Here is a 113,919-nt window from a genome sequence, read left to right on the forward strand (position 1 = left end):
CAATTGTTATCCATCCCCAACAGATAAGTGAGAATAAACTAATCAACTATAGTAAAGGAAATACAGACCTGTTAGTTAACCACTGTGATATGACAGATAAAAGTGGTTTGGGATTAAGACTGTAGTGAATTCTGCATGTATTTAATACTGACTTTTAAATTTATAGAAGACTTCTATTTGCAATTCTGAAGACTTACAATTGTGGGAATGCATGAAGGAAAATGTATCTAGAATATCATCCTCTAATCTGCTAAGCAGAGGATAAAAAGTATTTAATCTTCCCAAAGTCTCCTAAAGCATTTTGTTAAGTACAATCTGCTTGGTTCTAGATACATCTAAAGGTGTATATCTGGCTAGCTCCATGTACATTTGACAGACCTGAGAATATTCTAGGACTAATTATAGAAAAATAATGTAATGTTCCTTTCTACAGAAAAAAAATACAGGTATTATTAGAAAAGCCCACGGCGTTTGCTGGTTTTAAACTCAGTATGTAAACACAATAGCTGAATCAAATGTTTCTGCAGCCCGGCTAATGGCTACGAAGTAGGTTGTTTCTGTGCACCTGCAGGCTTAGCTCCTTGTTCTGCGTGCCAGCTGGGGACACTCCGCTGAACGAGAAGGTGATCCTGACAGAGCACCAGAGGGTTTCAGAGCTCAGCTTTGCTCGCTTTCTATTTCCTTCCTCTTCAAAACATGAGATTGCCCTTGCTACCCTCCAGCACCTCCCTCCTGCTGTGCCTGGACTACTCTGGCTTGCTGTGCCCCCGCTGGCCACTATGACTGGGAACACGGAGTGCCCTGGATGGTGGGGTTTTTGGACAATGAAGAGAATTTTCAAAGGAAAAATGGCAAGGGGTAAAACCAGCCTCCTGGGTCTCACATTTGTTGGTGTCCATGGAGATTATACCTGTGGAGAAAGAAGAGCAGAGAAGAAAAGAGCAGAGAAGAGAAGATAAGAGAAGAGAAGAGAAGAGAAGAGAAGAGAAGAGAAGAGAAGAGAAGAGAAGAGAAGAGAAGAGAAGAGAAGGGAAGGGAAGGGAAGGGAAGGGAAGAAGGGAAGGGAAGAGAAGAGAAGAGGGGAAGGGAAGAGAAGAGAAGAGGGGAAGGGAAGGGAAGAGAAGAAGGGAAGGGAAGAGAAGAGAAGAGGGGAAGGGAAGAGAAGAGAAGAGGGGAAGGGAAGGGAAGAGAAGAGGGGAAGGGAAGAGAAGAGGGGAAGGGAAGAGAAGAGGGGAAGAGAAGAAGGGAAGAGAAGAGAAGAGAAGAGGGGAAGAGAAGAGAAGAGGGGAAGAGAAGAGAAGAGGGGAAGAGAAGAGAAGAGGGGAAGAGAAGAGGGGAAGAGAAGAGAAGGCGGAAGAGAAGGGAAGAGAAGAGGGGAAGGGAAGAGAAGAGGGGAAGGGAAGAGAAGAGAAGAAGAGAAGCTGAGCAGAGAAGAAAGCCTCACTGTCTCTTTTGAGTCCCTGTATCTTCTTGAAGCCCATGGAGCAAGTAGTACCCACCTGCAGCTATGGCTCTCATAGTGTTTGAATAGTGTCTTAGTATGAGAGCTGGTTCCCAAATGGTGATGCCACTTACAGGGATCAGTTTGAGGATCAGCCAATATCAATGGTGTGCCTAATAGGTTTTTTGCTTCTTTCTCAGTATCCACAAGGTGTGATTGAACATCAAAAAATAATTTCAGAGTGTACAAACTATGAGATTATAACTGTTCAGTAGTTAAGAGACTGAAGAGTCAATTCCCAGACATAAACCAAACCACAAAATGGGGAGCTGGAGGAAGTCTAGAGGATGCTTTCTGTGTGTAGGAAGAGAAGATTCTACATCCTTGTTGGCTGAGGTACACTTTGTTATATTCCTTTTTCCCCCTACTGGAGAGAGAGAACAGGATGATTTTGATTCCTTTCAGGATCAGAAAGAAGGCAAAGCTTTAGAGAACTGGTTTTGGCATGAGTCTATGCTTTGCATGGTTCAATACTTCATATTTTGGTAGGAGATTAGCTCCCTTTAATTTTTTACAGTGATAAATTTGCCACCTTGATTCTTTAGAAGCCGTTCTTCTGATTGTGGCTGATGATTCTATATATCCAGGTGAAGTATGGGGTTTTTTATTTTTCTGAGAAATCAAGAAAATTGGGGTAATAGAGCCCATAAGCACTTTGACCCCTCTTTCTTATTTTATCCACTGTGTGTGATTAAGGTGTTTGTGTTAATCCCAGCATTGATGATCTAGAGTAGGGGTATCAAACTCATTTTCACCAGGGGCCACATCAGCCACACAGTTGCCTTCAAAGGGCTGAATGTAATTTTAGGACTGTATAAATGTAACTACTCCTACTAATATAAATGAAGCAATAAACCCCAAATCCTTGCTCTAGGGGATTTGGGGTTTATTACTCAATGTATACAAGTGACCTTCTCTTTCATTTCCCAGCCATGTTTTCTCTCTTCTCCATTTATTTCTTATCTAATTTTTTATTTCACTTTTTGACTTTTTCTTAATAGAAAGTTTAACCATATCTGTATTTACTTCCCTTCCTGCGCATTTCCCAGTAATTGGTTCTTCCATCTACTTTTCTGCTTTCTTTGTTTTCACCCCTGCATTTTTATACTGCTAATCTTCCAGTTTTCCTATATTTTCACATTTGTCACTTTCTCTCCTAATTTGTTCTACATTCATTTATGATCTCTTCTTTCCATTTTTTGCTGTATTTTTCTCACCTTTTTAATCTTCTTTCTGTGATTCCTGGTTTTGTTTGTGACCTTTTTATTTGTTTTCATATGTTTCAACCCAGCCATCTATTGTGTTCTTACTTCTCTGTCATTCCATAACTCTAGTTTATTTCAATGGGCATTGAGCCTTAAGTCTCCTGACAGGCCGACTGATCATTTTGCAAGGACCTCAGTAAAGGGTGGAGACCGCAAATATCTCTTTATGTACAGGCATGAGGGATATATGCACTATTGTGTGCCCAAATACACAGTTAATCTGTATGTCTGATGTGGTCAGAATATTGTTCAGCAGCATGAAAGTCGACAGATCCCTAGTTTTAACAGAACTTTTTTTTTCCTTGTTGGGTTTATTTTTCAGTTCCAGTATATAAATAAATACGTATATTGGAATAGTTTCAGAATTATCCAATTACAGAACCAGATATATAGTCAGAGTTAAATAAAAATAGCCAATTGTTCTTATTATCTAGAATACTTGTACAAAAACTTACTTGGAACTACTATTACTTTTTTATATGCAGAGTTGGGTTTTATTTTTTTAATAGAAATTTTGATTCTACACTGCTTGTTTTCTGATACTCTTGCTGAACTCAGGGGACTTTTCTGCATTAGGTCTGATGAATTGCACTATTTATAGTTACCAATATAATCCTGATTGATGCCAGAGGAATGCGAAGTGATTTTAAGATAATTAAGGTTATGAGGAAAGAATGTCTGTGATTGTTCTTAAGTATCATGCTTTTGCCTATTTGGACTAGAAGACCATTATAATCCTAGAGTTCAGAAATTATTGCAGTTTCTGTAACTAGCATAAGAACCACACAAGTGCCTATTACAAAGGTGAAATCACCGACTAAGCTGCTTATTTTCTTTTTCTTTACATAATTTTCAATATTGTGTATTTGAATGTTACAACATAGCATAAAGAAAAGCATTTATAATAAACAATGTTAATAATAAATAAATAAATACATGTTGTATCTTTCTTACTTGGTGATTTTACCATGTTTATTTTCTGCTTTCTTTTAGTATTTTCCTATGCAGAAGAATAAATGGTAATTAAAATGTGCAGGATGAAAAGATGGAGCAGCCAGTGCTTGTACCACCCGGACCAGACAGCTTCCAATACTTCACTAGAGAGTCTCTTGCAGCTATTGAACAACGCATTGCTGCAGAAAAAGCTAAGAATTCTAAGCAAGATCGTAAAGATGATGATGAAAATGGGCCAAAGCCAAACAGTGATTTGGAGGCAGGAAAAACACTTCCATTTATATATGGTGACATACCTCCTGGAATGGTGTCTGAGCCCTTGGAAGACATGGACCCATACTACATCAATAAAAAAGTAAGTCTAATATCAATTCTGTTCATATACAAGCACTTGGAGTGCTTGATCATGTTGATTTCACTGCCATGTGATGAGTTATATAGTCTATTACTTCAATCTGTTAATTGGCAACCATGTAGGAAAACGTAATTCTAATAATATGGAAACACTTGAGCATTGCTAAGAGGACTAGGTATACAACAAAAGCAAAAAATGTTTGATGCCAGTGATACATATACATTCTACCTGTGAGAAAGTTGATAAATGAATGTTTAATATCTTCTAGTTATAAAATGTTGATTTAGCTAATGTTTGTTTTTAGAACACATTCACTCTCTCGTGTTCTTTGTACAATGGTCCCCCTGTTTTAAAAAAGGAGGAATTTTGCAGTAACATTATTTTTAACATTAAATTAATTAAATTGACAATAAATGTAACATTAGCCTGATTGTATAATATGATTGTACAATGGATGTAGCAGGGTATAAATAACTAGTGTGAAAATTTAGGCTTCTATTCACTGTTCTCCAAATCATTAGCAAAGTGCCTACTGTCCTTTATGGTACAGGACAGAATCCATCATCCTTAATATTTACTACCCTTTCTTCCTTTTAATTTACATCAAAATTTATTCCTTTGATATAATTGAATTTATATCAAAGGAATATTTCTATCAAAGCAGAAACAGTCTTTGATTATAAGCAATATGTAATATCTATACAAATATGTGTATACATAATGGATTACATACTTTGCAAACTTTAAAAAAGTAAAGATATATTGAAACTGAGTACACCAACACACCACACTTTCTCTAAGGTTCTTCAGATTTAACATTGACAGCATGAACCAATGCATAGCACATTTTGTTCTCAAAAATCTCCTTTGGTGGCAAATTCTTCAGAAATTTATGGAATCAATAGAGGAATACCTTGATAAGCAGAAAATATCATAAAGAGACTGTAAAACTTATTTTAAGTTTTCTAGTGGAACTGGCATCAAACTGTTCTGGGAATATTTTCAGGATGATTCTGTTGCACAGCCCATATAGAGCAGAAAAGGTTCACCGTTTATAGTGATAGCTAGCTTTGGTGATACTTTAATTATTACATACTGTGATTATGAAAACTGTAAATATTGAGACAGGAGTTATTTTGATTTTCACGAAGTGCTGTGTTCTAAGTGTCTGTTAGCTTGCCTATAACTCATGCGATTTGTGAGTCTGATTTTGATGAGAAAATACTATGTGAAAGAACAATATTTTTATCTTTATTATTTGATGCCTCTGAAAGAGCCTTTATCTGACATTCACAATGTATGAAGATTTTCTTCAAATCATAGTTCTACTTTCACAAAGATAAAAGATACACTTCTATAAAAGCAGGCCTCATAGAGTTCTGTACTAATTGTGTCTGTTTATCATACAAAATCACATGTAGTTATATCCCTGCCTGCCCACAGCTTATCCTGGACCTTTGTAGTCAAATCAGTCGATCTTGTGTGTTACAGTGAAAACATGTACACACTAGGAATGACCTACAGATATAGTTCTGAAACCCTTAGAAATGGAAGACCCTTCGGTCCCTTCACAGATGGAGCTGAAAATTCACTACATCAGCCAGGTCTAATGATAGAGTTGCAAGAAATGGGGTGAAACCAGCTGAACGTATTCAACCAAGCTTCTGTACTATTTGAAAGGAATAGTATTTTATTTGCACACTAAATAACTATTCTGGGCAAGTCACCTACCCGCTGGATTTCTCTTTGTGCTGAAGTCCACCCGTCCTCTCTGTGAATGTGCTTTCATCTTCTACAGGACAGGAATAGTAACAGCCCTGTCAGTCAAAGACAAGACAAAAAATTCTCATCCACTACAATTCTCTCAATTTTTTCTTCCTTCAATAGGAGGAAAATAGACTTTCATAACAGAAATCCAACATCTATTTTAATTTTACATCAGTAATTTTACTTTAAAATATCTAATTCCTAGATTTTCTTATCTAGCTGTATGCGAATTCTGGTGAGACTTTCGTGTTGTTTCACTTGTCTTTTGAGAGTTTTGGTAGCAGTTCATGCTCCCGCAAGTCTCAGAAGGAAAAATAGTTTCAGAAAAGCCTGAAGCAGAAGTGAACATCTCCAGGAAAACATGAGGAACTCTTAATGCTCAATGTATTTACCTCTGCACCATTTAACATTTCAGCTTTCTCTTTATCCCTCTCAAAATTCTGCCCTGTAAAGCCAAGAAGTCAGTCAGCACACCGTATTCCAAGGGATTAATAACAGCCTGACCACTGCTGCACGCTGGTTAGAGATTTTGTATCTCTGGTTGGTGGAGCAGCTATCTGAAATTATATGGATCTAATGAAAAACACTAGAATGAAGGAAGATACTTATTTGTAAGAAAGGGTTAGGACAAGTGTATGGATTAGCAGATGCCACTGTTGCTTCAGACCTCTATTAAGATCTCTGCATAAACTATACCTGATTTATTGACAGAAACTATGTCAGTTTGGCTTCCAAACTTTCAAACAGGGGATAGAAATGGTTACATACAACACTGATCAAATGATACTAAGAAACATGGTCACAGTGTTTATTCAGGAAACCTGTACAAGAATTTGAGGAATATCTTTTTTATTCCAAATTTGGGTCATGAGTGAAATCATCCATCATTTGTGTCAGATGCAAGTATTGCATCCCACTTGATGAGGTGTATTTTCCCTATTTCTGTAGCCATATTAAACAAGTTCACTGTATTTTTGCATCCATTGAATGTTGTAAAACAGTCTAGATGATGTTTCATTTCATCTTTGGGACTTTTTTGCTAAGCAAAGGGTTTATGTGTGCCATGATTTGATACAGAATAAGACAGGAATAAATAAATAAAATGTGTTGAACTGATGTGAGAGCTTTAATTTGTGGATAAGATAGCCCTGAGATGGAAAGTTAAAAATGGGCAAACCTGTTAAAAGAAATAAAAACAGAGAGATATGCTAGTTTTATGGTTTTGTAAGTGTGATTCCATGCAAAACCTACAACCAAAGTGGACAGAATCATGCCCAATATTAATCTGAAGTTGAAAGGAAAAGGAAAAAAATTGACAACTGCTGTTTGATGACAGAACATTATAGCAAATTTATACACCTGATAGTATAATTGATTTACACAGTATCATAGCCAGCAACTGTACCCTTGGAACATTATTACTTTATTATAATATAATGCAATACAATACAATACAATACCTGTTCTTATATTCTTATGATTTTATTATAATTAAATGCTGCTCACTGTGGCGATCAATAATGCCGATCTTTAGAACTGTGAAGTTTAGTATCCTACGTGGTTGCAATGCTCTTTTTAATCCAAAATTGAGTAAAAATGAACTTGGACTTAACTCATTTTTTTGCATTCCACTTCTGTGTAAGTGCAAATCTGTGTGTTCCCAGTATAATAGTCACTGCCTGTTCATGTTCAAACTACCATCACAAAGGATCAAGGAGGTTCACATCACTGTCCGTAGACAAAGGATCAGCTGGAACCCCCTAAGATCCTGACCTGCAGGTGTGCATCAAAATCTGGTCCACTTGGTTTCATACTTTAAGGGTTGGCTGTTTTCTCTTGAACCTAGGCTTCTACATTAAAGAGGAGGGAAAGAATAAGTGGAACTAAATGGGTCTTACTTCATTTTTCTCCTGCTAAAATATAGATATAACATTGTTGATTGCCACTCCATGCCCTGCTTCTTTCCAGAAGGATGTTGAATGATGTCTGTCAGAAAAGGTAATATCAGTCCCCAGTCTGAACAAACCACTAGCTCCTGGGGTTCCCAGATTTATTTTGGGTTGCAGAAATGAAAAGTATTTTGTAAAACTGCTTTACTTAATTTAGTTACATCAGAAAAGGTGAATGCACTAGTGATTTTAGATATCTTTGATAGGTGGAAGTGAAAGAAATGAAAAATTCTAGCAAAGCAAAAAATTAAGGTCTTGCTAGAAAACATGGTTTCAAAAGATAACCACGAAAATAAGAAATGCCAACTTTCAATATGCCGTTGTCACGGATGAGTGGTTAGGGTTCTCCTTTGGAGTCTGTACCAAACCGCTGCTGGTTTGGCTGGGTGGGGGTCAAGTGCATCCACCACAGACATGAGTCTGTTCTAGCTGCCCCTGGGGCTTTTCCTGAGAAGCTACAAACCCAGCTCAGCAATAAGTCACCTCTTGTCTTTCAGAAGGCCCTATGAGGTTTTAGATGGTGTTTGTTTAACTGTATGAAGTGGAAATGCAATGGAGTACCAGTCAGCCTGCTGAATGTAGCCTTCCAGAAACTACAGTTAAAGCTCACTGGGAGGAAGGAGAGGAGAAATAAGGTTTTGGGAACTCTTTGTCCCAAGAGTTTCTTGGAAACTGTGTCTTTGTTTGGTGTGGACTCTACTTCCCTCTTAGCTGCATCTTCTCAAAATACTACTCCTTCTTTGCCCTGTTAAGAATGCAGGTCCTGGGTTTATATCAAATATGGCAGAAGTTACAGAACTGGAATCCAGGTTACAGATGCAATAGCAGCAAATCAGGGACTTCTCTTTAGCGATTTCTTTGAATTTATATTCACACTGGAATACTTCGAGTGTGAGCAAGTTTTCTGCCTTTATAAAATGATTAAAGCACTTTATAAAACCTAAGCCCTGAAAAATATACATAATCCTTCAAATACACTAATCTTACAATTTGTTTAGAATTTATTTAGCGTTTCTCAGTGTATGTCTACTTTATCCTGACAGCTTTGGGTACAATACTTCATGTTCATCCACACTGCCTACACATTGGCTTGCATCAGGGCTGAGACTGGAGTGAGATATAGCAGGCTTACCAGGGAGGGTAGCTTGCACGGGGAATGGATATCAGCTGTTATCTGTATTTTGTGATGAAAATTCTTCTTCAGAGATAAGATACAATTTTAGTGCATGTTTAAGTCTAGAAGTCAGAGGACCAATAAAATCATTCTGAAGGCTCCAGTCACAAACACGCTCTGAGTGAAAAATTAAAACTGAGGTAGGGAATTTATGTCTTGTTGGTTCTGCTTATACAGGACAGCAGAAAGTAGAACAGAGAAAATAGCAGCAGCCTCCAACTGAAACTGGAGCGGTGCCAGCATGCTGTTATTTTCCATAAGGCATGTTAGAAAAGAGGTGTATGTTTAATATGCTTGTGTTCAAAGATTCTTAAAACAATGTAGGTTGAGTAAAAGTAGGTGGTGTAGTCTTAGAAACAGAGTTAGTAGGGAGTGTGATTTTTAATGTGTTTTGTCAACTACCTCATAGCTACAGAAGCCCAGAGGGTGAGCCGGAGGCTTCTGTGCTGTGAGTCCTGGGGGCTGTGAGGGGAAACTCACCTTCCCCCTTCATCTACTTGGTTGCTTCAGTATTTCGAATGAAAGCTTCATTTAAGGTCAGGTCATTTGTAGTTATGTTTTGAATGTTGCTGTTATTTGTAATCCATAACTGGAAGTGTAATTTGGAAACATTAGCTCAGGCTTTATCCCACTGTCTTCAATTTCATATGTAGTTTCTCCATTTCTGTGCAGAAGCAGCGGCATGAAATACATACCTTATACCATTCCTTGAGTCCGTACTCAAGACAATATAAAGTCTCACTACTAATGTGCCTTATTGTTAGGGGGTTTGGTCTGTGTAGGAAGGTGTGCCATGTAGAGCTATGACAGGGAGACAGCTCAGGGAAGAAGCCAGCAAGTGGGTTGGGACTGGGACAGCTTTTCCTCAGGGCTTAATTCCTGCTCCTCCTCTGCCTTCAGTGCTCGGTACCTGTCACAGAGTGGTGGAAACCTTCATCTCCATATCTCTCTCCACCTCCTGAGTCCTGCTAGGTTTGTATCACTTCCTCATGGTCCATATGTAGTAAGCTTCCCAAATCTAAGCAGACTGAAGAATCATCCTTCTTGAACCTCCTTGGCATATTTTCTCCGTCTGCCAGCCTTCCCAGAAATAGCCTTGTAGTCCACTTGCTTACGTTCTTGAAGCAATGCTTGATGTCATGGACACCAGAAGAGACCAACATACCCTTTCTCACACTTCTGCTGGCATTCTGGTTCACAGTCCACTTCATCCGGAACGTAATGAAAAACAAGAAGGCTTTATCATAGCTTATTTATAAAGTATATAACTCTGATAAAACAAACAAACAAAAAGCAATTTTGAACATTTCTCTGGGCAGATTCTTTAGTACCTTTAATTCAGTTTGAATTTAGGCTATAATCCTTGCATCACCTCTTCCACTGCATGCAGCTTTCTTCTGAGTTAGTGAGCTTTCCTTCTGCAGTGTTTTTCATTCTTTTCTGATTGGTCTTGCATTCGAAGAACACCTTAACGCCACAAAGAAACGTGACAGTCCACATGTCCTGTGCTCTACTGTTAATGCTGTTGCAGCCAGGATGGCCTATAGTAGAAGAAAAGAAATGTTTTTAGGGTTTGTAGGGTTTACTCTTATACCATTTATTTGAGAAAAATAGACAAGCTTTCAGCCCACAGTCTTCTACAATTGTCTGAAGTATGGCTTGCTTGCCTTTGAGTTTCTCTAAATTTGATAGGCTCTTTAGCTGTTCAAATTTAAATTTAACATGTATGTCCTGGGAAAGTTTCACAGCTGCAAAGCACAATTGTCCACGGAGGTAATGTAGGACATATCTCTTGCTCTCGTCTGGTTAGGTGTATTCAGATGCCCACAGTCCTCAGAGATCTACCTCATCATGGCCATATATTACTGCTATTTCCCTCTTTCCTTAGCACAAAGACCAAGAAACAGACTAGAATAAAAAATATTTTAAAATGGGTAGTCTATTAAATCAGTTTCTAGACGGATTTATCTTACAAACACTAATTACATCCACAGGTAAGGTTTCCCTGCTTATGGTATTCAAACAGGAATTAAAATTATAGTTAATAATTTCTACACCTTTTGTTTACAAGAAACACATGTAAATGTATCATATTACTATACTGAGGTTGTTAAATGAAGTAGTAGTATAAAAACATGAATAAATTGAATATTCTATATCTAAAATTATATTTTCATGTAAGGTACATCAGGTAAGTACTGGAAATAATTTTATTTTTAAAATGAGTCATGTTTTTTATGTATTAGCTATTAAAAAAGTTACCTTTTTATGACTGGACACTAGGAACAGTTTAAAAATTAGCATCTATTAATACAGCGAATACGTACTTATAAAGTATAAAATGTCTTGTGTTTGTCTTTTTCAGACCTTTATAGTATTAAATAAAGGGAAGGCAATCTTCCGATTCAGTGCCACCTCTGCCCTGTACGTTTTAACTCCCTTCAATCCTCTTAGGAAAATAGCTATTAAAATTTTGGTACATTCATATCCTTTTTCAATGGTGGTTCAAAATGTTACACATTGAAATTAAGAAAACTCGTAACTCTATTTCATTATAGGTAAAGGTTTTCATAAGCTGTTAATTTAATTTTTATTTTACAGGGGAAGACTTATGGTAAGGCTTTATAAATACTAGAAAATACGTATATATCATATAAATGCATTTTTAGCTATTCTGTTGAATTTCAATACTTTTGTTGTACAAAACTGCAGATGGATTTAAGAATCCATCTTGATCAATTTTTCACAAGTTTTTTCAGATTTCTTTTAGCATTGAAATTTATTGCGTCCCTTATTATTATTATTTGCTCTGTGAAGTCTATTCATTAAATAATTACTGTGTTTGTGGTTTTTGTTTTTGTTTTTAATGCAGTTTGTGCTCACAAATTCCAGAAGAGCTCTCAGTTTTGCGATCTATTAGGTGTATATGCAACTGCTCAGGAATAGCCGGCTTGGGGGTGTACTTATATTGTCATTTAGGCCATCCTCAAGACCCACTTTATAGTCTGTTGCAGCAGCATGCCTGGGAGCCTGGGTCATGCATGCTGAATAGCACATTCCCAAACCTGCCCAGCAGCACCATAAGCCTCTGCCAAATTTAATACGTTGCCAGAAAGCGTAGGCAGGAGTCCTGCAAGTGGTTTGCAAAGCATCCGTATGTGCAGATGGTGGAAAGACTGGAGGAACAAAACCGATGGGATTATACGAAAGGTAAAGTTTTAGACTGGCATGTGGGATTGGTGCCTGATGTTCATGACCGGTTGATGGGAATTTCTAGCGGGTGAGGTTTTGGAGCACTTTTCTTGCAGACCCCAAGGACTGGGAAGAGTGGCCATCAAATGAAAACTTCAGTGTGATAGTAAGACTTTTAAACATTGAACAGTTAGTCAAAGGCAGAAGCCTTATTATTAGAGACTGCTGTCAGAATCTGCTGTCAGAGGGGGAGGAAGGTGTCTGGGGAGGAGTCAGGGAGCAATGGGGGACAGTAGCTAAGGGGCCTGATGGAGACCTACAGACACAGTGGTGGTGATGGTGAGAGAATGTGGCCAAACATTGTCAGATCGAAGGATCTAATGAGTGCTCACCATTCAAGTTGTAAACTCTTAATTTACAATACCTTCCAACCCTGCATCTGTCCTAGTTGTGAGTAATGTTTTTTACTGGTGTACTGATTACAGAGTTTGGTTTTGCTTTTAAGTTCCTCCTCCTAATTGTGTTCAAAGAGAATCCAGCTGGTCTTGATGGCAGTCAGAACAAAAGCAACTCTAATAAACGATATGCAACTCCAATATTCTTTCTTCTATCTATTAACCGATTGTGTGATCGCGCAATTTAGCTCCATTATAGGAGGAGGTTTCCTTTCACTAGGTGGACTAATTTATTTTCCAGCCAGCCAACTATGGGATGGAATATTTTTATCTTAGATATAGATGTAGGATGTTTTAGTTTTTCATCTTAAACATAAAAATAGATGTATAGTATTTGGTTTGTTTTGATTTTTCTTTTTTAATTCTATATAGTACAAACACTGTGAATATGTATGTGTTTAACTAAGAACCATGTAATATGTTCCAAAATGCACTTTAGATTTCAGCTGCTTGTACAAGATTAGCCACTTATAAGGAAAAAGGGGTAATTATTATTTTTAATAATCTTTTGACTTTTGCTGATAAGCTCTGCTGCCCTCACATTTTGAGGTGTGTGTTTGGCCTGTTGGCCTTTGTGACAGAACTGTGCCTTTCCCTTTCAGTGTGAAAGATGTGTGTTGAACACAGTGAAATCGGCACGTTCGTTGGAAAACCTTCATCTGCATGTCCTCCAAATCCTCCGAACCTCTGCACAGGGTGCTGTGGTCATATGTGCCCAGACCCGTGGTCAGATGTTGCTCCTCCTGCAAAGAAACGGTGTGTGTCTCTTCCCAGTGCTCAGAGACCTTCCCTGCAATTGTTCTTCCTCACTGCCAGTACCTGTCGTAATACCAGATACAGGAACTGGTAACAGCATGAATTTCTCTCTCATGCTCTGCTGACTCACTTCCTGGTGTCCTGCCTTTTTTTTTTTTCCCCTTTTGCCTGCTCGACTCAAGTTGAGGTAGAGTGTGGAACTGAGGGGGCAACACAAGAGTGATAGGAGTTGGGCAGACTTTGGCAAATAATAGGAAAGGATAAAGAGGTAAGAATAGGTGGGGGGCTGAGCACACCAAAGAAGGGAGGTGGCAGTGGCTGGAGCTGCAGAGTGCAAGGAGTGTTACAAAGGAACAGGGAGATGCTCTAGGGAAAATGTGGTACCTCCTAAGTACCCCATGGTAGCCTTTGGAAGCTGAAATTACAGTGTTACTTACTGTGGCCTGACTGCCAACAGGTATCTGTGAAACCAATTGGCGTAGTTTTGTTTTTTCCAATCTTCATCTTCCACCAAGTCCACACAGGCGATAAAATACTCTGGATTAGCTTGAGGCTGTATAGTGCCTCCAACCCTTCTGCTTGCCTATGTGGGAAGAGCATGAAAAAGACAGTAGCTCATACCTTTCCATGAAGAAGTCACCACACACCAGAATTGTTTACGTATGTGTATAGTTGAATTATTATAGAACATAAAATGTGAGAGAAGAAGGAAGAGAGGCACAGATATTGAATGTGCCAGTTATGTTTGAAATTCCTATAAGGGAAAGCATGGCCAGAGTTCAGATTTCAAAGTATGTGAGCCCTCATTGAGCACCTGCTCCCTTTGAGAATAAACAGCACTTTGGCGATGCAGCCCACAGAGGTGGCAAGTTATGTACAGAGTGAGCAATGTGCAAGGGTCTACCTGTGACCTTTGTTGTGGATGATACCTAGCTGTAAACACGTCATGCACTGCATACAGGTAAAATCTCAGCTCTCCTAAGAGGACTTTCCACTTCTTTGACTGTTCTATGAGGCCACTGAAGCTGCAGGTTTTGGTGTTTCAACTTCCAAAATGCATTCTCTTTCTTTAAGGAAATTTTCAAACTATATTAGTCAGACTCTTTAGAGCTGTCTGTGGACCATGAGGACAAGCATTGTAAGGCATTCTAATCCTTCATTCTAAGCCATCGAACCATGATTTTTACTGTACAGGGCTTGTATGACAAGGTGATCTTCAAAACAAATTCAGTCGCTTAATGAAAGATATCATAATGTTCACTGCTTGGTCAGGCATTTAGACAAAGGTCACCCACCTATCTATGGGAATGCAACAGCTAAATCCTTCCCTGTGATTTAAATGTTTAGTTGAAAATATATGCTCCTTTAAATCATTCAGCAGCTGTAAATTATGATCTTAACATTTGCACCAAGTTTCTGAAAAGTTTATGGTATGTTGCTTCTCTTATTTCTCCTTCACCTAGAGTGAAGGATTGTTTTTTGGGGGAGTGGGTTTTGCCCATGGCATAAAAATATATCCAAAGCAACAAAATCCTAGCTACTTGATTAAAAAAAAAAAGAAAAAAGAAAAAAAAGAAAGAAGAAAAAAGGTCCTGGGCTTTTATATCCAAGTTTATCTGTAAATGGCTTTCTTGTGTTTAAGGTAGCTTCTTTGCCAGTTATGTTGATGCACCTGTTTTTAATTAATGCATCATTTAGAGAGATGACTAGAGGAAAAAGTAAGAGTTGTATTAACTATTTGGCATACAGGTGTAGCGGTTCTTAATTTTTGCTGCCATCATGTGGCCATTTTAAGTCAGATTTTGGTCTAGTTTGGTTACTTCAATATTTCCAAATTTTGAATAATTGATTTTACTTTATTGCCACAAAAGAGAATCACGCTGTTTGTAGAGCCAGAGATCTCATAAACCAAGAACGCCACACTTAGTGTATCAAAGCCCCAGTGGCCTGTCCCACAAGCCCCTTTGAGCTGTTAGCCTGGGTTTCACAGTCCCAGAATACCTAATTGTTCTTTGCTGGAACTCTAAATAAAAATTCACTTTCATTCTAATCTTCACCAGTTTTCCATGCTTTTCAAGGTACTATTGATCCATTTAAAAATGATAGCATTGGTAGAACAAGGGATGCTCCTTTTGCTGCTAACGTGTTTTGAGAGAGCCCCAAAATGATATTGGAAAATTATTCACCCTAATCTCTGAGCTTCCTATGGATTTTTGTTTCACTGACTGAAGTACGTACTGCTAACCTAGCGATAGGGAAACATGGAATACGGTCACTTCAGCGATTAAAATCAGTATTCTGTGTTGTGTTCTGTTTTCGACAGACTGGCTGTGCTGGGTGCTGGGGTGGTATGTGCTTTATCTACAGCTCTGACTCATGGTGAATAGGATAAACTTTTTTTAAACTTGCATATGCCAGCTGTTGAGTTTAGTACCAGAACTGCAGAAGTGAAAGACTAACGCTTATTCAGTTGCGTCAGGTATTTAAGTAAAACAGTGTTCTTCTGCAAGTTATTTTGGTTTTGGCTGTTCCTCAGCTCATGTTACCTCCCAGATGTGTGAGAGCCTCTTCCTTCACTTTGCGGTTCCAGCTGAAAACAAAACATGAGGACATCAATACATCAACACCAGAACGTCAGCAAATCAAGACTAATTTTAAAATTTAATGTGCTAAAGTGAAAACTAGTAGGTTAAGCAAAATATATGTACAATGTTTACCAAAGTCTAAAAGATTTATATAAGCAGCAATATTTTTCTGTACTTAAGATATATGGCTGACGTGATATTCTATGAATTATTATTGGGTTTTCCTTAACTGTATCTACATTATTCAGCATGCTTATCATGTGCACTATTTTGACCAACTGTGTATTTATGACCATGAGTAACCCTCCGGACTGGACAAAGAATGTAGAGTAAGTTGCATATGTTATTTGAAGATATCTTGGAGTGTTCCTCTAGGAGTCAGCATGCCAGTAACTACAGTCATGTGTGCTGGCAGTTGTCATGAGCCACTACTACTATTTCCTCTCTAAACTATGTAGAAATGTTGAATAATGATTTAAATCTCCTTCTAGTAGAATGATTGGGTAGAAAAAATTGGAAGTTGTTTACAGATAGTATTCTACTGAGGTTCCACTAGTGTTCTCTCATTTTAATGTTTTTTACCTCCTCCCAATGTTTTTACCCCTCCTTTACACTACTGCATTAATGGCAGAACTATGGTCATCTATTTGTACACGTCAGTTAAGGACAGCACGTAAGCAAAAGTATTCCTTGAGAATGCAGTGCATGCTTGCATTCTTCCCTTTTTAGAGTTAATACTAGATGGTTTAGATTTTAGTGATTCAGACAGTATCCAGTAACTTATGCTCATGGCTTACTTGGTTAAAAGTAATGGATCTAGTGTCACATACTTTTAAATTGAGTGTCACCAATGAATTTTAATAGATTTCATTTATTAGATGGATTTATTTATTTTGATTTATGTACAATATCGGGGCTGCTGTACTTCAACAGCATGTCACAATTAATGCATGCAAATACACAAGTGTATAGGATAAGTATAATGCTTATTTACTGCATTTCTTTTCCTGTTTTGAAATAAAAAACTCTTTCATTTGATCATCAGATTTCTATCACAATACCAATGTAAAATGTTGCTACTTATTTTGATTAAATTTTTCCAGGTATACGTTCACTGGAATTTACACGTTTGAGTCACTCATTAAAATCATTGCAAGGGGCTTTTGCTTAGAAGATTTTACTTTTCTTCGAGATCCATGGAACTGGCTTGATTTCACTGTCATTACCTTTGCGTAAGTTTTTGTTTTACGTTTTTTCTTGGAAAGTGAAGGGTAAAAAGGGCATGAAATTAGTATCAATACATACCAATTTCATTTAATGGAAATTATTGTATGGATTTACTTTTATCTAAAACAATTTTCACATTCTAATATGCATATTTTGATGTAAACATAAATACTGCAGAAGCCATTAGTACAGCTAGTATTAGAAAGGCTAATTTCATGTCCTGCATTTTTTCTCTGAGCAGAAAAGGAGCATCCCTTTGACTTCTTTCTCCAAACTTACCGATCTAGTCTAGATAAATTTTAGGCTTTCAAAGTTAAATCACTACGATTCACTTCAGAAACATTTAATTTAACTGAAGGCTCTGAAAGCATATAAATGCAAGGCAAACTGCAGTGAAAGGTAAACCTCTGACTGTTGCTATTTAATTTCTCGCTAAAAACGCCAAAGCGGTCTTGATGAAAGACCCAAGTAAGTAGCATAAACTTTGCCTAAATTCTGAATAACTGTGATTTAATCCTACAGGTATGTAACAGAATTTGTAAACCTAGGCAATGTTTCAGCTCTTCGAACTTTCAGAGTATTGAGAGCTTTGAAAACTATTTCTGTAATTCCAGGTAAGAAGTAGTTGGTGTAAGGTGTTAGGCCCCTTGTACCTCCCAACTGTTCCTTTTTATCCTGTCATTGTGTTTGTGTGTGAACTCCCCTATTACAGATATGTGACAGAGTTTGTGGACCTGGGCAATGTCTCAGCGTTGAGAACATTCAGAGTTCTCCGAGCTTTGAAAACAATATCAGTCATTCCAGGTGAGAGCTAGGTTAAACACTGAGGCTGACTTTAATTCACTGAAATGGAATTCATATTTTTTAAACAGAAATCTTATTTCTTTCCACAAAAAAGCAGGAATCGGAAGATATTAGAATTCACTGAAATCTCTGATTCATTGCTTTTTAACATGAGCTCTTTCTTTTTGAAATCAGCCTTTGCGTTTAACAGATTCTTGCATGAGACATTGCAGTACACAGTGTGTGTGGTTCGCATCGTATGATGTCAAGCTTTCTTCTCCACATTCAATGAATATCAGTAACCCCAAAGTTTCCTTACCCATGTGTATCTTACCTACATGATGTTGTGTGGTATTTGTTGTGAATATTTGTGTCTAAAAAATAGAACTGTTTGAAATGTTGATTTAGTAAGAAGATGAAAGAATAAGATAATAAAGTGTAGCATGGGCGTTGCATGGGGGATTTATTATCTTAACATTCTACGTTTTTCCAAACCGTCTCCAGTTTTATAGCATTAATTTTTAATCCTATTTGTTGTTGAACAGGCTTTTTACTACTGTCTTCTAAATCTAGTATGTTATAAAACTGATAGTAGCAAAGGTTTGGGGCAAGAGGTATTGACAAATAAAAAGAAAGAAGACTTTTATGTGAGATTCATGTACAGCATGAATTTGAAAAAGTCACTTGTTTTAGCATTGAAACAAGTGTTTTGAAATATATGCAACTCATTCCATTCACAGTTTCAAATGAACATAAATTCAGCTATTTAATCATTTTCACAAGTGAAAAATCTCTTCACAAAAATGTTATTTCACAGACATTACAATCATTTATTTGGGCTTCTGCATGAAATCTAGAACTTTACTGGGAGACACTGTCATTTTTATGCTTTTAAAAAGTTTTGAACATTGGAATAAAAAATTATTTGCATTTGCAGGCTTGAAGACTATTGTGGGAGCCCTAATTCAGTCTGTGAAGAAGCTCTCGGACGTTATGATCCTGACTGTGTTTTGTCTGAGTGTATTTGCACTAATAGGGCTGCAGCTCTTCATGGGCAACTTGAGGAATAAATGCCTGCAGTGGCCTCCAGAAAATTTTACTCTGGAAACAAATATTACTTCCCAGCTGAACAGCACCATAGGTGAAAATGGTACATTGGTTAATTCAACAGTGACTCCATTTGACTGGAAGGGGTACATTGAAGATGAAAGTAAGTATTGTCAGCATAATTCTTACTGAAGTGATTTGTGGCTGACCCATTTCCTAGAAATAAGGAGGAGAACGAATGATACATGTAGTTAAGATGGAGCACAAGTGTTTTCTCTCTCTCATAGATTACTCCAAAGGCCGGCATGGAACAGAGAGCAAGCAACATAATCTCTCTACTTGACACAGCTCTTTTTGTCACCTCCCTGTGCCAAATCCACATCTCCTTTGAAACAGAAAGAGGTCCAAAGGAGTTCTTAATATTGCTTAATAATCTTAGGCATTTTCCATTCCCATACTCCAAAGCAAGATCAGCAACAGATTGCAATGTCATTTCTGACAGATGTCAGAGACTTCTGACATTCAGTGAGGACTCCAGTGATGGAGTCCTTGGTATTTGCATTGTCTATCCGTTCTTGTGCTCCACTATCCTTATTATTAGAAATTATTTTTAAGGTCTAACAAAATTTCCTGTTGCAATTTAAGCTCATTGTTCTTATCAACTTCACAACAGGCATCAAAACTAAATTATTCCCTATCATAAATCACTGATCTCTGAGGTATTTAGAGCCTATTCTTATGTTGCCATGCCCTGCTCTTTCCTCTTTCAGTCTTCTTTTCGTACACCAAGCAACCCAGATAGTTAACATTTTTCTCCTACAATTTATTTTCTAGATCTTGATTTCTCATCTGGATCCCTTCTTGTTCGTAAACATCCTTCTTGAAGTGCAGAACCCACTTCTAGGCATTTCTCCTCCACAGGAGGCACACTAAGTAGAGAAGGATTATGTGGTGGCATAGTAACTTCTACTTCTGTTTTATATATCCTAGGCTAGGACTTGCTACTTTTTACAACTATAACATTGTTAAATCCTGTTCAGATTGTGGTCTATCTGCCTCCTGAATCTCTTACAGACTTTTACCTCGTTGAGTTCCCTCTTGGTATTTGCACAGTTTATTGTTCCAGCCTGAACAGCACCTTATTTTTTCAGACCATCTCTCCAGCTGTACTGGATATTTTAAATTGTAATTGTTTCCTCAAACTCACCACCACCCTTATCAGATCAGTATCATCTGCAAATTTGGTAAGCGTTCTTCTGTCATCTAGATTAGTTAAAACCTTGAACAGGAGCAATCTCAGACAAAGATTGCTCAGAAGCATCTTTCCATTTTGATAATTTCCCAAAGTATGATTTTCCAACCAGTTTTGCTGAGACAGAGCAGTCTGGCAAACTGAAAATAGATAAAGAAATGCATTCCAGTACAGTTAAATGTGAGGTTACAAAGCTAAGCTCCCCGTCTTAAAAATCAATGCTGCATAATTCATGTTGAGACAAGTTCACACACATAGACTGATAGACTGTAGCTGATGGCATACATCATCTCTAACAGGGAAAGTAACTTTTGGAGAAAAATGAGAACTAAAGGGGAGAGAGAGAAATTAAAGGGAAGGGAAAAGGGAAAACTGACCACAGTACCAGCTGCAAAGAAAAGTGATGGTGTCTCCGGGTGAGTCTTCTCCCCTGGGTATCCTTTCCAGTGCAGCAGCGATCACTCCATACTACTTTTCCCATAGCAACCACGTATTTTTCATTAGCATCTCCTCAAACTCCCCGCAGGTTGTCCCTGCCTACAGTGCTATTCGCACTAATTGGAATGCACTTTGATCAGGGTGGGTGCTGCATGGGCTGGTTGGTTTTTAAGCTTGTGCCTGTGTGTTATTAGGTCACCTAATATAAACGAAAAACTACAAGCAAGGATTAGGAAAAAGGGGAAGGAAGAGGGGTCAATCTCACACCAGAGACAATTGCTTCCCATGCGCATCTGCTGCAACAATCATGTGTTTGCAGGTATAATGTCATGAGAATAACAGCAATGTGAAAAACAGCAAGACAACAAAGGAAAAATGGTGCCACAGAGGCTCTGGAAAACACTGTGACAGCAGTTTACGTGAAAGGTTGCAGAGCTGCAACTGAGAGGCAGGATATATAAATGCAATTGGAAAGCCCTTAGCAATAGAGAGGCTGAGGCTTAGGCACCTAAGGCACTGTGGAGCAGCCAGGACTCTGACAAATTAATGCTAAAACACTGCAGCCAAAAAGCTAAATAGTATCCCGTTCACATAAATAAATTATTGAGCAGGAAGGCAATGTTACCCCTGTATTTAGCACTGGTGCAGCTGCTACTGGAATACTATATAAAGTTCAATTTAGATAGAATGTTGAAAAACTGGAGGATGTTCAGAAAAGAGCAGAATGATTAAAGGGTTGGAAAACATGCTTTATACCAAGATAGACCAGGAGCTCAACCTACTTAGCATATCAAAGAGAAGGTTTAAGGGGTGATTTGATCACAGTCGAGAAAAACCTCACAGGGAAAAGAAATTTCATCATAGACATATCTTTGATCTAGCAGGCAAAGATATAACAGGTTCAATAGCTGCAAGTAAAAGCCGGACAGTTTTCAAATAAAAGACAGCTTCTAACTGTGATCACATAGCTGATCAATGACTGTGATGGATTTCCATTCTAATTTCTTAAATCAAGATGTGATCTTTTTGAGAAACACACTGGAACATGTGAATTCATGGAGATCCCATGCCACAGAGTATAACCAAGTCAAGCAAAGTCTCATAATGAAGGACCTAGACTTCAAGGTCAAGCTTAATTTTCTGGCTTTTTAACAAATAATCTATAAACTTAGGCTCTGATTTCATTTGATTTAAAGAAGACCTGAAGCCACTTGAAAAACAAAGCTGAATTGAATTAGTTACAGAAAAATACTTTATTGAAAGGCTACTTGACCCTTTGGTATATTTACACAGGATTTCATATGTATTATGAAATTTGTAATGAAATTATGAGTCTTATTATGAAGTTAATAAGCTTGTCCTTGCTTACCAGCAGTTTCAAAGAGAAAAATTATCTTCTCACAGCTTCCTGCTCTCTTCTGCCAGGTGGGCAGACAGGATGCAGAAATGGTTCTTAAACCAGCTATGCCATAGGGCAATTAAAAGAGACTTACCTGGAGCTCAGAGCAGTGCAATGGCACTGTCTTTTTCAGGAATTATAAAAGTTTTTGTGCCGATAGTTGTGTATACTATGAAAAAAAAGGCTTATAAGACCTAGCTTTGCCACAGAGCTCATTTTTGAAATACCATTTAGAGAAATCTTACATAAGCACTCCTGGCATTAATGAGTCAAGCACTCGTGGTTTTTGTTTTGTTTTGTTTTGTTTTCCTAGCACAGCAAATCTGATAAAATTCATGCTAGGTAAGTTAAACTTTATTTTGGCAAGCTTGCCATAAGCCATTTTTTCTGGGAAATAACATCTTGCAATCTATTCTGTGAAACAATTATCCTCAGTCATTACCCTAGGTGTACCCAAACAACTGTAAATTCTTTTGGAGTAAATTGCTCACCTACCAGGGTTTATTTCCCATTCTCTAATCAAATGAAGGGGAGCCAAACATTCGAGGTACTGAGGGACTTTTCACATTACTTTAATAAAATACAATTCAGAGTTTTGCATCTAGTTAGGGACACATGCTTATACTCCTCAGTTGGCATTGTTATAAAAATTTTCCTTTCATGATAATATTTTGAGCATTTGTCACAGTTGTATCAGGAAACCCAAAGAAAGCCTGGGTGGCTATTATTTCCTGTGGAGCTGGCTGGTACAGCGTGCTTATAGGGCACATCTTGTCTGAACCACAGAACTTGGACGCAGACCCTATTTTAGCAGTTCAGCTCAGCTGATGCAGTACTGATCATGACTGACTGCTGCATGGAAACTGTATCAAGTCAGGTTTGCATTCTTCCCAACCAGCTGCTATGTTCCAGCATGTTTTAATCATGATTAGCTGACATAATGCAGAATAAGATTTGCTTCATAGGGGTCAGCTGCAGTCAGCATCATGTCAGCTACCTTTACTACTTATAGCTGTGTTTCAGCAGAGTGCAGTTCTGCAATGCACACCAGCCCAGAATGACAGCAGCCACATGTAGTGTTGTGCACTTTGCAGAGTACGGAATATTGTACCCTGTAAGATGCAGGTGTTAGCATTAGACACTGAAACTGAGTCCTTCACAGAGTGTCAGAACAAGGTCTACATACAGCTTAACACCTAACTCTACTGAATGGTGAATTTCACTCACAGGGTGGAGAGACGCAGCTGGCTGGGGTACCTTGTCCCTCCTGCAGCAAAGCAATGAGCTGAGCCAGTACCTTGTGATGCCTCCTCAGACTGGGAATTCATCAGCTTCTGTAGTAGCCCTGCTTGGGCAGCACAGCCAGCACAGCTACAGCCACGTTTAAACAGAGCTTCACTGGTAGCATTTCAAATGAGATTATTTTAAGGGGAATCTAACAAGTCAGTACAATGGAAAATAAATCCAATGTGGAGTTTAAGTCTTCTCAGGAAAGCTAAAAAGTACCACCAGCCCAAAGCTGCTGTGCTTCAGAAGAATTGGAAGCTGAGGAGGTGCTTAGGGGAGTACCATCATGTTCCTGCCCTGTCCTTACAGACATCCTGAGGCAACGCTTTTGATCTCCATCAGAAATGGGATACTGGCCTACATGGTCTGACCCTGTGTAAATTGCATCCTTAAGCCTGTGACTAAATGGGAGATTGTTACTGCAGGAGGAAGTTCCTCCTGTAATAATTCTCCCAAAATCAAGAATTTAGCAAGTGTAGTCAACTGCTTTGAGGGGAAAAAGGAAAGCACTTAAGGATATGGTCAAAGTGACTCTGAATAAGCACAACGTTTTACATATCATCTCTTTATTTTTCTGAGAACAGACAGCTAAATGTCTTTGTTGTTTAAACCATCTAAAATGTCCTTTAAATACAGGATTACTATACAGATTATGCGATGGTTGTCTATGAGGTGATTTGGTGGAATTTACCCAATTTCTCTTTGCTAAGATGATCAATAATTTCATCGTATACTCCTAAAATCCTACTTACGCAAGTCCATGACTGTTGCAGTAATTCTGTCTTGAGTTAAATTTAGATGTACACCAGGGCCTTCGTATCAGTCAGCAGGCTACTTGCAGCGTGCACGCACTTGTAACAGTCAGAGCCATTGGCAGCTGGGTAACTTTTTGCAGAGGTCACATATTAGATAACTGCCACAAGTGTTTGTAAGTGACAAACTGGAGCCCTTGGCAATACTAATAAATTATCAGTATATTTTTTCAGGTACAATTTAATTATTATAATAAGTAACTGTACAATATAATTTCACAAAGTTCAGTGATCAGATTGAAGGGAGAATTGTACATTTTATCTACATCCAGCAGCATTTGACAGGATTTTAAGTGTATTTTGGCATTTCAACAATAAGTGCAGTGAGTGATAGCACTTGCTGCAATTCATATTGTCATTCACTCTAAAGTTAAGTTCCTGCTGAAAAAAATAATCCTGCTTGTTTAAAATTGCATTTGAAATCACCTAGAGCTGTAAGAAAATTTTCATATTCCAAATTTTATAATTAAAAAAAAATTCTTTCTTAAACAGGTCATTTTTATTTTCTGGAAGGGCAAAACGATGCTCTGCTTTGTGGAAATAGTTCTGATGCCGGGTAAGACCCAATTTCACCATATTATTGCACCATGTACAAATGAGATCCATGTTCTTTAGCTGTGCAGTTGAAGGGGGGCTATATTTTGAGTGACCACTTTCTTTCACGTAAAAAATACTAGGATTTTACATTGGACTGAGAATTTGGGTTCCTGGTCAGTGCTCAGTGGATTGGTTAGACGAGCTTAGTCTTTGCACGAATGAATCAGTAATTTGGTATTGGTGTAGCTCCTGCCTGGATGAGGAGTAACAGATGTAACGGCTGGAAAGTGTGTAATTTTGCAGTTCCACCTGCACATATGAGTACTAACAGGTTGAGAGAACAGAAAACACTGACATTGACATTATTGTTACAAAATTAATATATTTGGAATATTATGTTTCAGAAGCTTAGATTAAACTTTTAACCCTAATTTTTATGTGCCTTTGCTACTTAATTTTTCTAGCATCCTTTAAAGTAATTTTCTATTAAAAATCACAACTACTATTATTTCTACTCTGATTAACTAAAGAAAAATCCACTTTTTAATCCTAATCTTCTCCTGGACATTTGAGGTGATAATTTCAAAATAACTATGTAAGGTAACATCCAGTTTGTCTTTCTAGGCAGTGCCCAGAAGGATATACATGCGTGAAAGCTGGTAGAAACCCCAATTATGGCTACACAAGTTTTGACACTTTCAGCTGGGCTTTCCTGTCACTATTTCGCTTGATGACTCAAGACTTCTGGGAAAATCTTTATCAATTGGTGAGAATTTTAAATGAAAAATAAACTAAATATTTTTGTACCAGTAATGCAAGAGGCCTAAAATCAATTTTCTTATGTTATCTTAATTTTAACAATATGAAAACCAAAACTTTTGTTCACCTATTCTTGCTTATATATGTATTCTTATTTCCAGACGCTACGTGCTGCTGGGAAGACATACATGATATTTTTTGTTCTCGTAATTTTTCTTGGTTCTTTCTACCTGATCAACTTGATTCTGGCTGTGGTCGCCATGGCGTATGAAGAACAGAATCAAGCAACTATGGAAGAAGCAGAACAGAAAGAGGCAGAATTTCAACAGATGCTGGAACAACTGAAGAAGCAACAAGAAGCAGCTCAGGTATAATTTATGGTGTAGTAATGCTGAAGTGTATGGATGTAATTTTACCAAAGATTTTTACCCTCTGCTTTCTAAATTTGGAATTATAAAACTACCCTGTTGGGCTTTCAACAGAGCTAGCTCAGAGGTTTTTCTGTTCTGCACTAAAGACGTTGTCCTGTGAACAATCCAGCCATAATCAAGGAGGAATATTCAAAACTAGGTATACATTATTCATTATGTTTTTCCTACCCTACTGTCTGTTAGACTTCTGCATTTAAAAATTAGTCATGAAATATAGAAGAATACTATGACCAACACAGATTTTGAGTCAATCGAGTGACAGAAATCAGAAAAAATCTAGAGAGAGGATATCCTGTGGAAATCAAAAGTGTTAAGATCCAGGGCATTTGGACTAGAAATTCTGTATAAGTAAATTTATAAAAAACGTGATGTCATGGTTTGCTTGGTGACACAAATTCATTCTGTAATATGGCAGGCAGCAGCAGCAGCAGCAGCAGCAGCAACAGCATCCGCAGAATCCAGGGAGCCCAGTGCTGCGGGAGAAGCAGGAGGGCTCTCAGAAAGTTCCTCAGAGGCATCAAAATTGAGCTCAAAGAGTGCAAAAGAGAGGAGAAATAGAAGGAAAAAAAGAAAACAAAAAGAGCAGTCTGGAGGAGAGGAAAAAGATGAAGATGAATTTCACAAGTCTGAATCAGAAGACAGCATCAGAAGGAAAGGTTTCCGATTATCTATTGAAGGCAATAGACTGACGTATGAAAAGAAGTATTCTTCTCCACATCAGGTATTGTATATAGTTATTTTTAGTAGAAGCTTACATTTAAAGCATTATAGGCTGTTACAAAACTACTTTAGTCTTCCTGGTACTGTAATATGACCCTGCTGCCTAAAGAAAGGAAACACTGAGATTTTCATTAAACTTTATTATTGTTGCTAGTGCTTGAGAGAAAGTGCTGTAGCTGTGAGATTGTCTTGTAAAAAAACACAGAGAATTAAATGTAACCTCATATCTCTATTCTTGTAACAGGATTGTTTAAAATCATCTAAAAATATTCTCTGATTCCATGGCGGGGATGTCGAGTGATTACATATTGTGTAGACTTATTAAAATGCTATAGTATTTTTCTGTTATGATAGACTTATATTTTCCTCCTGCTTCAATGTTTGGAGGCTGGTTCAATATATGCAGGATACTGCCTACATGAAGGAATGTGCATGTGTAGACTCCCTTTTTTGAAGTGTTGTGCAACTACTCCACTCAGCAACTCTAACTGACATCAGGAGAAGGAGTGCTTAGAATTGGTTTTGTCTTAAGAATCCCTGAATAGCATTTCTATCTGCAAAATATAAATATAATGAAATACAACAATTTCACAGAAGCATTTCGTTTCTGGGAAAAATATTTACTCTCGTATAAGAAAAAAAAACCCTCTGCTATCCTAATAACAGTGCAAAATTTGAAGGTTTCAGCTAATAATCACAAATTTTGTTTGCCTGCAGTCTTTGCTGAGCATTCGTGGCTCCCTGTTTTCTCCGAGGCGCAACAGCAGAACAAGTCTTTTCAGCTTCAGAGGCAGAGCAAAGGATGTTGGATCGGAAAATGACTTTGCTGATGACGAGCACAGCACTTTTGAAGACAATGATAGCAGAAGAGATTCTCTTTTTGTGCCACGCAGGCACAGTGAACGGCGCAACAGTAACATTAGTCAGGCCAGTAGGTCATCCAGGATGCTGGCAGTGTTTCCAGTGAATGGGAAGATGCACAGCACTGTGGATTGCAATGGGGTGGTTTCCCTGGTTGGTGGACCATCTGTTCCTACATCGCCTGTTGGACAGCTTCTGCCAGAGGTGATAATAGATAAACCAGCTACTGATGACAATGTAAGAAAGTTTTAAATAGCTTAGGCATCGTGGCCTTTTCTTAGTGCACCAGCCAGTGTTTTCTACAGAATGGAACCCTTGGCAATGCTTCCTGGTTGGTCAAGCTGTGAATGCTTCTGCATCTTGTAAAATCTTTAATAAATAAAACAGCTAAGATAGTTTTGCAGCCTAAGCATTTGCTTACAAATATTCTCAGAACTAAAAATGCAATTTCCAGTCTCCAAGTAATAAAATATTAACTCACACATTTATAAAAGCACGATGCTTTACTATATTCCTGTACTCTACTTTACTTTTGCTGATCTAAAAGTCCATGTGGCTATTGTCTGCAAAATCATAGTTACTATACAATTGAAAATAGTATACAAAAGTATTAACATATAACTGCAATCAATATGATGCTTCTATTACCACTTTATCAACTTTAGTGTTATCAGTTAACTTTGATAACATTCTTCCTTATCAGCCCTGTTAAAAATGTAAGGAAGTTCTCAATTCTTTACTATCATTTATTTCTCATTCCTATGTATTTTCCATCTGTTGCTAGTGGTGTTCTGTAGTGTAGATAACAAATAGTTATTGGATGATCACATTTCAATACATCCAAAAATACAGATGTCTGTGTGAACAGACCATATTGCTGCCATTCTTTCACCATACACAATGTAAGAGAAGATGTCTGAAAAAAATTTCTTGCTTAGTTTTAAGTTTTCTGCTCACATTACTAAAAAAATACTAGCATGAGGAAGCATGAGGAAGTCAGACTTTTCTTACTTTCTGCAGTTTGCCTAGGGGAAAAGACTATTATATCACAAACTGCAGAATACTCTGTCAGTAGGAGCAAGGAAAAAACTTACAGTTTGCAAAAATTTTATACAATATTTTGAAATCAATCCTTTTACCTTTGTTTAAATCTTTTCTTATAGCTTGAAGAAAATGCAAAAGCTAAGTAAATAAATTCTCAGTCTTAACAGGAGGAAACTATTGCCTCATATACTTTAAAAATTATTTAAAATATACTAAAAAGTAATAAAAGTCTGACATGATAAAAATTGAAGTGCATGAAGCACGTATCCAAGCTAAGACATTAATAACAGGATTCTATATAGTCTTTGCTTATCTTATTATTCCAACGTGTTCTCACCCACCATTGTTTTCTGTATAGGGCACCACTACAGAAACAGAAATGAGGAAGAGAATATCAGGTTCTTTACACGTCTCTATGGACTTACTTGAAGATCCAGCTTTGAGGGAAAGAGCCATGAGTATTGCCAGCATCCTCACAAACACCGTGGAAGGTGGGTGCTCCACATCACTTAGTATTTATTACATTTTTTTTGCAATGGACTTCAGTAAGTTTTGAAGCTTAAGAACCGATTTAAAATACATTTATTAACAGATAGCATTCCACAAACTGACACATATTTATCAGTAAACTCAAAGCTTTATTCATTAAGGTTATTACACAAGTAAGCATTAAAGTTATTACATAAGTAACCATTTCTATCTCATTGTTTTGCCACTGTCTACCTCATGTGGTCATCAGGACTAGAGAGTTATGTTTGATGGTCATAACTGAGTGGATGCTTATACATATTAATTAATAATATATTATTGGACACTAAAAGGCCACATATATGCAACCATTGTTAAAATATATGCATATTTTTAGCAGTTACATTTATTCAGTTACTCTTCAAAGAAGTGCTATTCTAGGTGATAAAAACCTGTTTTTTCTTGAACTAGGAATGAAAGTTATATTAAAAAATTTTAGGTAAACACCACAAATTTCAAAATAAAAATTTTTACATAAGAGAACAGTAAGTGGGAGAAGCAGGCTGAAGTGTAGTCAAGGAATAATGAAATATATATTACAAATCAATGCATAAATTGATATTGATCAGAATAGTAATTACAATACAAAGAAGTTGTGCTTGATAGATAAGCTTTGAACAAAATAAATTCATTTGATTGATAGCAATTTTAAAAGACTTTATTGAAAAGCCCTATAAAAAGGTATAATGGGCATGTTTATAGAGGTTAGTCTCTACCAGTTTAGATTGACAGCTTGGCTGTTACAATTAATACAAGATTGAGGAATGTTAGAGCAATCACATAGTTACCTGTATGAATTTGCTTTACCCACAGAACTTGAAGAATCAAGACAGAAATGCCCACCATGTTGGTATAAATTTGCAAATATTTTCTTGATCTGGGACTGCAGTCCACATTGGTTAAAAGTCAAACATATCGTCAACTTAGTGGTAATGGACCCATTTGTTGACCTGGCTATTACAATTTGCATTGTTTTAAATACACTGTTTATGGCTATGGAACATTATCCGATGACCGATGAATTCAATAACGTACTTTCGGTTGGAAATCTGGTAAGTCTGTTGGCTTTTTATGTTCATGATTTGGAAGGAAGTACGTCTGAAATAACTGAAAGAAGGAGTTTTAATAGCTTATTTTTTTCTTCTTTCTTTTTTCATCTCTTTAGAAAGTAGATTTATTGGATGTTTATTGGCCTCCAGATATGACTCTATCTGAATATTTTTGGAAATTTCACTGTCTACTCTGGCTTATGTAACTTAGGATACTGTAAAATCAAGATATTGCAGTGTTCTGCTAAGCCAAATAAAAATTTTAAAAAATGGCACCAACACTACATTAAGTAGAGTCCATCTAAAACAGAAGTTGATTTGTCTAACTACTAAACGAAGAAATGCATTACTATGAAAAAGACACTATGCAAATAAACATAGTGTCACTTTTTCAATCAGTACAAAACAAATCTTTAAATTTGAATGTGGTTTTAATTGCTCCGTTTCCTGAGCGCAGGTTTAGAAGAGCTAAAAAAGCCTTTTAAAAGTATTTCTAGAATTTTCTTCTGTAAAAGACTTTCTATGTGGATATGTGGATTGTTTTCTTTATGTGCTTTATGTAAAACTACGAAAACTATCCTGCGGTACTTTTTCCTCTTATAGTTTTCATAATTTTTATCATCAGATAAATAGTAAGATATCTTTTTCTAGTGATGTCAACTATATTTTCTCCCTTCTACTTCAAAAAGATAAATTATTAAAGAATTCAGGAGTTAATTTTTTGTAGCTCTGATACTTTTGAACTGACAGGTTTGATCACATAGATGTATCTGCAGCTGCAGTCCTACTTTCTCTCTTATTTTAAGAATTTTTTTCTTACGAGATTTTTAATAATCCTTGTTTTGTAATGAGGAACAGAATATCTCAGATCATGTAGATAACTACAGGATTCAGAAGGGAGAATTAATAGATAAATGCTGGTTTTAAGATACTTCAAATAAGGGATACTCTGAATCTGAGTTTCCTAGTAAAATGTAAAATCTTGTAGCATTACACAGATTTGTTTTCCAACCAAGAAAATGCCATATAAATCTTGGTGTACATCTGACTACAAAGGGAGTGTGAAAGAATCTGGCTATAAGCACCATGATCTTCCAGACTTTGGCTCCCTGACATAACCACTTCTGCAGTCTGGAGGCTGTCAGGGTTATCTGCTCCGCTAGTTCCACTTTAAAGCTCCTTGAGAACCTCACTGTCCTGATCATTAGGAACCTAAGTCAGCATTTCAAACTGTATTCATTCATTTCTACCTCTTACTCAGTGGTTCTAGTCCTGTAGCTTAAAAAATAGTAACCTTTGCCTCTCTGGTGTTCATATCTGGAATGTATTTAAAGACTGTAATAAAATCTATTTTGAGCTTTTTTGTTCCTAGGCAGAGCAAGTCAGACTCTTCTTGTCCATCTCCTGATTATCCCAGTTAGATTATTCTCTTCAGCTGTCCCATTTTATGTCCAGCTTGCTTGAAAATGGGTTATCCAAACCCAAAAAATAGCATTTCAGACCAGGGCTCAGGCAGCCTTTAACGGAGGCTTTAGTACATTCCTATCCTACAGGAAATTCTTCTAAGACTTCTCTCAAAGCTGCATGGGGTCACTACCTTGGTGACTCCTAAATATTAGTCCTACTTCATTCAGCAGAGCAGCCCATGATGAGAAAGCATTACCAGCAATATCATGTTTAAAATATATTCTTAAATGCTCATTTATTCTTGATGTTTAAATGATTGAGCCAAATACCTTCACTGAACTTACTGGCAACAGCCAGGGCGAAGTTCCTCAGCTTCAGCAGATAGTTGTATCTCAGTTGATCCCCATCTGGTATAAATAATTGTACTTCTGTTCAACTGAAGGGAATTACGGCAAGTTATACCAGCAAAGAATCTGCCTCTCTGGAGTCTTAGATTAGGGCTCATTCATGCTGCTGTTATATTGTACTTAGTATACCAAGAAATTACCATGTTATACCATGTAATTTCTTGGAAAGCATTCCATTTTATGTTGTAAAAATCAAATTTGGGATATTGTTTGTACAGTACATGAAAAAGTCGATATCCTGATAGAGTTGAAACTGGATTATAAATGTTATAAAACAGAAGTTTATGTAATTTGTTTAGTATAAAATTTAATGAATTGAAAAAATTACTTGGTTTGTATGGCACTTGTTAAGGGAAGCTAGGCATAATAAATCACTACAGTACACTGAAGACTTTTAAATATCACTTTTGAAAAAGACATTGCAGATATGTAGCTTGAATTAAAAACTTAGACAACAGCTAAATCTGTAACATTATATTTCACAATGGAATTTCACAACTGCATTTTGAATTCAGGTCTTCACTGGAATCTTCACAGCAGAAATGTTTCTCAAGGTCATTGCAATGGATCCTTACTATTATTTCCAGGAAGGCTGGAATATTTTTGATGGTTTTATTGTAACCCTTAGCTTGGTTGAGCTTGGTCTTGCAGATGTGGAAGGGCTCTCAGTTCTTCGATCATTCAGACTGGTAAATATACATTATTTGTACGGAGTTTTAATGGGGCTTCATTAATTTCTTTTTTTTGGCCTTAAAAATTTGCTTGATTTTTGCCATGATACTGATCCTATGTCACTTTCAAACCCTTATTACTTGTGGTATATTACTGTCTTCAATGGAAATTGATCGAGATCCAGACAAATAGATACCAATGGTTGTCCTGGGCCTATTTCCAATGTGTTTATTCTATATACCCACTTTAAACACTGGGAACACCCTGTTACGCAGAAACAAATCAACTCCCTAGATGTACTGAGCTCTGTCTGATTAGCATCACAGGAATAGATCCACTCTACAAATACCAGTAGAAAAGTGGTCCAGATGATTCTAACAGATGAACCCTAGATTTTGAATTCCGTCTAATATGGCCAGTAGCTTCTTTGGCCTTCAGTAAGAACTCTGCTTTGAGAATCTCAAGCTCTAACTTCACAAAATGTTGTTGAGTGAACCTTCCTTCTTCATGCTTTAGATAAGAGGATGCCCTCTGAACAGTCACAGGGCATATTTTGCAGTGATATCCTCCCACAAATTTACTTTAAAATATCTTCTGTGTCTTTCTTGCTGGATATCCTAACAATATTCTTCTTTTATTCCAGCTACGAGTTTTCAAATTGGCAAAATCTTGGCCAACACTAAATATGCTCATAAAAATTATTGGTAACTCAGTGGGAGCTCTGGGAAATCTGACCCTGGTGCTGGCCATCATTGTGTTTATTTTCGCTGTGGTGGGGATGCAGCTGTTTGGGAAAAACTACAAGGAATGTGTCTGCAAAATCGCAAGTGACTGTGTGCTTCCACGTTGGCACATGCAAGATTTTTTTCACTCTTTTTTGATCGTATTTCGAGTGTTATGTGGAGAGTGGATAGAAACCATGTGGGACTGCATGGAGGTTGCTGGCCAAGCCATGTGCCTTACTGTCTTCATGATGGTCATGGTGATTGGAAACCTAGTGGTATGTAATCAAAGCATTAGCAAAAAGTTATTTGGCAATAGAGTGGGCTCAATCCTGAAGTTAGCTAAGTGCTCTGGCCCTGCTTCAGTGAAGCACTTAAGCAGGTGGATTCAAGCGATGCTTGAAGTTAAGCTTAAGAGGTTTTTTGGATTGAAAACAAAGTGTTCTGCAATATCAAAATCCTAAGAATGTTAGAGTGAGCACTTAGTCACATTCTTAATTTGTATTCTTGCTCTTTGTAAATATTTTGTGCTTGAAATAATTTTAGTTTATGGGCTCTTTATAAACCATTTGCTGTGGATTTTTTTATTATTTATCCCATATGATTGGTCACCTAAATAATCTAATATCTGCTGTGTGATGGGATAAATAAAACTTTTTAATGATGCTTAATAGCAAATCTGCTATCTCTGGCTTTAGATTATTAGATTTTGCACCTAGATATTTATATACTATGGGGATTTAAAAACACATTTACAGATATTATTCAGTTGTAGGAATATTTTTGAATAGTGAACAGGACCTAAGCAAAATGAAAAAAGCTCAGGTTTTTATGGAGAAGTTAAAACTTTTGAGAGTGCTTTTCTTTGCTTATGGTGAATTATTGTGATTTCAGTCTTTGATATCACTAATATGACAATTTTAAATAAACTAAATGTTGTTTGTTGGGATAAAGTCCAGAACGTCCTTTTTTTCTCTTTCTGCAGGTACTGAACCTATTTTTGGCCTTGCTCTTGAGCTCATTTAGTGCGGACAACCTTGCCGTGACAGATGATGACAATGAAATGAATAATCTCCAAATTGCTGTAGCAAGAATGCAGAAAGGCATAGATTATGTAAAAAGAAAAGCACGTGAATTTATCCAAAAAGCTTTTGTTAAAAAACAAAAAGCTTTAGATGAAATCAAACCACTTGAAGATTTGAACAACAAAAATAGCTGTATTTCTAACCATACTACGGTGGAACTAAGCAAGGACCATGACTATATTAGAGATGCAAATGGAACAACCAGTGGCATAGGCACAGGCAGCAGTGTGGAAAAATACATAATTGATGAAAGTGATTACATGTCATTCATAAACAACCCAAGCCTCACTGTGACAGTGCCCATTGCATTGGGTGAATCCGACTTTGAAAATCTAAACACAGAGGAATTTAGTAGTGAATCAGACCTGGAAGAAAGCAAAGAGGTATTTAGATATTTTGTGCGTTTGCCTCTGATCTATTGACTGTTTTTCTTTTTTTTCAGCATAAGCCAGTGTATTCAGTTCTTGATCATTTGTTATTTTGATGCTTCTTTGTACACGGGCATAAATGAGTCTATAAAGAAGGGGTTTATTCTTCATTAACAGAAGTGTAAGAAAGGGTTTGATATTACAGTCTCCAAGAGGAGACAAGAGGCCAGGCAATGGGAGACCAAACTAATCCATAAGAACTGTTTATGATCCATATGGTAATTGCAACAACTGGTAGAGCAGGGCAGTGCCTTAGCACTGAAACTTTTGTTTGCCTCCTGTTGCAAAGTTCCCATGAGGAGTGTCATACATCTTCTCTCTGCCACTCAAAAAATCTCCCTCTATGGGATTTTTTTGTGAGCAGTTATAAATCAGAAAACATAGAGATAGTTTATGTATTTCCTTTGGACACTGGAATTCTTTTAGATTTTAAAATTGTCAGCTCTTCTAGACCTAGATTCCCATAAAAAGAAGTTTTAACCATAGATTCTTCCATATACTTCTAATTCACGTAGCTGTTGAAACTGAAAAATAATATCAACAGACTAAAATATCTCATGTTGCTAAGGGAATGCCAAAGCAGGATGTAGATATAAAGCCTTGTTGAGAACTGTATTTATAAAAAACATATTAAGGCTATAACTGTTCCTTTACATGACTTTTTGTCTGTGACTATTATAACAAAATATTTAAATTTATTTGATAACGTGATTTGCAAAACAGCTACACCCTCAGTGACTTAGTTTCTTGACATTTTAATCAAATAAAAAAATTGTATTTCCAGACACTTAACAAAACTAATTTTCTGACTTGGGGGACGAGGGAGCGAGCTGGGTCTCTTTAGTTTGGAGAAGAGGAGACTGAGGGGTGACCTCATTAATGTTTATAAATATATAAAGGGTGAGTGTCACGAGGATGGAGCCAGGCTCTTCTTGGTGACAGCCAAGGGTAAGACAAGGGGTAATGGGTGCAAACTGGAACACAAGAGGTTCCACTTAAATATGAGAAGAAACTTCTTCTCAGCAAGGGTGACAGAACACTGAAACAGGCTGCCCAGGGAGGTTGTGGAGTCTCCTTCTCTGGAGACATTCAAAACCCGCCTGGACACCTTCCTGTGTAACCTCATCTGGGTGTTCCTGCTCCGGAGGGGGAATGGCCTAGATGATCTTTTGAGGTCCCTTCCAATCCCTAACATTCTGTGATTCTGTGACCTCAGCCTTAAACTAGCTAGTCTCCATTCTGGTAGCAATCCAGTTTCTTTGTGGGACAGATCATCATTTTCTCCCTGCTGTTCTATTACTAGCAGTAGTTCTATTACTAGCAGTACTTCAGACACCTGATTTTAGGCCAGCTGAATTCTGTGCTGCAGTCACTGCAGTGTGCGTAAGCCCTCTAGTGTTCCCAAGAAAAACCCAGTGTTAAGCTAAGTGCAATCTTTGGATCCTCTCCCAGGAAAGGAAACCTGTACAAAACAGCCTCTCCCCATGGCAACCTGTTTCAGAGACAGTGTTGTTCCCATTTCCAATTAATATCTGAATCATTAATATTTCTTTTCCTGTTAAATATTAGCCAAAATTCTTAGAAGTTGGCTTTGACTCAAGCCTCTGAACCACTGCAACGATAGGGGTTACAGAAATGTATTGGAGCACATAAAGAACTTGCCTCAGCAAGAATTTCTGAATAGAACAACATTTCCAGACAATCCTTGTGGACCCTTCCAATCTGGTATTCTATGATTCATATGATTTCACCAAAGATCCATTGGAGAAAAACAATGGTCATCTACTCTCCCCACAACTACCTTAAATGCTGGCCAGTCCCATCATAGGGCAGACAGACCAATGGAGTGACACAGGCTGGTTTATGACTGATCAGTGGGGAACGGATTCAACTTAGGAAGCTGTCTGTAGATGTGCTGCTACTGCAGGACCAGGGTTACCTTTTATCCCATCGAGAAAGTACTATGGCATTTCTGACCTCCTCCAGAAGCTTCTGGAAGAGCAGGTCTGTTATCTTGTTTTCCATGAAGATCCATCCAGCATTGCTATTTTGGGTTTGAGTCCAAGTCCTTATTTTATATTGACTGTTAGTATACTGGGATTGTAGAAAAGAAATGATAAACACCAGAACAGCAGAGCCTTTGAATTAGCTGAGCTTTTGATGAGAGGCCACTTAGGAAAGGCCGTGTGGGTTCTCTACATCGCAGGCCAGAGTGCACTAACAGGCGAGATCCAGCTGGCTTCAGACCATCCTGAGCTTTTCAGCACCATTCCTGGAGTTTTACAGTGCTGGATCCCTTCTTGCTGATTGGGTCAGCTCTAAAAGTTCCCCCTCCTCCCGGCGGTGTTCAGGGGGAGGTTGGTTCGTTAGTTGGTTTGCTTTCCTTTGTTTTTCTGCTGAGTACTCTTTTCTCCCTTAGCAAAGTAACAAATTAATCATCTTAATATCATAAAGTAGACTGTTAATTTCAAAGATCTTAATTTTAGTGTGCAAAAAGTAGCTGACAGTAATATTACAGAAAATCTGCTTCTTAGAAGAAAATACAGAAATAAAATTACAGGGGTTTTTTTCCCAAAATGAAAAAGCTGTGGAAAAGTTTTGAAAAGTATTTTCAAAATTATTTTGAAAAATGGTAAATTGTTCTGCAAAGGATGATTTGTGAAAATTTGATTACTACAAGTATACAATATTTTTGTAAAAATATGAGAGGCAACTCTGTAATGTAATTTGGAAAATAACCTCTATATATTGGTTCTTGTGACAAATAATGACAGAACCTGAAACCGGATACGTCAACTCATTTTTCTAATAAAGTTGAAACATTGTTCTTCCAATCTATCTATATTCACCACAAGATGAAATTAACTAAAACCAGGCTACTTAAAATACTACAGATTTTATTAAGTGCCATGCAACTCAATGTCAATGAGTTCCGGAATTGTTACTGAAAAACGGACTTGCTACTGTTTCAGTGAGAGTTTTGTTGTTAGGGTTTGGGGATTTTTTTGTCCTCAATATCAAAAAGCCTGCTGCAACCTAGCATTGATGAGCATGTATTGAATTTATTCCATTTTCTTTACCCCTACATCCTTAAATATGTTTCCTTCACAACTTTTACCCAATCTTTAGCTACATTGCCAACCAGCCGGATTGTAGCCAGGTGCCAGCTACATGTTACAAGACTTAGAGAATTTTAGGATAGGATTAGCTTAAGTGTATTCAGTTTTTTAAAATTTAGTTTCTACCTTCCACTGCTTTCTCTTTATGCTCATCGTGTTGATGAGCATGAATCAAATTGAAAAGTTTATTAGGCCATACAACACAATCTGATGTTTTATGGGCCATCTTTAAACTACCTCGGCCTCGTTGTACACAGCATCTGCTTCAGTCTGAGCTGGACATTCAGCACTTTTCATCTGGACTTGCTGACCTGTAAAGTACAGCCTTGTCTGCTGACCAATGCTTTTTTCCCCTTATTCCTCTGAGCTCACACCTCGTCTATTTAGGCTCTTGCCTGCTTTTCAGTGTTCGCTATGGATTCCTGCATATATATTTGAGCTTCATTGTTTCTACGAAGGTCAAGAGATCATTGCCTCTTACGGCTAGTTGTGGTCATAAAACTTTGCAGCCTTAACATCACCATTCATACTTTTCAGTTTAAAGCTTAATACACCTTCTGGTTAGTAGATCCATACAGTGTAGAAGGAAACCCAATGATTGCACCTATTTCACATATGTTTATCAGCAATTTAGTTACGTTGAATACTCAAACATTTAAAAGCATGGCAGAAGTATTTCCTTATTCTGAAAACAACTGATATTTGCCTTAAAAATATTTACTGTGTATTTGTGGTGCTTTTTTTTTTCCTTTACAGAAGTTAAATATGTCTAGTTCATCTGAAGGTAGCACAGTTGATATCGGACTTCCTGCAGAAGAGCAACCAGAAGCTGAACCTGAAGAAGCCCAGGAGCCAGAGGCCTGCTTCACAGAAGGTGTTTGGAACTAAAATACTGATAATACTTATTCATGAAATGCAGATTAATTATCTATTTAAACTAAGAATATTTATTTATTGAATTACTCTTTTGTTAATGTTTAAACTACAATTATTAGTGATAGTACTTTTAGACCATAATTTACCATACAGATACTGATATCACAATTACACTATGTATGAGATAAGCAATTAATCAAACATTTTATTGGAAAGTTATAGTTATTTTTAAAATAAGAAAAATATATTACTGCAAGTTTTACTTTAGTACAAAATACTGTACTCCCTTAATTTAGTTACAGTCTCCTAAATAATAAAATACCACACTACTTTTATACCACTCTTCATAGATATCTATCAAAGTGCTTTATAAAGTGTGCATTACTGAAATAGCTGTTGAGTCATACATAAAAACTGCACCTGGATGGGTTTGTGCAAAATGCTAAACGAATCTTCCACAAATTGGCAAAAAGAGAAGAAAGAGCCTTTGTGTGCCACCTGGGGCAAGAACAGTCTCACCTGTTGGACTCATTTGTCTTTCATGCTTCCTCCTATTGCCCCTTTTACAGAAGTCAATAAAACAAGAATCTGGTCATAAACTTTATTTGCAAAAGTATTTCCATGTGAGAAACTTTATGGATGCGTGCATGTAAAGGAATTGGGAAAGGAATAGGTTTAAAACAGTAATATAAGGATACAAATGTAATTTTTGGTATCTGTAAGCAAAAATTAGATTTAGAGTTTGGAAAATAAATGCTGCACGGTGCTGGGATTGGATTATTTCTGGATCTGATAATAGACATTTATTTAGAAATTTACACTGAACTAGTAAGAAGTAGAACTGTAACAGACTTGGATTTGGCAAGGAAAATACCATTATTGGTTACTAGTATTTTTCTACCTAAGTGAAAGAAGAAATATAATCAAGTTAGCGGCTAAATCGTAAAAGCTTAAACAAATTAAGGCCACAAGTTAGCCAGTACTGAAAAGCTCAGAACTCAGACACGAGGCTTAGAATTTTTTCATACAATAAACACAACATTGTCTGAATTTAGTATCCCCCCCAAAAAAGAAAGTAAAATTTAATAATACTTGTCCATATATTAGTACATAAACCTACTATATATTTGATGAGTTTGTATGGTTTTACTCATACTTTTTATTTTGTAATTTTGATTCATGTTCCACGGACTTCTAATTTTTTGTGTGCACTGTATTGAGCAGTTAGTTCTTGATAAATGAGAAATACTTTCTTTTCACTTGTTTGTTTGATTGTAAATTCCGGTTGCCTCAGTGTTAAATTTTTTTTGTGTTGGAGAAAAAGAAGGTCATGTAGGTGAAAATCTATTGGGTTTTTACTAAATATCACTGCTTCTGGAAAGGTAGCATTGTATCACTAACAGAATGCATATCCAAAATTAATACAATTCAACAAAATCTCTTTCTTCCTCTCCACCTTTCCCCCCAATACATACCCTTTTTTTAAAGGCTGTGTACGAAGGTTCAAGTGCTGTCAAGTAAGCATAGAAGAAGGGAGAGGAAAGCAGTGGTGGAACCTTAGAAAAACCTGCTTCAGGATTGTCGAACACAACTGGTTTGAGACTTTCATTGTCTTTATGATTCTCCTCAGTAGTGGAGCTCTGGTAAGTAAAAGATGAACGGTGACACAATGTTGTCAGAAAACAACTTAGAAGTTTGGTCTTCAAACAGTTTTAATTTAGTTTTCTCCACCAGAAAGAACACACAGTTCAAATGGCAGGACTACATTTTAGTCAGGCCTTTGAAAGGGTGGTAGAAAAAGTCTCTTCTCAACAATATGTTGAAAAAACAGCAGACAAGTGGATTGGAGAGAGCTTAACTCCTTTGCTTAAAGTGAATGATACTCGTGAAGCAGGGAAAGGGACAACATGCGAAGAAGAGGACATATTTGATTTTGTTATTTGAGTTTGCTCTCTGGTTTTACTGGTATTTACCGATCCAACTCAGGGAAAACAACTGTCACTGATGAAAAAAAAAGAGTGCGGAAGTGTTGTGGCTCTCAATACCTTGCAGGAGCCTGAGATGATTTACAAAGTCTTATAAAGGTTAAGTGCTAGAACAACAAGAAAGATAAAGACTGTGTAATTATTCGCTTCTAAGAATGTATTATTTATGCTTCTAATTCAGCTTCTACTGACTCATACTCACATAGACTAAGGGGATATCTTTAAAAACATGAATTTGCTTCAAGGTTAACAAGTATGTGAGGGCAGAATAAAAAGAAGCCAGCCATAATATGAACCTATAACAATAAATTACACTCAGATCACATAGAGTATATCTAGCATATACCTTGGGTAGTCGCAATTACCCTTTGGTAAATTACTTAAGTTCCTACATCATAAAATTGTCTTGCTAAATTGTATCATAAACTCTTTATACCACTCCCAACATTTTAAAATACTATTACTGGTTAGTAGTTTATTAGTATACCTGTCATTAGTTTCAGTTAAATCTTTAAGAATCATTCTGCTTTTGTTTGGCCTAATAATATCAACACAACCATCAAATAAGCAACTTTTACTCAACATCATGTGACATGTTCCCTGTGATTAAAACCTCTCAAAATAGCAAAAGACTCACATCTATTTAGTTTTGGTTTGTGCTACCAAGTGGAGGAAGCCTTCAGTGACAAGAATTTAAATGAGAGAAAAGTACTGGCAAGTGATCTGATAAAGGTGAATTTCCATCATTATGTTTAGGGGAAGTCTGAGATGAGATGCCACAGTGTTAGCATCTTGCACTTATGTGTGATCCACAGAACATTTATTTTGTGAAAATGCTTTAGAGACCAGGGATTAGCCCAGTCCTTTGGAGATGTGGGGTCCCGCTCTGCCTTCAGCTTCCTTTGTGGTAGTGAAAAGGTCTCTGGACCTGCTAGCGCTCTATCCCAATGCTCACCCCAAAGCCATGCTCCAGGCAAGTCTCACCATCACTACAGCCAGGAAATCAGGCAGGTGCAGGCAGGAACAAGCAGGCAGAGGCAGGTGCAGGCAGGCTGCCTGCAAATCCCCACTGTAGGGCCATTCTGGCAGAGAGCAGACACGGTCCTAGCTGCCCAGAGCCCCGCTGGCTTAGCCACTAGTGTCTTCCCAACCGTGAGAAGGAAATGGTGTGTGGCTCTTCCCACTTTTGTGCAACAGTTGTTAGTGCGTACAGAAGTGTCAGGTACCATCGTGTCTCATCTAACTGTCCAAAATTACTGATACACAGATGTTAATTCAATGATTGATAGACAAACACTAATCATTTGAACTGATAGATGTGAAGGAATTCAAAAGTAGACTGCATAAAAATGAATGTTGGTATCAATGAATATCCAAGTCTTTGCAAGCTAGCAGATCATTCCTGTTCTTTCAATTTAAAAAAATCAGTTGTTCTCTGCAAGAAATAATAGCATAATTAAAATTGAAAAGCAATTAAATGAAAAATGTCTTGGAGGACAGCAATAATTTCTGAAAAGCAGAATCTATATGTTTTTTCAAATGTCTAAAAATGAAAACACACAAAAAATGTAAATAAGATTGCAAGGATCTCAGAAAATTTATGTATCTTGTAAAAGCTGGATAATAAAGCAGGTATTTGATTTAGAGAAATAAACATTCTTTTAAGGAAGAAAGAACTTGGTTTATGATTTGTTACTTAAAATTTTCGAAAAGCAACAGGACCTAAAAACATAAGATCAATTGTATTGTCATTGTCCTGCAAACTTTACAGCTATGGCTCTGGATTTTGAAAATGGATCTACCTACATACAAGCCAAATGATCTCAGTAGAATTCAGTTCAGGCCCACCTCTCTGCAGAATCAGTGTTCTTTGTGAGTACCCAAAATTATCTGAGAAGAATAATTCGCCATCAGCAATAAATAAATTTTTAAAAAAATCTCTGACCGTTGACCAAACTGTAATATCTGCTTCTCCTTCCCATGAGCTGGAAAATACACTTTCGTAGGAGAAAACCGGGTATATACTGAGTTAGCAGAAAAGGAGACATCAGATAGATATGACACTCTTATGCTTTTCTGTGAAGAAAGATTGTTTCCTTTTTTTGTTGTATTTGTTTGGTTTTTGGTTACAACATGAAGTATGTGCAGTAACAGTTACAAAAAGGAACAACAAATATTTTCGTATGTGTTTACACATAGGCTTTTGAAGACATATATATTGAACAGCGCAAAACTATCAAGACCATGCTGGAATATGCTGACAAAGTTTTCACCTACATCTTTATTCTGGAAATGCTGCTGAAGTGGGTGGCCTATGGCTATCAAACATACTTTACTAATGCCTGGTGCTGGCTGGACTTCCTGATTGTTGATGTATGTAGTATCTTTCCTACTTTATCTGTTTTGGTTTTTTGTTGTTGTTCTTGTTTTGTTTTTCCAATTTCTTGCTCTAGTTTACTTTTCAGTTTAAAAAGTAAGGTAGATGGAAAAATACCATATTTCTCTGTCTTTCACTTTACACTCACAACACTGCCTGCCTATACCACAGAGTTAAGAAAGACTGGAAGTTCTCCTGCTAACAACAGAAGCTCACATGGTATCCCCACAAACAGTTAAAGGGTTTCTCCCAGCACTGTTGTTGAAAGAGGTAGTGTTGTCCTTTGTTCTGCTCCTGCGAGCTCATTCTCACCTTCAGATCTGCCTTCCCCTTGCTGTGATTTATGTTGCATCCAGCATTTAGATGAGTCCACCAGACATCAGACACTCATCTCAATTAAAACGCATCTGGCAAGAAAATGAACATCACAAAAGTCCACAACTTTCAGCATATGTCTGAATTAGGGTTCTACAAGGAATGCAAGATGTATCAGTAGCATTTGTGGTGTGGCTTACTTAGTATTAAAAGTCCAATGGATATTACTGAACTTGCAATCTTCACAACTGTGTTTGAAATCAGGCTCAATAATCTTCTCCTCAAGGGTGATCTAATAGTTATAACTTTGCTGTGCTGTGAAATGGAGGAGGCCATTTCTTGATGTATTAATGCAATTACAGGGAATTTTTAAAAGTAGTGTTCTAAGAAGGCCCCCTTGAGAAAACCTCCAATGTGCAGAAACACATACTGTTTCTGCAGTCTATGAAGTTCTGTGTGTGCAAGTAAAATACTATGTTTACGTAGTTACAAAACCACAACAGTTGCTACTTTTTTAAGATAGAAATTTCTGATAAAACTTATCTCAAAAACAAATATTAAACAAGCTCAACTTTAGAATTAAGATGCATTTTGTCTTGGTTTCAGTGATTTAGAAGCAGACATTGAATACGTAAAAGGTAAACTTTGTAAGTAGTTATTGACCCAAAGAATTGCTAAAAATCCAACAGTTTCTGAATGTGTTCCCAACATACAAGGGCTAATCAAAGCAGTTCATTTTCTCTACGTTTGTTTTGTGACTGGTGCCTTCATCCTTTTTGATTGGTGTACCTTATGGATGAAATATATCTAGGTTTCAGCTTCACCTATACAGCTACAGATAACCACGTTCAAACAGAGTACTCATACAAAGACAGTACCCTCTCCTTGGAAAACACTTTAATTCTTCAATATCTAAATTCTTCTCAAAATGGGTACCTAAGTGACATCTTTAACAAAGAAGTTTGAACAAGCATGCAAGCAGAAGCACCGGTTCCTTTTCTAAACTCACTTTCACTAAAATTTGACCTTATTTAAATCATAATATCCTGAACACCCGTCTTCCGAATGTGAAAATTTGAATACTTCTTTGTGTGAAGGTTTAACACACATTCAAGTGTCTGAACAAGCTCATGATTAAATCCTGGATTTACAAACCTGGCTATTTTCTTTAGGTTGTCTTTAGATTATGGCAGCTTGAAAGTTTTCAGTATTATGATGAATGTACTGGAGAAAGAAATTCAGGTTTCAGAAGGACCTCGTTTTGTGGGTTGCTAGAGCTTGGGATTGACAAGTACAGAATAACTGTGAACTTTCAAAAGCTCAAGATTTCACACATAATGCCTGTTTTTAAATGTGGTTCATAAAGAGCACTGTCCTAGAGTTATCTTTACCTGATGCATTGTTCTTTATAATGAAAGAGTACATGAGATCATTGTGCTATTTTTGGCTGAGTAACTATGGGAGGCATTAGAACAGGGTAATGAAGGAGCATCTAGGGGAAATGGGAAGAAAACAGAGGGTATTCTTTTGGACAGGAGCCAAAGCAAAAGTAGAGAACATGTTTTTTTTCTCCCTGAGGTAATGTAAGGACATAGAATACATAAATGCCTGTGGATATGAGACTTCATTACACCTGCTGCCTATGGAACTGTTCTTAGAAGGTCTTCAAGAAATGGCATAATCCAGGTTAATGTCCGCCTGTAGAGCACATAAATTCAGCAGTCAGGCAACAGGATTAGTCAGTGAAACTGAATACAGAAAAATAAATCCTTTCCACCAATTTCCAGAGGAGCACTGTTGCTCTATGACCCATATGTTAATTCAAAAGAGGCTTCGAGGGTTCAATGATTTCCCTTTCAGTTGCAGGCAATCAAATGGGCATTATCAGGTATAACTACTGATCCCAGCAGCATTGTATAACAAAGAAAAAGTGACAGCAATACCTAAATTTGTAAAATGGGGAGATTAATTTAATTTGCTTTTTCTGGTTTTAAATTCCCTCAAATCACTAGCAAAATATGAAATTCGAAAGTATTAATGTTTCCAGATATTGTTACCTTATAAAATTTTTGTTTATTCACCTGTCCTACTCTTCTTTCATATTACTTTTTTTTTTTTTATTTAAAAGACTTCCTTTTCCAGAAGAAAGTGGTCCAAAATTAGATTCTTCTAAAGAAGTTTATATCTCACATCTATGGTATGTAAAGTAGTATGTACGATATAATAATTTTTACTTTCCTGTTTTCATATAGGTCTCTTTGGTTAGCTTAACAGCAAATGCATTGGGTTACTCTGAACTTGGTGCCATTAAGTCCCTTAGGACACTAAGAGCTTTGAGACCTCTAAGAGCTTTGTCACGATTTGAAGGCATGAGGGTAAGACAACATGAAAGAATCTGAAACTATGCATGCATAGAAAGAATCCGTGCATGCAGAATAAGGAATGACAAGTCCATGCAGAAAGGCTGCACTATCTTTTTATCTACTGCATATCTTTTACTAACAGATAAGCAAAAAGCTTCATCAATTCACCTAAATCCATATGCAGTATTGCATAGAACTTACATTCATTAAGGTTACTTTACTTTCTAGCCAATCTCAGGAGTTTTCCATACAAGGCTTTGAAATTACCAACTATGAAGTCTTTCAGCAGACAATAATGAATAAAATGTAATAAGATTTTATTAATTGTTTACTGATAAGCCTATCACATTATTTATACAGAAATCTAATTTAGCATTGGTTAATAAATATATATTTTACCAGTTGAAATCCTTCATTTTTCTTCATATTTGATGAACCATCTTTGGTCTAACCCCACTGAATTTTACTAGATGGTACTAGAGATATATTCATACCTGCTAGTGGTTTATGTCTATTTCTGAGTTTGGCTGACTTTAAAACCAAATGAAGTTATCTGATGTCTCTATGAATTTTTTTTTGTAAGGTAAATGCTTTTCTTATTTCAACAAATCTCCATTCAATACAATATATATATATGGTTATTTCTTACTTATTCAGTAACACAGAGGCCCTGCTTACTATTCATCTCACTTAATAAAGCATTTTAACTTATTTTTTTCATTTGTTTATACCTTCTGTTCCTTAAAGCCACTGAATACAAACTAACTCTATATGCATGTCATTGAGATGTGTTTTAAGAGAATGCTTTTTGCTACTTCATGAAAACAAAAGAGGAAACAATGAATTTCAAGGCAATTATAAACCAGTGGAATAGCCTGGAATATACTGTCTGAACAACCTTAAGGTACAAATCTAAGCTTAATCAAATCAAATTGAGGCTTAGAATTCTGTTCCTTAAATTGTATTCATCAGGCTACACATTTCTACTTCAGAATGCATCAGAAAAAAAAATTGCTAACCAATGATTACTAGATTAATGAATTTCAGTTTCATATAGCAAATCGGCTTTTAGCAGTCTTCTCATGATTTGAAATTTATTAATCGATATTCAGCAGGGTATGAGCTGGTCAAGTACTACAGAATGTATGAATTTTCATTTCAGTTTGGAATTACTATTTGATTTAGCCATTTTCTCTTTGTCTTTCTTTGTACTTACTGTTCATGAACATTCAGATACATGTGGTTTTATACAGATAAATGTTGGGAAATTGCTGTCAGATTTACTTTTTTAATAATGTTCTGGTCAGCTGCAGGAGGACTGGGAGACCAGTACAGAAGTTAAACAGGGATAAGAAATGCAGCTCTTTAGATGATGTTGGAAAAAACAGATCACTTCGAGAAAGATAACATCAAAATCGGTTGCCAAATGTTTTATTCCATTTTTCTGTATTCTTACATAATTGCCTTAGTAAATTTTCCACTTAAAAGATTTAGGATATTCATGCTCAAAGAAAAGTACCTGTTATTTGAAATCTACTTACTGCTTTCCCTTATTTCTCACTGAATAACTATGAAACTATGCTAGAAGCCAAATCATATGATAGATTTTCAGATACTCAACATGAATAATTCACGAGCACCTTACTGTACAGGAATCACAGACAAGTCTAGAAAAGCAAAAAAAAAAAGTTTCAGCTCTGTCCTCCAATGTTAATGATGATCAATGAAGTACCTAACTCCAGTCGCTTAGCAAATTTGACTGGCCAACTGTATAGGCCCTCTCCTTGCTATTAGTTACATGTATTTCTGAAAATGGATTTTCCAAAGCACTTGGCAAGTACTCACAACAGCTCATTGACAGATAGTAGCATTACTTTATGAATGACTCACGAACAGTAAAAAGGTTCAAATACCAAATAATTGACCAGCTCAGCTCACAATAAAACTCCAGGCAAATTACAGTCTTCTCAGAAACTGAGTTCATTTCATAAAAGTCCTTTAAAACAGATTATTTTATCTGCCAGCAGAATGTAAAAATAAATCGACCCTTTTTGCTTTCTTATATTGCCTATACCTACACGGTGCTATGACAAAACAAGCTGAGTTTTTATTCAGCATGTATTTATAATATTCATGTTTGCTCCCATGTACAAAACTGTGCAGTTTTTGTCTTGAAAATATAAGAGATCTTATGTATTCCACAAAAGTCCCTGGATGTAAAAAGCTCTGCATCATTTTGTAAAACTATCTGCTAAGTTCTCAGCTACTTTAAAGTGTTCTTTTTCTTAAATAAGTTTACCATTCTGGTGAATTAGAAGAATACAGCATTTTACGTAGTCAATAAATACAAATAACTACTTTGTTAACCCTAAATATGAAACATACTTCACTTTTTAAGTTATATTCTTATAAGTCTGCAGTTATACTCTGTAGTTACAACTTAATTTTATAATTATACTGGTTCATAAATGGGATAAATTCTATTTCCAAAGTGAATATAAGATATATGAATCACTTGCACCAAAGTAGGGTACAAGTGGTTCGTAGCTTGTGCTTGCCTTGAGCAAAAAGTGAATTTTGCCATATAGAAGGCATTTAAAATATCTGCTAGTATATTGAATTCTGAGAAATTATAGTACTTTCTAAAGTGAATCTCAAACCCAACTCCACACAGATGCTGGAAGGCAAAGTAAAGGATTGCTTTAATTCAATTTAAACTTCTGTCTTAGGGTTTATATTCTCATCTCAATTAGTATATGTACTGAGCAGAAATATCTGCAAACTGAGATTTGAATATACCCATTGCTTTTTGTTTAGCTTTTTAGTACTTGCAATATAATGCTTTTGCACTAGTTCTGAATTGGTATGCTACTTGTAAATGTAGAATACTGAGTATACATTGCTTTGCTGAGATAGAGAATTAAGTGACAATAAAGCATGCATTTGTGTCTAATTTCACAAAATAAAGCATGTCATGCCGTGCTTGATTTATTTATTAGAGAAATAGTAGAAGGCAGCAAACAATCTGAAATCCACTTGCACTTTCAGTTTTGCATGCCTTATGCATATTTCTGGCTGATGGCTTTAAACATTTACTGTATTTCAAATTTCCAGTCCAATTTCATAACTTCTAAAATTAAATTAGAGTATTTGATGTCCTAAATATCCTCTAAAATTCAACCAAGAAAGCGATAATGAGGCATTTTCAGAGTACTCCAAACTTCATTAGTAGGAAAGAGACATTTCTCATATGATTGAGTTATAAAATATTACATCAAGTGTCTGTCATTACAGATTCACAACTAATAACAGGCTATATATTTCTATTTCATATAGGATAACCTTTCTTCAGCTTGGATGGGGTGGACCACTGGTTCCTCCCCTTATCTGTATTATGGGTACAGTATTTCCCCCTTTTCTACCCTTACTGATTGCAGTGTGACTGACCACTACATTGTGTATTTAGGGTTAGAAGCAGAGACAATCTTGTTTGAGAATCCCCCTAGGAGCAAACACTATTCACCCTACACACCATTCTTAACTGCTTTAAATATTTGGAAATCCTTTGAAATTTCTGATGTTAGAGAAATAACATGAAAAGTTTTGATAAAATCAGTATTGTTATTTAGTGCTGAGTTCTTGCTGGAGAAAGGTACCTCAGCTATTTTTAGATTTTCAGATGCTTTTTTAACCAAGATAAAAAATGGCTTTCTTTAAAGATTTGAATCTGGGTTTTGTATTGTTTTGGAAAGATCTGTGCTTTACTCTGTTACTCAATTTATAGCTACATACATTCAAAAATATCTCATAGAAAGTTTTGAACATTACTTGTAATACATTAAGCACACACCAAAACACTATGATCTGAATAGTCACATCTATAGATATTTATATAATTGCAGTTTAAATTTTTGCGTAATTTTTAACCCCCTATATTTTACGTTAAGTAAATCACTCCAGGTGTATATAAATAACGTGAGACACCATATAACATATCCTTTATTTAATCTGAATTCAGTCATCTTTGGCCTGTGTTTGAAACTATTTTTTTGTAATTTTTATAAAATGCCAGTAACAGTATTATTTTTGTAATATCTTTCCTGGAGTTTAGGAATATCCTCAGGAGACGCATCAGTGATATAAAAATTTGCATTCTCTATCAGATATTTTTATCTTGAAAAAAATCCTTACTTTTAGGACTAAAATTTAATGACATTTGGATGAGGAACATAATATAGTTTATATTTTCATGCAAAATGCTAAAGAACACATAAAGGTCGATAAGATTTCTTTCATGCAACAGAAAGAGCAAACCAGGTGTGGTGGGTTTTTTGGTTTTTGTTTTTTACTGCATCCGGTGAAATTCAAAGATATTGTTCCTACAGGAAATACTCACTCTGTTTTTATACTCATGTGTATTTACAATATTTACCAGGTCTTCTCCAACAAATGCAGCCCTATGATTTATCACTTAGCAGATAATTATTGTATTTCATCATACAGTATGTTAAATTATGTTTTTTCTTCTGTGTTGTTGTATACTTGATTTCTGGTGAGAAACAGAACCAAAACTGCCTTGGGAACTCCAGTATTTGGTTAAGTCCAACAGCGTAGCTTGCTTTGAATAGACTGTTACGTGAATAAGAAATGCTTTTGTTGGTACTTTAAACAAGTTATATTTTCTTATAAGAGCTAGGACAGATCTGTAGAATCGTTGAGGTTAGAAGTGACCTCCTGAGATCATCTAGTTGAACCTCCCTGCTAACAGTTCTAGCTTTCCAAGATATAAACTCATCACCCAATAGCATGAAATTTTTCCAGCACAAAGTGTTGTAAAAATAGTTTGTGCGATAAGTGTTTGAGGAAGTATTTTCTTTGAAGATAAAATTATGTAGCAGAAACATTCTTCAGTCAGCTGCACTTGTACAGTAACGATTAAGGAAGAAAAAGTAGAAAAGACCGCAGTTGTTAGGGAGTGACTTTCTTTTCCTTTGAGATATTTCATCTCTTGCTTCCACTTCATTTGTTCATAACTGTTAATATTAAGCTATACCTCCTTGTCAGGTCTCTGATTCTTTCCATCTGCCTATCTTCTCTTTGCAGACTCTCAGTAAAGTCCAAATTTTTCTTTACAATTGCTGCTTTAAATGGTAGTTTTCTAATAATCTTCATCCTATATTCTCAATACAGTCTTCATTTTACTCAAAAATCGAAAACCTTGTCATAAATCTTTTCTTAAATACTCATTTTTTTTCAATTGTTTCACACGCAAGGTGCTTCTCATGCCAGTTCTAACACTGACAAATTGCTTTTATTTCTTTCATGAAACGACCCTTTATACTTTTTTCTTGATTTAAATAATATTCTTTTCTCATTATCATAATTTGCATACTTTCTATTTGCTACTTTGTAGTGATCCTGAATTAAGGGTAAGCATTAGTTTGCTAGACTAAGATTTCGGTTTTATTTTTTCCTTTGCTTCTAACTTTTCTAAATGTTTTTCTAAATGTTATGTAATTCTAGGCTTACATATTCATAGATCATGTAGTGAAGAATAAATTATATGTGGGTATATGGCATTAAGGCAAACTATGTATTTTGTTAGAGATTGTTTACACTTTACTTAGGGATAGCACATTACTGATCATTATCTCAGTGCTGTCTGTCACAGAATGCTTTCATGATGAAAATGAACTCAAATAGTTATCATAAGCTGGACATCTTCCAACTGAATTATTTTAAAGATTTAACAGTTTTAGTCTGAATTATTTAAATGTTTAAGCTCACCTTCACCCTTGTTAATCTTTGCACAAACCTGGATAGTAGCAAGTTTCATCACTGCACTGGTGGATGATCTCATAACTGATGAAAATTCTATTTGCTGAGATTTTTTTTCTGTTGATTTTGTTTGTTGATTAAGACTTTATCACCACTGATTACTCTGCAGGTCCACGCATTTCCTCTTTTTACCTGACAAACCAAATGAGAAAATTGAAGGAATTGCACGTTTCTTAAGGTACTTATCTTCTAGCAATCTAGTCTCGTGTTTTACATCACGCCGCATATCTACAAGGTTCCAGATGATCTTTATGTATACCGTTTTAGTAGTGAAATGCCAGAAACTGCCATCTCATAAACTTGAAGCCACCTATGATCCCCAAAGTGTAAAAAGCTTACTGAGAGAGAGTCTGCGAGACTTTCCCCATTCTTCATAGATATAATTATGAGATTAATTTCATCCCTGGGGACGGAGGAGCTGTTCAAGTATTTTTTGGGAAATGTACTTTAAAGAATTCTTGGGAACCTTTTGCTCTATACTTCCTACCCTTGCATTTCACATTACCTTTCAAAAGGGTTTGTCAGTAAGACAATTGACATTTTCAATTTGGTTTTGCTGTGCAATTAGCAAAATCCAGGGGTTTGAGGGGGTGGAGTTGGTTTGTTTATTTCTTTTTGATGTAGGGGTCTTCCTCTCACATGGACATAAAGAGCAGAATGGGTGCACATCTCTCTTAAATTTAGTTTGCATAATGATTTTTTTTGATTGCGTGTCACTTTATGAGCATCTGTCTATTTTTTTATGCACCAGTCTTTGGAAAACACTGTTATTTGCATATGGAGAAGTTCCTATTATATATTTCTGAGTGGTCTGATAGGAACATGTGCCCATGCTTCATGATGGGTAAACTATAAAACATATAGTATACATGTGACAGAGGATCCAGTGATAGTGGAAAAGCTACCAGGTAAAAGTACATGAAGGGGAGCCATACACTGAATTCCAGATGCTGGACAGCTGATCTCACTGTGCTGGTGCTTGGTCAGTGGAGGTCCACTGGTATGTTTATGCTGCCATAATAGAAGTAAATCTGCTGATGCACTGGCTCTCTTGTGGATGTTAACTCATGAATGCAAAGAGCCAGGGATTATAATTCACAAGGCAGAGGTTTATTCCCATGATTTCTTGCCGTCGACTATTAGATAGTGCTAATCTTTTTTATTCTGGTATGGGCTTTCCTCACAGTCTCTCTCAGATGCTCTTTTGATGCCATGACTGGGAAAGTTACTGTATTCCTTATGTCTTTTCCTCCCTTGCCTCAACTCTTCCACAGTTTAAGAGAGAATACACCTGTCTTTTAGCTGACACCCACCACCTGGTCAAATCAGTGTGCTTTCAGCATCTTCTAGCTTTCCTTGTGTGATGTCCTCAAAGTTCTTCACTATGAGAACATGCTAAACTCAGTTCAGGTATGTTACCTGAGCCTCCATTCCTGTCCATTCATGGATTCTACCTCTGTGGTTTACCAAGAATCTAAACCAATGGCCACTTGCTCACTCCTTCATCTTTCAGTGCAAATTCATTTTGTATACATCTGGACTTGGGCCAGTTGAGCAGGGGAGATTCATAATCTTATGGCAGATGTTCTTACCTCATACTTGTTCAAGACAAGGCAATACTTACTCTCAAATCCTGACCAAGGCAGTGTCAGTGTTTCATTTGAGTCAGGAATGAATTTTCCTGTTTTGGTCTAATGCGGGCTATGCTACATAAGCTATTGTCAAACTCCATCTGCATGCTGCTGTCTTTGAACTACTGGCTCTTTAGTCTTTGTACTGATAAGAGGGAGATGGATGGCTTCTTGTAACGAGCATGATCTGAAGTCTACAACTGTGTGACTATTCTGATAGTCACTTAAAGAGAAATAAACCATTCCTTTTTTTGGACATTTGGTCCGCTCCTTGGAGTTCCTGAAGACTTTCTCAGGCTTTTCCAGTTAACAAGGAACTGAGTACAGAAGGAGCATGTCTTATGCTTGTTAGGGCCATAGATCATGCGTAGAAGACAAGGTTTGATTTCATCCATAAAGGTCCCAGTGAAGTTAAAACTGTTTGGCTTTTCTGTGCTTGTGAACCTTACCTGAGAATGCACATGCAGAAAAAAATATGAAGTAACAGTTGAATAACCTCTATAGCCTTTGATGGACTCCTTCAAAGGACTCTGATGTGAGGTCTAGCATATCAAATCTTTGGGAAACTTCTCCTGTTTAAGCCTAAAATTAGTAAGCTGACAACTGCCAAGGTGGAGTCAAATAAAGTACTTTGCCATTTTAAGTAGCAGGAATGTTCCTGACATAAATCTCCCTTTCCATCCCAAAGCTGGTAACTTCCTCCTCATTTGCACCAGGGACAGAGTTTGGAACTTCTTCATGGAAGCTGCAAAAGTTATGGAAAAATTGGCTAAGTACTACTGAAGGTTGTTTCTGTTTTGTTTACAGATTTTAGGAGGCCCTGATATATCCATTAGTGAGGTCCAGTGTAGGAATTCCTGGAAAGCCTGTGGCTGCTGAGGTGCCAGGATCTATTGAAACTATTTTGCTGTGGGAAATATAACAAATTTATATCTCACTATGTATTTCAGATGTGTCCCACAGCAAGGCTGAATCTAGTAAAGCTTCCTTATATTCTACTCATATAGCAGTGATAAGCTGGTATTTTGCACAATCCTCATTCTATACATATGCACAGCTCTGGTAGCAAAAGATGATTTATTTTTATTTTCAGTTCCATTTTGCTGTCTTCTTTGGACGGCTGTCCAAAAAAAGATTCAAACAGCAACAACCAAAAACAACTGGACTATGAATTTGTATCGATATAATGTCATATCAGCCAGAAGATAAGACAGACAATTAGCATTGCAGTAATTCTTTTATCTTATGTGTATATATATATATATATATATATATGATGTTGGAAGATAAATATTATGAAACTGTCAACATTAAAAAATTGTGTATATATATGAAATACTGCTTTCTGCCAGAGGAAACATGGTTTCCCACAAAGAATTTTTTTTTCCTCCTGAATTAATATCAACTGAGATGTAAAACAGTCTAGAGCCCATTTGTCTTTGTGGGTGTCAGGTGTTTCTTCTCACTTGCACTTATTGCTATTCCACCTACCTGAAACTATAGGAAGGTGAAAAAGCAGAATCAGCTTGAGCTTTTGCAGCTTGCTCACCGGAGTCCACCTGACCAACAACATCCCAGCCTTGAAGAAACGCATAGGTAATTTAAACAAACAACTCTGCAAACATTTTTCCAATTTATTGGCATTATATTCTGTATCAAGGAATCACAGAATATAGACCCAAAAGAGCAGCTCTTTTTAAAATAAAAAATATATTTAGGATCACATACATCTGATCTACATTTGAAGAACAAGCAAAAATAAGAGCTGTAGTTGCCAATATTCTTTTCACTCACTACAGACTCTTTTCATCAAGAGGAGATAGCCCATTTTTATTTGCTACGTTTTTAACTCATTAAGAAATGCTAATTGATCTCTTTTCTGCATTCAGTTCACTTTTCAATTGGTTCTCACTTTTTTGTGTCCATTTGCTGTAACTTATGTGAGTAGGTGTTGTGTATGTATGTATCGGTGCCATCTTGGATATATATTATGTAAGATAATGTCCTGGTTATCGGCATATACCTTCCAAAACAAATACCAAAAAAATAAATGGAAAAAAGCATTCTATCCATCAATAAAGCAACTGCCTTCAAACTGTATATGTTGAAGAAATTAAAGACTTTGTCCTCAGGTGGACTGTCAGTCAGCTGAGCATCTGACCAGCACGTAGAAATGCAGTTTTACATTATAAGTATGGTAGGTCAAAGGCTTAACACTGGTGGGAAAAAACCAATATGAAAAATCAAACAAAAACAAAATGCAAGCAGAAAACAACTTCTAAAAGTTTTAATTTTCTTTTCTTCTTTTCTTAAAAAACCTTCCAGGGGGACTGGATAGCTCAAGGGGTTGGTAATAGGATACAGAGCCTTTCATCTCTAGGTCACCAGTTCGCATCCAGGCCAGGTCAGTAGTGACCAAAAATTGTTACCTTTTGATGGGTTTTCAGGGACCTACATGAAATAAGTTGTTGGAACCGTTGTTGGAACAGTTACTGGAACCTGTTCACTTCTTATTCAAGAGGACGTGGCTGATCTTTTGGCAGTCTCAGTAGTGAGACTGCATTACCTGTTCATCTAAAGATGTGAGATGCACTGATGGCATTTTGTAGAAATCTTTCTTTCTACAACTATTATCAATTCATCATTGTTGTAACAATTACTGTAACTGTTAGTATTCTGCTGCCTGTTCTGGATCTGTGCTGTGGTCCAATGGATCTCAGAATTGCTAAAAAGGTAACTGCTACAGGCACTCAATTCATACAAAACCATTCTTCATGTGAGCACAAGTAACCTTAATTTATTTAAGTTGCAGGCCTAAATCCCCATCTTTCTTTCCTGACATCTTTATTTTCAGGCTTTTCAACAAGATTAAACAGAGGCGTTCAATCAGTATAACACATTTTTATGGGTGAAGAAAAAAAAAAAAAAGACAAGATAAAAGACAAGCACTAGCTGGCCTAGAATTTCAAAGCAGCAATAGCATAATACAATTTCATAGATCAGGTCGGACTTGGAATAAGTTCCAGAATCATTGCATTCCTAATTATGTTGTTCTCAGTTTCATCAATTTAAGTAGTAACAGTTTTCTTTTCCCCATAGGATAGTAAAAAACCATTTCCCTCACTCCTTTGAAAATGGTTTCTGATGTTCAGAATATTACTGGGACCTTGTTAGCCTTTTAAACATTTTTTTTTTAATGGCTACCTTATGCATACATTACCTTCACGTTTTCTATAGTATAAATCTCAAGAAGCTGCCAAGAAAAGCTGAATTTTTAAAAAATCATGGTTTAATAAAAGATAGGGAGAATTTTCAGTTACAGAAAGGTCTCATTTGTACTCTCTGTCGATGCAGGAGGCCCTCTAAATGAGAAGAAAACATGCCCTGAAATAACATTTCTACCTAAGATCTCTAAACAGGTCCTAATTCCTGGCCATAACATTTGGGAGGAGAAGGGTGCTGAGACAATTCTCGGGTTCCAAAGGCCTTCAAGAGGCTGTGAAATACAGGTAGTAAGATTGAGCTTGCTCAGAATTATGTTGGTAGTGGGGAAGATACTTCTGTGTTGCAGAAAGAAGGAAACAAAGATGGACTAAGATGCCTTAATACACCCCAAGTATCCATGCCAATCCTTTCCTGTCTTACTGCAGCTGCTGGATTACTTGGAATCAGAGCCCTACTATATATTTTCTTTTACCTTCCTACAAGGTCCTAAAAGTTTCACAGAGAAAAAAAGGAAAATTTAAAATATAACTTTTAAATGAGACCTGGTATTGGATACTTAAGGAGAAATGATTGCTAAGCTATTAGCCAAACAAATATCACAAAAGCTTTGATAGCTCTGACAGACACATGATTAATTACTGTATATATCAGAAAAATACATTTTTTATCTACGTAAGTAATTATTGACGTCTTGCCTGCAAGTGGATGAGAAGGCAACTGGACAAAAGTAATTCAAAATGCAAAATCAAACCCCTTAAATATGTCCTTGATATATGTCCTTCTTTAGATAAATGAAGGGTATTACTGACTTAAATGCAATACATGAAACAATAAGACTGGAGCTTGAAATAAATTATGTTGATTCAAGTAGGCACATATTGCAAAATTGTCTTGCTTTTCTATACAAAGAAATTAATCTTTGTTATAATCTTGCATGGAACAATAAGGCAATAAAGATATGTATTTAATTCCTGCATAATCCTTTTAATGTAGAGCTTAGTTTCTAGATTCATGGCATTTATGTTTTCAGCTTAAATTTCAAAGCTATGTTGAACAAATCTATAGGTTGCCATTTTTCTTTAAACATTTTAAACCATAATTTGATACATTTTTAGAATTTTATTATGTCTGTATTTTTATTTAACACATTTGTCTTTTTTTATATAGAACATATCAGTGTCAGGCTTCATCTTTCTACCACCAGGTCTTCTCTCGTTTTTCTTTTAATTATTTTAATCTTCTCACTTTTTTTCCGTTATTACATGTTCTAATGTTGAACATTTAAATGAACAGTGCAATGCTACAGTTATTAATGTACTGCTTTAACACTTACGGTATTAGTTTCTGAACGAGCTTTTGTTAAGCATTGGTAAAACAGTATACAAGCCTTTATTGCTGTAAATATTCTTACACTCTTTTCTTTTTTCCCCTGTATTTGTGTACTAGGTGGTTGTGAATGCCCTTTTAGGAGCAATTCCATCCATCATGAACGTGCTTCTCGTTTGTCTTATATTCTGGCTAATTTTCAGCATCATGGGAGTAAATCTGTTTGCTGGGAAGTTCTACTACTGTGTTAACACCACAACTGATGAAAGGTTTGAAGTCGACCAAATCAACAATTTTAGTCAGTGCGAGGAACTCATAAAAAACAATCAAAGTGCCCGATGGAAAAACGTGAAAGTAAACTTTGATAATGTAGGATTTGGGTATCTTTCTTTACTTCAAGTAGTAAGTGATCACTCTTTATCGCTCTTTATATACCTCTCATTGTTTATACATAATAGCGAAAAGCAATTCACGCAAAAAAAGACAGAAAACAGATATACCTGATGATTTTTATCTGTAATTTAGTAATTACCGCTGCACTGATAATGGATTACTCTTTTTGTAGTAAGCAGCAAGTAGAGCTTACAAAGAAGAATACAGAATTTTTAGGACATCTGACAGAACAAACGCTATTCTTCCCATTTGTAGCCCCCTTAGTCCTCCAGACCCTTCTAACTTTAAAAGTTTCTAGGAGCACCTAGGAATGGTATTCAGCTGTCTGAATACTTTAAATTTGGCTGTTGCTGAAAAACAAAAATCCGATTGGTGTGATTAAGTCACAGAGAAGAATTCCAGGTTGGAAATCCCATCTCAGTGATGTGGCTGCCACCAGTGCAGACTTATGGGATCTAAGAAGCAATTTCTCATTCAGAAGAGAAATAGGAAAATAAAAATATCATTAGGTACTGCAATCTACGAAATATTTTCCCTGCCATTTCTGCGCATAAACACCTAGTGGACTTTATTACTAAAAACTGAGAGAAGAAAAAAAAGAATATATGCAGAAAGGTACTATAAGGTTATGCCTTCTCTATCAAAATTGTGTCCTCACAACACATTCTTTGGATTTTGGAGTAGCTAACAATCTGACCCAGCTCTACTCAAGAAAACACTGGATTCTAGCCTGTGTTGTGTGCATTCAGCAACCTCTATGGGTTTTTTTGAGGTTACTGTGTAATTCTGCAAAATCTTAGTAACGTGATGCAGTGGTATTGAGACGGTCCTGCACAGGGTCTAAAACAATAGTTCTGAGCATTGTGAACTGCCTTTCCCAGCTAATACAGCATCTCACCTGTGTGACTGATAACTCTGACAATTGAAATTTCACTCCGATTAAGTATTTACTGTCACATCAGGAAAAAGCAGGGACCAGCAGTATTAAAAAAAATAAACTACTGAATAGAATTTGATTTTGATTAAAAAATTAGATTGTAATAGAAAGACTTTAAATATTTATTTTCTCTGTCTTATTTTTGAAAGCCACTGATCTAGAATTTCCCTTGGGGCCAGGGGGGGCAGAATGCTTTATTACACATGTTCAAGAGAAATGAGACATCAGCAAAATCACTCTTTCCAAGTGGTTTGCAACTCTTCTTCCAGTGGTAATCCAGACTACTCTGGGACAGGGATAACACTAGGTACATTTTTTCCTGGCTTTGTGGCCACAATCACCCCCCCTCAGCTACTTGTGGTCATACATATTTCAGTGTCCTGGCTATGCATACCTCATTCCATCTTCACTGAAATTAACAAATATTTCTTACAGTAAGACTTAGATTCTTAAATTATTGGATTGTTCTGGGAGGCAAATTGGGAGAAATTTGCCAATTTTTCCCACACTTCCAAAGGAAAAATTAATCTAAACCTACCAAGGGGGCTGCTAGCTCTTATGGGAGGACAAGCCAGTTGTTTTTGCAGTATCTACAACATAGAGATTTTGCACCGATATCAAAGGCTTCCTCATGGATAGATTTTTTTTGTGTGTGAGTCGAATGTCAGTGACAACACCACTTATTTTTTCTGTATTACTAAAATGCGTGTAAAAACATGAACAGATTTTTTTGTTTCACATACCAGAAAAATGGGCACTTCTGTCATTCCATAAAACAGACACTTGGCTCCACATCTTTTAGGGTTTGGTAAGTAAGCTGCTAGTAGTGATTTTGCAGTTATAGAATTATAAAAGCCCTAGGCCAGAGAAAGCAAAGTATCAGCTTGATTTTCAGCTAGTGCTTTAAAACATGTGGGATCTATATTTTTTTCACCTTCAAGAACACAAGAAAGGCCACAATTCAAAAATGTTTGAGATTCTTACATCACTTTCTCAATCGAAGATATTTTTAAGGTGATGTTCAATTTGATATATAAAGTACTTTTGATGAGAATCGAGAACAGGATTCTAAATCCACCATGTTCAGAAGAAACATTAGAAGTGAACAGGTATGTCATAACCATAGATTTCCCTACCTTTCCTAATCAGCTTGTAGAAAGAGAAAAGGTGAGTAAATACTAAGAATTAATTAGAGGTATCCATTATTATGTCAGAAACAAAGATTAAGCTATTGAAACTTGAGTATTTGGCCCAAAATAAGGTATTAAGCCTGAAAAATTGGAATCAAAACTCATGGTTGCAAGTGAATATGCTTTCTCTGCACCCAAGGTGAACATTAATGGCTTTCTGTTAACATCTTCATAATTAGTTGAAAAGTCTACTGAAGTAATTTGGTTTTCCACCTTAACAACCTCAAGGACAGACTTTTGTTCAGGTTGTGGTGGATCTGAGAAAAAAAACCCATAGAGGTCAATGACATTTTTCTATGGACAAACTCAGTGATAGGTATCAATGGATGAATTACAAAGTTCCTTTTTCAGGAAGCTAGAAACTGATTACAGAAAGCTGCCTCTTACAATCCAGTATTATTTCGATTCTCCATTCCCGCTTCTTACTTATGCCCTTTGAGCCAGTCAAAGAAGAATATTATAATTCCCTTCAGCTTTTCTGGGTTACAGGTAATACAACATAAATCTTTTTCTGCATCACTGAGGTTTTCTGTCTGGAGTGACTACTACTGGAAGTAGTGCCAATTTCATGCAAAAGCAAAAACAAAAACCAAAAACAAGCCAAAAAACCTCCAGACCCTAGCACTGAGGACCTTATTATTCTGGGTGAGACATAAATAAGTCTCATGAACAATTTATTTTTTGAATCACGAAAAGCCTTTTCTAGTAGTATATGAGTCTGATCATCACAGGGAAAAAAAGTATATCTTTTTTAAGAGTAAAGTAGAAAAGAAACATAGATATTTCACACAGAAATACTCAAAAGAAGTGGGATAATTTTTGAAAGAAATATTCTAGTCTCAAAAAATAGATTGGAAATGTGTGGCAGTGGCTTTTTTATCAAAAAGAAATCTCTGAGAAGCTCTTGAGTTTCCTTGGCGGTGATGAGGTATGAGGGACCTAAAAATTAGTTTGTGTTCTTTTCTTGGTTTGTATATTGTATTTTTTTTTCTTTTGGGGGAGAGGTGTGTGTGGAAAATCTTTAGTATTGATAGCAGTGTTACAATTCTTTCTGCCCAAAAAATATGTGCCATTGATATAACCAAGTTTTATAGACATAGTTGATCTGAGAGTATTTTCCAAAATTCTTACATAATTTGAAGCTGGAGTGTAAATATTTGTGCCATTGGTCATATAAGTACACATTCTCTCTATAAGAATTTTTTCTTCTATGATCCAGCGTAGCTCATGTTGGTCTACATGGATCTACAAACTTATTTTTTCATTTCTTGGTCTGAACTTGCTTGAGTGTTTCTCTGTCCATAAAGAAAAGCGTCAAAGCAGAGACAGATCTGCTGCAGAAATTCCTTTCACAGTTTGCATGCATCAGTGAGTGAAGAGGAAGAGGCTGGTGTACACAGAGAGATGTGGCATCTGCCCTGATAATTTTATGGCCTTATGCCTTTTTAACTTGAACCTAGTGTTTGGATTCTTTGGTAAGTAAATCTCCCGGAGACCTGCTTTTATCCTGCTGATAAGCATATATCCTGCTTACAGGGATAAAATATGGAGAACCAGTGGGTCTCAAAGCACAATGTTATATTATTCTTCTGTTACCAATATAAATAAGAAAACACGTTTTGTCAAGTGTAGGGTAAAAAAATCAGAAGCTGAATTCTAGGGCTGTAAGATTAGGATGGCTCCAAAGTTCCAGCAGGTTAGTATCTTAAAAGCAAGTTGCTATTGTATCTCCAAAAGGGAATGTGAATCTTCCTGATGGTTATTTCTGGTAAAGCAATGGAGTGGTGAAACTCCAGCATTGCTTATAGCCCCATTAGAAATTAATCATCAGTGAAAAAAGTCTATGTACTTTTAACAATAGTAGATTGGGAGATTTTTGTTTTGTTGGGTTTTCTAACTGCATTTGAATCTGCATTTGAATAGATGTCTTTCAAATTTCTTTGGGGAAAACAACATTTGAAACAGATGCCAATTTCAGTTACACTGCTGTAATCTTTGAAATCAATTAATTACTCCTGATTTTGTATCACTGAGAGTATACAATATATTTTTATATTTGAATATACAAAAAGGAAACTAATAATTTGATCTCTTAGTCATGTTTTTCTATTCATTATTAACAAATGCCCAATTACTACCTTATTTCTGTTAAAGAAGATGTGTTGCAGATAAATTTAAGTCTAACATGACCAGGCCTAAGCTTCTACTGAATGCAGTAGAAATAACATTCTTTCACCAAATGTGATGCCTTGACACTGAACCTCCAGTTCCATTGCTTGCTATTGTTCAAGCAACATATTTTAAAATTACAAGTTCTCCTACTGAACTGATGCTTCTGCTTTGGGAATTAAGAATCCGTTTTCTTGCAGATAAGTTCTCAACTGGTGTAAAGGGGTTTGCATAATGATGGTTGTATTCACTGATTCTTACCGATTTTCAGAAGAGATTTAGAATAAAACAAATAGTATGATGAGGGAACATTTTTATTATTACAATTACTTAATTTTAATTAGGTTTGGGGATTTTTTACTTCATTTCTTCAAGAATGGTAATATCTTATGATTTTGTTAAATTCACTGTGGAAAACAGATATTTTACTTTAGGTATTTTGAACTGCAAGATAGTAAAATGTTATATTTTTCCACTCTCATACTCTTCAATTTTCCTTTTTAATAATAATAACAAGCAGCTCAGTTCTTCAACTCTTTTTCCTAGTGCTAGCTGAAAGGTACTGTCTATTTATAATGGAGTCCTTTACTGATGATGGTGAAGCTTAATATTTTTAAATTAGTCTGGGTTTTTTTTTCCATTCAGTCTAATTAGTCTAGGCTACACCAGTAAATTTACAAAAAACAATAATTCCGCTTTGCCTGGAGGATGATATACAAGGATCATCGTGTGTCTGAATCTGAGGCAACAGCACACACTTTGCAGGAGAACCATCCTTTGTATCATCTTTCTGATGTAAAAGTATGCCCATGATTTGCATTTAGTGTTACAGGTTGAAATGCTGATTTCAACCTAAGTTATGACATTCAAAAAAATGCAAATAATGTATCAAGACAAACAAAAATAGCGCCTGTAAGACATGAGATAGTCATCCTGCCCTATTTAGACCTTCTAAGACCTCAGCAGAAATACTGAGTCCAGTTTTGGTTACCATTTCAAGAGATGAACTAGTGGAAGAGAGCTCAGAGGAAAATAATGAGAATGACCAGAGTTCTGGAAAACAGGATCTGCGTGGAAAATTGAAGAAACAGTGATCACAGCCTAATGAAGAAAGGCAGCAACAGTTTCCAAATAAGTAAAAAGTGCTACACAAAGGATGATTAGTACTCAGTTCTCCAGGTATGTAACGATTATGACAAGTGACACTCTTAAACAGCAACAGAAGGATTTAGATATCAGGAAAAAATAAAGATGAGTGATGGAATATATATTTTTATGAGGTTGTGGAGTGTCCATCTTTAAAGTCTTTGAGAACAGGTTAAACATATATTAAGAATTACATAAATAAAGCTGATCCTACCTCTCCTAATCCCTTGCAGTCCAAATATTCCACTTCAAATTCTTCAGCTGAGACTTCTACTTGTTTCAGATTTATTGGTCCTCTGATACTGTACTTTGATTTCATCATCATACTGTAAGTTCCTAGAATTTTGTATTTTCTGTGTTGGCCCCCAGATGCGAAAGTTGTTGCATACTGGATTTGCATCTCAGGATAATCAGCTCTTTTTCGTATTCCACTGTCTCAAAAGTTCAGGGGACCCTTTTCCTTTAAGGACAATGCCAGCTGCTTTGTATGCTGCATAAGCGAAGCCTTTTTGAAACCTCCACTAGAAATGAAGCCTCAAGATGAGGGAGATACAGAACTAACCACGGATGAAGAGCGTTCCATTCCCAACTTGTTTCTGCAGCTGATCTCTATGGCAAGGAATATGAAGGAACTGATGGTTTGCGGCCTTGTTTAGCAGAATTATAATAGGAATTAAATGGCAAAGAATTCTCTCACTTCTTTGTTTTATTCTGGGCACAACTGGATTAAAAACTGAGTGATTTCTACTTGCAGGTGTTGCCTAGTCAAAAGAGAACTTATTTCTACAACAGAGAAAACTGCTTTCTGTTTTGAACTCAGATAAAGATATCTACACCTCTCTGTCAAATATTATCATTTACAGATTTTGGGCAGAGGAAATAGCTATAAAAATTCAGTAAATACTGCCACCTATGAGGCTTATTAAGTCTTTGATCCACATAAAACGCATCCTTTTCTTACCAGTTTATTTCAAAACATATCTGAGGGATCTAACCTTTGTAAAACACAATACAGTATATTTAAAGTGAAAATAGAGTTCCTAAATCAAGTAAAGTCTTTCCAAGTAGAGAAAAATTAGAATTGGAATTGATAGGAAAATACGTTTTCTGAGCTGATCCAAGTTCTTCTTCCCTTTGGTTGCCACCTCTCTGACTGATTTGAGAGGGACTCCACATCAGTCTTCAGTGGTGGCAACTCATTCCATAAAACTATTTCCCAGCTGTACATAGCCTTTGCAGTTTGACAAGGTTTGTTGAACATTTAGACACTGCATTTTATTATTTGTGATAATTAGAAATAAGTTAATTACACTTACTGCTTAAAGTGTTCATATAGAGACAACAGGAATGCACAGCAATGTAGCCAATGAGCAGCTGTGAAAAAAAGAGACAAAATTATCTAAAACCTCATGTTATGCGAATTATTTCTGGTGCTGTACTCAGTTGCTGAAATAACTACATGAATTGTTTTCAAGCTCTATGCTTAAACAGGTGTGTACTGTTTACAGGCTACATTTAAAGGCTGGATGGATATTATGTATGCAGCTATTGACTCAAGAGATGTAAGTACTGCAAATATTTCTAAATTATATTTTTTTTTCCTTGAGGTCAATCTATCAACAAGTGTGTATTTCTGTATCTTCAAAAAACAATATTCATACAATACAATGAAACAAAAATTAACTAATATGAGACTCTGCTGTAACGGATTGTGTAGAACTGTCAGATGTTGTCAGTCATAGATGGAACAGACAAAATACATTGAAATAGGTGACAGGAGTATTGTCCAGACAAAAAATATTAAGGATATTTTGCCCTAGGTTGCAACTTGTTCAGTTGAAATAATCACATGAGACCTTCCACTTTTTTTTTTCCTTAGATATTACAGCAACCCAAGTATGAAGACAACCTGTACATGTATTTGTATTTTGTCATCTTTATCATTTTTGGTTCTTTTTTCACCCTGAACCTGTTCATTGGTGTCATTATTGATAACTTCAATCAGCAAAAAAAGAAGATAAGTATTGTTTTATTTCTCTTCTAAAGATATTCTAAAATATTGCATTTTTTGCAAGTGCATGACATATGGAATGTACACACAACGTTTGTTCAAAATTGAAAAAGCTGAAATATATTAGCATATAAAATCTCATCAAGATGTAGTATGTATTAACATCACAGACCCGTCTGCATTCAATGTCCTGTTTAGTCTTCCTCAAGTCATCTGCTTTTCCATGCCTAAACTGCATGAAATCTCCTTACATGATCAAACGCCTAACTTAGGCCTGTACATTAAAGCATTTATAATTTCTTGGGCTTTTTTCCTTCATGATTTGTAGTGATTCTCTCAGCACACACACGAAAATATCTACCTGGTTATGAAAAATAAAGCATTCTTTCGTCACACTACTACAGATGCTGCTTTAATGATCCCGGTGTTCAAGTTTTCTGCCACTAAAGGATCTGAAATTATACAGAACAGGAGCAGTTTGTAGCTATTTCATGGCCTTTCTTAATTGTTTCATTGTGTAGATGTAGATAATCTCACTGGTATAGATGGTCTGAGTATCACATGCTCATCTTTAAAATTATTTTCTGTAAATAGATAAGGTAATGAAAGCTAAAGGACAAAAGCAGCTATGAATTACTAGTGTAATTTTACCTTAGTAGTCTTTCTGTGGGTTTATGTTACTAATGAGAGATGCTAAGTAAGATTTTTGGAAGCCATACATGCTTAAGGCCTAGAGGTATATGGTTAGGGAGCCTGTCCAGTGTATGGTGCATCCATTCCCATCTCTTCAGGCTTCCCAAACATCCACAAAAGGGTTGCATCCAAGTCCTATGTGTTTGTAGACATTCCTGGAATCAGATGTCTGCAAGTATCTTTTATCCAGGAAAAATTTACTTCAAGAGGTGTGTAGAGTCTGATGGGTTTTCATTCAAGCTGTCTCTATGAGAAAGCTATTATGGGCAGTGGATTTTGGTTAGGTTGCCATGAAAGACCTATAATTCTCTCTTTATCTTCCCTGTCAGACTCCAAAGGCCAGTTCTGACTTTTGCCAATCAGAACTTCATTGAACATGAAAGCTAAAAAAGATAAAAGACTTAGACCATTTTGCTGTTAACAATATCGAGAGTGCTTCAATCTTTGGCTTTGTTCTCCAAAGTCTGATAATCCATCTCTCAAAAATCTTGAAGAGTTTGAGTCCCAATGCTGCTGTTGTGATTGCTAAATGAGAGATATGTAAAGCACTAACACATTCTTGTACAGAAAACTTGACTTTGTCTCCTTCCTTTGTTGCACTAAAATCGCAGTTCAGAAGTGACTGTACTGAGCAGCCCAGACTATTTGAGCTTGTCTCAGATGCTGTTTACTGTATCTCTTCCTATAAAACAAAAGAGGTACTGAAAAGGTTTTCTTGCAGCTCAAGGAAAATAACTGCAGAAGAATGCTGCGTTTCTGGTTTTTGTGAGATGCAGTACTGGAAGTCCAGACAACTTCTGGACTAAATGCTTAGATTTCAGACAGCTGCATTTGACAGCTAAGAGGTTTTCGCCAATTCAGTTAGCCTGATTTTCATGAAATAAATAAACACATCACATTTCTTTTTAAGAGTTTTTTTCAATACTGCGTATAAATGTGGTTATAACCAGTTTTGATTTCATGTTTTTACTTTGGAGGTCAAGACATATTTATGACAGAAGAGCAGAAGAAATATTACAATGCAATGAAAAAGCTGGGATCCAAAAAACCACAAAAACCTATACCAAGACCAGGGGTAAAATCATTTATATACATCAGACTAATAGCTATTTATGAACAGTTCCATTTTTATTGATATATAGAGAGCAGAAATATGCCCATGTGAAAATTATCATTAACTAGTGTATCAGTCAGCAAAAATGGAAAATGAAAACACAGTAGAATATTTTTCCCTTGCAACTGTTTTACGTATGAATACACAAACAAAGGAGGCCGAACTAAGCTGTTGTATTCATTTTAATTTGACTGCTTAAGGTCACTAGTTACATTTCTATTGAAGTCCCATTTGCCTTACTGCATGTATTTTTCTACTTCTTGCAAGAAAACAATTACAGTTGTATTGGATGTTTCTTCTTTTCTTTTCTCCTCAGAACAAATTCCAAGGCATGGTCTTTGATTTTGTGACACAACAAGTATTTGACATCAGCATCATGATTCTTATTTGTCTTAACATGGTTACCATGATGGTAGAAACCGATGACCAGAGTAAAGAAATGGAAAATATTTTATACTGGATAAACCTGGTGTTCATTGTCCTTTTCACTGGAGAATGTGTCCTGAAATTAATTTCACTTCGCCATTACTACTTCACTATAGGCTGGAACATTTTTGATTTTGTAGTTGTTATTCTCTCGATAGTAGGTAAGTCTTGTTTATTAAACTAAAAAGAAGGTAAAATGAATATAAGGTGAACTTTTACTCAAATAAAGCTATATGGTTAGCTTTTGCCACTGCAAGGTTTACAACTAAGTCATGCAACTTTTTATTTTGTCTAATTTACCTAATCCAACCATCAAAACTGTTATGATCATTCAACATATATTGCACCTGCAAAAATTAAGTATAACTGGTATAACAGAAATAATGCAAGTGGAATCTAGAGAATATCTTTAATTGCTACATAGAACCACCAATTTTCAAATGATTTTTCAAAATTTCTACTATGATATTAAGTGGTAATGTATCTTGTTTTTTTCTTTTTCTGTTTTAGGTATGTTCTTAGCTGAGATGATTGAGAAATATTTTGTGTCCCCCACACTGTTCAGAGTCATCCGACTTGCCAGAATCGGTCGAATCCTGCGTCTCATTAAAGGCGCTAAGGGAATCCGCACTCTGCTTTTTGCTTTGATGATGTCTCTTCCTGCTCTGTTCAACATTGGGCTGCTGCTGTTCCTGGTCATGTTTATCTATGCGATATTTGGCATGTCCAACTTTGCCTATGTTAAGAGGGAAGCTGGTATAGATGACATGTTCAACTTTGAAACGTTTGGCAACAGCATGATCTGCCTGTTTCAAATTACCACATCTGCTGGCTGGGATGGTTTGCTTGCCCCAATTCTTAACAGTGGGGAGCCAGACTGTGATCCTAATAAAGCTCATCCAGGGAGCTCTGTGAAAGGCGACTGCGGCAACCCTTCTGTTGGGATTTTCTTCTTTGTCAGCTACATTATCATCTCATTTCTGGTAGTGGTGAACATGTACATTGCTGTGATTCTGGAGAACTTTGGTGTTGCTACTGAAGAAAGTGCTGAACCCTTGAGCGAGGATGACTTTGAGATGTTCTATGAAGTCTGGGAGAAGTTTGATCCTGATGCAACACAATTTATGGAATTTGAGAAATTGTCTGATTTTGCAGCAGCACTTGAGCCTCCTCTTCATCTACCCAAACCCAACAAAGTCCAGCTTATTGCGATGGATCTGCCCATGGTGAGCGGTGACAGAATTCACTGCCTTGACATCTTGTTTGCTTTCACAAAGCGTGTTTTGGGGGAAAGCGGGGAGATGGATGCCCTCAGAATACAGATGGAAGATCGGTTTATGGCATCCAATCCTTCAAAAGCTTCCTATGAACCAATTACAACTACATTAAAACGAAAACAGGAGGAAGTATCCGCTGTCATTATTCAACGGGCTTATAGACGTCACCTTTTAAAACGAACAGTAAAACAAGCTTCCTTTATCTATAACAAAAACAAAACTGAAGGAGGGGCTGGTCTGGGTGTGAAGGATGAAATCCTTCTTGACAAGTTAAATGAAAACTCATTTACAGAGAAAACTGATGTAACCGCATCAACAGCACTTTGTCCACCTTCTTATGATCGTGTAACAAGGCCAGTCAAAGAAAAGCATGAAAAGGAAGGTAAAGATGTTCAGAAATAAAAGCAAATAGCAAGCGAAATCATCTATGTGCATAATAGTTCACGGCCTGTAAGGATCATGTGTTTGTGTCAACAGGACTCCTGCTGGAGGTCTATGCCAAACTGACAGTTTTTACAAATATACTGTACATTAAAGGTCAGTGCCTATTTAAAGACAGTGACCCCTTGTCAGTGACTGTGACTGTGATATGGGGAAACAACCTTGACAGGAGGTTACTGTTCTCACTACCAGCTGACACTGCTGAAGAGGAGAGACAGAATGGCTACTCAGACTGTAGGGACCAGTGAAAAGGGGTGCAAACCGCGCCGTTGTGTGTTCAGAATAAAACAATATGGTAACTGTATCCACTGTTTGCATTTCAACTGCCACACACATCATATTTTTACAAAACCTGTGTTAGTGGGTTCATCTTATTTTTATTCATATGTTTATTACATGTGACTATTTTTGTAAATGGGGCTTCTGTTGGGGCAGGGATGAAGTACGTCTTTACAGGTACAAGGGACACGTGTTCTAATGCCCAACTAATATACACACAGAAATGTTTTGCATGAAGGCATGCTGCACTTATAGATCATGCATGAAAATAACATTAAGTCATAAAGAACAACAGATTTTTTTAGTGTGGTGTTTCTGGAAAGGCATAACAGATATTGAGGTGCTTAATTAATGTACTCACGTTGTATCACGCCCAAACAAGTCTTGAAATGCCTGTAAAGTCCCCTATAACTCACAGCAACAGTAGAGACAGTTTATTTTTTGCACAGACCATTAAGTTTCAGAAAGTGCAAACTTCCTTCTAGCTCTGGAGTCCTAGATTTTGTCTTTGTCAAGTGCATTTCTGCATACAAATACTAAATGAATCTGCCTCAGCCCTCCAAATTGATCAAAAGGAGCCATTGATCCAGTTGTTCTGCTTTATCCTGCAGTATTGTTTAGCCATCTTCAGCTCTCAGTAAGGTGGTTGTTGTACATGTTAATGAAAAGCCCTCTGCTATGTAAATAGTAATTTTTAACCTGTGGTGCATGTTTGAGCAAACAGATAATGACCTAAGCACATTTATTGCATCAAATATGTACCACAATAAGTGTAGTGTGCAAGTGTTCAACAGGTAAAATTACCTATTATCTACCATTATAGATAGTTTGGATGCTATCGGTGCATGTTTATATTGCCTATGCTTCTGTTCCTTTGACTGTCCAGGATTCTTAAATATGGGAAGCCATACATCAGAGCTAAATGAAATAAACTACTCAACAAGACCTCATTCCACCACACCATTAAGCAATACTTAGGAGCTTATTTATTTTACATTTTTTAGTTTTCAGTGAGAAGCATATAGTGTATATCCAAACTGTACAGTCATGTTGAAAACTACTAAACCTGTTGAAAATAATGTTAGAATTTTATAAGCAAATATAAATACTGTAAAAATCATTTTATTTTATTTTTCAGCATTATGTACATAAAACAAGAACTGAATTTTATCTTCAGGTTGATGTCACACCATTTTATTACTTTCTGTCCATAGCACCTTTTCAGACAAGAACTCCAGAGAACAAGATAACTAAAAGAATGGATAGTTGTATGTTCTGATGTTTTACAATATTTGCAAACGTATCATTACATTCTGTGAAATAAGTTCATAATTTGTTTTTGCAGTTGGGAAATGGTGTAAAGTTCAAAATGAATGTCTAAGCAGTGCCTGCATCATTGGTTTTCAGATACGACCTTTGTTTCACAAAGTCCTTAATTTTTTCTCATATTTACTCACATAGTTTTTTTTATTCATGCTGCACTAGAACTAATGTTATCTTGGGTCCACAATATTTTTTCACAAAGAGAAAGTAGCAAAATTGTACAATCCAACACATCAGGACATTTTATGTTTCTTACACAGGAAAATTAAATATAGATTACTTTTATTAAAATTATTGACCAATGTATTAGTGAACTGCATGCAGGAAAATGCTACTATTACCCTAACTGACGCTAAACAACATTATTAATGCGCCAAAATAATAAAGATTACATTTTTTATTGTATGTTCCTTTTGTCTTTATTATCTGTCTTGAATATAAAAAAGGTATGCTTTTAAAACCACAGAATGAGAGGATACTGAAAACCTTTACAGCCAGCTATACCATTTTTCCGTGTAAGCAAATCCTTGGGACTTGCTCATTAGTCACCAACCAGGTGATGATTCTGTGAGTATCAGTAGCACTGCCCGGAGTCCGTGCAGCAGCTCCGTGCAGCGGGACGCTCGACTGTCCAACACCGGAGCTGCCCGGAGCGTGTCCCAGGAGGCTCAGAGCTTTTGCAGGATCGAGAATGGGCCATTCAAGAGATTAACAAGAAAAAAATGAGGATTGAAAATGGTACTAGATACATGACATTCCCCAACTTGGATTATGCGAACCAGTTTATTTTTGCTACTTACTATTCACAAATGGCTACAGAACATCTCGTATTCAAGTGAATTTCTGAAAAAGGTGAATCAGCGTTGGAGTGAATAGCCATTGGTCTTTTCCTCAGAAATTTCTAAGAATCTCCCTGGAACCACCACATTCCTAGAACCTATCATTTGTGGATACTGATACGGAAAAGCGCAAATGCAGCTGGGAAGCGGGTCTGTCGGTTCTTCCTGATCAGCTGCTTCAGTGAATTTCTGAAAATGTTCATTTTATACGCTCACATGCATTCCTCTACAACTTCCAATGAAAACGCTCAGGTGAATACTGAATTTAGTATAAAACCAGTTTATAAGCAATTTGTCTGTGCCTGCTCTTAACAGGTAAGCTTAAAAAGCATGTAAATTATCCACAAACTGACAGGAATAACAGACAGGATGGGTTTGTCTCCCTGCGCTGAATGGCATTACTGGTGCTGTTCATGTGGGACCAACACCACAACCCTTCTGGAGCAACGTTACTTGGCAATGGGTTCTTGTTTCTGGCGCCTAGAAATGGTGACTGAGAATGCTTTCACCTCCAGGGGAAAATCCGAATTTTGAGGGAGGCAGGCAGGCAACTTTCTGTATTTGCTTTTACCCCATTGCTGTTTAATTTCTACAATGAAGCTTCACATAACCTGAGGTGCTCAGTATTGGAGATACAAAATGAAACACAGGGAGTGTGGGCCACTCAGTCGTACATCCAGCCAAAAAAAAAAGCAAGAAGAGAAAGCAAATTGCCGACGTTTCCATCCGGCGTTCAGGCACTGACGCACCCGAGGGGAGGCGGGCGAAACCGCCAGTCCCCGCCGACAGGGGGCGCCACACCCCGAGCCGGCACCGCCCGCGCGCGCCCCGTGGTTCGGGTCCTCGCGTCCGGCTGGTCCCGCCCTCATCCCCCCGGAGCCCAATAGGTGGCCAGACACGTTCCGGCGTTTTCCACGAGTTTTTCTTCCCGTGTTTCTCCCGCCTCCTTTCCTCCAAGCCAATGGCTGTGGGCGCTGCAGCTGGCCAGCCAATGGCAGCGTGCTGCCGGGCTCTCCGCCGCCCTTCCGGAGGCCCCCTCAGCGGCGCCGGGTAGCAACGATGGACGCCGAGGGGCAGCAGGTGGGTGCCGCCGCCGGGCGCCGACCCGCCCCGGGCCTCTCCGCGGGTGTGGGGCCCCGCAGGGCCTGGGGGCGGCGGGCGGGAGGGCGACGAGCCGCAGGAGGGGGCGGTGGAGCCTGGGGAGGAGGGCGAGCGGCCAGACGGGGCCGGTCCGAGACGGTCGGCGCTGCCTCCGGCCGTCCCGGGCTGAAGCGTTCGCAGCAGTGAACGGCGCCCGCCTTTCCCGCAGGCGCTGCTCAACTACTACTGCCAAGAAGGCCACTTCCAGCACCTCCGGGCGGCGGCGGAGGAGGCGCTGAGGCGGCTGGGCAGCGATCCCGTGTTCCTGTTCTACCGGGCCTACGGCGCCCTGAGGGCAGGTAACGGGGGCTGGGGGCGGCGGTGGGAGCTGGCCCTGGGCCCCGCTCCGAAACGCGGCGCTTCCCTGCCTCACAAAATTGTCCTTAGCCTGCCACACAGAAAGAAAGTCATGTTATGGACCTGAATGCTTTCCACGTTGAGAAGATTACTATTGTTTCATGATCTATAATCCCCCTGCCAATTTGAATGGAACTGATCTAGACTGCGTAATGATGAAATGAGAAATAGGGAGGTTTTTGAAGGGAATTTGAGCCCATTGCATTGTATAACAAAGATACCTTTTCTCGTTCCAGCTAATATCTCTTCCTTTCAATGCAGCTGTATGTAACTTTGTTGTATCCCTCTCCCTCAAATGAGATGTCAGCTAATGCCTATTGGGAGGATATTTGTATACATAAAATCGGTTTGAGAAGTTTATTTGGCTAAATCTGTATTTCAAGGATGTCACAGAATACTAACAAGTAACCCAAAGTGGGGGAGGGCTGAGGCAGGGGCTGGGAAGGATTTGAAAGAATTTGAGGTGTTGTATCTGTGCCCAAGCTGCCTAACTTTTTTTGTTTTACAATCATACAGTCCTGTTTTTCAAGATAGTGTCTCTTCTTTTGATGTTCAAAAGATTCAGACAAGTAAGACAATCCTGGCTATGTAAAGAAACAGGAGCAACAAGACCTGCTCAGTGCCCTGTATGAAACAAATCATAAAGATGATTTTCATCTTTATGGCAGTTGACAGAACTAGCACATAATTCTTTTCAAGTTCTCTGCATTGAGATGATTTTTTTCTTTCTTGTGGGTGTTTGAAAGACTTGCATAAACAAGTGAAAATGGATGTGTGAATAATGAAGCAAGTTATAAAGGATCTGTTATCAAAAACATGAAAGAAAAAATGGGAAAACTTAAGTTGGATTGAGGTCTGATGCAGATGTTCTCTGTCTTGAAAAATGTTAAAGCCTGTTCTGCACTTGTCTTCACTAGGTGACATCCAAGATGGCATTCGACAGTTGGAGTCTATCAAAAACAAACAGGACGTGTCACTTTGCACGATAATGGCTCTGATTTATGCTCATAAAAAGAGCCCTAATCCAGGTATGCTTGTTAAAACAATATTGCTTCATGTCTTAAACAGCTGTTTGAAGATCTGAGAGCTGTAGACCAATTCTGCCTAATTTAAAAAGGTATACTCCAGCTTTGCATTTGACATAGTATCTAGGACTGAATTGAGTGACACTTATCGCAATTGTAAACAAAAATACCAAAACACAGAACTGTGAAGAGTAAGACTGAACGTTAAAATAAAACACTAAAAAAATCGACTTGCCCACCATGATGGAAAGTCTTTTATGGAAAAAAAAAAAAAAAAAAAAAAGAAGAGTTGAATCAAGCTTCTTGTGGTTGTTGTTCACTCTTATCTGATATTGGTACTTTTGAGCAGAAGTGCAATTTAGGAAGTCATTAAAGCCACACCTTTTCTGTCTTTCAAGTTACCCAGATCTTACAAAGGGAGAAAAGAATTTTGTGAACATTGGTATTCCTTTCTCCAATCTAAACCCAGGTTATTTCGCTAAGAATTGGTTTATCAGGTAAACTGTGTTGTCATTAAACTATTGCCATTGTATCTTCCTAGCTGTGCAGATTTATAACTGATACTGACAGTTTCGTTAGGTGGTATGATGTGAAACGGTTCTGACTAGTGACATCGCTCTTAATTGAGTCCCTGAGGATTAATACTGTAGGATAGCAAAATTATCATGCATTTCAAGACTCTGACGAAGTCATGGGAGTAAGAGTCAAACATTTGTTTTTAATGGCTCCTAAAAGAGGACCAGAAATAAATGAGGGTAAAAGAAAATATTTGGCAGTAAGTCCCAGACACCAAAGTAAATTTCTATAGGGGATTAACCTGATGAGAGCAACTGACAATAACAACGAGGATGTAAGAAAGTAAATTTTAGTGTTAAGAAATCCATCACACATTTTCCAGGGATTCTGGAGCTAAATCATCTTGGATTCAGCATTTTAGGGTGCTCTACAGTTGACTTTTTACTTATTTGGCAGACACTGGTATAAATGTGAACGTTATTGTCCAGTTTCCGTTTATGTGGCAGTAGTCTCTGCTACAAATCTAAGGTTTAACAAACCGCAGGATTATTGCACAAGTGACCATGTTAATAGCAACTCTCTTAAGTCTTTAATGTCTGTACCAGATTGCCTGTGTGTTTATCGATGTATTATACAAAAACAACGTTTGCTTTGGAAGCCCTTGGCTTACATGCTGCTCATCTGTAATATTTTGAGATGTGATCAACAAAAACTCTGAACAAAACCTTTTCAGATCGAGATGCTATTCTAGAGTTGGATGCAAAACTGAAGGAGCAACGTAAAACAGCAGGACAGCAGGCTCTGTACTTCGCTGGCTTATTTTTGTGGCATCTTGGTCGCGAGGACAAAGCCCGTGAATATGTTGATAGAATGATCAAAGTTTCTGGTGGTAGCAAAGAGGTAACTTTTTTTCCTATGTAAAATATTAATAGGACCACGTATACAGTGAAGCTAGGCTTATTGCACCAATACTGTTCAGAGGTTTCCATTAACTGTTTTGTGTGTCAATACTTTCTTGATGTCATAAATTCATTTGACAGGCCAGAGTAGAATTCATGTAATGATTTTTTTTTGTCTGCTCAGTATTCATTTTCACGTAATAAATGAGAGGTCTGCATTGACCGATGGAAATAATATGTAGTTATGCCAATTTTGCTACTTGATACTGAGCATCATAATTCCTACCAAAAAACTAAGTGTGATTCTTGCACTAGAGGGAGAAGTCTGTTTTGAATCCAAAGATTCAAAAATACCCAGAGGATTGGGGATTTTAATTTTCAGCAGCTGCTAAAGAGAAAATTTGCTGAGGGTTTTACTGAATGTAATTTATTTTGAAATCTGTATAAGTGTTGTATATAGCAATGTATTCTGCATTTATATACAGATATCGAAATCCACTAAAATCTTTAAAGAGGTTTGTGAAAACTTTGTGTTATTTTTTAAAGGAGGTATCAGCTTCAATTCAGGGAGAGGAAAAAAAAAACTTTTTTTTTTTTTTGGTGTAGTTAGCTGTCTTCAAGGCAGAACTGTTTAAGTGCATAATTGTTTCCTATGACATTAGTATTAAACACAAATGTTTCTGAATTGTTCCTCTGTGTGGTTCAGTACATTGCTCAATTTATAATCTATGGTTTTATGGTTTATGTGATATTACGTGAGTTAGAAATCTGCAGCTATTCTAAACATTATTTTCTGAAATTACATTATGGATTTAAGTAATGACTTAGTTTTTGAACTATCAGTGATTATTAATTAAAATTGGTAGTCATTTTTAATTATTGGCTAATTGTTACTAATGAAGGAATAGTTAAGGACATCATGAGGCATTAACACATTAATTTCTAAAAAGATATGCCATTTTGGTAAAATAGCAGTATTTATGACGAAACCATAGTGGCTGGTTTTTATTTGTTTTTGTTTTTAAGAGGCACTGTTTGGGAATGTCACTTAGTAGGAAATATTTCCAGCTGAAGTTTTCGATGGATTTGAAATAACTATTTATTTATTTATTTTTACAGAGGGACACGCACATAGAATTTAAATGTATATAGAAAACAAGTAGTTTTCCTTTTTTTCTAAGGTTGCTTATGCCTTTTCCTAGTTTGACAATAGAAAGTTATGTGAACTTCAAATTTTTGGGAGGTGTTTGGGGTGCTTAAACTCAATGGAATATGATTTGCCAAGTGTATAGAGTTCATTTTGATAAGATACTATATGTACTCCTTGTATAGAAGTGAAATACCCCCCATTGTTTTTTTAAATACTTGGGAATATGAATTCAGGCCTGATTGTTAGCCATTACAAAATATGGCTCTTCTACTAACCTTTGAGTCTTAAATACATGACTCGCTTGTGTAATTTTATGTTACAAAAGACCTATTGATATTTTATAGTTTGAATTTTTGCTTTGATGGCAATTATAATTTGGTTAAGTAATCCAGCACTTCAAAATACATTTGATTTAGTTAAGCTATAATTATATGTCTGGAACACATAAGAAAATAATAATTACTTCAATGAAAAGGCAGATTTCAAAGTACCGTGTTTTTTTTTTTTTGGTAATACTGTTGAAACTTCAGATCTTTCCCTTCACATACAGGTATTTCTTTTTAACAGACAGTAGAAGGAAAAAAGCTTCTCTCCTTTTTCAGCACCCCACATGTCTCAGTGTCTCATCTAAACAAAATCTTAAGAAAATATTCTGCAGAAATGTTTGCAGAAAATATTCTTACTGTCTTATGCAATCCTGTGAGGTTTAGTTCTGTCTGCTGAGCATGTTACTATCGTTTTGGTCCACTGTTGGTTTGTTTTTCTTTTTTAATCCTGTAAGAAAATATATTATTTGTTTAATTTAATGCTGGCGTGAATTACTAATATTTGAGGTTATTCTGTAGACTGGTTATAATTTGAAATATCTATTTTAACTAGTTAAAAATAGATACTTTAAGTCTTACTTTATTTTTAGGTTATTTCTATTTACCACTGTATCTAGTATACATTACTTTTTACTACCTAGTTAGTGAAGAATTTCAGTTTATATTTTTTTAACAGGGTTTGATTTTGAAGGCATGGCTTGACGTCACCTGTGGGAAAGAAACTCACATTAAAAAAGCTGTAAAATACTTTGATGAAGCACTGCAGGAAGGCAATGATGTGTTTGCTCTGCTTGGTAAAGTACGTTTACTTCATGACACACTGTAGTGTGATCATCTGTGAATATTGCTAACACTCTTTTAATTGTCATTAGTCTGTTTCAAGTGTTTGTCTTGATTTTATTTTGTTAAAGGAATGGTATGAATTGTTTTCTGTACACATTTGTCTGTTTCAGGGTATACTACTAATTTATATCACAGCCATTGTTACTTATTAATATAATGTTTGTTTAATATTCTAAAGCTAAATGCAGAGAAGAATTGTTCAATGCAAATAAGAAGGCTAAAGTTCAGGAGAGTGTGCACAGTGGCATTTGGTTTGGCATGTGTGCTTGGCTGTGTGTGGACTGTTAGCTCAATTACCAGTATATCTCAAATTTAGTTACTGCAATTAGATTTTAGACAGCTCTCTGGCTGCAGCTTAAGAAATTAACTCTCAGAAATGACTATGTTTGGTCCGTTCCTATTGCAAAAATAGGAAATAAAATGGCATGCACACAGTAACCTGGAATATGATAAGGAAATTTTAAGCATCAAAGCAAAATAGAGAATTTAAGCCCTAAGTTCATTTCTACTCAAATTCATTTGAAACTGTGATACCTGATACTTCTGAAGCAGTTTTGCATTTGGAGTACTTTGTAAATTGCTTTACAATTAAAAAATCGTTAATTCTGGCAACAAGAACAGTGAGTTACTGAGTGTGGATTTTTAGATGGTACACACCTCAAGGCTTGAAAAAAATGTTTAATCTGCGAGTTGTGTTCAATAGCCTAAAACTGTGAGATGCTTTATGCAAAGTTATTTGAAACCTAATAAGACAATTTTTCTCTTCATCTACATCTCTTTTTCTTGCTTGCAGCATTTCCAAGCTACTAGTCGGTTACATTTACCATTGTTATAGAGTGCCCACCACACACAAGGTTTTACAAACCATCTTATGCTGTTTGATTGTTGCAGTGTCTCTAGTTGTGGTTGATGGTGAAGTAAAACTGTTACTTCAAGAAAGATTTTTCTCTCGCTAGCTCTTTTTCCTAGTTTCTGTATGAAAGAACCTATGTGAGTGTACAGGCTTTTGACGTGACTTCTCTTCCTTCCATTAGGCACAGTATTTCGAGGTCCGACAGAATTATTCAGGAGCTCTGGAAACTGTGAACCAGATAATTGCAAACTTTCCAAACTTCATTCCTGCTTTCATAAAGAAAATGAAGCTACAACTAGCCCTGCAGGACTGGGAGCAGGCAGTTGAAACAGCACACAGGTTGAGTATGAAGTAGCACACCACTAATTGTGTTCTTGTCATGTTTACACTGTAAGAAGAGTTTGAAACAAAAGTAGATAGGTTTCCATTTTTTTTAAATGAATTTCAATTAGTTAAATCTGTTCTAAAAATACATTTAAACTAAATTAAGTTTTATTAGAGTCAAACCTTGCAATTCTGTGAGGATGCTACATCAATATGTGAATCCATTTTGGCTGGAAGAGTACCTTTCAGAGATAGGCAAAAAGTAACAAAGCTGTGCTTTCAGTTGAGAGCTAAAACTTAAAGTGACTGTGCAATACAAGTTATTTTGTTCCCCTCTTAGGATAAAACAGATGATTGAGCAAAGGTTTTGTTTTGGTTTCTTTACTTTCACTTTTTGTTTGGCTTTAGACTATTGCAGAAAGATGCCTGCAATTTAGAAGCCATAAGAATGGAGGCTCTGCATTATTTGTGCAGGGAAGGAAATATATCTGAGGTGAGTCTCTTTATTAGCAGACTGAGCATAACAGCTTTTGTAGGGACTAGATGCTACATGCACTGTCTCTATGTCTTCAACTCATATACTTTGGTCGCATGCCACACTAAGATGCAGGAAAATGCATATTCACTTATTCTGACTCAAATGGCTGCTCTAGCTTATTGTTGGGGTGTTTTCTGGATGCCAAGGGAAACATAAATTTTTAGCTCCATTGTTCCAGAGAGCGGGAGTCAAGACAAACAGAAGTCTCCTCTGGAGAGTTAATTGCATCATGTTGCTTTGAATCATCAAAGCAAACTCTTATTGTTTAAATGCTGTTTTGATAAATTCATAAGTTATCATAAGTCTTCCATTCATTTAAGTATTTTATTAATTGAAATAAGGGAAATAATGAGGTTTTGTAGTGATAAATTTTTGGAAGGGGGTCATAGCCACTTAATCTGTGATGTTAGGTTGTATAACCTGTTCACTTTTTTTTTTTTTGACAGTTACTGGGGTTTTTTTAGCTCAAAGAATTCTCTGACTTTTCTTTCTGCTCCCAAGATGCTTTTCTGCACAAGGACGTATGCATGTATTTTGTACATATGTTGCTTGTGCCATTTTTCAGGAAATTTTAAAATAAATCATCTAAATTGTTGCAAAAAAATCATTAAATATTTTTAAATATCTCTTCCTCATTATGTAAAAATGCTGGTATAAATTAAGTGGAGACTTAGCAGAAGTAAAGTCTTTTCAGTGTTTTTTTTCAAGTTCTAGAGGAAAAGCTATATTAGGTTAACACATTTTTAGTTATTGCATAGAAATCTTTAGTCATTAGTTTATTTATAATCAAATTTAAGTCTTACTTATGCACAATCATAGGAAATACGCAGAAACAGTAACAACTGCAGACTCCCATTCAGTAAAGCCGTCCATGGTAGTGTGTAAACAAAAGATTCTGGGGTAAAATGTCACATGTGATAAAGCCTCATATCTAGGAAAAAATTAAACAAGCTGACGAGTTTTAAACTTGATTCAAGTGTCTACTTCTAAAATCATATTAAAAAACCCCATGGGCGTTATTATTGTAAGCCTAGAAATGTCTAAAATACCTTAGGTCATTTGAGAAGCTGTGATGTTAAAAATCTGAGCATCTCTAAGTGCTTTGATTTTGAGCATGCGTGTTTGTATTACACTGACGGCCAAACAAGATTGACAGATCAGATTCCTCAGACTGTCGTGCTTTATGGGCTCTTCTGTTACATCAGGTTCAGGTCAAGTCTCACTTTTTTTAGAGCATGTATAGAGGACACATAATCTATTGTCACTTTACTGTTCCAAAGCATTTTGCTAGGAACTCCAAAATAAATCGAACTCTTAGCCGTGAAAACTTTTAAGTTTAACTTTCAAGCTATCATTGCGTATTAAAATATGTGACTAGTTTTTAGTGAAAACTTCAATTGTCCTAATCTATTCATTCTTTCTATTACTTATGATGTTATTCCTTTTTCTCCAAGGCTTCAGCAAGACTGGGAGACCTTATTAAAGCACTGGAGAGGTTAGAACCACGCAATGCGCAGCTCTTCTATAAAATGGCTTTAGCTTTCACTAGAACAGTGAGTATGCTTTTTTCCTTAAGCAGCATACAACTATCTATATATGCTATTGTTGTTTTATTTTCTGGTAGACAGATGTTAAAATGTCTACTAAAAAGTATAAAATTGCAGATGATTGAAATAGATTACCTTGGGTAGCCTTTGCTAACTACATGTTTTAAGTTTTACGTTCAGTATAATTTACAATACTTAAGCTATCTAATTCCAAAAATGTTTTTACTGACCAGGTTAATCATGTAGCCTTGAAACTGAGGGTTTCTTTAATCTTTGTATCTATCAGAGTTATTTGAAGGAGGTATTCAAAGCAACTATCAACTTATTGTATGGTATCGTATATTTGTTTGAATCCAGCACACTTGAATGTCACATTTTTATAGAATTACTTGCAGATTGTATTAGTCTTATATGAGATGTTGTTGTCTCTACTGCTACAGCAATATTCAGTGTGTTTTTCCAAGAGAATCTGAGAAGAGAAAGTTTAATGATTATTCTTCCCATTAGTGTGGCCGGAACCAACTCATCCTTCAACACACACAAACCTTAGTTGAAAGAGCATCTGATTTGGCATCTGACAACGCAGAATTTGCTACTGAACTTGGCTACCAAATGATTTTACAAGGAAAAGTGAAAGAAGCTTTAAAATGGTACGAGACTGCTATGACACTTGATGAAACAAGTTTTTCTGCTCTAACTGGTAAGTTCTTTAACTTTCAACTGGCTTTTTTTTTAGGGATCTTAAAACACAGATGATGTTTTCTTGATCAAGTTTTTCTACTGCTCCTATTAGGAAAATTAGAGCAGGAGCATTGGATAGTGCTTCCTCATTCAGGTTATACTGTCTTCATTGTAGCAATTTTCTCCTCACTGGATATGTCTTTTGGTCTTCCTTTTGAAAAGTGAAACTTTACTCTTTTAAATTAGAACTCTCAAAGTAATGGCAAGGATAGAGATGTAGCTGTATTTTAAAATTATTATTTTATTTCTGTAGTGCCTAAGAGCTAGAGAATTTTTAGGCACTACAAAAATAAAAAATTCAAGGGTGGTTGATAGAACAAGCTGTCCATGGCTACATACATGTCTAAATTAGATTGACAAACATGATCAAGTCAAAACACATGAGACTTTTGATGTATATATTGCATTCTTTGAAACAAAAAAAATGCTTTTGATGAAGTCCAATTGCTGTCAAGAAAATGGAGAGTAAATATGGCATACGTGCTTCACACATTTTTCTCCTGCATTTTTTGTCACTGACTATGCCATTGCCTTGTAATCTGAAACTTCAAACAGTACAAAAAATTTAGAGTGAAGGAGCCATTCATCTGTATAGTTGGGGGTGTGTGTGTTTGTTTGTTTTTTCATTTTGCATCTTGTTCTGAATTCAGAAGCCAAACTTTATGATACTTCTACTTAGTCTAGATCCAGTTAAGATTTAGTTTTAAACTTTGTAATATAAGGGATGAGATCTTCTCATGAAACTGCTTTATAGCATTGCATATATTAGTATATCATGTATCATCTATCCTAGGTGTTTCTAAGTACATAAAATCTGCATTGCCATAAGTCTTGATCTATTCTTTCTTCCCATACTACTACTCTATGATGAGACTATTGAGAGAAAAAGTTAATTCTGGAAACCAAAGCATGTGCTTGACCAGGAAGACAAATCTGCGATAAAATGTTTAAATATGTTACAGGAATTATCCGTTGTCAGCTAATACAAGGGAAATTAGAAGATGCAGAGCAGCAGTTGGAGTTTCTTAATGAAATTCAGCAATCCATTGGGAAATCTGGGGTAGGAGACGTCTTTCTTTAATAAAGTACTTAGATTACAATCTCAATTCTAGTCTACTGGCTACTTCATGTTCTGTATTTCAGACACTTGAGCAGAGCATTCTTAATGGAGTACCACTAAATCTGAATTTCAGTTTTTCCTCCTGTCAATCTAAGTTAATGTCTTGCTTAACTTTGCAACATGAGGCTGTTTGCTTGCAGAGCAAAAGCATCATTGCCTTCCTGCAGTGCTTTATCTCTGAAAATAACTTTGTAATGTTAGGAAGGGTGGAATATTAATTATTTCCAGGATTGTGAGCTCAGAAAAATTTAGAGCTTCTTGCACAAATTAAAGGAATCCATTGATATAATAATCATCAATGTCATTGTCAGTGAACATACTAAATGTCTTATAGAATTCCTAAATATAAAGAAAAAAATGGCTAACATGAATAGTTGTGTAGTATTGGTAACAGAGGGAATGTATCTGGAATATGGAGAATGGTTTTTCTTTTTTTTTTTTTTTTTTTAATTCTGTAGGAATTGTCTTTCTTGCATGCAGTCCTAGCTATGAAAAAACATAAGAGACAAGAAGAAGTTATTGCCTTATTGAATGACGTTCTGGATACTCACTTTTCATCTTTGCGTGGTTTTCCTCTTGGTGTGGAATATTTTGAAAAATTAAACCCTGATTTCTTGCTAGAAATCATTAGTGAATATCTTAATTTTTGCCCAGCACAGGTAAGCAGCTGTATATCATGTGCGTCTGAAAATGGAAAATATTCTTGGTTTTAATTCTGGGACCAGTTAATCATGAAGCAAAAATTGAGCGATTTTTTCCATCTTAAAATGTGAATTTATTTGAAGGAAAGCATGTTTTAAAACATCATACCACTATTTAATCAAAATAACTATGAAAATATTTTTTTTGTGAAGTGAGAAAGTTGCAGTAATAAAACCTGAGGAAACTCGGGATATTTGTTTAATGCACTTGTGTGTATTTATACTCTTTTTAGTATCTCTTTTGATCAGGAAGACTGTAAACAATACAGTGAATAGAGCTATCTCAATATGAAACTAGGATGCTCACACTGATGGCCCTATTCTTGAAATATTTTTATTAGCTCAGGATATCTTTTCAATACACATATATTCTTTCTTTGTTTCAGTTTGTTTTGTGTGTTGGTAAAAATCATCGGAATACTACTTTTAAAAATTTTTATTACTAATTCCAAAGAAAATCTCACGTATTTAGATGGGTTATTTTCTGTGACTGAATTTGCTTGTGCTGCTTTTGGCAACGAAGGCATGTAGAACTTAATAAATTGAATGTGGACCTGACATCTCTGAAGCAGAAGAAACACATTTAAAGTTTCTTTAGTGTCTTCCTTTAATAGATCATCCTTCTGAAACAGCTGGGAGATGACTTTTGTTATCCTATCATTAGCAGATTTCTAGTCTAATTACAGAACCTTCCCATAAATATTTGTACAGTTTTAAAATGTAACAGGCAAACATGTAGTTTTCCATTGTTATGATCTATCCTACCATCTGTAATGAAATGGTAATGTTTAAAAGTCTAAAACATCAGAAGCAGTGACAATTGCATGTCACAGATGGAGATAACTAACAAGTGTCATTCTACGAGGTAGCATCTTGTCTGAAGGTTTCCCTGGGGTATACTCCAGGAGTACTTAGTGGCAATGATGGTTTTTAATTTGGAATTAAAACTGTTTTTCCCAAACTATTGTCTACAGAAACATTTGTAACAGAGAAGACAGGCTTTTCCTAAACTGTTGTTATCCCTTTATTGCAAAAAGGATCTCTAGGTTGCCTTTTTTTTATATATAACAGTTAGCAACTAGTTAAAGTAATAAAGGGAAGTGAACAGTGTTTCTGATAGTGAGCTACTAAAGTGTGGCACACTGTACTAGCAGTTCAGATGTAAGTAGCTATTTCTCAGCTGCTATTTTCAGTTTGTTGCTAGCAGTAAGGGTGCATTCTGTGAGGTGGAACTGAGGGTAGGAGGGACAGCACCAGAATCTTTTCTTCTCGTCCTTATGGTCATTCGTTCCAACTTCAACTCTCTTGAAATTTAGTTCATGTTACCATTGCATTGGATGAGTTGGCATGGATTATCGGAGTATGTTCCCAAATGCTTATTGACCGACTCTTCAGCTTATGTCAGATCTGAAGTGTTTTATCATCCTTAAAATCTGTGAAGCTGTCTTGTGTTCCAGCTGATATCAAGAAGTTGCCCCCTTACATTTAAAATGCATTTTTATATTTCCTCACGATGACAGCTTTCAGCTTTTCGGGCTGAAAAAAATAACAATGCTTTGCTGTTGCTCATTTGAGTTTTGAGTGAAGCTCAGACTTAAAATGAAATTTAAGTCCAAAACCTGTTAACTGAAGTGTTGTGTTTTTTTTGTTTTGGTGTGTTGTGTTTGGTTTTTTTTTTTTTAACTCCTAGCCTGCAAGACCTGGGCAGTCTCCTTCACCACTTCTCAAGCACTGTGCTTCTGTTCTTGAAACTGTGGTAAAAACTGTGCCTGGTCTTCAACAAGCCATCTTTTTAATTGCAAAAGTGAAATACTTGTCAGGTAATAGTTATGTGAATGGTTAGCTATCCACCTCTTTAGTTTCTTTGATATTAAAAATAATTTCACACTTTTAAATCATATTGAATATTTTCATTTCTCTGCAGAACACTGCATTACAGCTAAGTGAAGAATATTTGCACTGCCTTTTTTGTGATTTGTATGAGCATATCTTAATTAGACACATACATATGGTATTTTTAAAATTTATTGCTTCCAAAACCAATCACTTATTGAATGATTTACAGATGGAACAATGGGAAAATATCTTCCCTTTGACCTGGTTTTAGTTTTGTTTAATAGCCATATAATCCTTTGTATGTAAGTTTATTCACTAAACGCTCACATGTATTTTAAAAAACCCAAATTATAAAATTGGTGAATAATTAGTAAAAGCTCTATATTTAACCTCTGTATTTCATATGAACTATTTTTTTTTCTTTCCCTGTTTTAACTTCCTAGGGGATATTGAAGCAGCCCATAGTAATCTACATTACTGTCTTGAAAGGAATCCCTCTTTTGCAGATGCACACTTACTGATGGCCCAGGTTTATTTGGCTCAAAACAATACTAAACTCTGTTCTCAGTCCTTGGAACTTTGTCTGAGCTACAATTTCGAGGTGAGCTGGACAAAAGAATGAAACCATTTCATTTATTCAGTCATCTGAAGTTGAATGTTTTTGTGTATACTGACTTGTAAACTGAACTTTTTGTGATTCTTCCACTGCAAGTTTAATATCTAAATGTTTATATAAACATGATATCTGAACATTTATCAAAGGAATGACCATAAGAACAAAACTAACACCTTCTTACAACATGCTGAAATTGCTTTGAAACACAAAAGAAATGTTAGCTTTTTCTCAAATCCTTATATAAATATTAAAAACATGTTATAAATAGAACTTGTAGTTCCAGACTAACCTTGCAAGTCTTTAAAAGCCAACATAGAAGGACATGAGGAGTGATCCAGTGTTGTTTGTGGACTTTTTGCACAAATGTACAGTTGCCAATGAAGATACGCACAGATGTATGAGGGCATCAGAAGGGGTTTGTAGTTACCTCTTCATAATTCATGCTGCTTTAAGTGGTCTAAGTGTTAAGAAACTAGCCATATTCTATGAACTTTTCCATTAATGTCACATCTTTCTCCATCTTTTCTGTCCCTTCAGGAGCAAATTTGGTAAATTAAGCACTGTACTAGACAACTTTCACTGCTTTGCAGTGGTCCTCACCAGTTTTATTTCCTGGGGCTAATACCTTGCAGTATGGGATTTTTCATTTGTTGACATCGGTGGAACTTTACAATTTAACACTGAGTTGGGAACACTCTCTACAGAGCACTAGTTAGGTCTGAGTTGTGCTAGGTCTCTTGACAGAGCTTAGCTGAAAAGTGACAAACTACCATTTCCTTGCAAGTGTGCTCTCATCTTGCTTCCTCTTCCAAGCGATGCAAGAAAGCTGAGTATTAACTGCCTGCTTAGGAGACACTGAGGTGCTCACAACCTTGTACACAGTTCCATTGCCCTTATTGACATTTCCTTTTCATGTGAAGTGTATTTTAAGAAGGTGGAGAAATGGCAGGCAGGACTTGTGCCAAATAATGATTGCATACTTGTTTTAATTAATAGCCTAATGAAGTGTGCATACAGCAGTGTGGGAGACACTCAAAATCCTTTAAAATTCAGTCTAGTTTCAAATAATGCTGTAATGAATGTTTTTCTATCCCAAAGTCTTATCTCATGTCATAGTTTTTCTTTTTTAATTAAATCCTGCTTAATTACTAGTTTGAAAATTCTAATATTTTCGTAAGTAAATTATGGACATTGAAACAGGATATATTTGGAAGAAAGAAGGAACCAAGGTCAATATTAAAAAAAAAAAAAAAAAAATCAATCTTCTTTCAGGGAGTTTGAATACTATTTGTAAAATAGAATTTCAAAACTCTTTATCTCATTATATTTTTTTAGGTGAGAGAACATCCTGTTTATCACTTAATTAAGGCCCAAACCCAGAAGAAGATGGGAGAATTATCAGAAGCGATTAAGACCTTACAGATGGCAAAGAATTTGCCTGGTATGAGAAAACCTGCAGCTTCCTCAAAAACTAAAGGGAAAAGAATTGAAATTGATGCAAGTGACCGTGTGTCTGTCTTCCTGGAGTTAGCAGAAGCTCATCGTTTGAATGGAGAACTGGTAAGATGGCAAACTTGTTAAGATGTAATACACTAATAAACACCTGAAAACAATTTCACAGAAAGTGTCTATCCTCATTAGTTCAGAATAGAAAACCATCACCTCTTTTACCAAGAGGACTGGCTTTGGTAAAATTTCAAAGATGTTAATATCTGACTTGACAGCTTGTGCCTTAAGTTGTACAGAGAAAAAAACCTACTTACAGGTGCTCAATTTGGAGTCTACAAAACACCTTTTAGTTTTGGGGAGAAGATACTGTTGGTGTTCGTTTGTTGACATGTAGATTCCTGTTTTACTATCAGAATGCTATTAGAAATATTTTTGGATTGTGTCCTTATCCTTGTGTAGCAGCATCCTTGCTATCAGCTCTATCTTTAATAAACAGCAGGACACTACGCACATGTAAGAATATAAGAGAAGCCACACAATCGTGTAGTTGGAGGTGACCTCTGGAGGTCATCCTGCTCAAAGCTGGACCTGTGAGAGCAAGGTGCTGAAGGCATTGTCCGGTTGAATTTTGAGCATTTCCTTGTATATATGCAACAAAATGTTGTTTTCTCACTAAAATTTTTTCTGGTACTTCATATCATATAAATTTTATTTTCAAAATCAAGAGGAAAAAACATTTTAAAAGTTTTAGCAAAAGAAATGGATGCTATGGTTGGGGGTTTTTGGTGGTGGTTTTTTTTGGTTGGTTTGTGTAATGCCCCCAGAAATTCATTTTCTTATGATGTCCTTATATTTGACTGTTCGATGACAGTTGTGTTGGGTTTGTTATTTGCAGCATGAAGCTGCTATAATACTGCAAGAGGCCACTAATGAATTTTCTGGAACTCCTGAGGAGCTAAGAGTTGTGATTGCAAATGCAGATCTGGCAATTTCTCAAGCAGATGTTGAACAAGCCTTGACTATGCTTCGACATATTACACCTGAACAACCTTACTTTGTACAAGCTAAAGAAAAAATGGCAGATATTTATCTTCACTACAGGAAAGATAAGAAGTTATATGCTGGCTGCTATAGGTAAAAGTTTGTGGGGCGAGGGTTGGTGTATTTTTCTAGATTTTTAATGATTGCATGGTGAACGCATTTTCCCCTTTCTAATACAATAAATCAGAAATATTTAGTGACATGATGAATTCATTTGAGTAAGTGTTGTGACATTTAAAACAGAAGTTGGAGGTCCTGTTTTGGAAAGATATATCAGATTTTTTTGTTTTATATTTGCCCCATTTGTTGTTGTTTAGATAACCAGTATTGACATGTTAAATATTGAGCAAAGTTCTGTCTTCTCTTTCCAGAGACCTAGTAGAAAAACTGCCAAGTGCTCATACTTTTCTTCTTCTTGGTGATGCATACATGAATATTCAAGAGGTAAGTGCTTGCTAGAGATGAATGGAATGATTGAGTCATTTGTTGACTTTGGCAAGTTGAGACAATGTAGCATGCTGACTCTCACTGACTACTAGTTGTCAAATAGAAACTTTAGGATGTAACTCCCCTCCCCCCCCTTACTGGCTACATTGTGACTATTCTAAGGTCAAAGCAAATTCATTTATTCTAATTGATTGAGTGGAAGCGAAAGAGGGAATTTTATCTAGAAGTACACTGATCCGTAGGACTAACAAAAATCTAAAGTGAGAGCTAAATTAAATTCAGAAAGAAGTTGGAGATGTTTAGAAAGGTTCTGAAGCTTAGAATAATTCTAGGTAGCAGTTCTTAAATTGAAAGTGTTTTTTAAAAAATTTAATTTCTTGAATTCCTATACATTTTTTACGTGCTTTGCTTTTTTGAGGAAATGGAAATGTTATTCAGTATTCATAGAAGACAATGTAGTCAGGTGGACATAGGAATTTAAATGATATACATTTAAATTAATATTTTGAAAGGGTAGTTTGGGTTAGGATACGTAACTAATAGTTTAGATTACTAGTTTGGGGATCTGTAGGTGATGAATGGTTGTTTACTTATTAATGTTGGTGTGTAGTTTTCTCCTTAACCAAGAATTATAAAGCAAAAGAGAATTTGTTTAGATCTGCTATAAAATGGCTAGAGGAGAGAACTGGATGGTCGTCCAAGACAGTAATAAGTTTGTTAAATAGTGAAAATATTAGTAGAGAAATTTTAGTGGAAAAAGAATCAGGTTAATTCAAACTTCTTTGTTTGCCAAGTTCTCTCCACATTCTGTTTTAGCATGGAAATGTAAATTTGCATGGGCTTTACACTTCCTGCAATTTCATAGTGACCATTCTTCCCTCAGAAATATTGCAGTTTATGAACCAGTAGTACTTGGTAGTCATTCCTGGAGGTTTTACCAGGTTTTGTTTTCTTCATACACATTTTATCTTAATCCCGCACTCCTGTGTTTTTATCTTTTACTGTTGAAGCCTGATGAAGCCATAGAAGTCTATGAGCAGGCCTTGAAGAAAGACCCAAAAGATCCGGCTTTAGCAAGTAAAATTGGAAAAGCCCTAATCAAAACGCATAACTATTCAAAGGTATTCTATAAATACTGTATTAGGCTAAGGAAACATTGTGTCCATTATTGTCAACATCAGGCTTTGCCTGATATTGTTTTCAGGTTGGGTAGAAGAAGCATTTCACTTTAAAGTGCTAAACAGACTTAATAATCCAGGAATTATATTTGTAGATCCCCTTCAAAATATCTGGTCAATCAACTCTGTGGCCCTTGCACAAGCATATTTAAGCATGTTCTATTTTAAAACCATAATAGTTAATAAAAATATTTCAAATTCATTTTGGAAACTTAACTTTTCAACATAATTCCAGCTCTCATTCTTCCCTTGGCTTAAAGACATAACATCCTATTTCAAGACTATTGAAGTTATTTTGAAGTGGGTTTTTTAAACTTATGAAATAATAATAATTGATCCAGAACATTGCTTTTTTTTCTTGAGTAAATATTTGACATTTTAATTGATATGATTTTCAGTTTTTACGTTTAAAAATGCAAAGAGAGAAGACTCCTTTTTACTAGATTATGCTTAGTTGGTATTTTTAAACATCTTCTGTCTTCAGGTTTTGCAGGTAGACTTTGGGAAAATATTTATCCTTTGTATGCAATAGAGTGGGACTGGAATTATACAACTTCAGCAGCTAACGAAAATGTAGTTTAATTGGCAGTGATCCTGTCAAAGATAAAATGTAATAATGTGGCTAGGCTACGTAAATGCATGTTTATCAAAATGTGGGCTCCAGCTTTAATTTGGCGTTACATTTTGGAAGCCTGAACTTGCAACTAAACATCTAGAGAGTATTTATTAGAAATGACTTGGTTACAAGAAATGAGAAGAAAGTAGAGAAAACCCTACGCAACATGTCATTAAATACCTGAGTAGTAAGGTGGTTGTCTTTAAGATTTGTCTTTAATACACAGATTTTTTTTTTTTGTTTCTTCCTTTTAGGCAATCAGTTACTATGAAGCTGCACTGAGGAGCGGTCAACAGAATTTTCTTTGCTATGATTTGGCTGAGCTTTTAATGAAACTGAAGCAGTATGAAAAGGCAGCAAAAGTACTTCAGCAAGCTTTAGATCATAAGCCTGGTAGGAATATTATTAATTTACAGCAAAATACACAGTTTCTACTGTTGCTTGTCTTTTCTGCATGATTCTAAGGAATAAACAAGTTCCATATAAACTTCTTTTGAACAGAAGAAAACAGGAGACAAGTGATAAATGAGAAATGCACTCTAAAATAAACTCAACTTATATTTAAAAGTGCTTTTGCCAGGACTTTTAAACTTGGAACATCTGTGATAGATGAAATCAGTAAATACAATAGCAGAGCTCTATACATGCAAAATTTTTTTGTTCTGTGGTTAACAAATGTTTCATTTCTGAACTGAACAACTATAGATGAGTCATTCCTGCTGTGAGGGAATGGTGGTTTAGCTGGTGAATTCTACCCAGTGTCCTCAGAGCAAAGAGATTGAACTGGTCGAAGACCTCTCTTAGGACCCTCTTATATGCTATAAGACTATGCACTTACAAAGCTAAACCTTTTAGATTTTTTTTTCCTTGTTTTTGTTAAAAGGCAATTAAGAGGCTCTAAGGTGTTTAGTCTGAGCCATTGAGCTATACTCTTAAGGAATCTTTTTGCAATGGTTTAATCATATTTGTTAACTCTTGTGGCTATCTGAATACAGAAACAGTATTATCAAGTCTTTATTACTAGTCCCTTCTGTAAGTTTTTCTTCTGTTGCTATTTTACTGGTCTTTCATATTGTGCAGGGGAGTGTTGGGTTTCTGTCTTTTTTTACTTACTGAAAAAATCCTCCAATGTAATGTTCTATTCCTGTCTCAGTTAAGCCTTGGAGGATCTGGCTAATGTAACAATCGCACTCAAGACAAGATCTTCTAGTGTGGAAAGATAAATTAGCAGTAAATACATTTTGCCGCATGTACTTTAAAATCTTCTCTTCCATCTTAAAATGAAGCAAAAAGTACATAAGCCAGTATCCCTTTTGTATGTATTTGATACACAAGCATTCTCTACATGAAAAGTAAAAGTTCTCATTGGCTGATTAGGAAGATTATTGAACAGTTTAGTATATATATTTTTTTTTTTTAGAAATGCTAAAATATCATTCATTTGTGAAAGAAAAATGAAGTGTAGAAAATGTACTAGAGAGCATGATCTTACATGGTTGACTACATGGCCTAATTGCTGATTTAGAATAGCTCGTCACAATTACAGCCCTTTGAAGACAGTGTGCTAATAGAGCATACCTCACATTCTTTTATTTTTCAAATTTTCATAAAGATAAAACATTAATTTTAGTGACATGTATGTTTTTAATGTGGAACTGTGTTCAACATACCACTTTGTCAATAGATTAAAATGAACACAAGCCAGGGAGAACTTGTATTCTTCAAATATTTTATGCATATGTATTTTAACCATTATTCAAAAGGGGCTTGCTGCTTTTTGAGTAGATACTGGCATATTTAATTAAAGAAACTTTTCATGTCTGTTCCAGACTCTAGCAAAAGAAAGCTAGTTTAAGGTATGACTAGAAATTTCTTCAAACAATCTTATGTTTTTTGGGTATACAGTAGCACTCATGGAATCAGTATGGACATTTTTCATTGGCTTTGAGGTGGATTCAGACAGGAAATGTCAGGAGTGGCTTTATTTCCCGTCCGTCAAAAGCTTTTCTCTCACGTTTTTGAGAATGCAAATAGACTAGACAGTGTCTTCGTGTCCTTTTTGGGGCTCAAAAGCAGCTGGATAGAGCTGCTCAATTACACCTTGCCATTTTCATTGGGGCAAATTACAGGTGCTCTTGAGGATTTTGAGTATCCTTGGGGAATCGAGCAAAACTTGTTGGTATTACTGGGTCTTTGGAATGGTCACTGGTTCATTTCTAGCTCAAATTAACTGGGGACAGTATTTAACTCTCTAGTCTGAGGGACCTGACTTAGAATCCTGGCTCCAGTGGGAGAAAGCCCAGGTAACTCAGTCAAGAGAATACCTGATTCGTTTCCCTTTTGAAGAAAGCATCTGTCACTCCATTTATTGTCACCCTCCCTTAAACAGTGACAATATTTCGAAGTCTTTGGCCTTAAATTTCACTCTGTCTGTAGCTTGTAGGGTTTGCTCTGCCCACCAAAAACATAATGAGTCAAATCACGATCCTAAATACATAAGATCAAGATGTGAACTTTTCGCATTGGCTCTTCCTGGAGTATGTAGAAAGCTTCACCTTTCTTTGGTTTTACCAGGATCAGTTCTTCCAAGAATCATGTTTGTTCAATGTAATTCTTACAGTTAATGAATTGTCTTCTCTGATGGAAGATGCACGTTACCAGGTGCTTCTGGCAAAAATTTACAGCAAAATGAAGAAGATTGATGAAGCTGTTGTTTCACTGCAACAGGTAAAGGGGAAAACAAAAAACTATATGAAAGCTTGCCACGTCCTCACTTTTATCCCTGGTTTCACTTTTATTCAAGATTCTAACCATAATGTTTTTGTGAATGAGGAAAATGCATACATGGTAGGGATAAAGCACCGGTGACTGGTGCAAAATGTAAAGAGCGTAAGTGGTTAGAAAGGCTAAACTTTTTGTGAGCGGTGTTATCTGAATTTTAGATCAAAATTCAGGCTTTTACTGGAAGCCTGCATTCTTACATGCCTTCATTTGTGTATGGAGCTTGTTTGTACCACCCTTTTCTTAAAGTACACTAGGGGTAAACTGGATCCTTCCCCAGCTTTTGGCTTTAATGTCGTGTTCCTTATGTTTCACAAAACAACATATGTATGATTCTGTCAAAATTATGTTCTATAAAGTGTAGATTATATGTTATTGGATTGCAGTTGTCATAGAGTGTGTTAGAAACTAAGCGTACTGGGTTTTCATCTTCTTGAAAGTTTGAACATCAGGTTGTTTTTCAGCATGTTTTTAATGTGAATTTTGGGGAAGCAAGGGCAGTTTGAGACAGGTTGTTGAGGGGCAGATATTGGGGATTGTTTTGTTTTGCTGCTTTTCGTTGATGTTTTTTATAGTGGAGACATTTTTTCCTGCTTTTTATTATTTAGGTGTTTTCATCTATAAAATACATAGTGTGGTTATAGAACCTTTTTAAAAATTTAATTGCATTACTTTAAAGTAAATAATACAAAACTCATGCCTTAGAAAATTTTTGACTGTTCACTCCTTTCCCCATGCTAGGCTCGAGAATTACAAGCCAGAGTGCTTAAACGGGCTCAAATAGAACAGCTGGATGCAGTTCCTGCACAGAAGCAGTTAGCAGCTGAAATTTGTGCTGAGATTGCAAAACATTCTACAGCCCAGCGAAACTATGAAAAAGCAATTAAATTTTACAAAGAAGCTCTTGTACACTGTGAAACTGATAACAAGGTCAGTTCTCCCTCTGAGTATTTTGCAGTGTTTTTCCATTCAGTTTTGATATCTAGCAATGTATTTTGCTAATTATCCACAGTGTGGAAGTGTATTTGCAATTATTTCTGCTTTATGATATGGACAGAGCCTTGAACTTTCTCCCCTTCGTTGCTTATCATGATAAAATATTTGTATGTACTGCTAATTTCTGTCTCTTACACAAACTGCTGATTCAAGTGGTGGTCTGCACGTGCTCTGAGTTGACCCTTAGATTATATAGTCAGCCTGTCTTCACATACCAGTTGAGAACATGGTAAGGTATGACATGGTAATAATGGAGTTTGTTTCAATCTTGCTTGTTGCTTTTCTTCTGGAATGAAGACCCAGTGATTTCAGTCAGTTCAGACAATTTTTGTCTCTTCTGTATCCATTTTAGCAGTTTCATACTTTTATTTGGACTTGGTAGGATTCTGAATTTAGTCACAAAACGTTGCTGTTGTTGAGCAGTGGTTATTGCGTTGCTTCTTTCTTCCCTGCACTGCCTCTTTCTCACAAGTCTACTTCTTGATAAATGCTGGTAAACTTGAGCTTATTTTTATCCCGCTCTTCCTCCTTTCACAGCCCTAGGTTTTAGAGCTAAGAGAAGGAAAAGCAAAAGGCTAGGGAATTTATAATGAGCACCAAAATTAAGTGTCAGCTTTAGTGGGTTTTTTAGATTAAAATAAATATATTTTTTGTCAAATTTCCATTATTTTCTGGCATAAGTGCGTTGTATATTTAGGTGTATGTGAAGATTATACTAGCTGCTAAATTATCAGCATATCACCTGGTTTTAATACTTGAACTCATGTGTTGTGATTTCAAGAAGGTCCTTCCTAAAGCTACAACTACAGCATCTTTGAGACAGGCTTTCCTCAAGGCATCTTGTAAGAATGATGGAGAAGAAAAATAAATTGGGAGAGGAATAAAAACATCCTTAAAATCTTAAAAGAAGGGTAACTTCCCCATTCTACCATTAAAAGTGAGGAGAGTGCCTGTCATAGTACAGGTACAGTGATGGCTTTTGTGCTGTGCCATCACAGTAATTCAGTATCAAAGCGTTAATCTTTTTTTTTCTTTCATATCAATACTGAAATACCAGCATGGCATTTCCCTTCAGTTCTGGCTAAAATCATACTACTGAGATGTTCCCAGTGTTATAAGATGTGCTGTGCAGTGATGTTTGTACTGAATATCTCTGTGAGATGCACTTACTGGAGATTTTTGCTTTAATCCTACTTTGCTAGCAACACAGAATACATTTACATCTTAGACAATCTAAGAGTGAATTTGTGAGTCAGAATTCGTTCCCTGGTTAGAGTACTGAAAGCAAAATACTTCTGGTTACCCACAACTAGTATAAATGAGTTACCTCACTCTACTCATATAATTTCAGTAGATTTGAACTTATTTTCTTCCCTTCCTTTGTGAAAACATTGCTACAAGGTTGGAATTGAATTATTTTAGTTTATGAAATATAAACTTGAGCTATTAAACACCCATCTATTTCTCGATGTCTTCACAGAGTTTACTTTCCTTAAAATTACGTACGGAAGTACTGGAAATTCCTTTGAAGCTACCTGTACCTTGTTTCATCAGAAGAAAAATTTCCTGTAATCTAGCCAAAGTAACCCAAACCAGATTTTAAATGTTGCATTAAAGAAATTATTTAGCTAAACAAAAGGGATTACAGTCAATGTTGTAAGGGTTTTGTGTTGTGTTGTTTTGTTTTACGTAGTTAAATCTGGTGGGTAATGCCCCGCCTCGGTTTTCTGACCAGGTAAGAGGCAATGCTTTTTCCAGATGCAGACTTTAAGCGGATCACAGACTGCATCACGCACATTTCGCAGTATCATTGTTTTTTTGGGTTGGAGCTGAAAATTTAGAGACCACTTCAGGTCACTGGTATCTAGTCAAGAAGTGCAGTTTAACTGGCATTCTTCTTTGCCTTGCCCAAGGCAAGAGGTGTTCCATGACTAGCAGGCTGCTTTTTCATCTTCCACTGTGTTACGCATGTAAGAACAGTGACTTGAAGAAAACTTTCATAACTAAAATTCTTACATGCCTGCTATCTCCATTTCATTTCAATGCTTACCCACCTGCCTTTCTGTTTCAGAATTATTTAGTATATGCTTGAATATGTAAATAAGAAGACAGGTTTTAAATATTATGCAAATAGCCTTCATATCCTGAACAGAATGCTTGAAACTCCTGTTGTGATTCAGAAGCGCCATTCGCAAGTGTAACCAGAGAGAGACTTGTGATGCAATTATAAATGCCTCCCTTTCAAAAACAAAATCAAAACATCATTTAAAACTAAACAGGAGTGACGCTGCTTACTGTTTGTCTACTGCTAATTTTACTTTGTGATTGGCTTGTTTTCTTCAATGGGAACTTGATTAAATCTGTGGTAACTACTCTGTTTATAAACTTTTCTGTGGCATTTAAATTAGCACGTTCTGTGCTGGGACTTCAGCCTTAAGGATGTGTGCTTATGTACATTTCAGTTTAATATTTATTCTGCAATTGCTTCTCAGAAGTGGATCCACACAGAGTCTTAATGTAGTAGGTTTGGAAATGGAAATAAGAAAACTGTTTCTTCTGGAATTTGCTTATACTCCAAAACTAATTGGTGAATGTTAATGAGGTATTTGCTTCTGTCAATGAATTTAAAACTACTTGCATTTACTTTTTTTTTTTTTTGGAAGAAAATTATTCTTACCAAAATATTGTAGTCTTCAGAGCAATACTATTCTGAGTGGCTCTGTTTTCAATGCACCTTCAGAATAAGCCTCTGAAGGAAAGTTTTATTTGTTTTAAAGGTGAGGGAATGGAAATGAATTAAATTACTTGACCAAGAGCCCATAGGAAACAGCAGAGAAAGCTCTCTGCTTAGAAAGAAATTTTCCCTGAGGCTCTGAAATCTCAGGTTAACACTTGTAGAACTGAACCAGCTTGCTTCATCTTTGATTACATGTATTTTAATCTACAGGCAATGTTGGAACTTGCACGTTTATATCTTGCACAAGATGATACTGATGCCTGTCAACATCAGTGTTCCTTACTACTGAAGAATGACCAAGATAACGAAGCAGCAACGATGGTATGTGCTATTATACCCATCCTGTATCAGAAGTTTTTTGAGGTTTGTGTGTCTGCAGTGCAATGGATCAATAAAATACTACTTTTAAGAGAGCCTTCAGCTTCTGATTTAAAAAATATGTGAAAAATACAGCACAACAAAGTGCAACAAAATGTTTTTCTGTTTATGTTGGATAATGATTCAATATGAAGTTTCTAGCAATCATAGCCTTCATTCTATCTTAATGCAAAAATGTGTCTTTAAAAGTGCTAGTAGAGGAAAAAGTAGTACTTGTAAAATGAATTAAAGCATGGCTTAATGCATGTTCTATTAACAATTCACTGATGGTTAGGGAAGGAGTTATTTTTCCAGCACAGTAATATTAAGGCAACTATCAAAAAAACTTTCAGAAGAAAAGAACTGTGTACTTAAGGTGCTTTTACATCCTTATACAATCATAGTTAATCATATTCCTAAACAATTTTTAATCACAGCTAGAGATTCTCTGTGTACTTCCTGGCTTAAAAGACAGTTCAGTAGACTGAGCAGCTTTTGCTTTAACATATTAGGAGCAAAATTATTTTAAGATGGGAATAATTTATTTTCTCACAGCAGTCTAACATCTGGAATTTATCCTACTATTGTGCAAGGACAGGGTAATAGCACTCCTAATGTATGTTATTAAATCTATTCTTTATTAGCTACCTCTCAGTGGAGAGAAGCTGAAATGAAATAATTTGTTTTACTTCCGCGGCTGAGGTGGGCTATGGTCTGTCTTTCCTCCTAACTTTAAACTAAATTCGCTTTTCTATATGTTTAATGTGCATTTATTGGAAATAAAATTAGGAGTAAAGCTATACAAGGAATACCAAAATATTTGAAAAGTACGTAGAAGGGTTTTATGCTCCTTTAATTTCAACGTTAAGTGAAAAATTGAGATATGAGCCTGTACCTGCTCATTATTATCCTGTCTGTCTGTATATAGACAGTGTTTATTTTCCAGGGAGTAATGAAAAACCCAGCACAATTTACAATTTGCGCAATTCCTGCAGAATTCTAAAGCTGTAGTTTCCGCTTCTTGCTTTGAAGAACTAGAATTAATTATAAACTGCAATCTGTAATATTTTATGTTGTTTTCTCTAAATTGGTCAATATTGTAGATGATGGCTGATCTCATGTTCAGGAAGCAAGATTATGAACAAGCTGTCTTTCATTTCCAGCAGCTCTTAGAACGCAAGCCAGGTGAATATTCAGCAGTGATATTTTTAATTCTGTATGATACATAGTTCTAATGAGATAGAGGAATAAATATCTAAAAAATACTTTGTATGATTAAAAAGAAATGTGCTATTTATAATGCGGTGTATACTAAAACCAAGGACCATTACTGTATATAAAAACGTGAAGTGATTGTAGGGGAAGATGGGAAGAATATTCATCATAGATACAGTAATTTGCTGCAGTGTAATGTGTATCGTTTACCTCAAGCCAAATGTAGCTAGGGTGTTATTTACTTGTAACTGTAAAGCACTTTCTCTTGTGTTTAAGGTATCAAGTGCATGAACACAAAGCTAGCATTTTAGTTCAATATAGATAAAGGAAACTTGTGTCAGACAGGAATAAGTTGCTTTTAGCAATTTGCAAATTACAACCAGAGAGAGGGAGAAAGGTACTAAAATCTGTTAAAATAGTACTATAATAAATGTAAAGCTTTCTAGTGGACTTCATGCAAGAAGTTGTGAGAGTACAGCGAATACTTTTGTTTGAGTGCTTTGGAAAGTGAAGTACAATTATATTTCTCTTCATACAGGTTTTTTTTAATAAGTATTGCAAGTATCACTTGATATCTTCATTTTTGTATCTGTGGTTACTATGTAATATGCCTTATGTATTACACCATGTATCGTCTTTGTATGTGAAAACCACAAGGTGCAGGCTCTTCATTTCTTAAGAAATTAATACAGCAAATAACTAGAATTACAGTGTCCTAATTATTTGTGTATTTAGATAACTATGCAACCCTCTCGCGATTAATTGATCTGTTAAGAAGAGCTGGGAAACTAGAAGAAGTCCCAAGATTTCTTTTAATGGCTGAAAAGCATTCTTCCAGAACAAAGCTTGAACCAGGATTTCACTACTGCAAAGGACTGTATCTTTGGTACTTGCAATTATAATTAAGATAAGGTTTATTTGATTATGTGATACATATTTAAATTAACTTTCTTGTCATCCATTATCATTCAAAGGTGCTATGTATAGTGTGATATGTAATATAGCACTAATTTCCTAATTAGTTGAGGTGCTAGGATTTTAGGAGAGGTCTCATTTTCTTTTCTGAAATACTTTCCAATGAGCTTCACTTTAAAATGAAGCTATTTTATCTGTCTCACATCTTTTGTATTTCCTGCTGTTAAAATGGATATTCTTGCTGGTTTGATAATATAATATTAGTTTCAAATTTTAGAATTTATCAGGCTGTTTTTACTCTGCAAAAACAGGTTCCTTGCAATAATATGCGTGCTGTTCAAACTTTGCATTATCAGCGTGTGCAAGTGTGTCATCTGTTTTTAAATACTTGAGTTTCTTTTTGTGATCTGGGACAGGAAATTTTACTTGCCCAGCTTTAAATATTTTAATTATCTGTTTAGGTATACAGGTGAACCGAATGATGCACTCCGGCATTTTAATAAAGCCCGAAAGGACAGTGACTGGGGACAGAATGCAGTCTACAACATGATTGAAATTTGTTTGAACCCAGATAATGAAACCGTGGGTGGCGAAGTCTTTGAAAATCTGGATGCTGACATAAGGTAAGTGAATGAAATAAATATTGCTTGAGTTCTTCTGTCATCCCCTTCCTCTGCTGCCCCTTAATAATGCGTGCTAACTTAAATTGCTAGAACTTTGAGCCCATCTAATGCTTTGGATATTTACTTACTATATTGTGAGACACCATCCTAGACTGTAATAGGTCAGTCTCAAGCAGAAAATATAGAAAATTTTATCTGGAGTCCTGGTCACTTGCTGTGTTAAAAATAGCTTGTTAGGTTGGAACTACTGTTGTTACAGAAGAGAATGAATGTAGAATGCCTATATAGCAGAGCCAAAATGGCATGTCTTCAGCATGAAATTGGTACTAACTTGTAATTAATTTGGTGTATATTAAAAAAATAAGCTTTTACAAACACTTTCTTTCTGCTAACAGTAATTCAAAAGAGAAGCAGCAGTCTGTGCAGTTAGCTGTAAAAACAGCAGAAAATCTTCTGAAGGAACTCAAGCCTCAGACCGTTCAGGGTCACATTCAACTACGAATCATGGAAAATTATTGTCTCATGGCAACCAAACAAAAATCAAGTGTTGAACGAGCATTGAACACTTTCACTGAAATAGTAGTGGCTGAGGTTAGTAACCTGTCTCATTTCCTCAGTATTCTCTTTCACACTGACTATACATTTTTTAACTAGTCTCACAGTTACATTCAGGAATAGTGGCTGAAATAACATGCTGAAATAATAACACCTTCTAGAAGTCTTCAGTTGGATTGCAAATTTATAACTCTAAATGCTAATATTGCCAATTACTTCAATGTGAATAGACTATTTGGTTCGAGTTGCTGGGTTTGCTTTTTAATTCCCAGTCTTGCCAGCAGCATGTCTGATGATATAAGTCTATCCAGTACATTCATTCTGTAAGCAAAACCAAATATAAGCTGCCTTTGTGTACTTCATGGCAATTTGATGGAACTTAGATTCCAGGGCAAGATTATCCATCTGCTTAAAATTCATCCTTATGATGGAAATCTTCATTATTTTATAGCTATTTTTAGTCAGTAGCTTCAGCATTAATAAGAGACACTCTTATTACCAGCACCTTTCAACAGATTTTATTTAAGTGTGTGTAGACACATTTAGTCCATCAGAATGCCAAGAAATATTTCAGTCACTACTACCATTAGCTGTGTGCTACACTGCTCCTTGGCTGTGTTGAATACACATCTTGAGTGCTCATCTTGTGTGTAAGGTAGTTTAGAGGATCACAAACAAGGTGTCCCTCTGTCTCCAGTACTGGCTTCCCAGTCCTACTCAGAATTGATCTGAGGTCCTGTGAATATTGAATGTTTTTCATCTGGTGACACAGTTCCAGCAGGAAAAATGCTCCAGTCTATCTAGTCTTCTCTCCAGGGTCACATAAAATGTACAGTTTTAATCTCCTCAAAGGTCATTGATCCATGCTAGATGTGACTATTGAAGGAGAGGTGGGATGAGCTGATCATTACGTGGAAGAAGGGTTTTTGGTGGAGTCTTTTTTTTTTTTTTTTTTTTTTTTTAATGCACTATGGCAAGGGGATTTACAGCACAACCCTACAAAGAGGTGTAGAGGCAGAATACTGATAGTGAGCCAGGAACACTGCGGGGGAGAAAGAAGCTTTTAAGTTATCTGCTGGTAGAACTACGCTCTGCATTTAGCAAGCAGGTTTGGGATATGAGTGCCATTCTTATCTACACTCTTTAGTGATAAAGGCAGGATTTTAAAAATCACACTTGCTCCTGCACTTCTTACTGCTTCCTCGAGGCTCTTGCATAAAGCAGTGGCTTTTAAGAATCCTGTTTGTTATACATAGCTTTTGGATACGGGCAGTTTAGACATGCATTTTCAGGATCAGTACACCTAATAATAGAAATTGGTGTCCCTGTTATTGACATTTGACAGGCAGTTCTAAAAGCAGAAAATACCACTTGTATTGTAACTTCAACTGAGTTCAGTTTCTATCTGAAGTGTTTATTTGTGTATCAAAAGGGTAGATCTTACTGGTATCAGAATGTTTCTTGTCAAGTTGAAATACCTGTGGATGCTTTCAGCGTTTCCTGAGCCCAAAGAAAGTTGTTTTGAGCCAAACTTGTATTCAGCCTCTTAGTTATTCAACGTGGTGTTTATCATGATTAGTCTTACAGAAATGATCATAGCAATAGATGGAAAACATGTTCGTAAGATTCGATATTCTATATTTAGTGAGATTTGGCTTTTGGTTTAGTTTTCACATACCTAGTGAAAGTCTAATTTAAAAAAAAACGTTAAAAGCAAAATAAAAAAGTACCAAGCAGTCACTATTCCTTTTGCTGCAGAAGGATCATATACCAGCACTTTTGGGAATGGCCACAGCCTACATGATCTTGAAACAGACTCCACGAGCCAGAAATCAGTTAAAACGGATTTCAAAAATGAACTGGAATCCCATTGATGCAGAGGAGTTTGAAAAGAGTTGGCTTCTGCTTGCAGATATATACATTCAGTCTGCAAAATATGATATGGCAGGTGAATTATTAAAACGATGCCTTCGTCAGAACAGGGTGAGTGCACATTGAAAGTAACCTTAGTAACCTTCTTTTTAGATTAATCTAAATGTTTAGTTTTCCTCTGAAACATGATTTTTGAGATGTATTTATTTTTTCCAATTGCCTAGTATTTCACTGAAGGAAAAGTAGACCAAAAGAAGCCAGGAAACCAGCAACTTTACACTGGAGGGCAGTAAACCTGTGAATGCTGCTTAGTCATTTTTATTCATGTTCCACAAAAAGTTATGCAGGTTTTAGCTGTGGTGACACTAGAAGCTTAAGGTGTTTATGGCATGTCAGAGAGGCATTTTACTGAGTCTCACAAACCTGTTGAAGATGCAGCCATACACATTTTGTAGACTTGCTCCATTTATTAAGAGAGATTATCTTAATGTCTTCGAATGTGTTTTTAAACATTTATGTTCATAAGCCTGCTACTATACAGGATATTTTTTTCAATGCTAGTATTAATCCTCTTGTGAAGATACTGTCTGATAGTTTGTCTGGGGACAAGCTCTGATGTTTTTACCTCAGGGTTTCTGAGCAGGCAAACTCCGCTTTGACCATAGCAACAGGCACAAATCCTAGGTCTTGTGCTTATTTTTCAATTTGTCCCTTTTTGCTGTCACATTATTTCCATCTATACGCTTCACTTCCCTTCTCATGAAGCATATCCAATAGATACCTGTGCTGCAGGTTCAAGATACTATTTATAGTGCGCAGATTTTGTTTAGAAAAGGACCTGCTGCTGTATATTCCTTTTTCCAAATTCACCAGTATGGAAGGTAAAGTTCATTTTTAAGTCATGTTTCTGCAATCTCCTTGAGAAGCTAACTTTTTTTGAACTTGTACTCTTTATTTCTAAATATAAAATTAAGAGGCAGCTATAACAGCTCTTCATGTACTTCTGCAGAGATGCCTCTTAAAATAGGATGTACTCAATTTCATTTTTACAGAAAATAAGCTTGAATTTAGTTAAGAAAAAAGTCTCCCTTGAGGTCAGTTACACACTTGTCCAGATGGCCAAGAGAAGCTGCAAAATCCATCCCACTGGAGGATAAACATGAGTCATCTTCCAAAATAAAACATATCTTGAAATGGATGGTCTGTTGAGCAGGTATATACCACAAATGACACTTTTCAGAAATTCCCAAGCAGCTCTAAAAACATAGCCTACATTATCCTACCAAGTAACTTCTTCTAAAAAGTTTGAGACATATGAGGGACTTGGATAAACAAGCTTCGCTTGATAGGAAGGAGGATGGCAAATTACAAGTCTGCAACTCCAGTTCCTTAACAAAACAGCACAGTAAAAATACTGACTTTTCTTCAACGTGCAAGCAGAGCAGCTAAGCAGGAATTGTACTATGCAAATAGTGCTGAATATTTTAGATCTTTAGAATATCTTGTTAATTAACAACACAATATTTTGCATGGTATTCTGCAATTTGGAAGATTTGATTAGATTGAGAAAACATGTTATTGTGGTGAATTAGTTTTTAGGATTCTTTTTTTAGCACTGAGAATTGAAGGTTGTGGATCTATATATACAATTTAAGTAAATGTGTTGAGTGAAAACTTCATAGAAGTCTCTTATCTTGTAATATGGGTTTGTTTTGATTTTAAAAGACTTAGGTTTGGTTAGTAAGATCCCAGTAAGCAGATTACTTCTATGAAATTAGGATTTCTTACTGATTGCTATTCTTGATTTTGATCTTTTTGTTTATCACAAATGAGAGGAGGAGTGTATTTTTATCTTCCAGGCATTCCCATACTACTTATCCCAGCATGCTGTGATTTGAAAGCTTTTCATCAGTAGATTTTAGAAACCTAATTGGAAATAGTGAAGATGGAATGTAATTTATATCTCAGAATTTCTTTACTCTGCCTATGTAAACCAGGTGCACGTTTTTAGAAAAGCTTCGGTTTTCTCTTGAAAATATCGGACCTATTGGCAGCATGATAATATAAGCTGTTCACAGTAAGGCCATATGGTAGTTTTGCTTACTTTTGAATTTTTTTTCCGCTTTTTGTATGAAATGTAAGATTTATGTATGAATTATTATATCTTTCATATTAACTTTTATGGTGTTAAATAGATTTATATGTATGTGTAACATAAGCAAGGCTAATATTTTCATCTAGTGCTTAATAGTTTTTGGATGCTTGTAGCTTGCTGCTTGGAGTTATACAAAATGAAATATTTAATGGTTTGTTTTCTTCAGGATATTTGGGTCTGTCTTCAGCTTTAAATGGAAAATCACAATGCAAAACTGTTTCCAAAACTAAGGCTGTGAAAACATCTTTTTAAGAAAAAGTGGAACAATATTTGTGGAAGATACAATGATTTCTGGCTGGTCTTGACACGCAGCTCACGTGGGGCTATTAGTAACTGAGAGGGGTATCTACAGTATTCCTGGAGGCTTTAAACATTTTTAAAGGAGTAGTTGCAGCATCTCCGTGATGAACTCTGTACTTGACTTGGAGTAACTTAGGAAGTCGCTGTGCAGAATTCCATATAACTGATTTGTATCACAGACGTGTTAAGTCAAGACTAACTTGTCATCAAAGTTAGTACAAATATCACTTACGCTTCCCACTTGTACAGATTTGAAGTATTTAAGAAATTAAGCTGTTAGTATTATTATATATAAGCTTTCTTAAATAAAATTGTGAATGAATATTTATATTTTGCAGTCATGCTGCAAGGCTTACGAATACATGGGATACATAATGGAAAAGGAACAAGCGTATAAGGATGCAGCAATAAATTATGAGATGGCCTGGAAATATGGAAACCAAACAAATCCGACAATAGGCATGTATCTAGAACCTATATATATGATTTCATGCATTGCAGTAGGAATGGAACAGCTACACTTTGCTGGCAAGACTGCTTTTAATTTTCCATAGAGATAGAGTATCACTGGTTTTCTTCACGTAAAACCCACAGATGTACAACGGTGTATTTAACAGTCACTTGGAAAGCCCCCGTGGCCAGAGATGGCAGCTTCATGATTCTTCCGAAGTTTCTGCGTACTGTTTTAGTACAAGGTTTGGTCTGAAACAGTTTTAGTTTGCTCTTTGTGAACAACTTTGTCCTTAAGTACAGTATTAATTTTTAAGAATGTATTTATAGCAATGCAGTATGTACTGTCTATGGTAGAGAACCTTTTATAATTCCTAATATATAGCTGATGGTGGCAGATCATTGATTTAATTATTTCATTTTGATAATCAGACAGATTATCTACTTATATACATAAGGTTTTATATACATGTGTAAGGATTTAAAAAATAAATTATTTAAATGTTTTTAACTATATCCAGTTTAATAAAGATGCTTAACTGGAAATTTGGGATACAATTCAAGTTACCATGTGGATAGTTAATTGAAGTCTATGCTAAGCTGTCTCATTTTTAGACTGTTTTGATGTAGAAAAATTTATGAAACCTATACATAGGATAAAATGCCTTTTCTTACTCAACACCTAGAGTCTGTCTCTAGGTCCCAAGGCTGGTAGTTTCCACAAATTCTATTCCAGGTTTTGAGCTATGCTTGTGGCCCCTCAAAAATACATACTTTTTGTGGTCTCTCTTTAATTCCTTGGTTTGTTATTATTGCTATCCTGATTTTTTTTTTTTTTCCTTCTTTTGTCCTTTGATAATGGAACTGCCTTTAGAGAGGGACAGTGTATTGTAGGTCACAGTAAGAAACTCTGTGGGGTACCATAGTAATTGAAAGAGGACAACCATGATGTATTCTCTGAAGTAACACATGCTCTCCAGAGTAATGTCTCCCTTTGATTCACATATTAGCTATCGGTGTGCAAAGGACTTTTACTTAGTACTTGAGGTGATTTTCAGTAGAAATTTTGATCTCTACAGGCTTATATGAGAGAATACTAGGAAACAAATATACTAACTGTAGAAACATACAGTGACCAAAATTAATTTGAATGTGATATTTTCATTATTCAATACAGAAACTGAAATTGTTGCCTTTTTCCCCCCTTTTACGTACAGGTTACAAGCTGGCTTTCAATTACCTGAAAGGAAAGAGATATATTGATGCAATCGATGTTTGTCATAAGGTAGAATTTGTAAATGTACTTAATACTCTGTCTATGGTAGCAGGATTCTTTTACATGGTGATCCTTTTTTTTGTTGAGTTTAAATTTCTAAAATACATGGCTTAATGTCAGAAAGATTCCCTGTTTACTAAGTTTGATTAAATTAAATATCCTTTACATAATCTGCTTTATCCTGAGCTCCTTGGCCACTGGGTAAATAAGAGATAAAGTGACTGGCTATCATATGTGACAGCATATTCAAATAGCGGCACCTTCTTTTGGCCCTGTGGTTGCAACTTGGTAAATCCATAGAGAAGTGTGACTGAAGAAGTTAATCAAATGTTAATATCAGAACACACTATTATCTTTGTATGGTCCGAACATAAACAGAGCAGATGCAGAATAAGAGGAAGGGCTACTATTGCAGCAGCAGAGTGAACATTATGAATTAATAATAATTATTATAATCAATAATGAAATAAATTATATTTGTTCTTTTGGGGGGAAATAAAGATAATTGGAAAGGACAAATTGAATAGAAGGATAAGAAAGAGCCTGAGGGAGTGAAAGCATAAGACCAGTTTATCATTGCAGAGCAAGTATACTTAAAACCTTGGAAATGTCTTCTGAGGTCACTGTGCTGGGTGCAGGTGTTTCAAGCCACCCAGAAGCTTTAGCCCTTGACCCCTGAATCTTTCGCACCAAGGTGACAGGGCAGTGTGCAAGGGAAGCAAGGTGTCTTTGGTAAAGCTGTTCTTGACCTCCAAAGGTGGTAGTCTCTAGCACAGTTAAATATTTATGCATTCTTAAAACAAACCTGTCATATTGTTATTTTAGTTATGAACGTGTAAGCTCAGTGATGAGGGGGATAACCAAACAAAATATTCTTTCGTTTTAGACACAGAACTCTTGGGTTGTTTTGTCTTTTGACAGGTCCTTGAAGTGCATCCAAACTATCCGAAGATCAGAAAGGAAATACTTGACAAGGCCCGTGCATCACTAAGAACGTGAATTTTTTTTGTATGGCTTATGGGACTTGTTTGTTTAATCTGACTTCCGAAACTATGAATTAAATACCGGACTGACAAAGACCGTACCAGCACAAAAGTATTGTGAATATATTTAATTATACTAGAGATATGGATTATTTTCAAGAAAAATCTGTAGCCCTGAAAGAAATTGTGTTTAAATTTATTTTCCACTCATGCTTTCTATTATCTACCTGTCAGGTTTCCATTAAGAAAAATTTAATTTGGAGCGTTTAGTCTTTAAACATTGTATGTGTAGACAGTACAGTCATATGTGCAGAAGTTAGCAGTCACTTTGTTTAATCCATATAAAACACCTTTCTGGGTAAATGGTTTTGATTACAGAGGATCATGATCTTGTCACACATACAAAATACATCTGTGGATGTTTAAGGGAGAAATAACATGTCATAAATGAATGAGAGGAAGGAGAAGGGTCAGGCTTTTTGTCGATGCAGAATTATTGAAAAATACAAATGCCTAACAAAAACCACTGTTACACTGCTGTATTTGGTTTTCAAACAGCACTTGATTTTGTATGTATTTGACTAGAAAAGTAATGCTTTGGCATGAAAAGAGAATTGTTAATACTAGTGATTAACTTTCTTAAATAACCAATTTCAGTTTCCTCGGGCAATTTTAGCTTTCAATGTTGACATTGTGTAAAGTGACTTTATTTTGATTTTTGGGTTTATTTTTTACAACAGCTGAATGTTAAGGCTACAAAACAGAGCCTGTTTACAATCATATCTAATCTTGCTTATGAGTAACTTGGTGCTGTATCTTGGGTAACTTTATAGCCTTGTTTCCTAAATAGATTGATGTGCATTGTTTACGCAATGGTGCTGCCTACTGGTGGTTTCCAGGCTCTGCATTCCAGTAACTTTTGAGCTGTTGGTCAGCTGAACTAAAATTAAATAGATGTACCTCAGAACTGTAACACTTCTACAAGTTTTGTATGAATATTAGAGTTGAGAAAAGATCCAAGTAAGTGTCCTCTCCTTCCCTACGGAACCTTGAAACTTATGCTGTAGCCTTATCCCGTGTGTTTGAGCACTGGCAGTTGGTGGGTCCATAACCATATCGGGCACATTACAGGCTCCCTGGGTTTTGCCTGCAGGTTGTGCAGCGTGATAGAGCTCTGGGGAAGAAGATTTAGGAGACTGGGGAAAAAACGATGGTATGGGAGTGGAATGAGGAATATGGAAGGATCTGGAGATGCTGAGATTGGGGGAACTATAAGGGACCTGGGCTCTACGGGCCAGTAGACTATGAATTCTTAAACTATGCTGTTTTAATTTTTTGTTGTTCCACTGCTAAAACCATTAGTACATAGGCCTTATCAAGGCAGTTTCTAGTAAAACAGTTGTTCTTTGTATGCTGCCCTATTGATACAGGATCTGTGTGGTTTTGCTTCCTTAGCAGCATTGGAATAACATTTAGCTGAAGTTTAGAATGAAAATAGGTGGCTTTATATCAATACATGCAAGATGTTTTAAAAAAAGGAAAGAATAATCTGCATCTACATCTACTTTATTTTGGTTTTATAATGAACATAAGATGGGCATTACTCTTTCAAAAGATGGGTAACAGATTAGGTCATGAAAATTATAAGAGACAGAAATTAGATGATAGAAGTTGAACTGAGACTGAGCTTTTCATGGTGATCTTCTGGTGAAGAGCTTTGTGCAGGTAAAAGATTTCTGAATTCCCATTAGCCATCTTGAGCATATCTAGCCACTAGTGTCTTTTTATAGATGAGGCCTTCAAAGACAGAGTGCAAATGAGGCACATCTTAGCATTTCAATTAAAAAAAAAAAAGGTGGCTATAAATAGTCCTTTCGAGAAAATCTTGCTTTAATATAGTATTTCCAGAAGAAATAAATGGCCTTCCCACTTTGGTTTAAATAAACTAATTTCAGTTTTCCTGTCCTTACTAAATATTTTTTTACTTTCCCTGCACAAGGAATGGCATGGCTTTGTTTCATTTCTCTTTACTCCAGGCAATGGAGAGTGTTAATTTCAGCTTTCCTTTTGCCTTTACTGATTATTTTAAAAATGCATGTCCTGGTAGCTGCTTTTTTTTTTCCCCAGCCAATTTCTTAATAAATGGTTTTGAATGAAAGAGACTCCTGGGGTGGAAGGGAGTCAGTAATGCTGATTTCAAAGGCTGCAGTCTTTAGTGTGGTGTTGCTTAGCAACCCATCTTCCAGATTTGCCTTTGGTGAATAAAAGAGGAGAGTGAAGCTGCAGTTGTTTCTATTGATTCATTCATTGAAAATCTAAGCATCTCATAGCTATAGCAACATAAGCCAGAGGTGTCTCTTCCTCTCCTGTCTTTCCCCCTTTCCCCTGTAGGTACAGAATGCTAGAATATCTTCTAGAGGATATGTAAACATTTTTGGTAACAGCGTACTCAATAATACTTATTTTAATTCCCTACTGTGTGGGGGTTGTTTTTTTTTTAGATTTGTACTGATACTAGAAAGGTGGTTGAGAAAGTATCATTAAAATAATTAGTATATAACTCAAATAACTAAACTAGCAAGACTCTTGGAGTAATTTGCAGGATTTTCTCCTCTTTTTGGACTAGGTTTGACTATGGTGGGGAAATCCTCAAATGTGGCTAGAGCAATTTTTAGAAAGGCACATAAATCAGGCAACTCTGGTTTAGTAACCTAAACTTTAAATCTTGTTAGCTGTTAGATGAGTGAGTAGCTTTATAAACATAAACAGATATTATAGTGTTACAGAATTTGTTGAAAATTTTCTGAACGAATTATCTTTGAAAGTGATCCAGGAGACATTTCAGAGGAGGCTCGATAGTGGGGGTGGATTTTGGCTCTTAGGAAGCCGATCATAAAGAACTCGTTAGTGTGTTCCCTATACAATACTGAACAGGAAAAAACAGGAAAAGAAATTAAGGAAAAATTTCACTAGCAAGTACTTCTCCATCAGTGACTCTGTCACTTTTTAAAAGTAAGGTCACTATTTTGTCAGTGTAGGCTCCTTACAACTGTGATTTTTCATTTCTGGCTTTATTCACTCTGGTTTTCTCTCATGCTTCATCTTGCGATGAAATCGGAACCATTTTTTTTAAACGTTGACCTGCCTTGAATTGTTTAGAATTAGACTGCTACTGCAAAAGTCACATGCTGTTATCTCTGCTCAAACTTGGTTTGGTAATTATGTGACATGATGCTTGCTAGAACAGGAGCCAAGTGAGTGGTCTAAATCGTGTTCTGAAGTTGGTTTTGGTTTTTTGATTTTTTTGTTCTAGTTTGTTTGTTTGTTTTTAGGAATCAATATGCCTGTTAATGCAGGCTTTATTCTGGAAAATAGCAGCTCTTAAAATGTTCAAACTAGAAATTTGCCATACTTGAATTTTGTGCCACAAAAAGTTGCACATTGGCTCTGCATGTATAGGTGATATAAGTACTTGGTACAGCTCAGGCCTCAACTTTCAAAGGCACAAGGAAGGATTTTAACATGCTAGAAATACCAGAACACATGAATTACGATTCATTCTGGTCTAAATCTTCATTAAGTGTTCCCAAGGAAGATGATTCCATTATAGAATACTGGTATTAGCATTTTTGTCACTGCTGTAGAATCAGTATAATTACTATGACTTCACTGTATATTTGCTGAGCAAATTTAGCTACTTGCAGCTCAGCAGCTGAAAGAAATCAACTGAGGTCATGGTTGAGACTGTAGTTGTGCAACTTTCATTTGAAAGGAGGAAGAAAGAGACTATGCTATATTAAGGGAAGTTAGGAGCAAACGTTGTGTGGTTATTACTTTTTTTTTCTCCCCAAAATTAAACATTAAACTGTGCTTTTATAAAAAAGTGATTTCATATCTGTCCCTCTGGGAACCTCGGCATTGTGAAGGAAGGGAACTCAGTGTGATATCCTTTCTTGCAAACTCTGATCTCACCTCTAAGGGATTTTGTGTTCTGTTTCCCAGCAACGTGAGCCGGGAGTGCTTGGTCAACCACATCTTACACGGCATAACACTTAGGTGATTGCAGAAAAAAATCACAGCACCCTGCTGGGATGCTTAGAATGCAATCTGTAATTTGGGTGTTACAGCACACACCGCTGGCCGTGCCCTCCTGCGGTGTGCATTATGTCATTGTCTGAAAACTACATTTTCCCTGGGGTGCAGGAGGCGAAGAGGGAAGACGCAGCGCCCGTGTCCCCGTGTCCCCCGCCGCTCCCCTGCGCCCCCCGCTCCCCCGCGCGCCCCGCCGGCGGCAGCTGCCTCGCGCACCTGGGCGCCAGGTGAGGGCGGGGCCGCGCGCAGGCGCAGGACCGGCCGCCCGCGCGCACCTGGCGGCCGCCGAGCGGAAGCCGCAGCCGCGCGCCCGGCGGCAGCCTCCTCGCGCCGTGGGCGGCCTCGCGGCCGGGCCTGCGCGGCGGCGGGCACCGCGCGCTCCCAGCGCTTGTTCCCGCCGGACGAGGTGAGTGGGGCAGCCGCGGGCGGGGGCAGCTCGCTGGCCTCGGGAGCCCCCGCGCGGCCCCGCTGCTGCTTGGCGAGGGGTCCTGGCCGCTCCGGTCACCGCCCGGCTGCGCGCGGGGCACAACGGGCGGGAGGGAGCCGTGACGCGGGGCCGGGGCCTGCCCGCGGGATCCCCCGCACAGCCCCCTCGTACGCGCTCCCGCCGGCCGTGCGCGCTCTCACGCGCCCCGTCCCCGCCGGTTCCCCCGCGGCCGCCCGGCCCTGTGCGCCCCGCTCGGGGCTGGCGCTGCGGAGAAGGGCGCTGCTGCCCGGCAGCCGGGCGAACGGGGCTCCGGGGAGTGCTGGGCACCGGCCGGGCGCACTGTCCAAACCTGAGTGTTGGCTGAGGGAGGCGTCTCTTGACGCGTACCGATCCCACCCGAGTATTTGTCCACAGAACCGCATTGATTTGATAACAGCAGGGTGATCGTTTCTTTGTGTGCGTTGCCAGCTTCCGCTGGGATGTTTAATCCTATATGAAGTGCTTTCAAGTTACTAGATTAACAAACTGATGGAGAAAAGTGGCAGTCTTAGTTCTACAGAGCAGGTGATGGTACTGACAAGTATTTTCATGGCTCTGGAGAGCTGACAGGAAAAAGTAATTGTAAGGTAGCCATAGTTTCATAGAGTTTTTTGTTTTGGTTTGGTTTTTTAAATTTTGGTGGGTTTTGTTTGTTTTTTTAAAATTTGTGTAAAATACGCTCGTATAAAGAAGTATTAATAAATGTTTTTAATGGTTAAATAAAAATATCACACTGGAAATA

The 113,919-nt window shown here is 36.5% G+C and overlaps 2 protein-coding genes across 18 annotated transcripts; both read left to right on the top strand.

Annotated features, from left to right (window-relative positions):
• Nucleotides 1-3,780: 3,780 nt before the first annotated feature.
• LOC135990345 (sodium channel protein type 1 subunit alpha) lies at nucleotides 3,781-69,951 on the top strand. Of its 15 annotated transcripts, none has more exons than XM_065637965.1 (28): nucleotides 3,781-4,075; nucleotides 11,331-11,449; nucleotides 16,193-16,282; nucleotides 17,057-17,185; nucleotides 17,703-17,794; nucleotides 18,901-19,104; nucleotides 23,633-23,652; nucleotides 24,484-24,493; nucleotides 24,691-24,754; nucleotides 25,360-25,501; nucleotides 25,656-25,862; nucleotides 26,341-26,646; nucleotides 27,363-27,743; nucleotides 28,909-29,041; nucleotides 29,892-30,130; nucleotides 32,457-32,630; nucleotides 33,257-33,613; nucleotides 34,321-34,803; nucleotides 38,724-38,841; nucleotides 40,332-40,486; nucleotides 43,028-43,201; nucleotides 45,773-45,895; nucleotides 58,024-58,305; nucleotides 65,247-65,300; nucleotides 65,618-65,755; nucleotides 67,413-67,517; nucleotides 67,873-68,143; nucleotides 68,493-69,951. In XM_065637965.1, exons 1-28 carry the CDS (start codon nucleotides 3,812-3,814, stop codon nucleotides 69,659-69,661), a joined length of 6,003 nt encoding a protein of 2,000 aa, XP_065494037.1. In that variant the 5' UTR covers nucleotides 3,781-3,811; the 3' UTR covers nucleotides 69,662-69,951. The 15 variants fall into 15 exon arrangements, with proteins under 15 accessions (XP_065494037.1, XP_065494041.1, XP_065494040.1 ...); XM_065637969.1 differs by having other exon boundaries at nucleotides 27,363-27,710; XM_065637968.1 differs by lacking the exons at nucleotides 23,633-23,652; nucleotides 24,484-24,493 and having other exon boundaries at nucleotides 18,901-19,173; nucleotides 27,363-27,710; nucleotides 68,493-69,500; nucleotides 69,552-69,951.
• Nucleotides 69,952-73,176: 3,225 nt separating this feature from the next.
• On the top strand, nucleotides 73,177-110,137 carry TTC21B (tetratricopeptide repeat domain 21B). Of its 3 annotated transcripts, XM_065637412.1 has the most exons (29): nucleotides 73,177-73,221; nucleotides 73,451-73,580; nucleotides 74,556-74,666; nucleotides 75,913-76,079; nucleotides 78,231-78,353; nucleotides 79,432-79,589; nucleotides 79,983-80,067; nucleotides 81,567-81,665; nucleotides 82,167-82,359; nucleotides 83,363-83,460; nucleotides 83,979-84,179; nucleotides 85,912-86,041; nucleotides 86,501-86,658; nucleotides 88,009-88,233; nucleotides 89,018-89,256; nucleotides 89,535-89,607; nucleotides 90,621-90,731; nucleotides 91,659-91,797; nucleotides 94,025-94,131; nucleotides 94,927-95,115; nucleotides 98,129-98,239; nucleotides 99,379-99,460; nucleotides 100,226-100,376; nucleotides 100,867-101,028; nucleotides 101,424-101,619; nucleotides 103,342-103,566; nucleotides 106,249-106,369; nucleotides 107,578-107,645; nucleotides 108,558-110,137. In XM_065637412.1, exons 1-29 carry the CDS (start codon nucleotides 73,201-73,203, stop codon nucleotides 108,633-108,635), a joined length of 3,951 nt encoding a protein of 1,316 aa, XP_065493484.1. In that variant the 5' UTR covers nucleotides 73,177-73,200; the 3' UTR covers nucleotides 108,636-110,137. The 3 variants fall into 3 exon arrangements, with proteins under 3 accessions (XP_065493484.1, XP_065493486.1, XP_065493485.1); XM_065637414.1 differs by lacking the exon at nucleotides 103,342-103,566; XM_065637413.1 differs by lacking the exon at nucleotides 90,621-90,731.
• The last annotated feature ends 3,782 nt before the right edge of the window (nucleotides 110,138-113,919 follow it).

Source organism: Caloenas nicobarica, chromosome 6 (assembly GCF_036013445.1).
Source record: "Caloenas nicobarica isolate bCalNic1 chromosome 6, bCalNic1.hap1, whole genome shotgun sequence".
NCBI classification, from domain to species: Eukaryota; Metazoa; Chordata; class Aves; order Columbiformes; family Columbidae; genus Caloenas; species Caloenas nicobarica.

Coding starts and splice junctions, on each gene's coding strand:
- LOC135990345 (XM_065637959.1), top strand. CDS start 3,812: ATGGAGCAGCCAGTGCTTGTACCACCCGGACCAGACAGCTTCCAATAC. Junction 4,076..11,330: donor CATACTACATCAATAAAAAA/GTAAGTCTAATA, acceptor TGTCTTTTTCAG/ACCTTTATAGTATTAAATAA. Junction 65,301..65,617: donor CAGCTATTGACTCAAGAGAT/GTAAGTACTGCA, acceptor TTTTTTCCTTAG/ATATTACAGCAACCCAAGTA.
- TTC21B (XM_065637412.1), top strand. CDS start 73,201: ATGGACGCCGAGGGGCAGCAG. Junction 89,257..89,534: donor TTATATGCTGGCTGCTATAG/GTAAAAGTTTGT, acceptor TTCTCTTTCCAG/AGACCTAGTAGAAAAACTGC. Junction 101,029..101,423: donor AATCTGGATGCTGACATAAG/GTAAGTGAATGA, acceptor TTCTGCTAACAG/TAATTCAAAAGAGAAGCAGC.